The sequence below is a fragment of the Miscanthus floridulus genome, chromosome 9 (assembly GCF_019320115.1).
Source record: "Miscanthus floridulus cultivar M001 chromosome 9, ASM1932011v1, whole genome shotgun sequence".
In the NCBI taxonomy this organism is placed as follows: Eukaryota; Viridiplantae; Streptophyta; class Magnoliopsida; order Poales; family Poaceae; genus Miscanthus; species Miscanthus floridulus.
The window spans coordinates 138,214,865-138,359,043 of NC_089588.1; the positions used below are offsets into that span (position 1 = coordinate 138,214,865).

Genomic DNA, 144,179 nt, shown 5'->3' on the forward strand with positions numbered 1-144,179 from the left:
TATATATATATATATATATATATATAAATACACACACACACACACTAAGTTTGGTGCCATTTATAGTGTTTGCACAAGTATCAGATTGCCTATACTATGATTGGTGCCATTTGCATGAATTAGCAACAGCTTAGACTGCATATTCTTATTCTTTTTGCTGTCCAGACAATATTTTAAATCTAAACATTTTGGTTCTAAAGATAGGTTCTAGTGTACTATCTTGTTGAAGTTTTCTAAACTACAGTTAGATAGCAAGGAGCTTACTATTATGCATACAGGAAACAGTGCCAATTATCTTGAACCAATGGCTTTATTGGTTTTGTTTATCCATGATACACATGAACACTGGCTAGGGATACTAGCTGTATAATTAGTAAAGTTTCATGCTTGTTTCAGTTTTGTGGGGGTATTAACCCCTATACCCTTACGGCAAGATTTGGGTCCGACCCACTAGAAGACGACGCGCGGCACAGCCGATCTGCTCGGAGTCCCGCGCAAGGAATCAAGGCAAACTTGGAGATCAAGCAAGATCCTGGTCGGTTAGAATAGGAATCCTTATCCGGCCACCTATGGCAATTGTAACTGGTTGGGATTAGTTTCCATATCTGTAACCCTGCCCCCCAGACTATATAAGGCGGGCAGGGGACCCCTCTCAAGGGGGATCCATCATCTCATTTACATACAGCAATACAATCAGACGCAGGACGTAGGTATTACGCCTTTACGGCGGCCGAACCTGGATAAAACCTCGTGTCTGTCTTGCGTCACCATCTTGTTCGTAGCTTGCGCACCTGTCTGCCGATAATCTACTACCTTGGGCATACCCCTAGGTAGACTGCCGACCATATTTCGTCGACAGTGGCGCGCCAGGTAGGGGGTGTGCGTACTGCTCCCCAGATGAACAAGATGGTCATCATCCCTGGCTCCATGGCTACGCCGAACGGCCTCACGTTCACCATCGGCCGGATCACCTGGACCACTGGCTCCGACAACTTCATCGCCATGACCACGGAGGAGGCGCAGATCCAATCTGCGTCGACCACTGCTTCACCAGCATCAGCTACGGCTCTGACCACGTTGGATCTGGCTCCGGCCACACCAGTATCATCTTCAGCCACGCCGACAACCCGTCGTTCGCTTCCTCGCTACAAAGGGAGGCAGATCAACAACACCGACCTGCTCGACTCCATCGATCGGGTCGGCACCAAGCTTGCTGAAACCTTAGCTCTGGTAGATTCGATTCAAAATCAACCTACCGAGCAGGTAACCACTACCCACAACAGATCTACCCGACCAGCTCAGGCCAGTCGTCCTGCACGACTCGATATGGATCTCGTGGTCACGTCTACTCCTGAAGGGCGCTCCGTTCATCGCCGACCAGCCCCCGCAATAGGTCTTCGGCTCTCCGAGTGCGAAGCCTTGATGGAGAATTACTAGGCTCAGCCCTACGGCCTGCGAAACACTGCTTCCAACTACGCGTACAATATGCAACGCTGCTCGGATCTATGTTTTATACATCGACCTCGGCCAAAGCCATGCAACTTCATCAACATGGTTCGGATTGAGGAGTATCAAGAAGGATCGGTCCACATAGTTCAAGAGGGCGGCTCAAGCTCCCCGTCCAGCATCGCATCTAATGGCTCCGTCCACACTGAGCTTCAGCATCATGACAATGAAGAAGTTGAATATGATCTGGATATCCCAGACCCCTCCTCGGGGTTCCCACAATTCCCATCCTTCCCACCAAGGCGAGGAGACTTGATCAATGTCGTCAGTAATGACGAACCACTGGTAGTTGGCGAAATAGAACAAGAAAGGCTAGCACGCGAAGCACGCAATATTGATCGGTTTAATCGCAGACAAGCCGAAGCCGAGGCAGAAGAGGAGGCACAACGCATAAGGTTCCAGCCACACGATCTTAACAATGCCTTTGATAGGGTAGGGGAAAAGCAGGTCTTCAGGACTCCAAGCGCCAACGTAGCTGTTGCTATGGCGACAATGCAACGATTACCCAATACCCCGGAAATCCAGGCAATTCATGATGATGTACAAGCCTACCTGACGGCTGCTATAGCCCAGACCGCAGAGATTGCAAACCAAGCCCAGGCTCCATCCGTCTCAGTCGAATCAAGCCACAGTTGTCAGTACTCAAGTCGCCCACAGCCACCCAACCAACATGGCTCGCGCAACGATGACCCATCAGACAACCGTCAAGGTGGAAACGGTGGTCATGATGGTGGTCAGCACGACAACCGCCGTAACAACCGGGATGATAATCGACGAGACAACCGCGATAATTGCCGTGATGACCGCGGTCACGGGGTCGACCAGGGTGGCAATCGGGATCGTAGTGATGGCCATAACGATCTCCGCCATTCCCTCGGTGAACGCGATCTGCATGATCGCATTAACCAAAGAGCCAACGATCGTGCATCCCACGAAAGCTATCACCGTATGGAATATGATACAACCCACGGCCCTCTGGGTTTGAAGCAGTTTACTCCTCACCTTCGCCAAGTCGTGTGGCCAAAGAACTTCAAGCTCAAAAAACTCCAGAAGTACGACGGCAAGGAGAACCCCGAGTTATGGGTCATGCTCTATGAAACCATGTGCAGATCAGCCATGGCTGACGAGCACGTCATGTCTAATTACTTCCCAGTCATCGTCGGCCATGCAGGCCACCAATGGCTGGTCAGCTTGCTGGCAAACTACTTTGATTCTTGGCAAGAGCTCAAGCAAGCATTCATCGACAACTTCATTGCTACTTGCGAACAACCTGACAACAAATATGATCTGCAGCGGATTCGAGATCACAAAGATGAGCCACTACGTGAGTATGTCCGATGCTTCTCGGAGATGCGCATCAAGGTCCCATCAATCTTCGACAACGAGGCAATCGAAGCTTTCATCACTGGTCTCTGCTTCCATGATGCCCTAAGGGACAAGCTCCTCCGCAAAAGACCTAAATCGGTCACAGCGCTCCTAGCTCCTGCTAAAAAATATGTGGACGCCGATGATGCTAAAAAGATAATCATCGAAGAAGAAGCAAGGGTTCCACGCTCCGACCACCCCCCACACCGCGACGACTACCGCGGCAACTATGGTTGGAATGACAATTTTTTTCGCCTCAACCAGCGCAACGATTCTCCCGACCAGCGTAATCAGCGGTGTAATCGTCATGACGATTACAGGGGCAAGCGTGCTCGGGAAGATGACAGCAAAGTCAACATCATTAAAAAAGGTGGCGGACATCGCAACTATGAAGAAGACTACGCCAAGGCATTGAAAGGACCCTGCCAGCTCCATCCCAAGTCAAACCATACCATGGAGAATTGTCGTGTTCTCAAATCCATCTTCACGCACCAACAGGCTCTGGATAAATCCAACAAGCCTAACGACGTAGGGGAGCAGCGTAACAAGGACAACGATGATGAAGACGTAGATCCCCATCACAAGTACGTCAAGCCAACCGACCGCGTCCACACCATCATTGGGGGCAGAGTGTCCATCGAGACCAAATGAGAGCGCAAGCTGCTCGCCCGCGCTTGCTTGAACGTGGCCAATGCCGACAACCTCATCACCGGTCCGTGTCTCCCTCCTTGGTCTCACCGTGAGATCTCCTTCAGCAGAAAGGACCAATGGGCTGCAATACCTAAGCCAGGGCGTTTTCCTCTGGTTCTCGATCCTTGTGTCAACAAGGTTCAGTTCGATAGAGTGTTGATTGACGGCAGCAGTTCCATCGATATACTGTTCAAGAACAGTTTGCCAGCCCTGAAGATAACGTAGGCTGATCTCAAGCCATACGAGGCATAGTTTTGGGGTGTTCTCCCCGGGCAGAGCTCCACACCTCTTGGGCAGATCACGCTACCTGTGCAATTTGGTACCCCAGACCACTTCCGCACCGACTACGTCAACTTCGTGGTCGCCAACTTCGAAGGCACCTACCATGCTATCCTTGGCCGACCAGCGCTCACCAAGTTCATGGCCATACCTCACTATAGGTATTTGGTGCTCAAGATGCCTACTGAGAAGGGGGTTCTAACTCTTAGGGGCAGTGTATACGCAGCTTACACCTGCGAGGATGATAGCTTCAAAATAGCAGAGGCTCACGACCTCTCTATTCGCATAGCCAAGACCATGCTCGACGCTAAGCAGACCCCAGCCGACAACCTAGAGATTCCAGAGCTCGAGGCCCCATGCAAGAACATCAAGTCCAAAGAGCACAAAGAGATCCAGCTGGTCAACGGTGATCCCAGCAAAACGGCCCTTATCAGGGCCAACCTGGATCCTAAATAGGAAGACATGCTCGTCAGGTTCTTGAGGAGCAACGTGAGTGTGTTCACATGGAAACCCACTGACATGCCCGGTGTACCTTGGAACTTGATCGAGCACTCCTTAAATGTCGATGGCAAGGCCAAACCCACCAAGCAGAAGCTACGATGGTTGGCTCACGACAAAAAGGAGGCTATTAGGGGAGAAGTTACACGGCTTTTAGCAGCCAGATTTATCAAAGAATTGTGTCATCCGGAGTGGTCAGCCAACCCGGTTCTTGTATGCAAAAAAGAATAAGGAATGGAGAATGTGCGTTGATTACACTGATCTCAACAAACACTGCCCTAAAGACCCCTTCGGCTTACCTCGCATAGACAAGGTCGTAGATTCAACTGCCGGTTGCGAGCTGCTTTCCTTTCTCGATTGCTACTCTGGTTATCACCAGATCACTCTAAAAAAGGACGACTAGATCGAGACATCCTTCATCAAGCCCTTCGGCGCCTACTGCTACACGACCACATCGTTCGGGTAGGTCATCCACCGCTTCGGCATACCCAACAGCATCATCACTGATCTGGGTACTCAGTTCACCGAGAACGCTTTTTTGGGACTTCTGCGATGAAAGGAGCATAGTAGTAAAATACGTCTCGGTGGCACACCCTAGAGCTAATGGACGGTCGAGCGGGCAAATGGTATGATCTTGTACGCACTTAAGAAGAGGATGTATAGAGAGAATGACAAAGCTCCTGGAAGATGGCTCAAAGAGTTACCAGCCGTGGTCTGGGGTCTCAGAACCCAGCCCAGTCGCAATACCGGCATATCACCATACTTTATGGTTTATGGTGCTAAGGCAGTACTCCCAACAGATATAGTCTTCAGATCAGCACGGGTAGAGAACTTCAACGACGACAAGGCTAATGAAGTGAGGGAGCTAGAAGTGAATAGTGCAGAAGAGAAGCGGTTCGATTCTTGCGTACGTATAGCCAAATACCTTGCTATTTTGCGTAGGTACTACAACAAGAACGTCAAGGAGTGGTTCTTCGTGGTCGGGGACCTGGTCCTGAAGTGGAAGACGAATCAGGCTGGTGTCCGCAAACTCGCAACCCCATGCGAAGGACCCTTCATGATCAAGGAGGTCACACGCCCTACGTCTTATAGGTTAGCTCGCCTAGACAGCACAGACGTACCCAATTCCTGGAACATCGACAAGCTTAGGCGTTTCCATGCTTAGCTACTAAGATATGTACCCCTCTTGTACTTTTGATTTATTTCAATAAAGCTATTATGATTTCTCCGACCACTCTAATGTGTCACTTCGAAGTCTATTGTTATTCTAACTCTATCAGTTAAAACCGACCACCATTCCTTCTCGGGTTTTTAGAGCAGGCCCTGTCTCCGGTTCCTCCCAACGCGTGCATGGGATCCACTCTCTACACTACGGGTGATCGGTAGGTGCTCTCTGGTTTGACTTATGTGTTTCTACGTGTGCACAAGCTACGCACCTCACACTCCAAAAGCAAGTCAAACCAGGGTCGTACAAACCTTTCAGGATGACGTGTCGACTAAACCGGTATAACTAAACAGAACGCCAACACGTTCTAACTTAGTTACACCAACATGATATCTGAGCTTAAACACGTTTTCTACAAAACAAACAAGCTTATATTGATATACAGTTACGCTATTACAAGCTTGCCTGAAAAGGTCCAAGTTTACAATAACCCAACTACATCTTCTTCTACAGCTATAGCCTACACTATTGGCTGGTCGGGGCATGCGGCGCCTGCTGCTCGCTGGGCCTGACATTGTGCTCGGGTCTCGGGGACTCTGGCATTGATCGAGCTGAAGAAGATGGCCCCGCCGATGCCTGGCTGGTCGAGACCGCAGTCTTCACCGGTTGGCTTGCAGATGACAGCGCTCCCAGCTGACTTGCTGACGGCTTTCCTTGTACGGATGGTGTCGCCCTCCACACAGGTTAATATCGCCAATTATTTTCACCGACAAGTCCAGCTGGGTCATCCGTAGCTCCTTGGCCTTGTCTGGATCTACCTCCTTCGGGTATCTAGCCTCCAGGCGCTTGAGATCGATCAGGGGGTAGTGAGCACGTACCATGCTTAGCACATGTGCGCCTGCGTACTCTCTCACCTCCTTCACAAACTCCTGGAACCATCCCCATGCCCTTTGGCATCTCTCGATCAATCCCAGCTGCGGCGTCCTTGGCACATCTTCTGCTAATGCCGGATCGATGAGGTTAAGGACCGGCAAAATGCCCTTTGCCACCTCCTGGCACCGGCTTTTCCAGGTGTCACGGTCCTTGGTGATCTCTTGGCATTGCGCCTTCCAGCTGTCATGGTCTTTCATCTTGGCCTCCAGTGGCATATGGTTTTTTGCCACACTTTTTGTGCTTGGGGACTGTCCCGACCACCCTCGCGCTCGAGGACTGTCGCGACTATCCTTGTGCTCGGGGACTATCCTGACCACCTTCGTGCTTAGGGACTGTTCCGACCACTCTCGTGCTCGGGACTGTCTCGACCACCCTCGTGCTCGGGGACTGTCCCGGCTACCTTTGTCCTCGGGGACTGTACCGACTACGGTTATTCTCAAGGATTCGTTGTTTTCCCCATGCTGCGCTCGGGGACTGCCCCGACCACTTTTCGACCATTGTTCGGGGACCGCTCTCCTCGGCTACATGTGATTTGTACTCACATACAGTTGAAAGGCATTTATTCTTTCTCACTTAGACCTTGCTACAAGGCTGATACCTCGCCTTCCAGCAAGCTCGGGGACTACATCGGTACGATGCTCCTGCCGGTGCAGCTCGTATTGCTTGTACGACGATTGGATTCTCAACTTAACTGGGAATTCTTTTTAGACCCTAGCACCACGTGTCTACGTCACCTACTACCAGGCTCGGGGACTAAGTGGGCACACTTCACCTTACGGTGAATGTGCTTATTTTATCGACCCCTACGCTCTGACTGTTGGCTATAACTACTACTGTACAAGGGTCACTTACATTTCTTTTCAGAAATACAAGTGGACACACTTGATCAGGAAAGAAATCTTTTTCTTTTTTCTTTAGAGCACCATGTATTCTTTGGACAACTGGAATCTTCGGCTATAATCGTGGTCTACTGCTCTCTGTGCTGACTATAATACTGGCACATTTGCTTGGTCAATGTTTCAACCAGTTGGAGATGACATGAAGACAGACCGCATTAGCCGAAGAAGATCAAACAGCGTGTCACAACATAATACATGGTGCTCGGGGACTAGCTGTGGGGGTATTAACCCCTATACCCTTACGACTAGGTTTGGGTCCGACCCACTAGAAGACGATGCGCGGCACAACCGATCTGCTCGGAGTCCCGCGCAAGGAATCAAGGCAGACTTGGAGATCAAGCAAGATCCTGGTCGGTTAGAATAGGAATCCTTATCCGGTCACCTATGACAATTGTAACTGGTTGGGATTAGTTTCCAGATCTGTAACCCTGCCCCCCAGACTATATAAGGCGGGTAGGGGACCCCTCTCAAGGGGGATCCATCATCTCATTTATATACAGCAATACAATCAGATTCAGGACGTAGGTATTACGCCTTTACGGTGGCCGAACCTGGATAAAACCTCGTGTCTGTCTTGCGTCACCATCTCGTTCGTAGCTTGCGCACCTGTCTGCCGATAATATACTACCTTGGGCATACCCCTAGGTAGACTGCTGACCATATTTCATCGACAAGTTTTAACATAACTAATCATTCAAATACATGCTGATTGAATGCTTGGTTCCTTTCACCATATAGATATAAGAGAATCCTTTTCTTGCAGGTGAAAAGGATCAAACTGCTTCTGCAGGACAAGACACTTTTCAGCTAGTTTAGGTAAAAAATATCCATGCCTACTTTACCTTTCCTCACTTATTAGAAGCATGCATATGCCTACAGTTGATTATTTTCACATGTTCCAGGTTATCGACCATATATGGACTGTTTTAGTTCTTTACAGAAGCAAATTTTGCTACTTCTATAGAATGTAGGAAAGGGGAAGCATTATTGTCTTTACTTATATTAGCTTGAGCTCCAACTCTCAACCTCAGATTTGTACTGAATGCCATATAGAGCGACTTTGCTGCAAATTTGGATCTGAATTCCATATACAGTGACTTTGCTACCATCACCTATCTCTGTAGGTTCCCTTCTTCTTCCCTGCCTTTTAATATTGACCGAATGATTTCCATGTTTTATTTGGCTTCTTTGAAAATCATTTTTTGGATCTGAAGATAATTGTCACTTACGGCTGAAGAAGTGTAAGAATTTTTTTAGGAGTGTGATCAGATTGCCAAAACAATGAATTTGGAGATTATTGTAATGTTCATTTATTCTGTACAACATAAATGAACCCCAATATAGTATCAGGTTGCTTTGTTCTTTGACCGATGGTTTATTTGGTGAACTAAAGTAAATAATCAGATTTGCTTTAGTTACAATATTCCTGGTTTTATAGATATAGCGGGTTAGATCTTGCTTTCTCAGCTTTATTGTCATCCTGTGTGGCCATCCCTGCTTGTAGTGCTCTCTATGGTCACTTTTTTAATTCAGAGACGTTGGACAAGCAATCAACTATATTGTTTTACTGTATATTTAACAAGATTTCTCATGAATCGTTATATTTTTCTTGTTTTGGCTGTAGGATATGGAGATGAATGGATGTGTAGCAGCTACTGTGTATTGCTATCTAAGGGCTTGTAGGAAGTAATTACTAAACTTCTATCTATTTCCTATATGTTAGTTGCATGAACTATATCACAATAACTTGGGTCTGCCTTATTTTGCGAGGCCTTTAGAATGTAGCTTGAGATTTATTGACCATTGAACAATCTAATGTATGAACAACTTGGATGATGATTATATGTACGACACTTGAGTGTAACATTTGATGCTGGTTGGTGTGTGGTTAAAAGGATCGGCTTTGATTTCAATAGTTCAATGAGATTTTATATACATTAGAATGAAGTTTCCCTGACGGTCATGCACTGACAGAGGAAGACTGGACCTTTTTTGACAGTATGTAACTGAAAGGAAAAGTTTAAACCTTCCCTGACGGAACTGTAAGTGACAGGGAAACTTTGAACCTTCCCTGATGGCGTCGTACCGACAGAAAATATTTTCCCTGACAGAGAAGAAAAAACCGAAAGGGGAAATCTCTCCTGACGGTAACTGCCGTCAGGAAATGGTCCCTGGCGGTTTTCCGTCAGGGAAGGTAGACTTTTTCTGACAGTTCATTCCCGACGGCTAATCCCTGACGGTAACCGTCAGTAATAGGCTTCCCTGATGGTTTGGGCCACTTTCCGTGACGGTTCTGGCCGTCAGTAAAAAAAGTTGCCTGGGGTAGTGAGTGAGCTGAAAGATGGTGTATAAAGATTCTGCATTATTATTAGCATCTAATAACCTTGCTCTAAAGGGGAACAGACAGTTGTGGTCATGGCAGAGTCACAGCCACCGACGACCTTGGCTTGGCTCTTGAGTCTTGAGCCATCGACGTCCCTCAAGTCAGTTACTCCGATCTAGTATGTTGTTCGTTGTTGGCATCACACTGAACACGAAATCGATCGAGAGCGTTGCAGCCCACGATCCCAATCAAGAAGGAAATGATACCGGTGGAACTTTTTTATCTCTGGCCTCCTCGGGCACGCGCCTCAGGCCCTGCGTGAATCAAACTGGAGTTCTATATACACACATGGTAATGCAGGTGCAGATACTGGCTGGCGTAAAAACGATGATCTGCTCAAAGGCGGGTAGAACCTGGCGCACTTGGTACATGCATCTATGTGTGATGACTGATGAGCACCAGATAGACGGGTGCAAAAGCAAGAAGCTGGTGCTGAGGGGCCACGTACTCTGTACGTGTGAGCGAGACTTGCGAAAGTTTGCCGCCGTAGATGCCTGTGCTAGTGTGGACACGTAATTACAATAATTAAAGTGAACGAATATCCCTCCTTTGAGTGGAAGGCCAAACGGTATCCACTAATCTGCCGATAAGACCGATCACACCAATAATAGGATCGAGACATTGCTAATGTCTTTTTGCAAAAGTTTTATATTTTCCAGACATAGACGCTTATATATATTCACTATGAACACTTATTTTTTTTTTTGAGGTAATCGGGGGGCACCTTTTCATTGCATTGGAGCTGCAGAACCACTGCAGATCAATTACAAGAGTAGCACAATACAGAGGTGGTAGCCATTACATTCAGTCTAGGCTTACATTATGGAACAACTAAATTACACCAAAGCTCAACTACTGAGCGTTCTGCAACCGGGAACCGGTGCGACCACAGATGAGCTGCATCTCTGAAGTTTGTAGCAAGTCGGCTGGTAGATGGTGGCAGACTGTTGAAGACTACGTCATTGCGGTGTTTCCACAGCATCCATTTCTAGTTGTGGATTTGTATAGGTGGCTGCATCTAGAGTTACCTCTAGCTAAGTATCAATTTGTAGTAGCCGCCTCCGAAAATACGTGCTATATATGACCTATGAGGAACGTTTTTACGAACCAGATTTCGCAGATTCCTCACGAACACATAGATATGAGTTTTGGAGGAAAAATTGAGAAAACCTCGTTCCAGAGATGGATTTTTCAATTTGCGTTGGTTTTGATCTTTTGGGAATACCTTCAATTCACAACTTCCCTAGAAGCATCCCTGCAAAATTTGGGATCAATCAGAATTCGCTTGAATCGAATTTGCCGGTTGTAGAGGAAGTTTTGGGCTGTTGTGAACCGTAGAACCAGGCAGGCCGGTTTTGCTAGGCACCGTCGCGTTTTGGTGCCCCTTTGCTGCGTCTTTCGCTGTTTTTCTTCCACGTCTTTCCCGCGCTGTGTTCTCTAGTCAGTCTTGAGTACATCTGGTCACCAGTTGACCTGTGTCGACTCGTGTCATAAGATTTGAAGTTTGTGAGAGCTTCAGGGTTGTGTTGGGATAGAGACCAAGTTTCTCGCTAGAGCGGAGAAATTTCTAATTGGCTCCCATTCATTCTCCTCTGGTCACTCGCCTATTCGGTCCTTAAGAGAGTGACCTATAACAAACACAACAGTGCTATTGTTCAGGTATATATCTATACAATAGTATAATAAGCGTGCAATCCAAAAACTCCGTCTCCTCTCACAGAACACTGTTACCGGCACAGTCAACGCGCGATGGGTTTCCCTGATGAACAGTAACTGGTTTCGTAAACAGTAACCGGGTTTTGGAACAGTAACGGGTTGCTATGAACAGTCCTTACCCATTAAGGAACAGTGCCACCCTGTTTTTTTTCCTCTTTTTTTTTGGACGCAATACAAATCTTTTTTCCCTACTATTACCCGCGCAAAGCGCGGGGTTCCCTGCTAGTAAACATATATGGAGCAGCCAGGGCAAACAAGCTACCTACTAGCCCATCGGTTAAGCCATTCATTCTGATCAATGCATGCCATGGCCTGGGCTGCAAGCAGCGCGCAGCTTCTGTTCCTCTTCCTCCTCGTTTCCACTTGCTTTCTCCCAACCTTATCCCAGCAAACTAACAATAGCTCTGTAGCAGTACACTCGCCACTTCCGCAGTTCTCCTTCAGCTTCAACTTTACCAAGCCATCCAGTTACGACCAATCAACAGACATCCTGCTCGAGGGCGATGCGAAGGTGAATGGCAAACTAATCGACCTCACCTGCGACTCGTTCGAGCAGAGCAGCGATTATTGCACGGGGCGGATGTCGTACAGGCACCCGGTGCCGTTGTACGACGACACTACCCTGGCGAGCTTCAGCACAAGCTTCACCTTCCAGATCCTATTCAACAAAAGTTTGGCGAGCATGCCCCCCGGCGACGGCATAGCGTTCTTCCTCACCGGTTTCCCGTCAAGCATGCCGCCACGCTCAGAAGGGCAGAATCTCGGCCTCATGAGCAACGACACCGCGCCCTACGGTCCACAACAGTTCGTCGCCGTCGAGTTCGACACCTTCTACCAAAACTTCGACATCCCAGATCCTAGCTACTACCACATAGGCATCGACATCAACTCCGTCCGCTCAAAGAACACCACAATGTTGCCCTTTCCCCTGGAAGGCAACATGACGGCGACAGTCAAATTTGATAACATCACCCAGATACTAGTTGCCTCCCTTAAGGTTGGTTCCCATCCCGAACCAATTGTGGTCACTTCTCAGCTGCCAGATCTAAGGACGTTGCTTCCGCGGGAAGTGGCAGTGGGGTTTTCGGCGTCCACCGGCGTAGTCGCTGAGCTCCATCAGATATTGGCATGGTCCTTCAACTCCACTCTTGTTCCGACGATCCCACGTAAAGGTATGTGCAGTGCACTGCTTGTGTATCACAGATTTCGCATTATTCTCTTGTTCCGACGATCCCACGTAAAGGTATGTGCAGTGCACTGCTTGTGTATCACAGATTTCGCATTATTCTTTCTTCACTGGCGTTTTTTTTATTACAACCCATAACACTCCACACTCACACCACACACACATATGCGTGCACATCCGTACACACGTAAAGAAGAGATTGAAAGGCTCTCTAGCCTAAGCGCAATACCACCGAATACGCATGCGTGTGTATCCTAATTTTTCTGGAAAAAAATCTAGAAAAAGGTACGACACCAGAGTTTGAACCTTGGTGGGTAGCTTCCCACTTGACAACCCTATTAGCAGAGCACAGGCCCCTTCACTTCTTCACAGGCGTTCTTGACACAAGCAGAAAATACCGTGTTTTTTTGTCTTTTATTAGTCATACAATGTCCTTCACAGGTCACTCGCTATATCATGCTCCATCTACTACAAATGAAAGCGTAGTTTAGTTTTGTCTTAAATCAAACTACTTTAATTTTAAGCCAAATTATTCTAGATGTTGGTGAAATTGCTTATAAATAAATTTGATATTGCTTAAAAACATGTTCAATGAAATTAATTTGATATTCTAAATGTTGGTGAAATTGCTTATAAATAAAACTGCTTCAATTTGAATACTTAGAATAACAACCAAGTGAACTACAATTTGAACAGATTAAGATTTTTTTAGTGTTCTTTTCTTTTTTACAGAAAAAGTAGCTGGGGCTATTGGTTTTCTTCATACTTTTTTCTTGAGCGACAACGTATGTAATAGTGAATTTCAGATATTTCCTAATGCTAAAAGAAGGAAACTAATAACAAATAATCCCCAACCATATTTTCCAACAAAACACCAAAGAAAGCTTCGACCACTTACAAACTTGTTGACACTTTTAAAGGAACGCGTTCAATCATCAGTCTAGAATGATCTATACCAACTGTATACCAGAATTCAATATTACAAAGTACTCCTATGTCTTATAAAAAATCTATATGTTAAAGTACATTGTAGGTGACTTTTTATGTACGGAAAATATGTGCATCTTAGATGCAAACATGCAAACAATTTTAAAAAAACATAGTTTGGTTATACAATTTTTTTTGAATCTTGGTATATCCACACTGCCTCTCCAAGAGCTAGATAAATAATGCAAGAGCAACTCCAAAAACAAGATAAACAGAGTCTCTATTTAGATTTTTAGCAAAATAGTTTTCTCCAATATTTTGGTAAAACAACCCCATAATAAAACTATATAGAAAGTTACTGTCTTAAAACTACCCTCAACTCATAGCTTTCTGTATATATATTGTATGAAGCACATATATCTGCCCCGTCTCATCGATTTTTAGTTTCTCTAGCAGGTTTATACACTACGACAAATCCGGATTTGCCTTGAATGCCCAAAACCGCCAAGAAAAGAGCTTAAACCGCCAAGGAAATGGTTCTTGGCCACAAACCGTCAAGCAAATTCACTAGATAGAAGATAAGGGACATTAATTTCCTTGGCGGTTTTGGCACTCAAAGGATGATTTTCTTGGAGGCTGGCCACCAAGAAAATTAGGACCATACTTAATTCGCCAAAGGGCCAAGAAAATGTTACAGCCGCCAAGTAAATTAATTTCCTTGAAGGCCAACAACACCCCAAAAAAATTATCTAGACTGCCAAGTTAATAGTTGTTTTCTTGGCTGCCGTTAACCTCCAAGGAAATTGTGATTCCTTGGCTGCCATTGACTTCCAAGGTAATTGTGATTTCCTTGGAGGCTAGCCCTCAAGTAAATGCTTACTGCCAACAAAAAAAATTCTTGCCATAATATTTCAAGATTCTAATCACTAAAATCAGGCACACGATGACATGCATATAGATTATTTATTATGGATCCCAACCATGATATTGATTCAATGTGTCAATATGAATTTTACAAACTTACATTCAATTACATATAAATTATGCACCAAAATGAAAAACTGATCAAGCAATACAACTTTATCTGGGTCAAAATATCACTACTTTGGGATTTCAAATAGGCTCCTTAATGCTACTTTGTTCCTTCCTCATTCCCTTTGAGCTCCGCCGAAGGAGCTCATCCCTGACCTTCAAGCGCCGCTTGAGGGGCTTGCCCCTGACCCGCAAGCGCTGCCAGAAGGGCTCACCCTTGACCTACACGCGCCGCCGGAAGGGCTCGCCCCAGACCAGCACGCACCACTAGAGGGGCATGCCCCTGCAAACTCGCATTGTTTGGACAGGTGGTGGCATCGTCAGGACTTGGAAGATGAAGGATTTGGAACCGAGAGAGGAGTGGCCGGGGTAGGCGGCATCTGAGAGGTGGTTGAGGTAGTCAAGGGCTCACAACTAGGGTTTTGTAATTGCCTGGCATATCTCAGTCGTCCAAGGTTGATCCAATGGGACGAGCGAAACATGCTTTAAGATGGGCTGAGGTGGGCTGCATCCATGATACGGGCTTCATTTTTAGGTTGAATATTGTGAGATTGTTGTTTTGTCTAGTTTTAAAATAAGTAGGAAATCCTTCTAAAGTAACATGAAAAATGTAATATACTATATATAAAGTTATTGTGGAAGAGTTTTAAAACTTTTTGAATAGATTTTCTATTTTCTATAGTTTAAATGAATTTCGGTGTGTTTATTCAAAGTAACTCTAAATTGAATTGTCCGTACCTCTAAAAATATTCAAAAAATCACAAAAATATCTTTTGGCTCATAAATTTCACTTTAGCCCATATCTTGGAGTTAGACAAAAAAAGCACGTGTTGTTTGATATGACGTGTAGTTCAAGTTGATGTTACTTTCTAGAACCACGTAGAAAATCACTTAAACCTTAGAAAATAGCAAATCACTTTGAAAATTAATGAAAGTCCTAGATAACACGAATTAGGTGTCTAGTTCTTGTCAAAATTATGTTGGGACACATAGGAATCATGTAGACCACAATTATTATAATTTGTATTTTAGAAACATGTCAAGTACTTACAAGCATTTCATTGGGTGTCAATCTCCAAAAAAAATTTGATAACCCCAAGAAAATAATAATTTACTTGACGGTTTAGAATAGCACCCAAAGAAATAGGTATTCTCCTTGACGGTTAAGAATAACACTCAAGAAAAAAAGCAGTTTCCTTGACTATTTACAATTACACTCAAGGAAATGAGTAATTTCTTTGGAGGTGCTTAGAAACCGGAAACACCCATATTCCTTGGTGGTTTACTTCAACCCCCAAAGAATATATGATTCCTTGAAAGTTCAGTACACCGCCAAGAAAACTGCACTTTTCTTGGCGGTTTGATTTTGGCACTCAAGAAAATCCTTGGCCCTCAAGGTAATTCGAGATTCTGGTAGTGATACATTTTTGTGTGAGCAGTAAATTGGTTCCACTACCCAGTGACCGGTGTTGTCTTCTCCCATCCTATCTTCTACCTATAGATGATAAAAAAGGTGGCACGTACGACACTAGCACGTGGCACTATTAGTTTATTAGTCACAGTGTCTTATTCACGCCACGCCATGCCGACATCTTGATCTAGGCACGGCACTACGACATCTTATCTATGTCGTGCTGACACTATGGGCATGGTGGCACTATGTGCCCGTGCTGGCCCGAGGCTGCACCTCTTGCCAAGTCACCATTGCCGGTTGCCACGACGCCCATGCATTGGGCTGCATGGGCCGTGACACGCAGCCTCCGCTTGTGGAGCCGTGTCGTCGCCCGCTCATTGAATTGGAGCCGCGTAGACTCTGTCGCGCGTGCTCCACGGGGTCGCCCACATCGGTAGGGGCCACGACGACTCCACCTTGTGTGGGAAAAAGAGAAAGACCGAGAAGAGGAGAGAGAGAGACGAATTAGAGTTTTTGATGTTTATATATGGCACTTTATGTGAATCCAACAGCTCTCGGTTAATTGAGAACATCCAACAGCGGGGACATATCGCCATATCGGGCCAGCATAGTGCCGGCCCATTAACCCTCTCGGTGAACGTGGGATTCCTTTTAATTCTATTATATTAATATAATAGATAGATAATAGATATATGTACACACAATGACAGGTCGCGACAACAAGACAACTATATTGATTATTATTGGAGGACTGGTGTTATTGGTGGTCGTGGTGTGGCTTATCCTGTCTTGCTGGAAGTGGATAAACAGACACCGTGGCATTGAGAAGCAAGGGAAGCAGGGGCCTACTCGGTTCAAGTATCAGGATTTGGCAGCCGCGACAGACAATTTCTGCGAAGCACAACTGCAGACGTCCTCTTTGTCGAGTGCTGGGGGCACTCGGCAAAGCCAGGAAAGCACTCGGCAAAGGCTTTGCCGAGTGCCGCACTCGGCAAAGGCCTCTCGGCAAAGACTTTGTCGGCAAAAATTTCTTTGCCGAGTGCTAAAAATCGACACTCGGCAAAGTCTTTGCTGAGTGCCAAGCCCGCACTCGGCAAAAAAATAACTGCCGTCAACATTTAACGCCGGCTTTGCCGAGTGCCTAGGGACTGGCACTCGGCAAAATTTGAATGTTTGCCGAGAGCCAGGGCTGAGCACTCGGCAAAGAAACATTTTTTTTAAAAAAAATCTTTTTAAAAATAGTCTTTGCCGAGTGGTACCATCTGGCACTCGGCAAAATTGACCTCTTTGCCGAGTGCCAGGCTGTGGCACTCGGCAAAATGTACCTCTTTGCCGAGTGCCAGGCTGTGGCACTCGGCAAAATTGACCTCTTTGCCGAGTGCCAGGCTGTGGCACTCGGCAAAACTGGGGAAGTGGCTGTTTTTTGCGGCATTTTTTCCCAGCTTTGCCGAGTGCCACACCCCTGGCACTCGGCAAAGACTTCTTTGCCGAGTGTTGGCACTCGGCAAAGCTGGGAAATTTGCAATTTTTTTTGTTTGTTGCTTTCCTTCGAAAGCAAACACGCAAAACTCATATATAATACATGAGACAGCACACAGGCATTTAGCATCACACAAAACGCATACATAATCCATAATACATCACAAGCACATTCAACATCCATCACAAGCACATCCTCTTGCATAATCCATCACACGCACATCCAATGTGCAAATCCATGACAACATCTAAGAAGTCTTCATCCAACACAAGTCCTAAATCAAGAAAAATCAATGAAACATGAAGGGGCACCAGCTACTGCCACTGATCCCAATGGGAGCCTGAAGGGGCACCTCCATGCGGTGGTGGACCTGTCCAGCCGGGGTGTGTGTGCTGAGGCGAAGGAGTCGGGTTCGAACCCGACGACTGTTGCACAAAGGAGAATTGAATTCATTAGTATCTACACAAGCTAAAGGACTTGATCAACCATATATATATACTCACCGGAGTGCCTAGAGCCGGAGGAGTAGGAGGCACAACTGGAGCGAGCAGCGACTGGGGCACCACCACACCCGGGAGAGTGGTGCCGAGGCTCGACATGAATGAGAACATGTCCTGCATCCTCTGCGCCTCGGCCGCCCTCTGGGCCCTCAGGACCTCCCACTCGGCCCTCTCGGCCTCCCTCTGGGCCCTCTCCCTCTCCCTCTCGACCCTCTCGGCCTCCCTCTCGGCCTCCATCCTCTCCACAGTGGCCTGCAATACTCAATCACCAACGTTTAAACAATGCAAATGCAAGGTACATGTGTAAAAGTAATGAACGGCGAATGAAATAGAACTAACCTGGAGTGCCGCCATCTGCTGCAGTGTGCTCGCCTGCCGAGGTCGAATGGGGACGGAGGAGCTCGTGCTCTGTGCTCGGATCTGGGCGAGGTTGGGCACAGAGGTCGAGTCGACCATGTTGGAGGCCATCCAGTACCAGCCGTGCTGCTTCCCTCCTCCGAGCCTCATCACGAGGTCGGTATCAAGGGGCTGGGTGGCGGGGTCGAAGTCCTCCCCATACCGCTCGTGGGCCGCCGAGGCGTAGTCGGTGAGCTTGCTGTGGACGCTCGTGTTGTTGTACGCCTCGGGCCCGTCCTCCGGGTTGTAGACGGTGTCCGGGGCTATCGCCTTGCCCTTGTGTGCCATGGCGTACGCCATGAACTCGTTGCATTCCTGGCCATCATGCAACTGGGACTGCGAGGAAAACACAAAGACGATTAGAAGTAATGAGAATTGAGCGTTAGAACAAATAAATAAATAAGTGCGTAGCGTGTACCCAGGCCTGGGCGTACGAACTGAGGGGCCGGTTGCCTTGGTGGTGCGCCGGCCCACCCATCTACAGGCGGCACTCCCGACGGAGGGCGTGCCTCTCCCTCCACTCATCGGAGACCCACTTGTCCACGATGGCCGCCCAACAGTCTCTGTGCCTGGCGCACCAAGAAGGACACATCTGCATGCCATCAAGTATTGTATTAGAAATGTTAGAATATAAAATGAAGGCTACCTATTCTTCATGGAATGAGTCAGTAACAATGTTTTATAACTTACTGCGAGGTACTGCTCCCTGGTGAGTGTCATGGTCCTGGCCTCGCTCTTCCCCGGGTACCGACCAAGGACGTCGCACGAGTGGTTGATGTGGCACTGCAGCCTCGCCTCGTAGTACAGGTCCGTGACTCGGCCCCTGCATGCCCTGTCCTACACCTTCGTCACCCAGGCGGGGTCATGCCCCTCCTCCAACGTGAAGAAGTCCTGCATACAGACATCATGTGTCCTTTCATTATTTCAAGAACGTCTAATGATTCCATAGTATTGAGCAATGTAGTGTGATGTAGACTCACCCAGAACTCACGCCTGATCCGCTCCTATACGGTGCTGTACACGGCGTCCACGGCGGAGTTGAAGTGGTCCCACGTCCAGGGAGGCGACTCAACCTGGGCGTGGGTGACCAAACCAGGGTAGTGCAGGCAGATCAGGCCGCCGAGGATCCCATTGCACTGCCGATGATCGCCCCCGGACACAAGTTCCCAGTTCCTACAGGAGTCAGTAAGAAGAATTGTTAGTCCGCAGTTCGGTTTTCAGCATATGAACAAGAAGAGATGCAAAATGAATGGATACTTACTTGTCGCCCTTGGGACGAATCACCGGCCTCCTCTGAAACGGGATCGGCCGCGTCGGGAGCTGCGAGGACCCGCGCAAGTACGGTGCCGATGAGGTGCTCGAAGTGGAACCCCCCGCCACCCCCCCAGAGGAAGTGTCACCCCCTCCTGTCTGGGGGGCCAGCTGCTGGTCCTCGTCGTCAGTGGTCGTCGTCCGGTCCTCCTCGGGCGGGGGGACGACAGACGACTGCACCGCCCTCCTCGGACGGCCGCGGGGGCGGCGGGCCGGACGGCTCCTCGCCGACGCCTCCGCCTCCGCATCCTGAGTCGTCCTCGCGTAGAGCGAGTTGCAGGTCCAGGTCCGCCTTCCGCCCGACATTTTGTCGAGTGCCTGCAAATACAAAGAGTAAACCAGTTTTGACAATATAGACAAATATAGAGATGCAAAATGAACGAAACATAACTAGAAAATAATAATAATATAGTATTACATGAATTAGAAATAATCTTCAGGATTGGCAGTGGCCGGATCATAAGTGTCGTCATCACTAACAATATTGTCTAACATTTCCGCCTCATCTCCATCGTTGTCATCAATGGCAACGCCAAACCGTAATCGCTCAAGCAGTGCTAAGTCTTTGACATTTTGCACCTCTTCTCCATCGTCCTCATCTCCATCGTCCTCATCAATGTCATTGTCTACTTCCATGCCCATCAGCGAAAACATGTCTATGTGAAACATGCCATCTAGCCCCTCGGGTTGATAGAACTCTCCTGTATATGTGTTTGGGTCAAAGTTGTAATCCTCATCGTTTGGGACAGGCACTTTGCCATGCGGTGATACCAACTGCGCAAGGTACCAACCCTCAAGAGTGGGATCTTTTTGGCATGCCCATGGAAGATAATAAACTTGCGTGGCCTGTTGAGCCACAATATAGACATCGTCTCCTTGATAGATGGAATCTTGTCGAATTTCAACTTGTCCAATCTCAGGAGCTCTTCTCATGACATTGGGATCGAACCAATGGCATTTGAATACGACTGGCTTATGACCTCCGCGAAGCTCAAAGTTGAGCTCGTATATTTCTTCGACTATGCCGTAGTAGTCGCGGTCATCGGTGCCGGGCGTACGAACTCCAGTATTCATGGTTTTTCGATTGGGCCGACTGAGCTCGTGGCTTCTTGTGTGGAAGCGATAGCCATTCACATCATATACGGTGAATGACTTGACCCTATAGGGGAAGCCTTTGACAACCTATTTCAACTCTTCATCCATTTCCGCATCCGTGCGTGCCTATAAGGTGAGGGCGGATAGATCATTACTCGCTCGTAGGAGCAAAGTGGGATGTCACAGATGGAACGATGTGAATTGGATGGTACCTTCTTTTTGAACCATGAAATGAAATCGGGCACACCACCTTTGAGAAGACTATCTTGTTCTTGAGGGGAAGGATCCCTATTTCCTGTCCAGTATGTATTCAGAAATTCCCTGAAAAAGCAAGAGACAAGGGGGTTGGATAGATAGACGATAGTGACGGCGTATGTAACAAGCTCATTGAGAACTTACTGCACGTAAGGGTTCACTTCGTCAAGGTTCAACAACACATACAACATGATAGTGCGCCACTCATCATTCCGCAAGGTCTTGGTGCTCGAAGCGCTTGCCCTGCCAAGTTGACCTTTGAAAAGGCTGAGATTTGATGACCTCTCGTCGGTGTTGTAACAAGGGATTGGATTGTGCACGCTGGGAAGGCTATCCTTATAGTATGATGTTGTGAAGTTTGACACCTCCTCAAGAATGAATGCCTCTGCCATGGATGCCTCAATTCTGGCTTTATTTCTACACTTTTTCCGAAGAACCTTTAGACATCTCTCGATTGGATAGCACCAACGGGCTTGCACGGGCCCCCCCATTCGTGCCTCATGAGGTAGGTGCAAAATCAGATGCTGCATTGAGAGGAAGAAGCCGGGTGGGAAGATCTTCTCCATCTTACAGAGCAACATAGGTGCCACTTTCTCTAAGTCATCAATCACGGCCCGAGATAGCTCTTTGGTATAAAGCTGGCGAAAGAAATAGCTCAACTCTGCCAGGACGCGCCACACATGCTCGGGGACGAAACCTCTAGTCATCGCTGGAAGGAGCCGCTCAATCCATATGTGGAAGTCATGACTCTTCATCCCTAACACTCAGCAAGTGGACACGTTCACTCCCCTCCTCAGATTCGCTGCATACCCATCAGGGAACATTAACGACTGAACCCACTGACATACTTCCCTCCTTTGGTCCTTCTTCAAAACGAAATCGACCGAAGTCCTTTTCCATTTCTTGCCAGGCGCGGGAGTCTTCATCACTTGCTTTGGTCTATCGCACAGTGCTGCCAGGTCCACTCTTGCCTTAACATTGTCCTTAGACTTTTCTATGTCCATGAGTGTTCCCCAAAGCGCCTCGACGATATTCTTCTCTGTGTGCATTAAATCAATGTTGTGTGGAAGAAGAAGATCGTTGAAATAGGGAAGCCTAGTCAAGCCCAATTTATGAGTCCACATGTGGTACTGACCATATCCATCAAAACAACATTTCTCTTTATCAACTTTGAGAGCCTCTATCTCAGCGCGGATCTCGGCAGCGGTCATCATCTGAGGTGCAGGATCGGTGACTTCAACACCTTTCGTGAAGTTCTTGATGTCTCGTCTGAATGGATGGTCAAGGGGGAGGAACTGACGATGTTGGTCGAACGAAGAAAACTTGCCACCACTCTTCAGTCAAGTGAACCTCACACCTGCCTTGCATATTGGGCATGGGAACTTCCCGTGAACACACCACCCGCAGAATAGGCCATACGCCAGGAAGTCATGCAGGGAGTAGTCGTACCACACATGCATTGTGAAGTTTCTCTTTGTAGCTCGGTCGTATGTCAGTACCCCCTTTTCCCAAGCATCGATCAAATCATCGAACACAAGCTCCATGAACACACCCATATTGTTCCCCGGATGTCCAGGAATTATCAGCGACAAAAATACGTTCTTGGGTTGAAAGATGACACCGGGGGGGAGATTCAGGGGTATCACGAACACGGGCCAACAAGTGTATGGGGCCGCGGACAATCCATACAGGTTGAACCCATCTGTTGCCAACGCTACACGTACATTGCGAGCCTCCTCAGCTTTAACACGATGTATGCCATCGAAATGGGTCCAGGCGTCGCCATCCAATGGGTGTACCATCTTGTCCGGATTGTACCTTTTGCCATTTTTGTGCCATGTCATCTGTTTCGCGGACTCCTCTGTCATGTACAACCGTTGGATCCTCGGTATGAAAGGAAGGTACCGTAGGACCTTCGTAGGGATACTCAGCTGTTCCTTCTTGCCATCACTAGTGTCGACCTCCAGGTACCTAGAGGATTTGCACTTTGGACAGTGCGTTGCTCCCTCGTGATCTTTCCTAAAAAGGACGCATCCATTCGGACAAGCATGGATCTGCTCATACGGCATCTTAAGTGCACGAAGAAGTTTCTGTGACTCGTACAAGTTCTTCGGCAGGATGTGATCCTCCAGAAGTAGGGATCCAAAAACTGCCAACATACCATCGAAGTTGTCCCGACTCATGCTAAACTACGACTTCAACCCCATGATGCGTCCAATTGCATCCAGCTGCGATACCGTTGTCTTTTCGTGCAAGGGCTTCTGCGCTGAAGACAACATATCATAGAACGTCTTTGCGCTTTCCTCTGGCTTCTCCTCCAATCCTTCACCGAACCGTGCCTGCTGAATGTCATCCATCCAGTCTGCTACCCCGCCATCTCCATCATAATCCTCGAGACGCTGTCTCACCACCTCCTCTCTAATACGATCGGCTTCACCATGGTGGATCCAGCGGGTATAGTTTGTCGTGAATCCATACTTGATAAGATCTTCCCCCACGGGCCTCTTAATTTTTCTTTTCTTGTTCCCACATCTGCTGCATGGACACGGCATCCGGGCTGACCCTTTAGCAGCCTCACCAAATGCATGCTCCAGGAAAGCATTGGTCTTGGTCATCCATTCTGGGGTCATACTTGCGTGGCCCGTGTACATCCACTCACGGTTATCCATCCTCTGGCACATGCATATGTAAGCGAGTAATAAAAACTGCAGGTAAATCCACAAGGCGTTCCTACTATACATCTAATAGGTGAAGGATAGGTCCTAATCCCACCCGAGGATGCGTAGATGAGGTTGGCTTCCATGGTCCGCTCCTATCCAAGACAGAATTTCGGCAGCATCTCCCCGCTGTTCTCCCGATACACGTCCTGGCAGGGAGATTGTGTATCAGGAGAACAACGAGGAGGTGGTGTCGAAACTCTGTCTCGGACAGGAGCGGGCCACGGAAACCAACCCATCTACGCATCCGCGGGCTGTCCAAAAAACGTGGACAATCCGAAACAGGTACAGAATTTGGTATGCAAAGATCTGCATACCAACGACCGTATCTCTTTCGGATGGGAGACGCCTAACTAGGGTTACACGAGATGCAAGTATGCAAGATGGGTTATACCTAGGGTGTCGGTGAGGTCAGGCTAGTGGGGCGGTGGCGAGTCGCTGCAGTGGCGAGGCGATGTGGTGCAGGCAGAACCGCAATGCCAACGCAGACGATCGGGGTCACCGAGTGCCTCCCAACGGTCCTCGTCCTGCAAAGAAAAGGCAAATGGTTAGACTCCATTGAAAATTTCGGCAGCACCTCCCCTACACGGAGAGGTTCCCAAAACCTGCAGAAAACATTGGCACGAAGGCCAACAACCACATGTATACCAAACATAGGCACGAAGGCCATCAACCACATACATACAACAATAACTACTACTAACACTAAAACTATGAACAACTACAACTACTACTGTCACTACGACTTACTAACTAATACTAACACTACTAATTAACTACTACTACTAACACTACTACTTACTAACTAATACTAACATTAGGGCATACCTTGCCAGCGAGAATGCGAAGACCGAGGCCCGGCGATGACAACGGGGACGACCACTACGGCATGAGGGTCGACGAACCGAGGCGGCACCTTTCTTCTCCTCTTCTCCCCTTCTCCTTCTCTCCTCCCTTCTCTTTCTTCTTCTTCCTCCTCCCCTTCTTCTCCTTCCTGCTTTCCTTCCTCCTCTTCCTCCTACCTCCTCCTCCTTCCTACAGCGAGCGCGCGGGCGCACGGGCGCGGCGGGCGCGGGGCCGGAGGCGTGCGGGCGCGGCGGGCGCTAGGCCGAGGCGCGCGGGCGCGCGGGCCGGGGAGCCGGCGGGGTGGGCGCGCGGGGAGCCGGCGGCTGCGGCGCGGCGGCTCCGGCGGCGGCGGCGCAGCGGCTCCGGCGCGGCGGCGGGGCGGCTACGGCGCGCGTGTGTGTGCGTGTCTGGTGTGTGCGTGGTGTGTGTTGTGTCCGGTTTTTTTATATTTCAAACCTCTTTGCCGAGTGCCAGATCCGGGGCACTCGGCAAAGAAACTATTTTGCCGAGTGCCCCCGATCTGGCACTCGGCGAAATAAAAAATTAAAAAAAAATCCTGTCCTGGCTTTGCCGAGTGCCTAGAGCTGGCACTCGGCAAAATATTCACTTTGCCGAGTGCCAAACCTTGGCACTCGGCAAAATAAATTTTTTTTCGTTTTTTGCCACCAACTTTTTTTCTTAGATTTGTATTTGTACCATGAACAACATGTTCAAATTTGGCACAATTTCATTGCTGTTTGCTATATTTCTTCACTTTATTTCGTTTTCTTGCAATTTTCCGAAAAATGTAGGTTTGAACTGTAGGTGCATCGAATAATAGTTTTGATCCATTCCAAAAATGTTATTCTTGTTTGTTAGTGTCACTTTATGCTAAATCAAGGAACTGTCTCCAAATTTCGATCAACGTGCTCACGGGGCAACGTCGCGAACTTGCGTGCGAGTGGTTATTTAATTCTATAAAATTGAAACGAATCCCGAAAATCATGAAACTTGGCGAGATGTCGTGATATCACATGCATATGCGGTGGTAAAAATTTGAAAACGTTTGGAGGGCGTCATCACGTATGGTGTTCACAAACCAGGACATCATCACATGTGATATCACATGTGATGATGTCCTGGTTTGTGAACACCATACGTGATGACGCCCTCCAACATGTGATGATGTCCTGGTTTGTGAACACCATACGTGATGACGCCCTCCAAACGTTTTCAAATTTTTACCACCGCATATGCATGTGATATCACGACATCTCGCCAAGTTTCATGATTTTCGGGGTTCGTTTGAATTTTATAGAATTAAATAACCACTCGCACGTAAGTTCGCGACGTTGCCCCGTGAGCACGTTGATCGAAATTCGGAGACAGTTCCTTGATTTAGCATAAAGTGACACTAACAAACAAGAATAACATTTTTGGAATGGATCAAAACTATTATTCGATGCACCTACAGTTCAAACCTACATTTTCCGGATAATTGCAAGAAAACGAAATAAAGTGAAGAAATATAGCAAACAGCAATGAAATTGTGCCAAATTTGAACATGTTGTTCATGGTACAAATAAAAATCTAATAAAAAAAGTTGGTGGCAAAAAACAAAAAAAAAATATTTTGCCGAGTGCTAAGGTTTGGCACTCGGCAAAGTGAATATTTTGCCGAGTGCTAGCCCTAGGCACTCGGCAAAGCCAATATTTTGCCGAGTGCCAAACAGAAGGCACTCGGCAAAGAGGCCGGCGTTGGGCACCGTTATCCCGGGCGCCTCTTTGCCGAGTGCCCAACTTTGCCGAGTGCCCAGTGCCCAACTTTGCCGAGTGCCCAACTTTGCCGAGTGTCTGGCACTGGGCAAAGTTTGGCTTTGCCGAGTGCCGTATTTTGCCGAGTGCCAGACACTCGGCAAAGACCTATTTGCCGAGTGCCAAGTTTCGCCGAGTGCCCGATATTTGGCACTCGGCAAAGATTCCAGCACTGGGCAAAGTCCCGGTTTCCTGTAGTGAAGAGAGGAAACTCGGACAAGGTTTCTTTGGGGTAGTCTATAGAGGATACTTGAAGAAATTGGGATGTGATGTAGCGGTAAAGGAAATCCTGAATAAATCAAATGTTGTGCCAGGACCAAACAACGACAGCGATTTTTATGCCGAACTCAACGCTATCACTTCTGTAAAGCACAAGAATCTCGTCAAACTCGTTGGTTGGTGCAGGGGAAGCAGCTGCAACTTTGTTGAGTTCATGTGCTGGTGCTGGAAGAACAAAACCAATAATAGGCTCTTCCTTGTCTATGAATTGGTACCCAAGGGAAACCTTCACGACAACCTACACAAGGAGGAAACACTACCATGGGAAACAAGGTCAATAAGACGTACATTCCCTCGCATATATATGTACTTTACTTCAATTGAATCTCTCTTATTATTACAACTTTTAAGGTTTATTACATACCTCTGTGTTTCTATCTATAATCAGGTACAAGATAGTGAAGGATATCGCATATGCCCTTCTTTATCTCCACCATGAGTGTGATCCCTTCATCTTGCACAGAGATATCAAGCCAAGCAACATACTTCTTGATGACAACTTCAATGCTAAGCTTGCTGACTTCGGCCTATCGAGGATCGTTGATAATTCTGACAGTTCAAGGATCCTCACTATCCCTGTAGGAACCGAGGCTTACCTAGATCCACAGTGTAAGAAGCCCGTCGGGATGGTTGAGTTCAGCCGTAGCTCCGACGTCTACAGCTTTGGCATCCTCCTGCTCGAGATCGCCTGCGGCGAGCAAGCCGGTATGCTTATTAGGGAAAAAGTCTGGCAGCTGTACATCAACAGGTCTCTCCTGCGGGCCGCTGATGACAGGTTAAAGGGCGAGTTCAGTATAAGCGAAATGGAGACTGTGCTCATCCTAGGGCTCTGGTGCTCCTACCTTGATAATAACAAGCGGCCTAGCATGGAGCAAGTAATGGCCGTCCTGGAACATGGCAAGCAACTGCCAGATCTCAACTCATTTGACACTACTTCAGTTTCGGCACAAATGGAAACGTACATCGACCCGCAGGCACCTACCTCTGCTGCCAGCTCCTCCTACGAGCAAATGCATGAATGATGAACCTTTATATCTTTGGTCTTGGTGTTACTTGGTCGTGCTGTCGTGCATTGGCGTATGCGTGGTAAACTGGTAATAATGGCGACGACTGGCTTCAGCGTCTATATATGGCTCTGCTACTAATAGCGCATCTATGTATATTGCTTTTACCATATAGAAAACATGAATCAAGCATGCTGCCCTGCATACATCAAGTCTTGGTTACATGTGTATATGCTTTTGTTTGATGATGACTTTGTGTATTTACTTTTTAGTTTTTACAGAGACCGGAACTCTATTTACTAATAAAGATTGTGGATTTGTTAGTTTAAAAAAGTTATGTGTTAGATTTGAATGGATATCCAATTTGCTCAAAGACCAGTGTGAACGCGAAAGATATGTGTTAGATTTGAATGTCCAGCAGCATTCCTGATAGCAATATTTTGGGCTTTGAACAACTTGGACGCACCCGCCACACCCTGCTTGCCGTCGATTCTGATTTCAATTTGCTTGAGGCACATGAACTGGTCAATGCTGATAGAAAAGCCATGTGTTTCTTATAAAATCGAGAAGGCAAACTGCTCGTATCTCTAGGTATCGTTGAATTCTCCTGCACAAGGAGACCACCATATCCCCAGCTCTGTCAGTTCAGAAAGGTTGCCAAGTCCCTCCATGGCAACTGTTCTGCTCTGAAAAATGTCAAGCCGTGCCAAATGAGAAAGCTCCGCAACCTTCCCGATCCACTCCTGCAACCTCATCTTATCACAAAGCAGATGTTTCAGCCTCTGAAGAGTGAAGATACATGACGCTCGCAGGAAGCTCTTGTTCTGACGGGCCACGAAGATTTAGCGTTGCCAGGTGCTGTAGCTGGCAAATCTGGTGAAGGAGTTGGCGTATGGCCGTGTCCCTCGTGCTCAAGCACCTTAGATGAATGTCCCTCCGCAATCTCCATGACATGTCGGTTCTCCAAGTCGTCGCAGCCCTCCAAGTCCAGTATCCTCAGAAAGATGAAATCCCCGAAGGACAGTTTCGGCAGAGCACCGCCAAAGATAAACAGTGAGCGGGTATGAGATATGTCCATTGATTCCGGGACGCCAACATCTTTATTAGCATTTCTAACAGATAGCCGCCGAATCCGAGTTAACTCGCCGCCCGACTCGGACGCGTGCTTTCCATTGTCCAACAAGGTGGCAAAATTCTTCTCTCGAGTTAATATTGTTAGTGACTTTGGATCATCTAGCAGTGTATCCAGTGGGTGAGTTCTTTTCTAATTGAATCACATAGACCTAGAGTTTGCTTCGGGAGTAGGAGACAGAAAGAGAGAGGGAGATGTAGGAGCATCTGACAATCGGAGGAGCTCCTTGCCTTCGCTGGTTCGTCGGTGAAGATCTGCACACGGGCAGCGACGTTTGGTGTAGCTGTGGAGACCGGCGGTGGTGGAGGCAGTGGCGCTTCCCGCCGCTGGCAGTGCCACCCTCTGGATCTGATTAGGGTTAGGACAGTGGGGCTGTGGCGGCGGTGAACCTCGTACCCAGAGCCGTTTGCCCCCACCTCCTCTTTATAGGCACTGTGCGACGGGGCCCACTAGCCACTAGATGGCTGGACGTCCCCGATCAGGACGCGGTTAAGGGGTCCGTCTCGACCGTTGGGTCAAGACGGATGAGATCAATTCTAACATTCTCCCCCTTGATCTCAACTCATACTTTAACTTTGAACTTTGACTTTAATCCCTTTCACTTTTATTTGTTCCATCACGGATTAGTGCATAGAGCATGCTTCATCGTCACGGTCAATCGCCGATAGACTTAACAGCTACAATACACGTCTCTGTTCTGAAACAGATTCTTTAACTTTTGGACCCTTTATTGTCCGGAAATCATAGGCTATATCATAAACCCATGTCGACTGTGTGTTCTCCAAACACACTGGGTGGTAAGCCTTTTGTACGCGGATCCGCAAGCACTTGCTTGTTACTTTTATGTTCAATACTTTCAGTATGATTCCGGACTTTCTCCTTCACAACGTATAACTTTAACGTCAATGTGTTTGGCAGCACACTTAACCTGTTGTTATAGGAGCGAACTTCTTAAATGGTTATTGCTGTTGTATACCATTATCAATTCCGGGTGTAAGTTCTTTTAACCATTTCGCCTGTTCTTAAGCCTCATAACAAGCTATACCATGGGTATGCATCTTTGATGACACCATAACTGTTTCTTTGAAGCTTTTCCGCAATAAAACTCCAACTGCGAGTGTTAGCTACTATGTGGGTTTCACTAAACATCTCGCCAAAATTTAACTTTTGTACCCACAACTATTTGAGAGTACTTATTCTTTCTTACTCACCATGAGGCCTATAAATCTTTGCACAATTACAAAACATTCTCAACTCCATTCCAGTGATCTATATCTGGACTGGACTTCTGCCAAAAACATCCCGGATACATAAACTGTGTCAGGGTAAGTTCTTGCTTATAAGCATTCAGTAAGCTTCCAACAGCTGAAGCATATAGGATGTCCATTTGATCGATCTCACATTTATTCTTGAAACACTGAAAGTTCCAAAAACTATTACCCTTGACTATAGGAACAGGCGCAGGTTTATTCACATATATACTTTATTTCTTTAGAATCTTCTCTAAGTATACACCGGAGATAGTTCTAATACCCCTTTTCCTTTTATCTTGGTAAGTTCCAATTCCTGGAACGAATGATGCTTTACCAAGACCATTCTTATTGAAACTTGAGGACAAGAACTGCTTCTTCTTCAACAGTAGATTAACACCACTACTAGCGAGTAAGGTGCTACCCACATGCAGGATTAGGAAAATAAATTTCCCATGTTTAAACTTTGCATAAATACAATTGTCCTCTACATTCTCTTTAAAACCCAAACTTTCTTATTGTACTGTCAAACTTCAAGAACCACTGTCTTGAAGCTTGCTTTAATCCATAAATGGATTTCTTTAGGCAACATCCCTTTACGTTCTTTTTCTTCCACGACAAAACCTTTTGAGTTATGCCATGTAAACTTTTCCATACAAATCCCCGTTGAGGAATGTGTCTTTACATCCTTCTGATGTAACTGTAAATCGTAATGTGCCACTAATACCATTATGATTCTAAAAGAATCCTTGCATGCTCATTATAATCTATTCCTTCTCTTTATGTAAATCATTTCACCACAAGTGGCGCTTTATAGCTTTCCATATTCCCTTTGGATATCTTTCTATATTCCCTTTGGAGTCACCTTTGTCTTGTAGACCCATTATAGTCTACTGTTTTGGCTCCACTAGGAATTTCTTCTAAGTCCCAAACATCGTTGGTATTTATCGATTTCATTTCATGTTCATTTGCTTCTTGCCATTTAGACGAGTGAACGTCTCTCATGGCTTCTTCAAATGAGGTGGAATCACTCTCTATTTGAATTTCTTTCTTAACTTTTACTTCCTAGTCACCAGAAATATCTGATTTTCTTATTCTTTGAGACCTTCTAGGGCCTCATGGCACTTCTTTCATATGGGGCTATTGTTACTCTTCATTGCCAAAAGGCAATTGTTCTATAGCCTCCTGTATCACAAGATTCGTGTTTACTTATTCATCCTCTTTAAGAGCTAACATCTGGTGTTGTATTTGTCATACAACATCAGCATGTATAAAGTAATTTGTTGCTCTAAAAAACACTGTAGTGGATATGTAATCTCACTTATATTCAAGCCTTAGGTATCTACATACCATGCTCCCTCAGATTACTCCATCTTCTATAAAGATGGTGTATCTTCAAATTTCTTATTTTGGGTTTAATCTGCTAAAAAACTCATACGGCGCGTTTAGCACCGCCTTGATAACTCCGAACTCGTCCAGTATGCATACTAGCCGACTATGTTATCTTCCCATCGGAACTATAAAAAGTCTAGGAATTTAGCTATTTCTTTACTTTAGGGGTATCGTTATTATGACCGTCTTACTCCCTCAACGATCACATTCATCTTTTATAGATCACTTTTACCTTTAATGCATAGTATGCATTGCATTATCTGAAGTATGGGGAAGTATCTTTCTTAATTGTCTTTCTTAATTAATCTTACATTTCTCCCCCTCGAAATGTGGTATGAACTTTTCTACCACAATTTCGAAACATTTAGAACTCTTGTGAATGAGGAAACTTTGATTACTTACTTGATCCACATGATTACATCATGCAAACAAAATTCGTATGGGAGTACATTTTCCTCATTACACTTCAAAACTCAACATAGTCTATTATTATCAATACTTCTGCAAGTCACACTTGCATATCATTCTTATCTTTTGGTTCACATGCAACTTTCTTTTGTTCTTAAACTCAATGAGTACTTAATGACCATGACACAATCAGAGTGTACGGTCAATACTAGGATAGCATAAGAGTTATCCCAAACTTCTCTCCATGTGCGGGATATTTCTTTAGAGCACATGAGTCATCACATCCTCCTCCCGCCATGCGGGATAAGTACTATGCCAACTTTACCCCGTCATGTGGGTATTTTCTCAAACTTTTCCCGTCATGCAGGTACTATCACAAACTTTTACCGTCATGCGAGATAATTCCCTTAAACGGACATAAATGCCAGGATTGGCTCGTGTTTAAATTCAGAAATAAATCCGAATATTCTTTTAACACACATGTTTAATCCAATGTTGGTCAAATTAAACATGTATATGACTTTTACAACTCTCATAAGTGAAACTAAAAATAAATTCTTCTTCATAGAGAGTACATAAAAGACATTTCTCAATGAAGACTCTCATTGATCTATCTCTTTTCTTGGATCAATATCCTAGAATTCTTTTCTTTTGAAGCCATTCTTTAAAGAGAACACAGTCTCTTAAACAATGTCATTCTTTCATACATAACTTGCCCTTAGGCATTTCATAATCTGAGTGTACCCAGCTCATTTCTTTTACTGCCTTCAAGAATGAAAGCATGGAGGTCTTTTGTCTGAAAAAATATTCAACAATAATGCTCATTAAACTTTGAAATCTTTATGTTCTATTCTATATCACCGTTGGGCAGAAATAGAATAAAACATCATTCTTCTACATTAATTCCACATCACCGTTAGGCAGAAATGGAATTAACGTATAGAAATTCAATAATCTTGAAAACATAGAACTGCTTCTCAAAATTAAATTCTCCCGTTGGTTCGAATTTAATTAGAAGACAATCAACTTTATTGCAGCGGAAACATGAAAATACATTTCTCTAGTTTAAGAGCATTCCTTGATCTTTATCTATTCTCTGAAAATTGGTCATTTTGATGCAAAATTCATCAGAGATTTAAACTTTAATCATAAAACTCATAAAATTATAATATTGTTATCATCAACGTTAGTCAGAAAATAGCAATACCATAATTTAACTTTAACCTTAAAATCATAATAAACTTATAATATTGTTATCATCAACATTGGTCAGAAAATAACAATATTATAATTTATCTTAACTATCAACCGACTATTCCTCCAATTAAAAATTTTCCAGTTGGTTCCAATTTTAACTGGAGGATAAACTTTTCATCATTTACTGAATAACTATAACTGCTCTTCAAATTAGAAGACAATAAACCTTTAACTTTGCAGCGGAAACTTGACAAAATTTCTTTTTCTACTTTTCAGAAGCAAATTTCGATGATTTCATTCAATAATTCTCAATCACCACTGTGCATTCGGCCCAACCGGAGATATGGCCTGACTTACTTTTTTTGAATTTTACCCACAGGAAAAATTCTCTTTTCTATTTTCTTTTGAGCCAATACATATTTTTTTTATTTTCTGGAAAAAAAGAAAAAACAAAAAACCAGGCTCATTCTTTTCTTTTCTCGGCCCAAGACAGCAGAAGCTGGCTCGGCCCAACTCAACATTCAGCCCGGCCCCTCTCCCTCGCGCGCGCACTGCCTGCCCAGGCCACAACGTGGGCCTAGGCCGACAAAGTGCCACGGCCGCGCGCCCCGCCTGGGCCGCGATGCAGCCCGCTCAATCTCGTCCGTCCGCGCGCATCCGACGGCCGAGCGCGCGTCTAGGGCGAACAAAACGCCGGGACGGCCACGGGCGGAAAAAAACCCTAGCTTCATTTCCTCCGTTCCCCTTCTCTCTCGCACGCCTCACGCGACAGCCGTGGTTGCCGTCGGCGCCGGTCAGGGCGGCCGTCCTAGCCGGTGAGGAAGACACCGCCCGGAGTGGTCCCAGCGGCGGCTCCCCCCCCCCCTCTATTTTCTTCCCCTCCTCCTTTCTCTCTTGTGCCGCACTCAGAGGAGCAGCAGTGGCCCAATGGCCGATCGAAGGAGGAGTCGGTGGCGGCGTCGCCAGCAGTCCCCTCGCCGGTGCACGCGCCCACCGCGAGGTGGACACGACGTCATCGAGCGGTCTGGTGGTGGTGCCCTTTACCGCCGAGCCCGAGGCGTGGCCGCGCGGTGACGTGACCACGACGGTCGGCGGTGTTCCACTTCCCCGCGCGGCGTCCAGTGCGATGGCAGGCGGTGGTGACGGCGCAGGGGATCCCCAGGTAGGAGAAAACCCCTTCTAATCCATCCTTTCTTTCTTGATTCGAGATCACAGTTAGGGGTAGGGTTACGGTCTGTTCTTTCCCAATCCGATCCGGATCGGTCAATCTTTCTCTCTTTCTTTTCCTGTCCCCGATCTGGATCTACGAACTAGACTGGGGATTTTAGGGTTAGGGTTTGGTGAAATTTCAGGTCGATTTGAATCACCTTCTTCTCTCTTTTCTTTCTATTTCTTTCCCCGAGATCTGGTCGCGGGTTTAGGGTTCGGATCAAGCGGTCTTGAAGCCGAGCCCCTTCCGTCTTCACCCAGTTAGGGTTAGAGACTGTTCTTCTTCTTCGTAGGGTTAGGGTTCGGCTGACCCCTTCTCTGTCTAGATCCGAACGGATCTAGTCTATCTTTTCTTTTCTAATCGGTTTCTTGCCCCTGATAAGATCCACACACTAGATCGGCGGCTCTGATACCATTGTTAGTGACTTTGGATCATCTAGTAGTGTTTCCAGTGGGTGAGTTCTTTTCTAATTGAATCACATAGACCTAGAGTTTGCTTCGGGAGTAGGAGACAGAGAGAGAGAGGGAGATGTAGGAGCATCTGACCGTCGGAGGAGCTCCCTGCCTTCGCTGGTTTGTCGGTGAAGATCTGCACACGGGCAGCGATGTTTGGTGTAGCTGTGGAGACCGGCGGTGGTGGAGGCAGTGGCGCTTCCCGCCGCTGGCAGTGCCACCCTCTGGATCGGATTAGGGTTAGGACAGTGGGGCTGTGGCGGCGGTGAACCTCGTACCCAGAGCCGTTTGCCCCACCTCCTCTTTATAGGCACTGTGCGACGGGGGGCCACTCGCCACTAGATGGCTGGACATCCCCGATCAGGACGCGGTCAAGGGGTCCGTCTCGACCTTTGGGTCAAGACAGATGAGATCAATTCTAACAAATATGCGTCTGACGAGGCCATGGATCGTATAAACCTCTGGTTTACCTTCATAATACCCATGACCGCGACATGCCAGCTGGACCATGTTTCTGCTGACGAGATCATCAAAGTAGCTCTGCGCTGCTTCCTCCAGTGTCATCTCACCATGTTCTTCAGAGACAAACCTTTCAGCGATCCAGCTGCTCACCGTACGGTCACAGCTGATGGGGCGATCCGCCGGAAACACACTACTCAGGTACACCAAGCTGGTCTTCAGGTAGTGGGGAAGAGCATAGTAACCCAGGACACAGATCTCTTCCGTCCCGTTGCTGCTGCTGGTGCTTAGACCAACGCAGCTGCAGATGCCTTCCCATACAGGCCTCGTGCGCGGCTTGTTCGCCGGTAAGCCCGACATGACGGTGATGGCCAGCGGCGAGCCATGGCATTGCCTCAGGACTTGGTCGGCGACCTGTGCCAGTTCCGGAGGGCGAACCGAAGACTCTCCTGTGGAACAGCAGCCTCGCGTAGTCCCCTGTGAGGCTGGACATGCGGCCTCGTTCGCGTGCCCTTAAACCCGGCTTGATCCACTTATTTTTTTCATCCGGAACAGTGTTTTTCTCTTACAAATTCATCCAGTATTCCTCCAAACTATCCAGATTCCTCCAGAATTCGGGCCTGTTCACTTGTCTGAATTCTGGAGGAATCTGAATGATTTGGAGGAATACTGGATGAATTTGTGAGAGAAAAACAAAACGGGTGACCGAGTGTGACCAGTGCGATCGCACAATGCGGTCATGGCGTGTGGCCGTGATGAGGATCCTGCTGCCCAACCTGTTCCACGGAAACACAGAGATTCCAGCCGTCTACTAGACACATGTCGTCCAGCACAATTAGATACCTGTTGCAAATTTCAGTGTGGATGATGTGTCAGCAAACACCATTATTGTGCATTCTTTCATGACAAGGGAATAACAATTTGTAAAAGATAAAGCACGATACCCCCTCCATCAAAAAAGAAAAGTACACGATTCTTGTTTCTCGAGGAGTTAAACAATTTTTAAATTTCATAAAATCCATTTAAAAAACACTTCTCCTATATTTCAGGTGCCTGAATTTTAAGATAATTTCAAGCAACACTCTTGTGCTACCAATTAGTACATGTAAATTGTTACTTTTGTGATTTGTTATTTGTCTTTGTGCCATAACATATCAAATTTTTGTCTTTGTCTGGCTATAGAAATAATTGTAAATTGTTAAATTGTCTTTGTGCCAACACATATCAGATTTTGTCAGGTTTGTGCTTTGTCTAAATTTTTTTCCTCAGAACAAAAAATTACAGATTGTGCCTACAAAAATTACAATGAACTAAAACTAAAATTTTAGTATAACTATGCAATAACCGCCACACGAAAGAAACTAAAATTCAGACACCTGAAATTTAGCAAATCCCAAACCTATTTAGAGACATGAAATGCTATAATATAAATTTAGTTAAACTTAAGGAACTTTGACCTGTGAGTACGCACCTTTTATGTTCTAGGGACCTGTTGATGAGCTTCTCATCGTCCTTACAGAAGAAGGCGAAGCCGCCGCCGCCGCGCGGGTCCTTGACCTGGCCAAGTATGTCGGCCAGTACTGATTGCCAGCTGCAGTTCTCCGACGCCGACACCCAAGCCCGGCAGTCGAAGTGGCCACCGATGGCGCGGTACACCTTGTGAGCAAGCGTGGTCTTGCCCGTCCCGCGTCTCCAACAATGACCACCACCTGGCGCTCCGACGATGCCGCTTCCCCATCACCACCTTCGCCCATGAGCAACATCCTGGCCAGCTCGTCCCGCTTGCCGTCATGGACGGACCTACCGTTGTGCCCGGGTATTCCCGGGCATACCCTGCTTTTTTGGGAAAAATTTTAATAGGTATTTGAGGTATATACATGTATAAAATAATCAAGGTGTTAAAATTACGTTTCTTTGCCATTTTATGGCTGCAATTCGCGTCCAACTTGAAACCAGCCCACAGGCCATGCCAATCCGAACGGCCCATGGCCCATCTAGCCTTCCAACACACCTCCCTACTCCCCCAATCCATCAGACGGTCAGACCACCGCCAGCAGGCATCGCTTCGAGTCTTCGACCTAGGCTTCTTCCGATTTCGCCGCCGCTGCTCGCCACGCCAATGCGCTCGCCGCGTCGCCGCCAGGCGCCAGGCCGCCCGCCACCCCGCCCATGCCTCCCCTGTCGCCCGCGCGGACGCTCGCGTCGCCGGCGCGCCCCACGTGGCGTCGCGGCCAGGCCAAGCCGCGCCCCATTCCCCGCGCGGCCACGCCGCCCCAGTGCCCCACCCGATTGGCCGATTGGAGTTCTTTGCTTCAAGCCTTCAACTCAGAGCAGAGGTGATTAGAAATCAAATCCCTCCCTTTGTAATTTTGCAAGTCAAAGATCATGACATCATCGGTTGCTATCAAGCAATGAGGGATCGAAGAGTTAAAATTTAATTGTAATTTTCTTCCGATATTTTGTAATCTCAATTTGTTATGAAACAAATTTAGTTTGAACTATATGTATCTTTTATCTAAGCTCATCTGAATGTTTTGTATTGTTCATCCAAATATTTTTTTGCCATGGGCATACCCTGCTCTCAATTTCTGGGTCCGCCACTGCTTGCCGTCCACACCGACGAGCGCCGCCGCCGGCACCAGCACCACCACCGGGACAGGGAGGATCGTCCTCCACCACCGCGGGCACGATACTAGCCGCAGCGTTGGCATCTTGCGCCGTCCTGGTGCTGCTAGTATTCAGCTCAGCAAAGAGCCGCTTGGTGGCCTCCGTCGCGCGAAGCTCGACGTCGGAGAGCTTCCTGTGGACACGGCGGGCCTCCTTTGCCATGGCCCACCAGTTCCTGGCGCTCGGGAACAAGAACGGCCCCCGCCCGCGCGTCGTCAGCGCCGTCGGGCGCCTCCTCCTGTCCACGGGGAGCACGAGAGAGAAATCGTCGAGGAAGTCCTCCGTGTCGTAGCAGAGGGCAGAGCTCCCGGAGCGTCCTCGCGCTGTACCCTGGCCGTGCCGCCGACGGCGACGGCGACGCGTCGAGGGAGTCGTCCGCCGCCACGTCGTATCCGTAACCGTGGCACAGCTCCCGAAGCGTCCTGGACCTCGCGCGGTGATGCTCTGGCGGCGCCGCCGCCGTCATCTCCCGGACGGCGCGATCGACCTGCTGGCGTATTCCTCCGTGCGCCAGCTGCCAGCGCAGGTCGGCCCGGTCCTCGTCCGCCGAGACCTTGGACACGATGGACAGCGCCGCCAGGAGGTCGGTCCTGATGGAGGCGGCGCCTCGCCTGGCCCCTCGCGGCAGGCCGTTGCGGCGGTGCTGCTCCTCGGCCTCCTGCAGCAGGGCGTCCAGCTTCGACACGACGGCGGCCACCGCCGCCGTGGTGCCGGCCATGTTGTCGTGTGATGACCGTGCCCACCCACGTACGTATTGCGACGGTGTAACGGCGAGGTTGGTTGGATTGGATCGGATCGACGACGAGGATGGCGGAGCTGGCTGATCCGGGGTGGTGCTGCAAATGCTGGAACTATGTATGGTGGATTGCGTCGATTTGTGAGGAAAGAACGGGAGTGTTTCGCAATCAAATTTTGGCTGAACATCTCCTTCATTGTTTGGAACGCGAGATCCACCGACGCACGTATGCATTTTTGGAATTGGATTGGAATGCAGAGACGGGGAACGCCGTCCGTCCGGTTGCCAAGCGGATGGCGGCGATACTACGGTGCTCGCTTCTGCCTGCCTGCTCGTGCTCGGTGCCCTGAAAATTTCAATCAAAATGGGAAACTGAACTGATATTTGATGCTATTCCGTACAGCATAACCACAATTGTACAAATATTAATGTTGCAGTTGTCAATGTTATATGCAACACACAACAGGTTAACAGGCACCACTTCTTTTTACAACAGGATGCGCGCCTCGGATCAAGTGTTTTGTACACAAGGCAGGTGGGGGCAACACGGCAGTTGTCCCCCAAATCCACTTTGGTGAACGTTCACTACTTTCTTTTTCAAATGAGCGATCACTTTTTTCACTGCTCTTCACTCCCGTGTGCAGTCCGACCTGTGTCCTGTGTTTTCCACGCACACTGCACACCGGTTATGACGACAAGCAGGTACGTCCCCCTTTCTCTATTTATTTTTCATTTTATTTTTTTATCTCTACTTTTTTTTCTTTGCCTTTTAATTTTTGTTATACATTAACCTATCTATTTTATATGATCGTATATGATTCATATACTAGTTGTACACGTATAACATAAAGTTGTGCACCATGTTTTTCATATTTCAGTTGATATGTTATGATATTAATTTGCATATCTAAGTCCTAGAATATAACTTATACGTCCAACTTTACATCTAAGTCATTAATTAAGTTATATGTCTAAGTTATACAAAAAAGTTATTACAATATAAGTTATCAATGTTGACTTATACATATAAGTTTGTTTATCTAATTTATGAGTTATACAAATAAGTTATTATAATATAAGTTATCAATATTGAGTTGTACATACAAGTTTGTTCATCTAACTTTTAAGTTATACAAGTAAGTTATTATAATATAAGTTATCAATATTGACTTGTACATATAAGTTTGTTCATCTATATCTTATAAATCTAACTTTTTACATGTATACCATTTAATTTTGTCACGTAGTGAGTTATATTGTATAAGTTATGCGGATAACTTGTCGCGTAAACGTTATATGTACAAGTTGTGTGCATAACTTGTCACGTAACGTCAAAACAGAAACGTGTGTGCGTGAAGAGAGAAAGACAAGCACGTGTATAATTATTCGTCGAAGTTATGTTGTCTAATTTAGTTATCTAAGTTACGTGCGCATGGTTCTCAAAAATAAAAAAAAATAAAAAAATGCTGCAGCGCGTGCGATCCAGCCAGAGAAGTGAAAAGAGAATGGAATTCCTGCGCTGTCCAAAAAGGGAAAGAGAATGGAGTGCCTGCGCCGTCTGAAAAGAGAGAGAAGTGAAGTGAAATGGCATTAGACTATCTTAAAAAGGTGTCAGGTGTGGATGAATGCTTTCCTATTTAGGTAATAGTTGCTGTCTGAAAATTGTTCCCTGGCTTCATTTTCGATGAACGTTCACCAATTAGTCGTCTCGCAGTTGACCCAAGGAATGACAAAGCAGACCAGCATTGGAGACGAAGCACTGTACCCTGTGAGCAGCAGAGATAGACGGCCTCAGTCCTTGACATCCGCGACGCCTTCAGAAGCTATCTGAAACCTCACTTCAGCTTCAGCCAGGCAGGGAGAGCTTATATTACTTTACAGACTGAACTGCCAGCCAGGCAGGGAATTAGTAATAGTAAGATAACGATGTAAGGTATTACGTATATGCAAAGAACTATCTAAGTTGGACACCGATACCTCAGCAGCCCACGAAAAATATCATCAAACTACTTCTGATCGATCCACGCCCCACTCCTCCCGGCGTGCTATATGCATCGCCATCTCAACAGATCCTCTTGTAGTAGCCCTAAGCATGACAACTCACTTCTTCGACCACTGTTCTTGGCTGGAGAGTCTTAGCATCACTATCAATGTTGACAAAAAGGCAACAGGTAAACTCGAGACGACCCCAACGATCGTGCCTTATATTTGATGTCTTTCATGGCAGTGATCTAGTGGAGAAACATGTGTTCCGATAGCTAAAATTACAACAAAATCACAAAAAAATATATCGGCTTTGGACATGCAATTGGTCTATTGATTCCCCAATGCTCTCATCTGTGAGAGGCTAACAAGCAGCACAAATTATTTTTCTTTTTGGAAGAAGCTGACCACAAGCAGAAAATCACAGCACAACTGACATCAAGGTAGAGTGGCATGGGTAACATGCATGAGAGAAGCAACTTGCTGGCATCAATGGTAGTTCCATCCTTTTTTCTATAACGTTCCATCAAGTTAAACGTTCAGTCAATAGGTTTGCAACTTCGCCTTCTACAGTCTGTAAATTATCAATGCATTAGGTTCATAACGAAGTAAAAAATTGAAGTGACAAATCAAACATTTGTAGTTGATTACAACAAAACCTTAGCTATGTACCTACCAGTTTTCTGAGAGAACCACAAATATCAGAATGGCTCGCTTTGTTCACCAAATTTGTAGTAGTTATCTTCTGTAAAAAATAATTTAAAGTCAGCTAGACGCCCATATCAAATTCTCACAGGAAATCATTTTAGCCTACACACCAAAACATGCCTTAACATAAGAATAGTATATATGTATAGGAACTTCGACTGACAAACAGATTACAGGATATAATGTTAGGATCCTTGATCCTACCCCGGCTGCGTAGTGCATAGGGATGGAAGGCGGGAGGTCAGGGCTTGATCTCACGGCGAAAGCGGCGGCGGCGGCGGCTGCTTGCTGCTGTGCCCTAGGGGCTCACGTGAGGGAGGGGAAGGAGGCAGGAGAGGCACACATAGATGGCCCTCGAGGTCAGGCAAGATATTTGCCTTGCTTAATTCTCCAATAATTGTTTACAATATATATATATATATATATATATATATATATATATATATATATATATATATATATATATATATATATATATATATATATATATAGCTTCTCTATAAAATCCTATTTTAAGAAATAAGTATCCTATTGAGGGAAATAGCAAATAAAGATAACTGTGCCATTAGCCCATCTAATCCAGGCGCCTCATAGCCCCTGTGCACGGGCCTCCTAGCCACCTGTGCGCCGGCGCCTGACGTACTGGACGCCGGTCATAACATCTCTCCCGCCTCTTCAAACAGCTCGTCCTCGAGCTGAAAGTTGGGGTAGAGGTCTTAGAACTCCTGCAGCGGCTCCCATGTAGCATCATCAGCAGACAGGCCCTGCCACTTCACAAGGATGTGCCACACGCCCCGGCGAAGTTGGGCGCGTAGCACCAACTCGGGCGCAGGAATCAGACGCCCATCCTAGACTGGCAGAACCGGCGGTGGAGCTGTTGGAGGGTCGCCCTTGAACGGCTTGAGCAGCCCCACATGGAACACATCATGGAGTCTAGCGCCTTCTGGAAGCTGCAAGCGATACGCTACTTGCCCAATGTGTTCCACCACCTGAAACGGTCCAGCATAGTGTGGACTGAGCTTCCCCTTGGGCCAATGCTCTAAAGATTGGCTGGGGCGGTGAAGTAGACGGAGCCACACCCAGTCACCCACCGCAAACTCGAACTCGCGTACAGCTGCACCTGGTGGAGACGCTCGCGCACCTCTGCGAGAAAGGCGTCATGATTGCGCAGGAGTGCATCCGCTGCCTCCGTCTGAGCCATCCCGGCCGTGTGTGGCAGGAGCGGCGGTGGCGGCCTGCCATAGATCACCTGAAACAGAGTGGTGCGAAGCGCCGTATGGAACGAGGTGTTGTGGCAGTACTCCGCCCACGATAGCCAATCAACCCAATCACGCGGACAGTCCCCTGTGGCGCAACGAAGTTACATGGCGATGATCTTGTTGACAACCTCCGACTGGTCGTCCGTTTGGGGCTGGAACGCCGTGCTCAAATGGAGCTTGATGCCGGTGAGCTTGTAGAGGTCGCGCCATAAGTTGCTAGTGAACACCGGATCACGATCGCTGACGATGGAGTTGGGGAAGCCATGGAGACGCACGATGCCGTCGAAGAAAGTGTGGGCGACCAAAGCCACCGAGTACGGGTGGCTGAGGGCGATGAAGTGCGTGTACTTGGAGAACCTGTCGACGACGGTGAGGATGACGGACTTTCCATGGACCTTGGGAAGGCCCTCGATGAAGCCCATCGAGATATCCACCCACACTTGGGACAGAACGTCGAGAGGCTGAAGGAGGCCTGCTGGTTGGAGAGTCGGCGTCTTGTTGCGCAGGCACGTGATGCAGGCACGAACGAAGTCTTGGACAAGCTCACGGTCGCCTGGAATGTAGAAGTCCTCTCCCAGGCGCATGAGGGTCTTCTGGATACCCTCGTGGCCGGTGGCATGAGCCAGTGCCTGATGATGCAAGTCGTGCTGTGCTAGCACAAAAATGCGCTTACCGTGGGGGAGGAAGCCATCGTCGGTGGTCCAAGGTGCCCCAGGGAGGCGTCCAGTAGCTGTGCAAGAGGCGGCCAGCCTCTGGGTCAGCCGCGGTGGCATTGCAGATGTCGCTGAGGAGGCGGAAAGAGGGCCCAGACAAGGCGTGTAGCTCCCCGGGCGCGTCGACTGTATCAGCACCGCGGCGGGAGAGAGTGTCGGCAGCAGAGTTGAGCCGCCCTGGGTGGTTGAAAGGATCGAGATGGCGACTAGAGGGGGGGGGGTGATAGTCCTTATTAAAATTAATCGCGTCGGCTAACCGAAACAAGTGCGGAATTAAGAACTATCGGTCTAGCCAAGACTACACCCCTCTATCTATATTCTCTAGCACCTTCCAAAGATACTAATTAAGCAACAAAGGTGATGGGCTAGCTAGAGCTCACCTAACCAGTTCTAGAAGCAAGGTCACATAAACCTATGCCACTAGTACTTTAAGCAACAAGAGAGCTCCTACACATACTAGTAAGCAAAAGCACAAAGCCACCTAAGCTCACTAGCAATGCTCAATAACAAGGCAACCAATGCCAAATTAGAGAGCGCAAATACTTAGCTACACAAACTAAGCAATGTGACTAACAAGGTTACACAAACCAAATTAGCCACGCAAGGGAGCTACTTCTATGCTACACAAGCAAGAAGGTAACTAGCAAGCTACACAAGCTAACTAATTTACAAAAGCAACAACACAAGCTCAATGTATATGAAAGTAATCGCAAGCTTGTGTAACGGGGGTGCAAACCAACGGGAAGAACAAAGGTTGACACGATGATTTTTCTACCGAGGTTCATGTGTTTGCCAACACGCTAGTCCCCATTGTGTCGACCACTCACTTGATGGTTCGATGGCTAATTGGCATCACCCGCCAAGCCCGCACGTCGAGCGCCGTAAGAACCTACCCCGAAGGTGAGGGTAGCTCAATGACACGCTTTACTAAAGTTGCTCTTCGCAACTCCCGCGGGGTGAGCACAATGCCCCTCACAGGCTCTTCTCCGGAGCGCCGCACAAGCTTCTTGCGGGCTTCGACGGAGACCACCACCAAGCTGTCTAAGAGGTGGCAACCTCCAAGAGTAACAAGCACCACTGGCTTGCAACTCTATCACCTAGTGCCACTCGATGTAACCTCACGATGCAATCACACTAGAATCGCTCACTCACACAATCGGATGATCACTATCAAGTATGTGTGAGATGGAGGGCTCCTAAGCACTCTCAAGCATGGACACAAAGTCCCCCGAGGTCCTCAGCACGAGCCATGGCCGAGGGCCACTTCTATTTATAGCCCCAAGGGCTAAACTAGCCGTTACCCCTTCACTAGGCGTTTTTTCGGGCCGACCGGACGCAGCACCGGACGTTGCACCGGACGCACCGATCGCGAATGCCAGACGTGTTCGATAGCTATCTGACCGCCACGTGTCCTACCGTTGCCTCCAACAGCTCTCTGACAAGACGACCGGACGCTCAGCACGAAACGACCGGACCCCCGACCGCTGTGTCTGGTCGAGTCCAGTAAGCCTCCAGGGCCGACCGGACGTGACAGTTAGAAACTGACCGAACGCTGAGCCTCAGCGTCCGGTCGAGTACAGTAAGCACCCACCGACAACCGGACGCGTCCGGTCACACCAGATCAGATGCTGCCAGCGTCTGATCGACTACTCTGCCGAACACTGCCTTTTTTGATTCACACCGGACGCGTCCGGTGTGGCGACCGGACGTGTCCGATCGCTGAGTACGCCGCCAAATACCGGACATGTCCGGTCACCATACCGGACGCGTCAGGTCACTCTGTAACCAGCGCGACTCACTCGTTTTCATCACCAACTTCTTCTCCTTTGCAAATGTGCCAACACCACCAAGTGTACACCATCATGTGTATGTGTGTTAGCATTTTCACAATCATTTTTCAAAGGATTAGCCACTCAACTTGCCACGCCACTCGATCCTAGTGACGATGCAAAGTTAGATCACTCGAGTGGCACTAGATGACCGATATGCAAACAAGTTTGTCCCTCTTGATAGTACAGCCATCTATCCTAAACCCGGTCATAAACTTCTCTATACACCTATGACCGGTGAAATGAAATGCCCTAGGTTATACCTTTGCCTTGCGCATTCCATTCTATCTCCTCCAATGTTGATAAAACACATGCACCAACATGATCAACAATGATATGATCCACTTCATATCATCACGTGATCATATTGGTTCATCGATCTTGACTTCACTTGCTCTTCATCGTTGCCATCGTCCATCAGCGCCAAGTCTTGCTCAAGCTTCACCGCCACGCGGTCCATCACTCCAAAGCCTTCGACTTGCCCTTCACGCTTGCAACCGGTCCATCAAGCCAAGTCTTGTCTTGATCTTCTCCACCTTGATCACATGACTCAATGTCATGTCTCATGTGCATTTAAGCTCCTTCATCATCACATGTGTGAGCTTTGCAACATCTCCAAGCCATTTTCACCTTCATGGCATATGTTGCTCACACACATGTACCTGTGGACTAATCACCAGCGTTTCTCACATAAACACAATTAGTCCACCTAAGTTGTCACTCAATTACCAAAACCAAACAAGGACCTTTCAATCTCCCTCTTTTTGGTAATTGATGACAACTCTACAAAGATATGGAAATTAAGCTCTTTTGGATTCATGTTGCTTGCCCAAGCAATTTTACCATGTGAAAATGATTTTGGACAAGTACCACAAACCCGAGATAGTAGTATTAGCTCCCCCTACATATGTGCTATAGTATTTAATTTGAAGCTTGCACATATGCATAGATTGAAATTGTGGGAGAGTAATTACTACAAAATGATGCTAAGGTGTATAGAATAAACCTTTGAAGCGTGTACCAATCGGAGTTGCACCTTTTAAGTTCATCCTTAGCACCATGGTTAGCTAGATATCACTTGGCAATAAAAGCACTATATACCTTGTGAGATCAACATTAAAAGCAAGGTACTAGCATTACTTGAAAAACATACCAAGTGTCTAGCTATCATCCTATGCATGCTAGTTATCAAAACATCATTCAAGTTCTACAACTAGCATACACCACACAAGCATGCATATTGAATTTGAAGGTTTGTGCAATGCAAGCAAGCACATGAATATGCGCATATCAAATGCAATCAATCAAAGTTCATGAGCTTGCTCCCCCTACTTGTGTGCTTCTCTTGTCCAAGAATTTTGATCCATCTCTTTTCTTCAATGTTGCTCCCTCTTTGTCCAAATTCATGTCCAACCTCTTAAGCTTTCATATCTTATCTCTCCCCCTTATAAAAGCTTTCATATCTTTGTACAATCTCTCCCCCTTTGTCATCAATTTCCATAAAAGGTGTTTCTCATTGATGCAAAGGTATACGTTTGGGGTAGATGGTTGAGGCTTGAATCTTGCATTTTTTATGGACATCACTTGTTTGTTGGAATGACACCACTTGTAGATACCACTTGTAACTTGTACTACTTGTATCTTGTGTAGGGCTTCTTGAGATACCACACATAGGATCTTTGATCTTGATATCAATTTGTGGTACACCTCCCCCTATGTGATAGTATGGGTCATCCATTTGATACACTTGAGCTCTTGTACATGAGGGATGCATTCTTCATTTGATGATCACTTAAAGTTGAGGATCACTTATGGAACCATCGTCTTGCATGATTGATACCATGTGTAGATATGATATCACTTGAAAGAATCTTCTAGTATGGAACCACTTGTTGGATTTTTTCAATAAAAACCATTTCTTGAACATTTGCTATCTTTATGAGTACCACTTATAGAATATCACTTGTGAGTTGATTTAGACAACATTTGTAGATTCTTGATTAAATGCTTGAGTCTAGATATCACTTGAAACAAACAAACTAGATATCCATTTGTATTGTTGTCTTGTGCTTGTACTCTTATCACTATCATGAGCTTCTATGGTTGATTTGAACTAAATTAATTTGCCTAAGCTTTTAAGTCCGGTTTGAACCAATGACAAGCTTCTTCACACCTCTTGCAAGGGTTATCTTGCCAATGTTGTACTTGTCACTTGTTAGCAATCCAAATTAGATCAAGTACTTGGGATCACTAGCTCATGAACAAATTCATATACTAACCACTAGATCAAGAAATCATTCAAACAATAGTGGTAGGCTATGAATTTAAACATTTTATTTGTTATGCATGATCCTATGAAGCATGTACTATATGCACTAACCGCATACTAGTAGGGGATGAAATGATCATGCACATTACAATGATACCTTTGCTATATTGGAGTAGAGGATAGTCACATAGATTCCAATTCATTACTCCAATAGCAATGTGGAGTCCAATTATAAGCTTGGTGAAGACCAATAGATACCATGCTGAATTTCATTCTTCACCCATATAAAATAAATACCACTAATGATCAAGTGCACTTTCTTGTTGTGGTTGGCTTGCTTTATCTTTTGATCTTTGCTTGCATGAGAGCATTAACTTGAGAATACCACTTGAAATATCATGATTAGCTCTCTTTTGGGTGTTGCTTGCTTTTCTTGATCAACCCTTTTGATTGCTTCAACTAAGCATCTCAAATGTTCCTCGGATCACCACTTCCATGTTAGCCTTCCAAGTACCACACTTGGTTCACCTACACATAGGTGGCAAGCCCCTAACTAGGGAGAAGTGACCTCTCTCCAAGAATCATTCTTGATACTCACTTGAAATGACTTGATTGATTGATCCAAGTGATGGACTTAACTTGGTGAGTAACCATGATTCCTTCTTTAAGTCCTTTTCTTTCTTCTTGTTTAAGTTCTTTTCTTTCTACCAAATGATCTCCAATAATCACTAGAACTTAACCTTCAACTTCATCTTGAGTTTGATCTTGATCTTCCAATTTTAGTACCAAATGTATGCAAAGTACACTCCACAATCAAATAGCTTTGTACTCTTATCTTGTCATGCTTCTAGATCATCTCAAAACCAAAATTAGGTACCTCAAACACTTGTAAACATGTTTCCAACTTGAGGACCTTTCAATCAAAGTGACTCTAGATCAATCCAACATTTGTCACTTTTCTAACAGATTTTGTACCCTTCAAAGAAATAAGCATATCTCCCAAGGTATAAATCCAAATACCACTAAATTTGGTGGAGGTGTGCAATACTAAGTTATCTAGCAGCTGTAAAAATTTGAGCTTCATTTGACTTCTAGATTGCTGCCATATTTCAATTCTTCTACCACTGCTATATGCTGAAAACTGCTGCACTATAGCTGACAAGATCCACTCCAAAACTGAAGCATTTCTTATCCAATTCTTATGAAAATTTTACAGCATCTTATACCATAAGTCTAGAGCATGTACACCATTTTTTATGCCAATCCAATAAGTTTTGATCACTCAAACATGGCTAAGATCACAGCTAGCTCAGATTTTCAATATAGGACAGATTCAATCACTTGAGCTATACTTCATCAAGTATGAATCAAACTTGAAACCAACTTGTTTGAATACTTTCACAAGACATAAATCCATTCAATCAACTTATAGCAAGCAACATTACATATTTATCCAATTCAATCAACTCATATGCATCCAAATGAAATGATCAACAAGAGATATACCTTGGTTAGCTCATGATCATCCAATTAGCAAGCTTCAACTCAATTATTTGCAAATCATCAAATATATCCAATGAATCACCAACAACTTGAATTATAGCACTTGTATGTTGTAGCACTTGGACTTCATTCAATTTGTCATGGCATTGGGATAATGATGTGCACTAAGCTTCATAACTTGATTCAACATATGATGAACAATATGAGATCAATTGAATCAAGTCTCCAATGCTGATGGTACCTACAAACAATCATCCACCTTTTGATGGTACCCAAACAAGTTTGGATCCTCTCAAGTTAGGTGCAACATACTTAGGCATAGCCTTAGTATGAATAGCGGGATATTTTGCAATAGCAACCATAGAGGTATCATTACCATCCTTTCTAAGCACATTATTATCAACAATTGAAATAGGCTTAGAAATGTCACCTAGGGGACATGAATGTGCCATGTGTCCCCTTTCCCGGCATGAGTAGCACTCTCTCTTTGCTTGAACCTTCTCTTCTTTGTTCATGTGGTGCTTCTCATTGCCTTGCCTCTCATGGATTGCTTGAGCCTTCTTCTCAAGCTTGGTAGGACACTTAGAGACAAAGTGTCCCACACTTCCACACTTGAAGCACTTGATGTGAGCATGATCTTTCTTCTCATCTTCATTCTTGCTCATCATCTTGGCATCTTGAGTTTGCATTGGATGCCTTACCTTTCCACCCCTTCTTGTTTTCTTCTTCTTTATCATCAAATCACCACCATCTTCATGGTTGATCTTGATTTGAACTTAGGGTGTCTTCTCTTGCTCAACTTGTGGCTTTGGTTGAGGCTTCACTTGTTGCTTCACCAATTGCTTGGTTGGGCATATTGAGGTAAGATGACCCTAAGTGCGGCACTTGAAGCACTTCACATGCCTTAGCCTCTCTTCTTCTTTCTTCGACTTGAGCTTTTCTTCATTGGGGCAACCATTTGCAAGATGTCCCACTTCATGACACTTGAAGCACATGAAATGAGAGAGCTTCTCTTGTTCTTGCTTCTTCATCTCTCTTTCATATCTTCTCTTGCCCCATCTTTTGCCCTTGCTCTTGCTCTTGTTGAAGCCAATGCCACTTATGTCATTGCGGCTTTCTTGATGATTGACTTTGCTAGTCTTGAAGTCGACGCCACTCTTGTCACCAAAGTTTCTTTGAGTCTTCAACATATGCTCAAAGGTGACTTGAGAGTTGTAGCACCTCTCTAACTTGTTGCTCAATTTCTTCACTTGTTCATTAAGCTCATTGTTCTCCTTCAAAAGGTTAGTCTCACAAGACATAGAAGTAGAACAAGCATCTATATGTGAAGAGCATGTCATATCTAATAAATCATCACAAGAGGTGGATACATGCTTCTTGCCTACATCACAAGGGTTAGCAATAATATGTGATTGATCAATTGATCCATGTGATGAACTCTCATAATTTTTAAGTTTCTTGGTAAACATTTTAATGAGAAAAGCATGTTGTTCTAATAATTCATCATGAGATGCAAGTAGTGTCTCATGATTCAATTTAAGCTCATCATGTGAAGATTTATAAGCATCGAGTAAGTCTTTATGTTCTTCACAAAAGTTCTTTAGAAATGAGTTTTCATTTTCTAATTTCAATGTTTTAGCTTTCTCATTTTCTAAAGACATGGTCATGCTAGCAAGTCTACTAACAAGCTTATCATATGAATCAACATGATCAACCAGATTATCATTTGATACCTTGGTGTCACCTTGTGACATGAGACAATGTGGTGTAGTGGATGGGCTTGTAGTAGCATCATCATGGCTTGAGCATGAACCATCATCACCATCAAGTGTGCATGGGGTAGCATCATCACTTGCAACACTTGTGGCGCCATCATCAACCTTGTCAAGTGAACTTGTGGTAGATTGATCATCATCATCACTTGACCATGAGGTGGAGCAATCTTTCACAATCACCATATTGTGATCATGCTCGACACACTCATGCGCCTCCTTCTTAGGCTCATCCTTCTTCTTGAATTTGCCATCATCCCATGTGGAGGAATCACCGAAGGTTTCCTTGATGGACTCCCATATCTCACGAGCGGTCCCCTTGTAGTTTACTTGCTTCATCAAATCAAAATGTAAAACATCCAATAGAAAACAACAAGCATGTGCATCAAATTCATAGAGGACTCTTTGAGCTTTGGTTAGAGTTCTATGATCCAAGACATGGGTGAGACCACTAGTGACAACCCACCAAAATTTAGGTCCCTTTGCATGAAAATGATCAAGCATGTGATTTTTCCAAAGTGCAAAGTTTGTGCCATAAAAAATGTGTGCCTCACAAACATCTAGCCCATTAGACGCCATCTTCTCGGGTCGGTGAAGACCACAAATGAGAGACCTCGCTCTGATACCAATTGAAAGAGTCGAGATGGCGACTAGAGGGGGGTGAATGGTTCTTATTAAAATTAATCACGTCGGCTAACCAAAACAAGTGCGGAATTAAGAACTATCGGTCTAGCCAAGACTACACCCCTCTATCTATATTCTCTAGCACCTTCCAAAGATACTAATTAAGCAACAAAGGTGACGGGCTAGCTAGAGCTCACCTAACCAGTTCTAGAAGCAAGGTCACACAAACCTATGCCACTAGTACTTTAAGCAACAAGGGAGCTTCTACACATACTAGTAAGCAAAAGCACAAAGCCACCTAAGCTCACTAGCAATGCTCAATAACAAGGCAACCAATGCCAAATTAGAGAGCGCAAATACTTAGCTACACAAACTAAGCAATGTGACTAACAAGGTTACACAAACCAAATTAGCCACGCAAGGGAGCTACTTCTATGCTACACAAGCAAGAAGGTAACTAGCAAGCTACACAAGCTAACTAATTTACAAAAGCAACAACACAAGCTCAATGTATATGAAAGTAATCGCAAGCTTGTGTAATGGGGATGCAAACCAATCGGAAGAACAAAGGTTGACACAATGATTTTTCTCTCGAGGCTCACGTGTTTGCCAACACGCTACTCCCCGTTATGTCGACCGCTCACTTGGTGGTTCGGCGGCTAATTGGCATCACCCGCCAAGCCCGCACGTCGGGCATCGCAAGAACCTACCCCGAAGGTGAGGGTAGCTCAATGACAAGCTTTACTAAAGTTGCTCTTCACAACTCCCGCGGGGCGAGCACAATGCCCCTCACAAGCTCTTCTCCGGAGCGCCGCACAAGCTTCTTGCGGGCTTCAACGGAGACCACCACCAAGCCGTCTAAGAGGTGGCAACCTCCAAGAGTAACAAACACCACCGGCTTGCAACTCGATCACCTAGTGCCACTCGATGCAACCTCACGATGCAATCACACTAGAATCGCTCACTCACACAATCGGATGATCACTATCAAGTATGTGTGAGATGGAGGGCTCCTAAGCACTCTCAAGCATGGACACAAAGTCCCCCGAGGTGCTCAGCACCAGCCATGGCCGAGGGCCACTTCTATTTATAGCCCCAAGGGCTAAACTAGCCATTACCCCCTCACTGGGCGTTTTTTCGGGCCGACCGGACGCTGCACCGGACGCACCGATCACGAATGCCGGACGCGTCCGGTCGCTATACCAGACATGTCCGGTAGCTGTCTGACCGCCACATGTCCTACCGTTGCTTCCAATGGATCTCTGACAAGACGATCGGACGCTCAGCACGAAACGACCGGACGCCCGACCGCTGTGTCCGGTCGAGTCCAGTAAGCCTCCAGGGCCGACCGGACGCAACAGTTAGAAACTGACCGGACACTAAGTCTCAGCGTCCGGTTGAGTACAGTAAGCACCCACCGACAACCGGACACGTCCTATCATACCGGACCGGACGCTGCCAGCGTCCGATCAACTGCTCTGCCGAACACTGCCTTTTCTGATTCACACCGGACGCGTCCGATTGCTGAGTATGCTGCCAAATACCGGACGTGTCCAGTCACCATACCAGACGCGTCAGGTCACTCTGTAACCAGCGCGACTCACTCGTTTTCATCACCAACTTCTTCTCCTTTGCAAATGTGCCAACACCACCAAGTGTACACCATCATGTGTATGTGTTAGCATTTTCACAATCATTTTTCAAAGGATTAGCCACTCAACTTGCCACGCAACTCGATCCTAGCGATGATGCAAAGTTAGATCACTCGAGTGGCACTAGATGACCGATATGCAAACAAGTTTGCCCCTCTTGATAGTACGGCCATCTATCCTAAACCCGGTCATAAACTTCTCTACACACCTATGACCGATGAAATGAAATGCCCTAGGTTATACCTTTGCCTTGCGCATTCCATTCCATCTCCTCCAATGTTGATGCAACACATGCACCAACATGATCAACAATGATATGATCCACTTCATATCATCACGTGATCATATTGGTTCATTGATCTTGACTTCACTTGCTCTTCACCGTTGCCATCGTCCATCGGTGCCAAGTCTTGCTCAAGCTTCACCGCCACGCGGTCCATCACTCCAAAGCCTTCGACTTGCCCTTCACGCTTGCAACCGGTCCATCAAGCCAAGTCTTGTCTTGATCTTCTCCACCTTGATCACATGACTCAATGTCATGTCTCATGTGCATTTAAGCTCCTTCATCATCACATGTGTGAGCTTTGCAACATCTCCAAGCCATTTTCACCTTCATGGCATATGTTTCTCACACACATGTACCTGTGGACTAATCACCTATGTATCTCACATAAACATAATTAGTCCACCTATGTTGTCACTCAATTACCAAAACCAAACAAGGGCCTTTCAGCGGTACTCCACTACGAAGTCAAAGCCGAAGAGTTTGCTAATCCACTAGTGCTGAGGCACGGTGGGCAGCCGCTGGTCCAAGAGGAACTTCAGATTGTAGTGATTGGTGCGGATCAAGAAGCGGCGCCCCCAAAGATACGACCTCCAGTGCCATACAGCCTGCACCAGGCCGATCAACTCATGCTCGTATGCCTCTAGCTTGTGGTGGCAAGCAGTGAAGGGCCGACTAAAGAAGGCCAGGGGGCTGGCCCCCTAGTGAAGCACGGCGCCAAACCCGGTGCCCGAAGTGTCGCAGTCGACGACAAACTGTTGCTCAAAGTCCAGCATCTACCGCACTGGCCCTGAGGAGAGGGCATGTTTTACTGTCGCAAATGCCTCGGCGTCTCCGGTGTCCAGGCGAACGCCTCCTTGCGCTGGAGACGAGTCAGCGGCGTGGCATGGTGCCAAAATCCTGAACGAATTTCCGATAATAACCGGCCAACCCCAGGAAGCCGCGCACACCCCGAGGTGAGCGGGGCTCTGGCCAGGAGGCGACAGCGTCCACCTTGTCGCTGCCATCGTGACTCCATCGGTGGAGATGACGTGGCCAAGATAGGCGACCAAAGGTGCCCCGAAGGTGCACTTTGACCTCTTGAGGAAGAGGTCATGGGCAGGCAGGGCATCGAAAATGAGGCGGATGTGCTGCAAGTGCTCGGACCACGATGAGCTATAGATCAAAATGTCGTTGAAGAAGACGAGCACGAACCTGCGAAGGAAGGGCCAGAGGACGTCGTTCATGAGCGCTTGGAATGTGGCTGACGCGTTGGAGAGACCGAAGGGCATGACGAGGAACTCAGAGTGCCCATGGTGTGTACGAAAAGCCGTCTTCTTGATATCCTCTGAGTGCATCCGAACCTGGTGGTAGCCGGACCGTAAGTCCAACTTGGTGAAGAATCTGGCGCCGTGGACCTCATCCAAAAGCTCGTCAACCACCGGGATCGGGAACTTGTCCTTCGATGTTTTGTCGTTCAGCGCCCTGTAGTCAATGCAGAAACGCCAAGACCCACCGGCCTTCTTGACGAGCAACACTGGCAACCACCGAAAGTGTGCCTGGCAACAAGTGTATGCGGTGGTCATAGGGGCACGCTGGAGCGAGCCCGCGGGGCTCGTCGAAGATGGTCCCGTACTGGTAAAGGAGCCGATCCAGCAGTGGCTGCCGGTGAGCGCCTGTCACCGTACGGAGGGCTGGCTCTAGGATGTCATTGCGTGGACAACCGATGCCCTTCCATAGGACGCGCCGATCACCATGCCGGAAGGACATGCACAGATCCTCAAAATCCCATAGGATGGGTCCGAGGGTTCGGAGATAGTCGATGCCGAGGACGAGGTCGAAACCACCCAAGTCAATGCCGAAGCAGCTGATGGTAAAGTCCTCCTTGCCGATGCGCATTGCCACATTGTGAGCCACGCTGGTGCAGGCCACGCGGTCGCCATTGCCCACAGTGACCCGCATGTTGCTATCACCTGTACCAGTCTGATGCGGCGCATGACCCCGATGTTGATGAAGTTGTGGGTCGAGACGCTGTCGAGAAGGACGAGGAGCTTGTGACCATGGATGTAGGCGTGGAGGTGCATGGTCTCCTCAGTGCTGATGCCAGCGAGGGCATAGAGGGAGACAATCGGGTCGACGGGCGGTTTGTCCCCCAGAGCCGGCTCGGCAGCCGCATGAGACGCCCCTCATCCACAAGGTCATCCACCAGGAAGTCGACTGCCTCTAGATAGAACAGGCGCTGGCACTGATGGCCGCGCATGTGGGGCTCATCACAGTTGTAGCACAGCCCTTGACGGCGACGTTCCAGCATCTCAGCTAGCATCAGGCGGCGAAAGGGGCGCTACGGCGCAGGTAGCGCGGGGGTCGGCTGCTGCTGCTGTCCGGGCGCAGCTCCTCCAGGCACTCCAGGCGAAACACGCATGGGTGCAGCAGGCAGCGTCAACTGCTAGCACTAGGGGCGCGCTGGCTATAGCATTGGAGCCTGCTAGACGGCCATGGCACGACGCTCGTACGTCCGAGCCAAGTGCATCACCATCTGCAAGTCCTAGGGCTCCCGAAGTTCAACATCGACGCGGATGTGCTCCGGAAGGCCCCCCACGAACAAGTCCGCCTTCTGGCGCTCCTCCTGGTTGGCGTTGTGGCAGACTAGGTCATTGAAACGCTCCTGGTAGTCTTTATTGAGGAGATACTACAGCAGTACCATAATATATCTTCCCTAATATCTATATAAAAGGTGAGTCTCACATGAGTGTAAGAGAAAATATGACTGAAAAGTAGTAGTTGGGATGGTCCTCATGGTATTGGGGGAGTTGTATCTCCCCCTTCTTTAAGGGGAAATAAGGGAAATATTGGTAGCCATAAAACAAAAGAGAGGTATTGAGAAACTCTGGAGCAAGAAAAAAACATATATGCTCCCAATATGACAGTTTTACGGAACCAGCTCCTCTAACTTACAAAGAACTATGTTCTGGGACGTACTTGCACCGATGCCTTTCGTTTCTCATCGAGCGGTAGGACACAAACTGTTCTACAAGCATAGACGTTGGCCCATAAGCCTGCTGCGGCCCAGTCTAGCAGCACGAGCGACGAGGAAAAGGGCGCGAGCTGAGCAGAGCGATGAGGAAAAGGGCGCGAGCCGAGAAAAAAGCGCGGGCGGACTACGCAGATGGCCGCACGGCCGAGAAAAAAAGGAGCGCGATCTGCGAGAGGACTGCACACACGGAGGTGCCGGAGTGATCGCTAGATTATTGCATCGATAGAGAGGCCGATTCTCAAACGCTGGAGGGATGAGTTGCTCTGCTCTTGTATTCTGTTCCACGGAGATGGAGGAAGAGGCCACCAGAAAAGAAGCTAACCAAGTGAATCGTGATCCAAACAAGTGAGTAACACACCTCTCTGTATTCTATATTACTTGTTATTTGACATGAAATGGATTTTGTTATTTCAATCCCATGTACAGCTACTCTTTGCTTACTCTGTTTGGTATGATATCTGAAATTAGTAAAAGATTTTTCTCTGCAATTGCACAATTCCCCTACTCATGTTATGGTTTTTTGTGTTACAGACATGCCACCTGGCGTTGGCATGGAATTTGAAAGTTCGAACGAAGCTTGGGCATTTTGACTTAGCTATAGTGGACAGCAAGGCTTTGATGTCAGGAAAAGGTATACATACAAAAGACCATCCGATGGCAAGGTTACATCATGCAAATTTGTTTGTGTAAATGAGGGTCATCGATTGCCGGACAAAAGAGATCATCTAACAAAATGCCCTTGAGCTGAAACTAGGACCGATTGCCAAGTCCACATGAATTTGAAAATGGATCGAAAGAATAGAAATTTGAAAGTGTCTGAGCTTGTTTTGGAGCATAATTATGCACTATACCTGCCAGAAACCTTACACTTAATGGTGTCATAGAGAAAATTTTCAGATTTACAAGCTTTTGAAATTGAAACAGCGGATAATGCAGGAATTGGGTCAAAAGCTGCTCATGAGTTGGCTACTCGCCAAGTTGGTGGTCCACTTAATCTTAGCTTCACCCTTCGTGATCACAAGAATTATTTGCGGACCAAGCGCCAAAGAGAGATGGCATACGGACAAGCAGGTAGTATGCTGAAGTATTTTCGAGACAAAATTACCGAGAATCCATCGTTCTAGTATGCATTGCAAATGGATTATGAAGAACAAATAGCCAATATATTTTGCGCTGATGCTAAAATGATAATGGATTATGCACATTTTGGTGATGTTGTTAGTTTTGACACTACTTTGAGAACAACACAAGGAGAGTAGACCTTTTGGTGTATTTGTTGGATTCAATCACTTTAGAGAAACTGTAGTTTTTGGTGCTGCTCTCATGTATGATGAGACATTTGAATCCTTCAAGTGGCTTTTTGAGACCTTTCTAAAAGCTCATAATGGACAACAACCTAAAACTTTTTACACAGATCAGGATGCAGCAATGGGAAAGGCAGTTGTAGAAGTGTTCACGGAAGCATGGCATGGATTATGCACCTTCCACATCATGCAAAATGCTATCAAACATCTACACGAAGATAAGGATGAAGAGAAGGAAAAGGGGAAGAAAAAACAAAAGAAGAAAACAGAGAAGGAAATGGAGAAAAATGAAAGCTTAAGTATTCTATCAGATTTTAGTGCCTGCATGTTTGAGTACGAAGACATGACAGAATTCAAACAAAAATTTGACCTCATGAGGCAAAAGGCGAGCAAGCAAACTTGGTTGGACAGTATATACAAGTTGAAAGAAAAATTGGCTGAATGTTACATGAAGGATGTCTTCACATTAGGAATGAGAAGTACACAATTGAGTGAGAGTTTGAACAATGACTTGAAAATCCATTTCAAATCTGATTTTGATATCATCCGGTTCTTTAAGCAATTTGAAAAGGTGGTGCAAGGAAAAAGGAACAATGAACTAAATTCAGAATTTGATTCCACGAAAAAGTTACCTAAACTAGGTTTGAGGAGACCACCGTCTATATTGTTGCAAGCTAGCAAGTTGTATACACCTATTATATTTGAAGCTTTTCAAGGTGAATATTAAAGATCCTTGGTAGCTTGCACAAGGCATTGGATGAAAATAATGCCTATCTAGTAGGACATTGTATATATGAAAATAATGCCTATCTAGCGGCTTGCACCTGCGCCAGCACAGCTACGCCGAGGGAGACGGCGACCAGCAGCAATCGGCCGACGGCCATCTTGAAGCACGTCTCTTTTGCGGGGCCAAGGAATAGGAATGATGACGATGGAGCCAACGACGTCAGTAGAGGTCGCTGTCTTAGGGGCCTGCTCACCTAGCCGAAGGAGGTGGCGAGCGGAAACAATCGGCCGGCGGCGATCTTTTCTGAGCGCGTGGGTGGCGAGCCGGCGAGATCTGGAGTGCCTCCGTTTTTTTTTATCAAATAGGAGTGCTTCTCAATGCTACATGGGCCACATCGTTTACATGGGCCGATGCATCTGTGCCTTCCTGCTTGTTTCCTACCGCTGGATTGGCTGTTTGCTTCCTGCCGCTCGATCAGAAACCAAGGGCATTAGGCACAAGTACGTCCCAGGAGGCCAGGACGTATTGGTTCTGTTTTACGAGGATAGGGAGAGGCATTGGGAACTGCTCCAGACGCTCTCACCTCTGCTGCTCTGTCCGTTTGCTCTGAGGAGAATTTGGAGAGCGGCAATGCGCAGGCTGGGAGGGTTTATTGGACCTCACATGGGCCGCAGTCCAATGGGCCAACCAGTGGCCGTCGGCCCGCGTTTGATTGATCACAGTAAGATGACCCTGGGTCGCTGGACCGCGATCCAATCTCTGTTTCAGTTCTTTCCGAGCAAGAAACGAAGCCCAGCCCAGAGGCTGGGAGGCGTCCGGTCCTGCGCGGGCGGCCCATATACGTGGCGGACCGCGCCCTGCCTGCACCGCCGTCGCCTGTGTTCTTCGCTTCTACTTTCTCGTCAAGCAGAAGAGGAGAGAAAGAGAGAGAGAGAGAGAGAGAGAGAGAGAGAGAGAGAGAGAGGCGCCGAGGTCACCAGAGTCCAGCGTCCGCCGTCACCGGAGTCGCCAACAGGATGTTTCTCACGAGGTGACTGGCCGGTTTCAGATCCCTCTGTAGTCTGTCCTTTAAACCCTCTGGATTAAATCCGCCGCCGGCGGCGGCGCGTCGTGTGCTGACGCGGGGTGCATTTTCGGTTTGGGGTCTTTGCTTTGCAGGACGGAGTACGACCGCGGGGTGAACACCTTCTCGCCGGAGGGGCGGCTGTTCCAGGTCGAGTACGCCATCGAGGCCATCAAGGTGAGATCCCCTCTCTCTCTTTGCTGCCTCCCTTCGTAGCGGGAGGGCGACGTGCTGTATCCAATCGAATCTGAACTGTGGGAACGCCGAGATGTGGAGTGCCTGTGCGGGATGGTGGGGACTTTTGTGAGGACGAAGCTAGATTTGTGGGGTTGGCTGTTGTTGCGTGAGCTCAAATCTGAAAGGGGGGCAGTTGGGGGTTTTTAGGATTTTATTAACAGAATTGCTGGGATTTGTGAGTTGAGGGTGTTATAAATGATCTCAGGAGTATGGTTCACTCGATTTTACTAGTTGAGGTTTGGGATTGTGGAAGGTTTGTGGTTCTGTGTGTCTAGTCAGTTTATTACTGTGTCAATTTTGGCTTGGCATGTGATGGCATACTCTTTTTTCCTCAATAGCACCAGATTGACATTGCATTATTAAGGGGAAAGTAGGTCAAGGACTAGCACTTGCACATACCCATACTGAATTTTGTGCAGTTTGCGAGGCCTTTACTTGCGAGGTTTATGTGGGTTTTGTCACTGTGTGTGACAAAGTGATGCTTATGTTGCTGTTTCCTTTGCTCTTGCAGTTGGGATCCACTGCAATCGGGTTGAAGACAAAGGATGGCGTTGTTCTCGCCGTCGAGAAACGTGTGACCTCGCCACTGCTGGTACTTACTGAGTTAACTTTTCCTTCTTCTTAGCCAGTACTAGTGCTTGATTTTATGGTGGCAAACATTGGGATGTTAAATTGGGAACATTGCTTGCTCACTGAACTTACTTTTATATGAATATATATCCTCTTATTGGTCTGAATCGTGACTAGGGGCTCATGTTGGGTTTCAACTCTAGCCTACCCCAACTTGCTTGGGACTAAAAGGCTTTGTTGTTGTTGTTGGTCTATGATTGAATTCTCATGACTTCTTATACATGGTTTACTATCTTTAGGTAGCTTCTCTTTCACAAAGTTGTGCAGCACCTCATTCTACTGCATTTTGTTGTAATATTTTAACCTCCAGATGATGCAATCTTAGAGTTTTGAGCTCAACTTCATGCAATTTTGCACTATGATAACAGGAATGGTTTTCACGTTATAGGTTGTTTCATGTTTATAAATTCTTAATGAATTCAGTGTTCCTTTGCTCTTTTATGTCATAGGAACCTAGCAGTGTGGAGAAAATCATGGAAATTGATGAGCACATAGGCTGTGCCATGAGTGGACTTATTGCTGATGCTAGAACATTAGTTGAGCACGCTCGTGTTGAGACCCAGGTACATTCCAGTGTAATGTACATATTATTCACATGTTTGTGAGCTTTATCTGTTAAATCTGACTTGACTTGTTATAACAACCAGAATCATAGGTTCTCATATGGGGAGCCAATGACCGTAGAATCTTCTACACAAGCTATCTGTGACCTGGCTCTGCGCTTTGGCGAAGGTGATGAAGAGTCAATGGTTAGCCTCATTTATGTTACTATAACCTCCAGAACACAAGAAGCAAGATTAATTATCTGCAGATTACATTTCATTCCTTCAACTTCAAAATATAAGATGGATTTACACCAATATCTTTATTTTCAAATGTTCTGACTGGAGGCAATTGAATCCAGTACAACATTTAGGTGTTCTTATCACTGGTCAGCCCTATTACTCCCATAATGAATATGAAAAGAGAGAACAGACACTAATGACCTTTTACGAAACGATTTGTTATATACCTATCTTGCCTGCATTGGCTCTTTCATGTGTAAATATTATCTTATCAGGGCCTAATGGTGAAGATGGACCTATGAATTGTTTTTGTTAAAGTTCTACAAACCGAAAACTTTCCCCATTTGCCAACCATTTTGATAGGGCCAACCCACTACTAGTTTTCAGTTTTCACAGCATTTATACAGCCACAGTTTCCTGCAACACACATCTACTTTTATATTTCCATCGCAATAGCTCGTCGAGGGGTGAGCTAAGTTGTAATCACTTCATGTATTGTGTAGTGGGCGTTCTGATGTACTTATTTGTTTGTGCAGTCACGGCCATTTGGAGTCTCCCTCCTAATCGCTGGACATGATGAGAATGGACCTAGCTTGTAAGTGCTGATCCATTTAGCTCACTGAACTGGATTTTCTTTAATTGCAGTCTTCAGAATCCATGTTTTTCTTAAACTGGGGAGATTTACTTCTTTTTCTTATGCTAAATCATTGTGGTATAACGCATTGAAATTGCTTTTTTGTTGCCTTTTTTTTACACTTTAGGCTGTCATGGTAATGTTGGTTGCTTTACTTCTGTTTTCTTCTGTAAAATCATTTTACTATCATCATATCATGCATCACATTTGCTTTTTGTTGCATCTTTTTAGATCGTCATGGTAAACGCTTTTTTAGTGGATGTCTCTTTGCTGCAGAGTGCGGGCTTACCATTTGTTTGACTCACATGAACTATGGTTGTCTACTAGGTGGTTTTGTTCTAGGGTCATTATGTGTCCTTGACAGAAATTAAAGTAAAATTCCTGTAAAATAAGGAAAACCAGGAAGGCATGGAACTTGTGACCAAGATTGTTCCAATGGTTATCTACATCATGCATTGAACTAAGTTATTCGCTTTTATAGTTGAGCTACCTTTCCATTCTGTACATATGTGGAAAAGGTCTTTACTTATAACAAGCATAAGTGATATATAAAAAGGTCAACTTTGAGCCTAAGTAATAATTTTCGTTGGGGTTTTATGTGCTCGTGCTTTATGTTTCATGATTTTCGTTGGGGTTTTATGTGCTCATTATTTCCCTGCTTCCCAATAAGTCTAGGGGGGATTTTCTTCATTTACCACTGGAAGTTTAGCCAATTCCCAGACATAAGTTTATTCGGTATACATGTTGGCTGAGGCATATATTTTAGTTAGTGGAATATAGTGGAGACCAGGCACTTATAACAGGCCCCTCTGTATATGTTGCTCATTTTGCAATCATGGCATCCTTATCTCTTTATGTTGTGAGGCAAATCTTTTTGTCATAATCAATTTACACAAGGCCACTGGACTTAATTTCTCATGGTTCACCATATGTATGCTTCAGATACTACACGGACCCATCTGGAACCTTTTGGCAATGCAATGCAAAGGCAATTGGATCAGGTTCTGAAGGAGCTGATAGCTCCTTGCAGGAGCAGTACAACAAGGTATGGTTCATGATAAATGCTAAGCTTATCAACAAATCGTACAGTTCCAAAGAGAGGTGCCGCCTGTGAACCCTAGTTATAAGGAATTATCTACCAAAGCACATTGTCTTGTAAACTCAATACACAGGGAAAAATGTCCTAGAGCAGTAGATTAATTGCAATGCTGCTTAGAATCTTTGAATATGCTACTCACACATAATGTCATCACAAGAATTTGCTCCACAAGGATGTAAAAATGGGAGGATAATAGTCCTCCTTTATGGCTGTCAAAAAAATGTAGAACTGCATGCATACTGCAATGTGATAGAACAGATCCATAAAAAATAGTGTCGACTATTACTCATGTGGAAGAAAATCGAGAGTAATGCCTTGCTGATATTGCAGGAACTGACCCTCCAGGAGGCGGAGACCATAACCCTTTCTATCCTGAAGCAGGTTATGGAAGAGAAGGTATGGCATGTCAAACTATTCCATATTCCATCACTCAGCTCTGTTGAACCATTCATCTAAATGTGAACTTATCGTCTTCTAAACAGGTGACCCCAAACAATGTCGATATCGCCAAGGTTGCCCCCAAGTACTACCTCTACACCCCTGCCGAGGTCGAAGCTGTCATCGCGAGGCTGTAAAACACTTCTGAGTTCTTGATTTCCCGTCAACAATCACGGTCGTTGTATGAAGCATGGACATTTTGATGTGGGCCTAGCAGCATGCTAGTGTGTGTTGCCATGTTTGTCACCATGCTCTGTCAACTCCACAAGGGCAGTTCATGATAGACTAATTGGCAGCCCGGCCAGTTCAGTGATTTAAGTAGCATTGAGAACTTTGTACTGCCAGAAAGAATGTATATTTCTTTTTACGAATTTGACTTCAGTTTCTTCTTTTCCCAGCCAGTTCGTGACGTGTTGACAGGTTTTGCAACCTGCAATTTCCAGTGGTGAGTGAATTACTGGGGTCGTGATGGCCATATCCGGTGCCTTTCACGCGCAGGCTATTTTTGGTTTTCTGCCGGTGGCCAATACTGTTTTGTCGTTTTCTGCCGGGTGGCCAAGACAGTTTGGGGCGCGTTTAGTTCCCAAATTTTTCTTTGGGTTGGCTACTGTTTGGCTACTGTAGCACTTTCGTTTGTATTTGGTAATTAGTATCTAGTTCTGGACTAATTAGGTTTGAAAGTTTCGTCTCGCGATTTCTCACCTAATTGTGTAATTAGTTTTTTTATTTATATTTAGTACTCTATGCATGTGCTGCAAGATTTCGATGTGACACTTTCGTGTGAAAATTTTTGGGAACTAAACAGGCTCTTAGTCTGCCCAGAAAATTTTGCATCCATTTGGTTGAAGGCTAGAAATTGGCATGATTGAACGAATTTAGCATGTGACAAAGGGCATGTTATGGAATGTTCAATCTAAAACAAGTAAGAAGTTTATTACAAATATGATGGTTTACTACGCATAGATCATAACACTAGAACCAACGTAGCCTGTACTCACATATCATATAAAAACAGAAAGAATATCTTATCACATCTATATGAGCACCATTACACAAATTATATAGACTCGTGCAATTCATTCCTTCGTAAATAAAAAAAGGAATAGTAAAGGAACCCATGAAGAGTTTTTCCCTCGCACCGATTATGTGTTAACAGAGAAATTATTCTTTTTAAATATTTGTAGCCATATTGGATTTCCTTAGCCCAAAATAGGTGCCCGGTCCCAGCGTTAAGCTTATCAGCCCAATGTTCTCGATCTTCATTGGGACGAGATTCAATTCATGTGTAGGGAAAGCCAAAATCTCATCAAGTAGACTCAAAGGAATTAAATATGTGTACCCATGGCACATTGTTGTTGGAAAAAAGAACATGAAGGAGTGTGTTATCGTGGAACTTCAAGTTTGGATCTTGTAGTTTTGATAGAAAAATCAATGATGACCCCCCATCTTAGTCTCTTTTTTCCTTGAGTTTTTCTAGCATTGCTTAAGAAGGTTTACATAAATGATCATTTTGTCTTTCTTCTTGAATCGATCTATGCCTTTGAGCCCTAATTGATGTTTCAGACAGCCAGGAGGTTGGCCATGGCCCTCTTCATCTGTATATTGATGGGTAGACTCATATCGTAGCTTGTGGAAGCACAACAAAAGTTGCATAGAATTTGTCATTCTCCATTCTATATGGAAACAAGTTATCTTTGACGTTTGTAAAAGGTAGATGTACATCTATTTGAATCAAGAGCTAGAGTTCAACATATACTCCTATCGCGGAAGCAAATAGTTTCGAAACACACACGCACACTTAGTTTAGATACATTGCCAGATAATGATCAAGTCCCACAAAAGCAATAGATGAGATGTAAGGAATGACCACGCCCTTGGTCCTAGTTGTCGCCCATCCCTGGGTAAAGACAGTTGATGCAGTAACCATAGTACATCTAACCATCTGCAACAACAATGGGAACAAAGCCCTGAGTACGAGAATGTACTCAGCCAGACTTACCCGTCTTAAACGAAAATAAAGTGACACCAAGGAGTATGCAAAGCTTTCTTTTAAGGGGCTAGCTTGACTCATTTGCGAAAAGCATAAGTTATCATGAATAAACCATTTTAAGTACTTTTGCATATTCTTTGTTATAACCTGTTAATCTAGGTAAGCACCTATGCTAAAGCAATCACTTGATTAACCATTAACATCAAAGTTACCATCTCAGGTTTAGCATTTCCAGCATAATCCACCTAACCATCCATGTTCCATCATCATTACTACGATGCCGTAGCTCGAGTCAAGTGCTCACTATCCAGGAGCGATGGCGATTCGAATCGATTCCTAACCAGCTGGTGATTTATTCCTCACACAAACCACACTCACCGATCAAGTGAGCTACAGGTCACTAATGACACTATTTTGGTAAACGTCGCGGGACAATCTGGAGCCGTAATACCCAGGGACCACCCGACTACCAGGAATTAGGCCTCGCCTGCCCTTGGGCTCACTCTTCGCGCCCCTGTCATACCCCCATCAGCACCAATATGCGCACCCGTGTAGATCCCGGCCCAAATAGTGCCACTGGCTTCGCGATCGAAATGACTTATTCGACCAGCTAAATGTGAGGCATGCATTCAACATGACAAGAGGGATGAGCAACGATCGGTCCTTAACCGACACAGGCAGAAACTACAAGCACCCTAGAACCCTGTCTGGTTGCCCACTACTTATTCCGCCCGGTCTCCATTTATCCATCAACACTTGGTTATTTCATGATAGCATCCATGGCTAAGTATCCAAGTAACCACCTATAGTTGCCGGTGACAGGAACTCACCGACTGCTACCGGTCTAAGCAAGGCTAAGCATTTAACTCGGTCCTAGACCTAGCAGGGTAAGATATATATTAAGGTAGACAAGGATATATTATATGCATCAACGGTTTCACTCAACTCCTATAACTTAATGCAACGATATACATATAACTTATATAAAGTTAATTGCTTTATAAAGTAGGAGACTTAGAATGCTCCGGGGCTTGCCTCGCTCAAAGGAACTTGGATGGTGATCAACGCACTCAGGAAGCTCCTCGCCTTGCTCCTCGACCTCTGGCACCTCCTGTGCTGGAACCTCCTGCTGGTCGACCCCGGCCTGCTCCTCGGGCACTGCTACTGGAAGCCCCTCCTGCGATCCTATATGATGCATACGTATGTGTGACTATGAGAAATGTGCATGGGATGAAAATGATGTATGATGAACATGAATGCTTGCATGTAGATGTGCAATTTCATTTCTAATTTATCGAGTAGGTGCAAATCTCCTCTCTAGTTATTTAATTAATTTTCAAATTAAACAACACACATGCACTTACATAAAAGCAGGTATTTGTATACCATAGTATATATATCACAAGTGCCACTAAACATGCCAAGACATACCAACAGATTATTTAGTGCTTCGAAGATAAACCAAAGCAGCATATTCAACTAAACATGACTTAAGGAATTTAATTTAACTCCAATTTAAAGAAAGGCTATAACAGCAACATATATTTTCTGAACTCATAAAAATCTAAGAAAATTACAGTGGCTTACTCATGCTTATAGAAGACTACCATAAAATTTTCAAGTCAACTGGTTAAGTATTTTAGCCTATACTAAAAAGGCAAAAGCATAGTAATTAAGCACATGAAAATACTTTGTACTATGAATAGTATCAAACAACAGATTTCATATTTTTCCCATAATCTACATATCATAGGAACACTGCAGAAAAAGTTTCACATGCATGTATTATTCATATTTTTAGCCCTAGCAATTTTACAAGAAATCAACAATTAATACACATAAAATACTTAGACATTTTCTTCCACAGAACATGCTTGTCATATATTTTTCATAGAAAGTACATCACATAAGCAGATCAACAAAGGAATCACCTTTTTCTGATACATCTATGATTTATTATGCATTTTCCTAAGATAACAACATTTTCTAGAATTAAATAAAGCTCAATATAAAAGTATCTCAAAACTGACATGCAATATTTTTATACTGTAGATCTACTCACAAGAAACCTAACAAAATTTATCTCATCTATTTTGGAGCAATTTTCACCAAGATATGGATTTTCAAAGCATTTAAAAGATTTTTTGGAAATCATCTTCCTCATTTCTAAAAAACCAGCAGGCCCTATTTGCTAGATGCACCCGGATCTACACCCAAAACCGCTCCAGAGAGACAGACAGGCAGGACCCAGCGGGTCAACTAACCCCACCGGTCAGTTAAACCCGAGCAGGGCTCGCGGTTGACCGGTGAGATCTCGCCATCGGCGAGGTTGCCGGCGACGAGGTCACCACCAACGTGACCACCGTGCCAAGGCGGACTCGGCAGTGCCAGCAGCGGGGCCAGAAATCGAGCTTGCCGTCGCCCATGGTGGCTCGGCAGCGAGGCACGGCGGTGGGAACACCGACTCCGGCCACGGCGAGATGCGAGAAGGAGCGTAATAGCTACGCCAAGATGAGGCGGCGCTAGCGCGAGCGAAAGGAGGAGAAGAAGGGGGGGGGGGAGTAGAGCAAGTCGGCTGCGTGGGAGCGAGCTCCGGTGAGCTCGGCCATGGTAGGCGGTGGAAGAAGCGGTCGAATCGACCCTTACCCTCGACGGCAACGGGCGCATGTGGGTCGACAATGAAGAGGAAGGCAAGGCGGAGCGATGTGCGGAAAGAATCGAAGAATGGTGCGTGGATGGGGGAGCATGTCGCCAGCAAATGGCATGGCGGTGCTGCTGCTTACTGCGGCTCCACTGCGGGTGCGAGAGCGGGGCGAGGCATGGAGAAGAGAATGGAGAGCGAGGGGGAGGCGTGGCTCGGACATGCGTCTTGAAGGCGCTACGTCGGGCGCCACCTGCCCGCCGTTGCCGGCGTACGGTGGCCACGCGACGGCCGAGCCCTGACTGTGGTCGGGCGCGGCGCGGGCGCGCGCGGGAGCAAGAGTGGGGTGCGAAGGCAGGCCAGGCCAGCTTCGCTGATGGGACAAGAAAGGAGGCGCGCGGCCCATTTGAAAAATGAAATTGATTTTCTTTTTATTTTTCAAATAACAGCACACATAAATGTAATTTGGAGTATTTTAAAAGCATTTTCAGGATGTGACCCAAAAACAAAAGTTGCTCAAAATTTTATACTCTACAACTTTGCCAAAAGAATCAAAGCCAAATTCCAAATATATTTTGAATTATAGAATTAAAGTCAAATTAATCCAAAACCCTAATTTTGAGGAATAATTTTAAAAGCATAATTTGGCAAAACTATGAGTACAAACTTTGCTCCAAATTGCATCCTAAATATTTCTAAGTTGTTTTAGTGGCCAAACATCAAGCACTTGTGCTACTTTAAGCAAGGTACTAAGCAATAGAGCATTTTATTAACTAAAACAAGCACTCACATGAAATGATATGCGTAATGGTCTTATGTTCATGATTTGCAAATGCTTAATGCATGCTTAACACCAGGGTGCTACAACCCTTCCCCCTTATAAAAATCTCGTCCTGAGATTTTGAGTTACGAACCATTGATTATAAAAGTTTTGATAAGCCTTTAGTAAGTATTCTCCTATTTCCCAAGATGCATCACTGTCATCGTGATGACTCCACTGTATCTTGTACGTTCTCACTACTTTGTTTCGAGTCACTCTGTCCTTAATATCCAAAACTTGTACTGGTTGCTCACGATACTCCAAGTCTGCCCCAATTTTGAGGTCCTAGGGTTCTATCCTTTCCTCAGGAACACGCAAACACTTCTTCAATTGTGATACATGAAAGACTGGAAAGATCAAACTCATTGCTTCTGGCAACTGTAATTTGTAAGCCACTGGACCCTTCTTTTCTAATATTTTATATAGTCCCACAAACCTAGGAGCAAGCTTTCGCTTTACCCCAAACCGTTGTACCTTCTTCATTGGTGTCACCTTCAGATAGACGTAGTCACCTACTTCAAACTCAAGCGGTCTCCTTCTCTTATCCGCATAACCTTTCTGATGTGACTGTGCAGCTTTCATGTTTTGCTAGATAATACAGACCTTTTCCTCAGCCTCCTCAACAAAATCAATGCCATAATACCTTCTTTCCCTAGGCTCAACCCAATTCAATGGTGTTCTGCACTTTCTGCCATACAATGCTTCGAATGGAGCCATCTTGATACTCTCTTGATAGCTGTTATTATAAGTGAACTTGGCCAAAGGTAACCATAATTCCCATGAACTCTTTGAAGATAACACACAAGCTCTCAGCATATCTTCCAGAACTTGATTAACTCTCTCTGTCTATCCATCTGTCTGTGGGTGGTAAGCAGTACTATGAACCAAACTAGTACCCAAACCTTTGTGCAAATGCTCCCAAAAGTGAGCGGTGAACTGTGATCCCCTGTCAGACACTATAGTTTTCGGTATACCATGAAGTCGAGCAATTTCTGCAATATACCGTTCAGCATATAGAGGCAGTCGAAATGCTGTTTTGACTGGTAGAAAGTGAGCTGACTTTGTAAGACGATCAACAATTACCCAAATTGAATCATTTCCTTTCTGAGTGGTGGGAAGTCCGGTGATAAAATCCATACTTATATCTTCCCATTTCTAATCTAGAACAGACAACGGTTGTAGCAAACCTATGGGTTTCATATGAATGGCCTTAACTCTGCAACACGTATCACATCTAGCAACATGTCACATAACCGACCAATTTATAAGAGCACAAGTACAAAAACAATCACCGAAACGATCAAATTCTCGCACTTGAGCCCATATAAACCCGGTAGTCAACTGAAACCACGAAGGATTTCAAACCAACTTGCATACAACCAAGATCACAATAATTCAACATAACATATCGTACGTTACAACATTTCACAGACAGTTTGCAAATAGGTTACAACACCTCAGAGTCATCGTTATTACAAAATAGGTCTTGTAAAGTATGCGGAAGCAAATAGTTTAACTTACACACCCGAGTTCAAATACAAATACTGGTTTGCTGATCACAACCCGCAAAAGCATTCGAATAAGGGAAATAGAGATCATGCCCATGATCTAGTCTTCGTCACCCGTCGGGTGGAGACAATACTTACAGAAGCCCTGATATAGAAGGTCATCTGCAACAAGAGGGAATAAACCCTGAGTACAAGAATGTACTCAGCTAGACTTACCCATCATAAACCAAAACAAATGACACCAAGGAACATGCATAGCTTAACTTAGTGGATCTGGCTGACACTTTCTTTTTGCGGAAAAGCATAAGTAATAATGATCAACTCTTAACCTGAACTAGCAGTGACTTTTAGCCATTAACCTGTCATCTATATTAGCACCTGTACTAAGCAATCATTTGATTAAGATGCAAACATTAATAACCATAGTAGGTATAAATTGTGGCAACATTATCATCATCATCATCCATTTAACCATATCATTAAATTAATTGAATCTACGTTGCTGCTGCTCAGTCAAGTTCTCACTATCTGGGAGAGATGGCGATTCGAATCGATTCCTATCCAGCTGGAGGGGTATTCCTAACACAAACCTTGCTTCCCCCGTTAGGGTCGCAAACAAGTCGCCTTTGGTACAATTCAGGAGTCGCGAGTCTAATCAGTGCCGCAAAATCAGAGAACCACTCTGCCATGAGTGCTCGGTGACTTAACCCGCCCTTGGGCTTACGCCAATGGCTCTCCGCACATCCTTACTTCCATCCAGATTGTGGACCCCTGCTCGTGTCCCCGACCTGAATCGAGCTACTAGGCTTCGCAGTCGGAACGACTTATCCAGCCAGCTAAGTGTTATTCTACGTTCAACATGACATAAGGACGTACAGCGTATCGGTCCTTAAACGACACAGACGGAGTCACTATGTCCAAACCTACACAAGACTCCACCCGGTCTTAATTCATTATTAACATGGTTCTTTTCCACGATAGCAAATATAGCCAACCGCGATCGACCTCATCCTAAAGCTCGTAGGTGACAGGAAATCACCTGACTTCTACCGCACTAAGCATGGATAAGCATTTAACCCATTCCTGAACTTAAATAGGATTCAAGTACGATATCTGGACAAGGATGAATATATAATGCAACAATTGGTTCCAACCAATTCCTATACTTAATGCATCATCAACAATAAGAGATACTTAAGGTATTTGTAAAAATATGGGAGACTTAGAATACTCCGGGGCTTGCCTTTCAGGAAAGAGGAAGGACGGTGGTCAGGGCACTCGGGCAACTCCTCCTCGGCGGCTGCTTCGTCGATTTCCTGCACCTCGGGCTCCTCCTCCTGGCTCGCTCCCTCAAACTCCAGCAGTGTCACTCCCTCCGGCACACCCATTGCATGAATGCACAAGATAAATATCATGGATGCACATGAACGAAGTTAGGGATGCTCGGGGAATGCACATGCTTACTGCAGTCCGCATTTTCTGACTTAGGCTCTATTCAAATCACTTTACTTACCAAGTTTATACAATCTAATGTACAATTGCTCATCTTTAGTTAAGGACCTAGCACCTGCACCTAAGCATGTTCTCAAGTTAGGCTAGCACCTAAACAATCAACAAGAACATTGCAACAAAGCATGCACACAAACATTCATATTTCAGCAAAATAGAGACTATACAGCGGTACGGTAAACTGACCATAACTGAAGATCTACAATTCCAAATGACATGCAACAAGACAATTTGGAAAGCTTATGAAATCACCTACAATTCATTTTTAGACCTCAAGGCATGATTACCAGGTCGAATTTACAGAATTACATGATCAGGTCCAAACAAGACAGAGAACAAGCAACTCTATGATCCAACTTTGAACGACTGTAACTCCTAAACTACTAGGCCAAATGCTACCAAATTTCAATAGGAGCTAGATACGTAAGTTATCTACAACTTTTGTATTCACAACATTCCCAGCAAACCAAAAAATCATGGGGAACTTTGTAAAGTCCCGAGAACTGTCCAGAGAGACATAATGCCAGGAAATATTTATTAACTTACGTTGCAAACAAATAAATGGACAAAACCAACTCTACTCACTTATCACACATGTCACAAGAACACCAGAAAATAAAGTGCTCACCACCCATTCATTTCTTTTAATGCCTTTCTTAATTTATTTAATTAATTAAGAGAAATGATAAACCTATTTGAGAACTACACCATTTAACCTACAAAAATTACAGTAGGTACTACATGCTCCAAGTAGACTACTATAACAATTTCACATCATTTGAGCAAGTATAACATCCTACACAAAAATGACAAGATATAAAGGCTTAAAATGACATAATTAGGAAACCATAGTGAAAAGTGTCAAGCAATATATTTTATATTTTTCCTAGCATCCTTAAGGTACTAGGACACTCGCCACAAAATTTCATGGTCATTGGATTCCTAGATAAAATACAAAAATTCACACAAGGATCATTTAATGATAAAAGGAAAATCTATAACTCCAAAACCATACATGCATTGATTCTCAAATTTTTACCAGAGCTTCTACTTTGCAAGAATAGCTCACAATAAAAATTTCATAATTTTTGGAGCACAGGAACTCTAGATATAATTTAAACAAGTTTGCATGCATTTAAAAACACATTTCAAGTTTCTATTTAATTCATCCAAACATTCCACTACAAGTGTTCTTGTTATATTTTTACTAAATACTACACTTCACTATGATCCTAACAAAATTGGAACCACCTAATTTGTATCTACAAAACTAGAGATACAAATTTTACAAAATAGCATTCAAAACTGGAAATATTTGAACTAGCTTCTAATACCCAGTCACTGACAAGCGGGGCATTCAAAATATTTGAACTAGCTTCTAAAACTGGAAATTTCTACAACTTTGCTTTAGGTTGCTCAGACATGCAAACACTCTAAGCTATACTTTTTAAACAGTCAAACCCAGGAGCCCTAGGGGTCTAAAGTAGTCAAACCATGACTTGGAAACCTAATTAGGCAAAATGATCAACATGAACATTGTTCCTAATGACATTCTAAGTATAACTAAGTTGCTTAAGAGGATAATTAGCCACACCACACAATGGTCACACCAAAATCAAGCATCACATGCATTGAAGCAAGGAAAAACAAGTGAAATGTTACCTTTGTTCCAAAGTCATGTTTCACATGTTTCATGATTTTGTTGCATAGTACTAACTAACCATGTTTCACTAAAGTGAGTTGCACATGTTGCACTTGAGTGTTGCACACTTTCATTTCATAAAACAAACACACATGAAAAATAACAATATGTTGCAATGTTTCAAAAACATGTTTCATGCAGTATAAGCTCATGAATGAATGAATGATGCTCATGTTCATGAAATGCAAGTGCAAATGTGGAAGCCAAACACCTGGGGTGTTACAACCCTCCCCCCTTATAAAAATCTCATCCTGAGATTTGACAAGCGTACCATTGTTGATAGAATTCCTTATAACCATCCCTCAAATAATCTTCTCTTTCCCACGTTGCATCGCGTTCACTACCCTGATTACTCCACATGACTTTGTAAAACCTGACCACCCAACTCCGAGTCACTCGCTCATGAGTGTCAATTACTCGGACTGGCTTTTCTTCAAAGGTCAAATCAGATTTTAACTCGATATCCCCTAGTGGAACTCTCTCTTTAGGGACGCGAAGACATTTCTTCAATTGGGATACGTGAAAGACATTGAAGATGGCACTCATCTCCGGAGGTAATTGGATCTTGTATGCTACCTTACCACTTTGTCCAATGATTTCAAATGGACCGACATATCTCAGCGTAAGCTTTTGCTTCACACCAAAGCGTTAGACACTCTTCATGGGTGAGACTTTCAGATAAACGAAGTCTCCAACTTCGAACTTAATAGGTTTTCTACGACGATCAGCATAACTTTTCTGCCTAGCTTGAGCTGCGGCCATATGAGTTTGGATAGTATGAACTTGTTGTTCAGCTTCTTGAACAAAATCAATTCCATAATATCTCCTTTCACCGGCTTCAACCCAATTCAACGGGGTTCTACACTTTCGGCCGTACAAAGCTTCAAACGGTGCCATCTTGATACTCTCTTGATAACTATTATTGTAAGAGAATTCAGCTAGGGGCAACCACTTTTCCCATGAACCCTTAGCCGAGATGACACAGGCTCTCAACATATCTTCTAAGATTTGATTCACTCGCTCAGTTTGCCCATTGGTTTGGGGATGATAGGCATAACTTCTTACTAACTTAGTTCCTAATAATCCATGTAAGTGCTCCCAAAAGCGAGCAGTGAACTGTGGTCCTCTATCAGAGACAATAGTATGGGGTATCCCATGAAGTCGGACTATCTGATTAAAGTTCAACTCCGCATAGTCAGTTGGATAAAAGTCTATGCGGACAGGAATGAAGTGTGCAGACTTGGTCAGACGGTCTACAATCACCCAAATGGAGTTAAAATTCCTCTGAGTAGTAGGAAGTCCAACAATAAAATCCATACTTATCTCCTCCCATTTCCAACCTAGAATAGAGAGTGGCTGAAGCAATCCAACTTTCATGTGCACAGCTTTGACTCGACAACAAGTGTCACACCTAGCCACATAAGCGGCTATCTCCTTCTTCATCTTGGTCCACCAAAAGCGAGGCTTCAAGTCATGATACATTTTGTTACTACTAGGATGAATAGATAATTTAAAAGAATGGGCTTCGGATATGATTTGATTTCTAAGCTCTCTATCCTTCGGAACCACCAACCTATCCTTGAACCATAACACGTCATTCTCATCTACCCAAAAATGTTTGGTTTCTTGCTCTTTCATCTTACGCTTGATGTGGAACACACCTGAATCTATCTTCTGTAGCTCGATAATTCGACTCTGTAGAGTACAACTGATAGTGATGTTGTGAAGGACTGCAGGATGTAGGAGTTTTGACAAATGGAAGTTACTTTCAATCAAAGAGTGGTAATGAGATTTCCTACTTAAGGCATCTGCAACGACGTTTGCCTTGCCAGGATGATAGTGCACTTGGAGGTTATAATCCTTGATCAACTCGAGCCATCTTCTCTGATGCATATTCAACTCCGGTTGAGTGAAGATGTACTTAAGGCTTTTATGATCAGTATAGATATTGCACACATTGCCGAGCAAATAATGTCTCTAGGCCTTCAAAGCATGAACAACTGCAGCGAGTTCTAAGTCATGCGTCGGATAGTTCATCTCATGCTTCCGAAGTTGGCGAGAGGTATAAGCAATGACTCTACCCTCTTGCATAAGAACACCTCCTAAACCTATGCCTGATGCATCATAGAACACATCAAAAGGTTTCTCGATATCTAGTTGTGCCAAAACCAGAGCCGAAGTTAGAAAAGTTCGCAGGGTGTGGAAAGCCGCATCACACTCGGAAGTCTAGACAAACTTCCTATCTTTTTGCAGCAACCGAGTCATAGGCTTGGCTATTTTAGAGAAATCTGGGATGAAGCGACGATAATAGCCAGCCAATCCTAGAAAACTCCGAACCTCGTGCACCGAGATTGGAGCCTTCCAGTCCAACACTTCTTGCACCTTGGTGGGATCCACCATAATTCCACCATCGGACGACACGTGTCCAAGAAAAGGTACCTCACGAAGCCAGAATTCACACTTGCTGAACTTCACATAAAGCTTGTGTTCCCACAATCTAGTGAGAACCACTCGCAAATGTTCAATATGATCTTCTTCATTCTCAGAATAAACCAGGATATCATCTATAAATACCACCACAAATTTGTCCAACTCAGGCATAAACATCGAATTCATCAAATACATGAAGTGTGTGGGGGCATTGGTCAATCCAAAAGACATAACAAGGTACTCATACAGACTATATCTTGTAGAGAATGCAGTTTTTGGAACATCCTCAGGCCGAATTTTTATTTGATGATAACCAGATCTCAAATCAACCTTGGAAAAGACTTTTGCTTTAGACAACTGATCAAATAAGATATCTATGCGTGGCAGAGGGTACTTATTCTTGATTTTGACTGCATTCAAAGGCCTATAATCTACACACATGCGTAGGGATTGATCCTTCTTCTTCACAAAGATAGCTGGGCACCCCCATGGAGACGAACTAGGATGGATAAGGCCTTTCTTTAGAAGTTCATTCAACCAGGTCTTAAGTTTGGCTAGTTCATTGGGAGGCATCCTATAAGGCCTTCTAGAGATGGGCGATGTACTGGGTAGCAACTCTATCTTGAACTCCACGTTTCGATCCGGGGGCAATCCAGGCAAATCATCGGGAAAAACATTCAGAAAATCACACACGACAGGGATATCTGCCATAGCCTTTACTTGCACTGCATTAGCCGTACAAGAAAGATTGATGTCCTAGGGTAGCTGTACTAGAAAACCCTCCTGATTACCAGGATCTCTGAGCATGACTACTCTAGTTGATGTATCAATAAGCACTCCATGACTGCTCATCCAGTTCATTCCCAATATCACGTCGATACCCAGCCCCAGTAAAACTACCAGATCAACCTGATAACTTCGCCCCTCTATCTCAAATTGTACGTCCCCAACTACAAGCTTGGTTGGGATAGTACCACTGGCAGCCCTAATACAATAACCCTCACCCTCAATAGTGTATGTTTTCTGCATAAACTTGGATGCAAATGCGGGACTTATAAAAGAATGCGAAGCACCCGAATCAAATAGTACAACTGCAGGGTGTTGATCCACCAGAAACTTACCAGCCGTTACTACCTCTCCTGATGGAATATCAGCAATATTAGTGTGGTTCACTTGCCCCTGACGACCACCTTGGTAGTTATTCTTCTTGGGGTAAGGACACTTCCTCGACCAGTGGCCTGGCTTGTTGCAGTTCCAGCATGACATGTTGCTTGGTGGAACATTGGAACTGCCTTGACTGGTTGTGCCCTTGGGAAGAGCAACTGTAAACGCCTTGCAAACCCTAGTCTTGCCTGGATTCTTCTTCAGCGGTGGGCAGAACTTAGCAGCTAATGTTAGGGAATGGAATGGAGCCCTTTGTGTGACTGGAGCCTTGGATTGGGAGGCACCCGCCTCATAGGTCCTCTTACGATTCTTCAAAGCAGCATATACAACATTGTTGTTCTCTTGCGATAAAGCATCACTCACAAACTCATTAAAATGAGCACACTTGCAATTTCCTATGGTCTTCATCAATTTAGGGCTAAGTCCCCACTTGAAACTAGCGATCTTCTTGGCATTAGTGTCAACAAACTCAGTAGCATACCTTGCAAGGTTATTGAAAGCCTACAGGTATTCATTCAAGCTCTTGTTCCCCTAGGTCAGCTTCATGAACTCCATATGCTTGATTGCCATGAGAACAGGAGGAATATAATTTCCCCTGAAAGCAGACTTGAACTGATCCCAAGTGATTTGGGCATTAGCGGGCATAGTGGACCGATGATGACTCCACCAAATACCAGCTGGCCCATGCAGTTGGTGAGATGCATACTCAGTCTTCAGCACCTCAGTCAAGCGAAGTAGACGGAACTTCTGCTCGAGAGTGTTCAACCACTCATCAGCTTGGAGGGGCTCTTTAGCCTCCTTGAAGATCGGTGGTTTAGTGTTAAGAAAATCTTTGAAGTCGCTATACTAATTTGGTTTTGGTCCTTGGCGTGCACCACGACCATCACGATTTGCAATCGTGCGGAGAGCCTCAGCCATAGTGCGCTGTCCTTCTGCAAGAATGACCATCAATTCCGTTGGTGTGGGTGGTGGTGGCGATGGAAGATCATCATCATCACCAGCCGCACCAGTGGAACGAGTGCGAGGCATTTGCAACAATGCGCAACCAGCAATTATTGGTGATGTCAGCACATTGAAGAGGAACAATGTAATTACACCAAACTGGATTTACTGGAGAGAATGAAAAATTCATACAATAAACAGAGGCAATAATTCATTCTCTAATCACCACATCATTAATTAGATTACTAGCGCCATACGCAGTGCATTCCAACATGACAAGTTTTAAACTTAACCAATAAGATACGCATCTCAAAGGGAGCGGATTAAAGTACATTACATGCCAAGTTCGAATTATAAGATACTGTCGATGTTTGACCACCGATAGCCTGCCACGGGGGTTCCCAGGGCAGTATGCTCGGGCTTCAGCGTATGCGGAACTCGACGGTTAACGTAAGAGACAGTCGATTTATCCTAGTTCGGACCCTCGATCTTCGATCGAGTAATAGCCCTACGTCCAGTCGGCGTTAGCCTTTGCGTTGGATTGATTGTAAAGTGTTGTGTTGTGTTGTGTACCAAGTCTTCTTCCTTAGGAACCCTGCCCTCCTTTATATAGTCAGGAGGTCAGAATCCTAGTCGGTTTACAATGAGAGTTCCTAGTAGGATTACAGAATAATACTACTACTAAGATTACAGGGGAAGAATCCTAATTAGACTAGATCTTCTCCCTTCCTTGTGGGGTATCCCATGGGTCCCGCACCGACAAGCCCCCGAGCACTTCATGGTTGAGTTTTGGAAGCCTCGTCTTGTTCCTTCAAGTCTTGTCGAGTAGGAACAAGCGTCATCCGAGTGTTTTCTTGAGTGAAACCATGCAGCGCTTCTTTGGATCTTCGAGTGGTGTGTGCTTTTTGAAAAAAAGTTCATCCATCTGGGTGTAGCCCTCGAGCCTTTTGCTATTTGGAACAAGGAGCTGGAGGATCTTGTCTTGAAACTGCTCTGTTTCTTCGTTGAAGGTCAAAAAGAACTCGGATATGGCTCATTCTGGGTTCTTTTTGTCTGAAGGTCTTGAAGTGGTCTGCCTTGAAGAAGTCTTCTCTGTGATGTGCGCTTTTTCTGAAGAAAAAGTGCACTCACTGAGTGTAGCCCCCGAGCCTCTTGCTATTTGGAACAAAAAGTTGGAGGGTCCTGAATCTTTATGTTGTTTAAAAATTCCTATTCTGAAGAAGTCTTCTGAGTGATGTGCGCTTTTTTGAAGAAAAAGTGCACTCACTGAGTGTAGCCCCCGAGCCTCTTGCTATTTGGAACAAAAAGTTGGAGGGTCTTTAATCTTATGTCGTTTAAAAGAACTAAAAACCTCTCCTGCTGCAGCCGCCGAGCATATATCTAGGTTCTTTTGTTTAGAAAGAACTCGAAAGCAGGGTATTGGCATGTTCTCTGGTAGTCTACTGTTTGTCAGGTGTAGTTGCATGGTGGTAGTTGTGTATAAATGTTGTTTGTTCACGAGCTGCACAGTGTTGGTATATTCTTCCAAATATGCTCGTTTTCGAGTACTGTTCCTTCACTTCTGAGTCCTCCATTATTGAGTTCTGTCTTTTCACTGTGTCCTTTGTTAGGCTTGTTTCTTTGGTGCTCCTGGTCTATGTGCACTGCTCCTTCGGTCTATAAATACCCTCTTGGAGTGCTATTTTGATTCATTGAGTATTTTGTTGCTTGTTCTGAAGTCTCTGTAGTCATGAATATGGTAGTTTGTGAAGTAGAGCAGCCCCGGGCGTATTTTGTAGTTCTTGTATATCTTGTCATAGCTAGAGGAAGTCTTGTGATAGGGGTTAGAGATAGACTAATCCTACAGCAGCAATGTACCAAGATGTATGTGGCAGTAGTTGGAGGAAGTCTTGTGATGTGGGCTTCGTTTCTTCATCTAGCAGTTCTGGGTTGATCCTCGTCACCTGCCCTGAGACTGTCCGGTGTAGATCAACACCATATCTAGCATCACATTGAACTTGGGTAGACAGATGCCTGCTGGCCTTCTCTGCTCCATGTTGTCCCACCGTGCTGTTGATTTCTGCCTTGGATGTACTGCGTCCGTCCTTTGAAGAAAATAGTGTAGCCGAGTGCAGTTTGTTCTACCGAGTAGCAATTTGGAACACGTAGTCATTCCAGAGCCTAGCTGTGTCCGGGTTCCTCTTTGCTACCTTGCTTGTCATAGTACCGAGTTCGTTGGGTCTTGTAAGATGTGTAATCTTCTATTTTTTGAAACCATTTATAATGGAAAGAATCTTGTCTTCTGAGTTGTCATTCTTTATTCTCCTGTTGTCCCAGTTGTTGATGAGATTTCCGAGTTCTTTCTGTAAGGACCGGGTTGTTATGTTCCTTGTGAGGTAACCTTCCGTTGCTTCATGGCTAATGAGTTCTTTTTGTAGCAATATGTAACTCTGCCATTTTGCTGGATGGATAAGTCCAAAATCTGCCCGTTGAACTATACCGTTGTGTGGATTTGTGACTTCCGTCATTTTAGCTATGTCAGTAAATGGACCATTGCGTTCTCACACCGTGTTTTAATGGGCCTGGTGGGCCTCGTTTTTACTGGTGTAAAATCTATTTAAGGGCCTTTCTCCTCCTTTTCTTTGGTACCCTGCCTTTGCCTTGAAACCCTAGCCTTCGAAATTTCGCCGTCACCATTGCCGCCGTCATCTGAGCGTAGTCATCTGAGCCTCATCTTTCCCTAGTGCCTTTTTGCTTCCACTAGTACATGGGTAGGAAGAAAGCCATGAGCAAGTCCCAGGCAGCCTTTGTGGACGAGGAGTCATCACTTTCCATGATCGAGAACTAAGAGTTCATGGCCATGAGGGCTGCCCAGAAGGTTTGGCCGGCTCTAACAATGACTGAAGACCAGCTTCGTGAGCTTGTTGGCGATGGTCTGATCTAGAGCAAGGACATTGCTGAATGGAGGGCTCCAGGTGAGCATCGGGTCCCTGCTCTAGGTCCTGGTGAGATTATTCTTTTTGTCTCCTTTATCCATGCTGGACTTTGCCTCCCAGCTTCTGCTTTTCTTCATCGGTTTCTTAGCTATTTTGGGATTAGCCTGAATCATCTTGCTCCCAATGCTATCCTTCATCTTTCTGTCTTTGTTCATCTCTGTGAAACTTTCCTTGGAATTCCTCCTTCTCTTTCCCTCTTTCGTTACTTCGTTCGTCTGAAGCCCCAACCTCACCGCGATGACACCCGCGTTCTTGGTGGCTGTGGGATTCAGTTTTGCTAGGGTTTTAGAAGCAAATTCTTTGACTATGACCTAGTTGATTCTGTGAGGGATTGGCGTGCTGACTGGTTTTATGCTGCCAACTTGATTCCCCCTCTTTCTGTTCACTCCAGATCTGGTCCCTTGGTTAATGACCGCTGGGAAAGGAACCCTATGACGACTGCTGAGCTCCAGACGATCAAGCCTTTTCTCGAGAGGATTTGCACTCTGAAACAGCAAGGCTTGACCGGCTTCAGGATTATTTCAAGTTTTCTTCGCCGCCGAGTTCAACCTTTGAAGGAGCGCGAACATTACGATTTCGAGTACTCTGGGGCGGAGGACCCTTCTTGTATGGTTCCTGCCCTTGAGTTGACCGACAAGGAGGTGCTCGAGCGTCTCCAGAAGATGCTGAAAGGAGTAAGCGTCGTTCCGCTTGCTGTCCTTGAGTACAGCACTAAGAACCCGCCCCCTGCTGTGAGTTGTTCTTTTCTTTATGCGGGTACTTTTGATTCTCTTTCATTGTATCCACTTTTGCTTAATCTTCCTTGTCTTGTTATTTTACTCTTTTATAGGAATTGGGGCGTAATTTTGCTGATCCAATTCCCCTTGATGATCTCCATGCAAATGTGGAGGCTGGGGGTAGTCTTGCTGGGGCGTCCTTGACCAGTAAGTTTCAAACTACCATGATGCTTTCGGGTGTTTCTTCCGTATTTTTTGACGTATATGAAGAGTATGTTCCTCGTCCAGTTCCTCGAGCTCATCGTACTTTCGGAAAGAGGGGGCGAGTGGATAGTTCTTCTTCTGCTCCATCTACTGCCAAGAAGTCTCGCCAGTCGAGTACTCGTCCAGGTACTCTAGTTGTAGCTAGCATGCTCTTAGGTGAGCATATTAATACGCTCTGTTCTTTTGCTATTTGTTTTTATCTTTGACCGAGCACTTTTGTCCTTTTTTCAGCTGGAGCTATGGTGGCCTTGGTCGAGAGTGAGGAAGACGAGGCTGATGATGCGCCTCTTGTCGCGCGTCGGTGAGTTCTTTTCTTGTTTTCCTGTTGTTGAACCCCTCCTTTGTTCTGACTTTGGTCTTGATTTCTTTGTAGTAAGCAGTCGTCGGGTACCAGTTCTTCTGGGGCTCTGACACCGAGTTCTTCTGTAGCTCTGGTACTGAGTTCTTCTGGGGCTTCGGTATCGGCTACGCTGCTCCTGTCGCTGAGTGGCGGTGATGTTTTTGCCGTTGTGGTTCCCCCTGCGAGGTCTTCTGTTGGTCTTCTGAAGAAGAAGATAGCTGAGTAAGTGATCCCTTGTTATGCTTCTTTGCTTCTCTTCTCGTTTTTCCCTGACTCATATTCTTATCGTCGATTTTTCTTATCATCTTGCAGACCCTCACTTTCCCTTAACCCTTCGCTGACTTCTTCTCAGTCCTCTAACCTGCCTCTGCGCGCTGAGTCTCAGGACTTGGAATGCTCGGTCGGCGAGGTGGCTGTGAGGGAAGCTGGTTCCCCTACTGCCGCTGATCCTATTGCTCCAGAGGTGACCGTGGCCACGGCAGTGGGTACTTCTGAGGAGGTAGCCGAGGCTTCCTAGGATACGGCCCTGGTTTTGCCCTCTTTGCCTGCATCGGCTTCTCCCTCTGCTCTCCTTGGAACCAACAGTCAGTGCTTGGACGATGATGTGTTGCATCAATTTGATGCTACTCATCGGTTGTCAGAGCTGACCGGTGCCTGGGGAAACTTGGCGACATTTGCGACTTCTTTTGGGGAAAAGCTCTAGGTAAGTTTTTCTGAAGTTCTTTCTTTGGATGTTCGTCTTTGTTTTGTTCTTTATGCCTTTTCTCTCTCTCTCTCTTTGTTCAGTCTTTTTCTCAGGATCATACTGGCTTCTTTTTCTCATTCGAAAACGAGAAAAAGTTGTCTTCTGAGGTAAGCGCCCTGAAGGCAGAGCTTGATCTCTGCCGAGCCGAGATGGAGACTAAGCGCCAAACACACCAAAAGGAGGAGAAGGCTCTTCGTGCCCAGGTGGTAGAGGTAGAGAAGCAAAAGGATGCTACAGTGGAGTCCATGAAGAACGAGTGCAAAGGTATTGTGGGTTCTGTTTGTTTCCTTTTGTATTCTGACTTCCCTTTCTGCTGACTTGTTTTTCTTTTGTACTCTAATTTCCTTTCTGCTGACTTGTTTTTCTTTTGTACTCTGATTTTCCTTTCTGCTGACTTGTTTTTGTTGCTTGGCCTAGCTCTTCGAGTTGAAAAGCAGAAGCTCTCAGAGGGTATCGAGGAGATGAAGACACTCGTCTGCACTAACCACAACAAGGCTGAGGAGGTAATTACTTGAGCTGAAGAAGAACTCATGCTTGCTAAGTTGATTAGGCATGGAGCTGATAGGGATCTTGTGCATGCCCAAAAAATTGTTCAAGACTTGACTGGTAAGTTGGCAACGGCTACTGATAACTGGAATGCTTTGTGGAAGTCTTTTCGGTCAGTAGCTGACCTTCTCCGGACTCCAGCAGATGATGGTCAATCTTGGGCTCAATTTATTCCCCAAGTGCCGACTCGTTTCCAGTTGTTCGTGAAGAGGTGCACCCATCTATGTACCAGGAATGTTCTTTCCTAGGTCCGGGTTCTTTCTTCGGAGTTTCCTTTGTCCAAGGTTGCTGATGAAGCCGAGAGCCAAGAGTACCTGGATGCTGTTGAGAGGTTGGAGCCTGAGGTCGATGACTTAGCCAGGAAGATTGTAGATAATCTTAACATTGATGTTTCTTCTCCTGATGACAATGCCTAATGTAATCGACCTTTGTATTCCAGCTTCTATAACAAAACACTATACTTGAAAACTGAATGGAGATTCTTTATTTTTTTGTTGATGTCTTCTTTGTCTGTATTTCTTTGTCTCGTAAACAACTCGGCTTAGGTAAATCACTGCCTTAACAAACTTTCTTGATCTGTCGAGTGCTTTTCTGGCTTTCGTTTGTGCCTTGTAAACAACTCGGTATATGTAGATTGATATCTTGATAGGTTTCCTTGATTTGTTGAGTGCTTGTCTGGTTTTCGTCTGTGACTTGTAAACAACTCGGTATAGATCGTTGTCTCAACAAACTTTGTGTTCTCGTTAGTACTGAAAAGACTTAGGACATCTCCAGCTTCTTCTTTTCGGCTTAACTCGGAGTGTGGTCAGCATCTGGTCCTATCTTTGGTTGCAAAAACATCCTATGATCGACAAGCCCCCGAGCACTTCATGGTTGAATTCTGGAAGCCTCGTCTTGTTCCTTCAAGTCTTGTTGAGTAGGAACAATCGTCGTCCGAGTGCTTTCTTGAGCGAAACCATGTAGTGCTTCTTGGGATCCACTGAGTGTAGGCCCCGAGCCTCTTGCTATTTGGAACAAGGAGCTGGAGGGTCTTGTCTTGAAATTGCTCTGATTTATGCTCAGGCTTAGTTTCAGTCATTTTGCTTTTTTGGTTCATGTTTTAGCTTATTAGCTACCCTCATCGACGGGCTCAAGCATGTTTTCAGCTCTTTTGCTCTCGGCCGGTATGCTCAGGCGTCTTTTCAGCCATTTTGCTTTTTGGTTCGGGTGTTAGCTTATTAGCTACCCTCATCGGCGGGCTCAAGCATGTTTTCAGCTCTTTTGCTCTCGGCCGGTATGCTCAGGCGTCTTTTTAGCCATTTTGCTTTTTTGTTCGGGTGTTAGCTTATTAGCTACCCTCATCGGCGGGCTCAAGCATGTTTTTAGCTCTTTTGCTCTTCGACCGGTATGCTCAGGTGTCTTTTTAGCCATTTTGCTTTTTGGTTCGGGTGTTAGCTTATTAGCTACCCTCATCGGCGGGCTCAAGCATGTTTTTAGCTCTTTTGCTCTCGGCCGGTATGCTCAGGCGTCTTTTCAGCCATTTTGCTTTTTGGTTCGGGTGTTAGCTTATTAGCTACCCTCATCGGTGGGCTCAAGCATGTTTTCAGCTCTTTTGCTCTCGGCCGGTATGCTCTGGCGTCTTTTCAGCCATTTTGCTTTTTGGTTCGGGTGTTTAGCTTATTAGCTACCCTCATCGGCGGGCTCAAGCATGTTTTCAGCTCTTTTGCTCTTGGCCGGTATGCTCAGGCGTCTTTTCAGCCATTTTGCTTTTTGGTTCGGGTGTTTAGCTTATTAGCTACCCTCATCGGCGGGCTCAAGCATGTTTTCAGCTCTTTTGCTCTCGGCCAGTATGCTCAGGCGTCTTTTCAGCCATTTTGCTTTTTTGTTGCTCATTGGAAACAACTCGGGGAAAGCCATAATAAGACATATGTTTGTCGAGAAAGAACCATCTTTATTGATCATGAATATTGATAGGTCATAATAGTACATATGTTGTTGATGAGCTCTATCTTTGTTGATCATAAACATTGATCTCTTGTGGCTTGTATATATATTTTCCCTTGAGTTGTTTTCATGAGTAGAATCTTCGTAGCTGGCTGATGTGCCATGTATTGTTGACTTCTTTTCCGTCTTTAGTTATCAACTTGTATGTGCCCGGTCCGGTGACTTTTGTGACGATAAAAGGTCCTTCCCATGGACTGAGTAGTTTATGGCATCTGTCGGTTTTTTGTATTCTTCTTAGTACTAGGTCTCCGACTTGTAATGATCGAGACTGGGTATTCTTGTTGTAGTGATGCCTTAATCCTTGGAGGTATCTTGCTGATTGAAGGGTAGCGTTTACTCTGACTTCTTCTGTACAGTCGAGCTCTAATCTTCGGGTTTGTTCTGCTTCTCCTTCGTCATATTGTTCTATCCTTGGTGACGTCCAGATCAAGTCGGCGGGTAGTACGGCTTCTGATCCATAAACCTGGAAGAAAGGTGAGTATCCGGTGGCTCTGCTTATTTGAGTTCGTAGCCCCCATACGACCTTGGGTAATTCTTTTTCCGCTGGCAACTTATTCTCTTTGATGTAATCAATAAAAACCTGGGTCCATGAAGTGGTGATTACCAAAATCTGGGTGCCTTTAGCTGAGATTTCAAGGGTTATCTCACTGGGTTGTTTGATAGAGGGAGCTGATAGCTCCTCTATGAATACACCGGGTGGGACCTTCGCCCTGTCTAATCCAAGTTTGGCGAGGACGTCTGCCGCAATATTAGAATCGCGCAGGACATTTAGAATTTCTAATCCTTGAAAATGTTTTTCGAGCTTTCGTATTTCAGCACAGTAAGCGCCCATGTTTTCTTTGGTGCAATCCTAATCTTTGTTGACTTGATTGATGACTACTGCTGAATCGCCGTATATGAGTAAATGCTTGATTCCGAGGGTAATTACCACTCGTAGCCCGTGGATGAGGGCTTCATATTCTGCTTCATTGTTTGTAGCTTGCCATAGTATCTGAAGGACATACTTGAGTTGTTTTCCACCTGGAGAAATGAGGAGAACGCCTGCACCGGCTCCGCCTAGCTTGAGTGATCCATCAAAGTACATCTTCCAATGATCGAGGATGGTATTTGACATAGGTTGTTGAATTTCTGTCCACTCGGCAACAAAATCGGCCAGGGCTTGAGATTTAATTGCCTTCTGTGGGGTGAAATCGATATTAAGAGCACCAAGTTCAACCACCCACTTAGATATGTGCCCTGTTGCGTCTCTGTTGTGTAGGATGTCTCCGAGTGGGAAATCTGTTACCACGGTAATCTTGTGGCTTTCAAAATAGTGGCGAAGCTTGCGTGAAGTGATCAGTAGGGCGTAGAGTAGTTTTTGTACATGCGGGTACCGGTTTTTTGATTCTAACAGTACTTCGCTGATATAGTATACGGGGCGTTGTACTTTATATGTATGCTCTTCTTCTTCTCTTTCTACGACAATCGCAGTGCTGATCACAGTAGAAGTTGCCGCAATGTACAGCATCATGTCTTCGTATTTCTTTGGAGGTGTGAGAATGGGTGAGGAGGTGAGGTATGCCTTAAGCTTCTTGAAAGCTTTGTTGACTTCTTTCCACTCGAACTTGTCTATCTTCTTTAGCAATTTAAAGAAAGGTAACCTTTTTTTACCCAGTCTTGATATGAAACGATTGAGGGCCGCCATGCAGCCTATTAGTTTCTGCACATCTTTGACACTTCGAGGAGGCCCCATCTCTGTTATGGCTCGAATCTGCTTGGCACTTGCTTCGATTCCGCGATGACTGACCAAGAATCCGAGTAGTTGTCCTGAAGGAACTCCGAATACACACTTGTTTGGGTTCAATTTCCACCTCTATCTTTTCAGGGTTTCAAAGGTTTGCTTTAAATCTTCAATTAGTGTATCCAGGTTCTTTGTCTTTACTACTACATCATCCACATATGCCTCTATGTTTTCACCGATCTGATCACCAAGGCATGTTTGGATAGCTCTTTGGTAAGTGGCACCAGCATTCTTGAGTCCAAATGACATTGTTTTGTAGCAGTAGGCACCGAATGGAGTGAGGAAAGATGTCTTGCTCTGGTCTTGTTCCTTTAATGCGATCTGGTGATATCCTGAATAGCAATCAAGGAAGGATAATAGGGCAAATCCTGCTATTGAATCAACTATCTGATCAATGCGTGGTAGCCCAAACGGATCTTTCGGGCAGTGTTTGTTGAGATCTATGTAGTTGACACACATGCGCCACTCGTCCGTATTCTTTTTCTGTACTAGAACTAGGTTTGCTAGCCAATCTGGATGGATGATTTCTCTGATGAATCCGGCTGCCATTAGTTTTGTAATTTCTTTTTTAATTACTGCCTTCTTGTCTGGTGAGAATCGTCGTAGTCGTTGCTTCATAGGCTTGGAGCCTTCATTGATATCAATTATGTGCTCAGCCAACTCTCTTGGGACCCCTAGCATGTCGGCCGTCTTCCAAGCGAAGATATCTTTGTTGTCCTAAAGAAAATTGGTGAGCGCGAGTTCCTATTTTGCCGAGAGGTGGGCACTGATGGTTGCCATTTTAGAGGGATCACCGGTGCCTAGGTCGATTTGCTTGACGTCTGCTTCTTCTGGTGGTGCTAGAATGCTGGGTTTTTTAGCCGGTATCACTAGCTCTTCTGGGCTCATTTCTGCTGCAACAGTGGCTATTTCTTTTCTTCCATCGGCAGCCTGTGCTTTTGTTGCAATTTGGATTGCCTGAACATCACAATCAAAAGCACGCTTCAAATCACTCCGAAGAGAAAGGACACCATTAGGCCCTGGCATTTTAAGTAACAGGTACGGATAATGTGGTATCACCATGAACTTTGCTAGTGCTGGGCACCCGAGGATTGCGTGATATGATGAATCGAAGTCCACAACTTCGAACTTGATGAACTCTGTACGGTAGTTCGAGGGAGTCCCAAAAGTAACTGGTAGAGTGATTTGTCCAAGTGGCATTACTGCCTTGCCGGGTACTATGCCATAAAAGGCGTGCTTGTTGGTGTAATCATCCCGGTGAGTTGTAGTCCCATCTTCCTTAGAGTTTCTAAGAAAATAATGTTGAGTCCGGCTCCCCCGTCGATTAGTACCTTTGTGACAGTCATACCGGCAATAGTTGGATCTAGAACCAGTGGGTAATAGCCTGTGTTTCCTATGCTAGTCCATTGGTCTTCTCTTGAGAATTGGATTGGGTACTGTGACCAGTTGAGATATCTTGGGGTAGCCAGTTCTGCTGCCATGATGGTTCACAGCGCTAGCTTTTCTTGATGTTTGCTTCTAGAATCTAGGACCCCGACAAAGATTACTGCTACTGTCCCCCTAGATTTTTGGAATCCCTTGTCTTCGTGGTTATCTTCTTCTTTTTTCTGATTGCCTTCTTTGGTATTTTCCTTACTATCCTTTCTTGTGTATCGATCTTTGAAGGTGTAGCAATCTCCGATGGTGTGATTTCCTTTGGGGTGCAAGACGCAACGCATGTTTTCAATGTCGTCATACCTCCTGGGCTTGGAAAACTTCCTTGATTTGTCAGTGACTGCTATGGTGTTGTCTGGTCCATGTTTTCTTTCCTGATGTCTATTATTTCAAAGATTTTGCTTGTCCGGGTTATCACGGTTGTTTCTGTCTGGGAATCTTTCTCGTGCCTTTTCCTCTACGTAATAATCTTTTCCACTATTTGTCTGAATTCTTCATTGTTTCTTGGGTTTTCTTTGCAGAAGTCTTGAAATTGCCACCTAGCCATGATTCCGTGAGAGAAAGCTTCGATTACTTCTTGTTGGGTGATGTCATGTACTTGAGCTCGTAGTTCGCCAAATCATCGATAGTAATTTCTGAGACTTTCACCTCCTTTCTGCTTGAGTCCTTTTAGCTCTGCGTGGGTGATTGTGTGTGTAATGATACCCACGAAATTTTCACAGAAAGCTCTTTGCAAGTCCTCCCAATTTCTGATTGATCCTGGATTCAATTTGTCAAACCATTGAAGTGGCATGGTTTCTAGGGCCATGGGAAAGAACAAGGTCTTGATGTCATCGTCTCCTCCGGCTAATTCAATCGATTGCGAGTAAATCCTGAGCCATTGCTTTGGTTCTGTCTTGCCATCATACTTGGAATGGTTGGACGGCTTGAACTTGTGAGGCAATCATGTTGAAGCAAGTCTGTTTGCAAAACAGGGGAATCTATCGTGTGTTCTGGCTTCTGTGTATTCTGATTCAGCGCCCCCTTCTTGCCAACTGTTGTCTTGGTGAGAGTAGTTTTGCGTAGCTGTCCATGTAGTTGCTTTGGTTCTGGCCTTTCTTGGTTGTCCAACTCGATTGTTTTGACTATGGTTTCTTTTGCTTTCTCTATTGTGACTTCCACTTGGTCCAAGTCTCTCGAAGGCGGACTTCCTTTGATTTTGATCTTCCTACTCATGAGATATCGCCCTTCCATCGTGTGTCCTTAGGACTATTGATCGGAGGAAGTCCCGGAGCTGTTCTTGTTTTTCATTGGGATGTGAAGTCGCCCTGAGTTCTTCTAGTGCTTCTCAGATCTTATCGTAGGGTGTATTCGCTGCTCGTCCTTCTTCAACCTCTTGCTCTGATTTTCTTCTATTGTACCCGGCTAGATCTGACTCATATTTGATCCAAGCTTCCTTGCGCTGCTTAGCACGGCATTGACGTCCTTGTTTCAATTTGTTCTTTCTTTCTCTGGCTTGTCTCTGACTCTCGGTCTCACCATCGTGCCCCTAGGTAAATGGTGATATGTTGGACTTAGATTCATCTGAAGACCTGACGTCGGGCGCTTCTGGGGGGACCAATGGTGATCGAGGATGGCGAATCATGAATACTTCTCGAGCATGAGTTGTTCTATCATCGGTGTTGGTTTCCGTATTGTTAGAGTTATTGATAACTTCAGTAGAGGCTTCGAGGTCGCAGATCGAGTCTCCTTCTTGGTAGGGTAGAGTTGTTGTTGTCGCATTGTCGACTAGTTGGGTGCCGCTATCCTCAAGAACGGAACCTGGCCAGTGGACGATGCAGTCTTGAGTCATTATAGTTAAGACGAGACCTTCTTGAGCTCCCGTCAGTGGTATTCCAAGCACTGGATTCAGAGATCTTTCGAGCTGTGCCCGATAAGACGTTGCCATGTTGTGGAGTCCGAACGGAAGAGGATCCGGCTTCTTTAGAGTACTCTAAGTGTACTCCGAGTTGTTTTCTTGATAGGTTGATGTCGTGTTCTAGAACCTTGTCGGAAAAGAACTTAGTTTTTTGAAAGAACTCAGATAAGACTCCGTCTCGGAAGCAGAACCTGAGTTTGAATTGGATGCGTGAAGCCACGAAATCTGAGTCGGATCGAACATCGCGAGGTGCGCAAACCTTCCAGCAAGTTGATCTGTCGTTGTCGCCAAAATGGAAAGGTCTTGATAATGATCCGAATCTTCGAGGAGACGTCCTTGGAGCTTGCCATTGTCACCTGCCTCACAGATCCATGAACTGAAGATGAAGGTTGATCCTGTCGAGAGGATCATGTTGTCGAGGTCCATCGAGCTCTCGGATGCAAAGTCACCGAAAGCCCCTACCTGGCGCGCTAGCTGTCGATGTTTGACCACCGATAGCCTGCCACGGGGGTTCCCGAGGTAGTATGTTCGGGCTTCAGTGTATGCGGAACTCGACGGTAAACGCAAGAGATAGTCGATTTATCCTGGTTTGGACCCTCGATCTTCGATCGAGTAATAGCCCTACGTCCAGTCGGCGTTAGCCTTTGCATTGGATTGATTGTAAAGTGTTGTGTTGTGCTGTGTACCAAGTCTTCTTCCTTAGGAACCCTTCCCTCCTTTATATAGTCATTAGGTCAGAATCCTAATCGGTTTACAATGAGAGTTCCTAGTAGGATTACAGAATAAAACTACGACTAAGATTACAGGGGAAGAATCCTAATTAGACTAGATCTTCTCCCTTCCTTGCAGGGTATCCCGTGGGTCCTGCACCGATAGGTACATCCCACATCAGTCATAGTACTAAGTCCATTACACCAATGACTGCAAAAGCTTAAACTAGTGAGACTTGCTAACTAACTACTCATCGAAGTGATCGCTATCCACATCGGAGATGCCTTGGACTTCTTCTGGATCTTCCTCTTCTTCTTCATTTGCAGGTTCAGCTGCATTGTCATCCATCTGCACGTCCTCTTCTTCTTCATTGGCCTCAATCACTTGAGGTCCACCCACATTAGGATACCTTGGTATGGGGTGAGGAATAGGAAACAGACGGTTGTTCAGCTGATGGTGCTCAACCTGAAGCTCTTCAAGCTGCTCTTGGAGTTCTTGCTCCCTTTGGGAAGCATTGTGGTTAGCCATGATCCAGCCCTGACGTCTTTCTTCTGCTAACTCTAAGGCTGCATCTCTATGACGGGTCACACTATCCAACTCCTATACTGCCTCATCTCTCTCTATGGTGAGGTTCATCATCTGGTTATGAAGCTCGTCTCTCTCTCATGCTATTTGACCCCACTGCTGCAGGCGATAATTTGCAATACCTCGAATCTCATCTACTTCTTGCTGAGCTCGCCCACATGCATCCATCCTACGGCGATACTTGTGGGCACACAACCTGAACTTGTGCTGGGCTACAAGGGATGTGATCACCAGTACACCATAAATTTTTTGAATTTTGAACACTTATATATAACTATAAGTTGGAAAACCATTTTCATAACAAAAGCTTTTGTTTTAAATACCCGTATGACATGTTTAGTGTTGAATCTAGCTCTGATACCAGCTGTCATAGAACCGACCAATTTATAAGAGCACAAGTACAAAAACAATCGCCAAAACGATCAAATTCTCGCACTTGAGCCCATATAAACCCGGTAGTCAACTGAAACCACGAAGGATTTCAAACCAACTTGCATACAACCAAGATCACAGTAATTCAACATAATATATCATACGTTACAACATTTCACAGACAGTTTGCAAATAGGTTACAACACCTCAGAGTCATCGTTATTACAAAACAGGTCTTGTAAAGTATGCAGAAGTAAATAGTTTAACTTACACACACGAGTTCAAATACAAATACTGGTTTGCTGATCACAACCCGCAAAAGCATTCGGATAAGGGAAACAGAGATCATGCCCATGATCTAGTCTTCGTCACCCACCGGGTGGAGACAATACTTACAGAAGCCCTGATATAGAAGGTCATCTGCAACAAGAGGGAATAAACCCTGAGTACGAGAATGTACTCAGCTAGACTTACCCGTCGTAAACCAAAACAAATGACACCAAGGAACATGCATAGCTTAACTTAGTGGATCTGGCTGACACTTTCTTTTTGCAGAAAAGCATAAGTAATAATGATCAACTCTTAACCTGAACTAGCAGTGACTTTTAGCCATTAACATGTCATCTATATTAGCACCTGTACTAAGCAATCATTTGATTAAGATGCAAACATTAATAACCATAGTAGGTATAAATCATGGCAACATTATCATCATCATCCATTTAACCATATCGCTAAATTAATTGAATCTACGTTGCCGCTGCTCAGTTAAGTTCTCACTATCCGGGAGAGACGACGATTTGAATCGATTCCTATCTAGTTGGAGGGGTATTCCTAACACAAACCTTGCTTCCCCCGTCAGGGTCGCAAACAAGTCACATTTGGTACAATTTAGGAGTCGCGAGTCCGATCAGTGCCGCAAAATCAGAGAACCACTCTGCCATGAGTGCTCGGTGACTTAACCCGCCCTTGGGCTTACGCTAATGGCTCTCCGCACATCCTTACTTCTATCCAGATTGCGGATCCCTGCTCACGTCCCCGACCTAAATTGAGCTACTAGGCTTCATGGTCGGAATGACTTATCCGGCCAGCTAAGTGTTAGGCTGCGTTAAACATGACATAAGGACGTACAACGTATCGGTCCTTAAACGACACAGACGGAGTCACTATGTCCAAACCTACACAAGACTCCGCCCGGTCTTAATTCATTATTAACATGGTTCTTTTCCATGATAGCAAATAAAGCCAACCGTGATCCACCTCATCCTAAAGCTCACAGGTGACAGGAAATCACCTGACTTCTACCGCACTAAGCATGGCTAAGCATTTAACCTATTCCTGAACTTAAATAGGATTCAAGTACGATATCTGGACAAGGATGAATATATAATGCAACAATTGGTTCCAACCAATTCCTATACTTAATGCATCATCAACAATAAGAGATACTCAAGGTATTTGTAAAAACATGGGAGGCTTAGAATCCTCCGGGGCTTGCCTTTCAGGAAAGAGGAAGGACGGTGGTCAGGGCACTCGGGCAACTTCTCCTCGACGGCTGCTTCGTCGATTTCCTGCACCTCGGGCTCCTCGTCCTGCTCGCTCCCTCGAACTCTAGCAGTGTCACTCCCTCCGACACACCTATTACATGAATGCACAAGATAAATATCATGGATGCACATGAACGAAGTTAGGGATGCTCGGGGAATGCACATGCTTACTGCAGTCCGCATTTTCCGACTTAGGCTCTATTCAAATCACTTTACTTACCAAGTTTATACAATCTAATATACAATTGCTCATCTTCAGTTAAGGACCTAGCACCTGCACCTAAGCATGTTCTCAAGTTAGGCTAGCACCTAAACAATCAACAAGAACATTGCAACAAAGCATGTACACAAACATTCATATTTCAGCGAAATAGAGACTATATAGCGGTACGGTAAACTGACCATAACTGAAGATCTACAATTCCAAATGACATGCAACAAGACAATTTGGAAAGCTTATGAAATCACCTACAATTCATTTTTAGACCTCAAGGCATGATTGCCAGGTCGAATTTACAGAATTACATGATCAGGTCCAAACAAGACAGAGAACAAACAACTCTGTGATCCAACTTTGAATGACTGTAACTCCTAAACTATTAGGCCAAATGCTACCAAATTTCTGTAACATCCCTGATGTTATAAAGTACTTAAAAGGTGATCATGTCATCATTATGCATAATCATCATGTATCAACTCATGAATGCATTTCATGTTTAATTTATAGCATGTAAATGTTGTTATGAAGTGTGTTATATGTTACATGAAATAATAGTGATTAAGAAACTTTGTGAATTTTAATGTGGGAATCTATTAAACAATTCAAATTCTTCCTTAATAAAAGTTTAATAATTTTTGTTGCAATGCTTGGTGTGAATATTGTTTTATGATATGTGTTGACTTGTATGGATGAATCAATTTCAAAACATTTGTGTTTAATTAGATTTCCGAAAACCCGAATTTCCAGCATTTAAAGTTTACCCTGGAAAACCTAATTCAAAATCTAAGCACATTTTGGGGTTGAGCCTAAAAGCAAAAGTGTAGAGCTTGTCGAGTTGTACAAAGTTGGTTTTTGGAGTTTTCAAAGTTGTTTTATGAAATTTGAAGTAATTTGAAAATGCGTGATTCTTTAAATGTCCCATTTTTAAATTCAAATTTGCATTTCAAAATGTAGACCGAATTAGGGGTTGGTTATAAAAGCAAAGTTGTAGAACTTTTGATTTTGAACAATTTTTATTTTTGGAGATTTTTGAGTTGTTATACAAATTTGGGAGTAATTTAGGATTTTTAAGCGAGTGGCAGTTCTGTAATATCGGTGAACAGTACCCGCGGCAGCCAACTCTCCGACGGCGAGCTTCGATCGTCTTCCAGGCGCGTTCGTGTCCAGTTTCGGTGTCGTGCTGGCGTGGACAAGGCCGCAGCATGGCTTCCTCTTGCTTCTTGGCCGTCCTTTGTAGCTTGGCTGTCGCCGTTCGTTTCTTTTTCTCCTCCTCTCTGTTTTCCCGACGCCGCCGCCATGGCCGAGCCTCCTTCGCCGCTGTCGTTCTTCCACCTCCGAGCCTTCTCCAATCCTACCGAGTGCACCACCACCTTCGCCGTCATTTGCCGCCCCTCCCGCGCCCATTTTCCAGTCACCACGGCCGTCGTATCACCGCCGCCGCCGGAGCAGCCACCGTCGTCCCGCCTGCTCGCACGGCCAGTAGGCCACAGGCCACCTCTGCCCATGCTGCGGTCATCCTCTAGCTCGCCTCGCCACCCCGTCGCTCGACCACCCCTTCAATTGCCGCCTACGAGCATCAGCCAGCCGGAAATCGCGTCTCTCCGGCGTCCTCTGTTCTGAAAATCGCGACCAGGGACTTCGTCTTCAAATTCGAGATTTGTGAGGGGCTTTTCTGTGAACCGTAGACTCATGTGAATAGTGCCGTTTGGACCTGTTTGCTTTGAAATCGGCTAGAACTTTGAAAATTCATAGTAATTCATAGGAAATTCGTATAATAGCAAATGAGGACTTTTTGGAATCCTTGTAAAATTGTCTATGCAGTAGATCTATAATATGGCATGTTTTAGTTTAAAGTTTTAGCTGCAAAAATAGATTTGTGCAGTAAGGTTGTAATGCTAGTTGAATTTGTTATTTTCCATAACTGCAAATCTAGGGCTCCAAATGAAGTGAAAATTTTGTGGCATGCTACTCATGTGATAGTTGATGTGTGGTAAAAATTTCATGAATATTGGATGAAGTATGAGTGAGTTTTTGGTTTATCTTGCTCTCACATGATTTCTTGCAATAGCAAATTGTCTTTTTCATAGAGGCAGCTATACTTATGCAAATGGTATAAAATTTGTACAGTAGACTATTGAGAGGATATGTGAGCTACTGTAATTTTTGTAGAAGTTATTGTGCATTTTTGGTATATGTTCATAAATACACCTTAATGTCTAAATAAATTAAGAAATGCTTTAAGAAAATTTATTTAGAGGTGAGCACCATGCTTTCTGGTGTTCTTTAGTCATGTGTGAAATGTTGGTAAAGTTGGTTTTGCCCAATTATGTGTTTGCAACATAAGTTAATAATTATTTTCTTGCAATTGTCGTTTCGGAACAGTTTTTGGGACTGTTTGGATTACCTCATGATAATGATGTTTTTCGAGAAACTTGTTAATAACAAAGTTGTAGATAATTCATGTATCTAGCTGCTGTTAAAATTTGGTGGTATTTGGCCTTGTGGTTTGTGAGTTATGCCTGTTTAAAGTTGGGTTTCAGAAATGGCTGCTCTCTGTCATTTAGGGACCAGTTTCTGTAAATGGGTATATTTGACTTAGTTAACTTGAGAATCATGCTAAGATGATTAAAGATGAGTTGTAGAAAATTTCATAAGCTTTCCAGAATGTCTTGTTGCATGGCTATTGGATTTGTATAACTCTAGTTATGATCCAAACATGAAGCTGTTGTTTCCAGTCCTGAAATAGACATATGTTAGTTAAATAGCAAACCTTAATGACTTAGGTTTTGATTGAATTTTTGATTGAGTGATGTCCTTGGATCATTAGTTGGTAATGATCTTTGGCAATTGATGTTAGTATTCTGGAAAGGTTTAGTTAGTTTTGACTTGTAACTGTACCGTGAAGGAAAGTTGTATTCAAGTTAGTTAATCTTTTATGCTTTCACCAATGCACCTCCATGCATCATGTCATACAATCCATCATGCTAAAGCATGCATTATTTATTTACGTGTAGTGCATACGTGAGTGAGAAGGTTCGCGTTGACTAATCTTCGGATGAGTGTCATCATTCAATGGTGCTCGCGTTGATCAAGTGTTGGAGAAGGTTCATCCATCAATGGTGATGCTGTCAAGTCTAACTCCGTAATCTCTCTGTGGAACTAACCTTTTCTGCCGACCAAGGCAAGCCCCGGATGCATTTAAACCCTACCTTGTGTTTTACAAATTGATTTCGCTTTTGCTTTCATATACTGCATTAAGTGATTAGGAGTTAAGTGAAAACCTAATTGATGCATGACCAACCTTGTTTTCCTTATCTACCTTGTTAACCGTTTTAATTCGTATATGGCTAGTTATGCTTAGTCATGCTTAGATAAATAAAGGTCGGGTGATTACCTGTCACCTGCGAGTTTTTAATGGAACTTTGGTTACTTATGTTATCATGTGATATGGGAATGTGGAGTAATAAATCTAGACCGGGCGGACTCGGTGTGTGTGAGCCACAAGACCTGGTAATGTCTTGTGAGCGGGTTCTTTCCGCCTGTGTCGATTAAGGCCCGTACCGTTGTTGAATTGCATGAGGTGAGAATTTGTAGTACTAACCACATACTCCGGTAAGCCTGAACTTGGCGATTCTATTACGAGAATGGCTACTCGCGCACTGGGAGTGGAGAGATGGCGGGAATAGCGTGTACCCATGTGGCAATGGGCTGGATTGGTGGAGTACTGTATTCTCGGGTGGCGCGGACCCGTTCTTGTTTTAGAGGATCCGAGGGTAGGTTGATATATGTGAGTCGGGGACCTGCATATGTCGTGTGGTCTGGAATCCCCAGCTGGGTTTAATCGGTTTGAATCGTCGTTGCTCCTCGGTTATGGAGACTCAACTCACTGTTCATCATCGTAGTAATAAATAACTGGAACTTGAGGATGGTCTGTGAAGGTGTTGGTTATGAAGTTTCATGATCTCATTACGGATCGTGTCAGCTTTGTATATGATCTTATGAAGTTTTATGATCTCATTACGGATCGTGTCAGCTTTGTATATGATCTTATGAAGTTTTAAATGTTGACATAAAGAATTTCGTTAAAGAGCTTTTACGCAAAAGAACTTTGATTATTGCTAAAGCCATACCTTGAATCCCTGAGCCTGCATTCCTGAGTTCTATCAATTTTTATTTCGGTTAAGTCTTGTTGAGTACTTTTGTACTCAGGGTTCGTTGACCCTTGTTGCAGGTGAGCCTCATGAGCAGGTCTATTTTGGACCGTGCTGCATGACTGTTGTTCCATGCGATGATGATAAGTAAATGCGTGGCCCTTGGGCAGGGCGTTTTATTTGTGTGTTTGTATTATGTTATAATGCCACTCCACTGCTACCGTTTGTATTATTAATCGAACTTAGTTTATAAGGTTTGAAACTACTGTTTTGTAAATTAAGTTATTGTAAGACTTCCGCTATATTACTCTGATGTATCTATTTGAATAAACTGTTGTAATACTGCAATGACTCTGTAATGGGATCCTGCTCGGAAATCGTGGATGATTCGGGGTTCCATGGGGACACCCGACAGTCTTCTTAAGTTACTAGGAACATATGCATAGTCGTCAGAGGTCATTGGACAGTGACAGGTGCATGTGGGTCCTATAATTTAGGAGGTTCTGCCACAATTTCGATAGGAGCTAGATACATAAGTTATCTACAATTTTTGTATTCACCACATTCCCAGCAAACCAAAATATCATGGGGAACTTTGTAAAGTCCCGAGAACTGTCCAGAGAGACATAATGCTAGGAAATATTTATTAACTTACGTTGCAAACAAATAAATGGACAAAACCAACTCTACTCACTTATCACACATGTCACAAGAACACCATAAAGTAAAGTGCTCACCACCAATTCATTTCTTTTAATGCCTTTCTTAATTTATTTAATTAATTAAGAGAAATGATAAACCTATATGAGAACTACACCATTTAATCTACAAAAATTACAGTAGGTACTACATGCTCCAATTAGACTACTATAACAATTTTACATCATTTGAGCAAGTATAACATCCTACAGAAAAATGACAAGACATAAAGGCTTAAAATGACATAATTAGGAAACCCTAGTGAAAAGTGTCAAGCAACAGATTTTATATTTTTCCTAGCATCCTTAAGGTACTAGGACACTCCCCACAAAATTTCATGGACATTGAATTCCTAGATAAAATACAAAAATTCACACAAGGATCATTTAATGATAAAAGGAAAATCTATAACTCAAAAACCATACATGCAATGGTTCTCAAATTTTTACTAGAGCTTTTACTAAGAAAGAATAGCTCACCAATAAAATTTCATACTTTTTGGAGTAGATGAACTCCAGATATAATTTAAATAAGTTTGCATGCATTTAAAAACACATCTTAAGTTCCTATTTAATTCATCCAAAAATTCCACAAGTGTTCATGTTATATTTTTCCTAAATACTACACTTCACTATGATTCTAACAAAATTGGAACCACCCAATTTGGATCTACAAAACTGGAGATACAAATTTTACAAAATAGCATTCAAAACTGGAAATATTTGAACTAGCTTCTAATACTCAGTCACTGACAAGCGGGGCCCTCGGGTCAGATGACCCCACAAGTCAGCAAGAGGAAATAGGGGAGGCAGTTGCGACGGCGTGGCAGCGGCGAAGCTTGCCGACGGCGGCTTCACTGGCAACGAGGAGGGTACCTCCGTGCTCGCCATGATCTCCCGCATCGATTGACCTACTAACCCTAAGCTCTAGCGGACTCTAGGTAGGGCGGCCATGGCGCATGGCAGCTCGGCGGAGCTCTGGTGGCCGTGCTAGCGACGACGAGCCCCCATTGCCTCTTTCGAGCTCAGTACGAGCTTCATGAGGTCACCACGGAGCTAGCTAGGTAGGAAAAGGAGGATGAGAGGGACCCTAGCTATCCCGACCACGGTGGCGGCGGAAGTGACAAATGTGCCCTCACCTCGACTCGATAGGCTCAGCTAAGAGGTGGAGGAGGTAGAGGAGGACGTGGTGGCGCTTTGGGCTAGCTGGAGGGAGGCAAGATGCGACAGCGAGCGCGCGCGAGCTCGGCGGAGCAATGGCGACAGCGGTGGCTTTGTTTTTCTACGTGGTTCGGACGCGTGCGAGAGGGAGGAAGCGACTGAGAGCGAGCGGAAGGGCAGACGGACGTAGACTCCTTGCAGTCGCCCATGGCCAATGATGCCAGGACAATCATGGTGCATGGTGGCCACACGGCAGCAATGGCCTACGGCCGGTCGGCCACTGTGCCGGTCTGAAAATCCTGATTCAGTGTTCCTCGGTGCCGACTGACAGAGCAAGTTTATCGCTAATATTTCCCAAACTGTGATGATCTAGCTCATGGCGTAGTTGACAAAGTTGGAGATCTAAGTGAGGGCTACAACTTTGCCAATTGGAGCTTGAGCTGATTCGGCTTGGTTAGGGAGCTACAAGGCTATTAGAATTTTTTCTGAGTTTCTAAATAGACCTCAAAACTGACTTGTCGGCTATTTTTGAACATGTTCTGCTCATTTTCATGACTTGGCTTCTAAACAAAGTTTGTTCCTCATAAAATTTTATACAACTTTGCTTTAGGTTGCTCAGACATGCAAATACTCTAAGCTATACTTTTTAAACAGTCAAACCCAAGAGCCCTAGGGGTCTAAAGTAGTCAAACCATGACTTGGAAACCTAATTAGGCAAAATGATCAACATGAACATTGTTCCTAATGACATTCTAAGTATAACTAAGTTTATTAAGAGGATAATTAGCCACACCACACAATGGTCACACCAAAATCAAGCATCACATGCATTGAAACAAGGAAAAACAAGTGAAATGTTACCTTTGTTTCAAAGTCATGTTTCACATGTTTCATGATTTATTTGCATAGTACTAACTAACCATGTTTCACTAAAGTGAGTTGCACATGTTGCACACTTTCATTTCATAAAACAAACACACATGAAAAATAACAATATGTTGCAATGTTTCGAAAACATGTTTCATGCAATATAAGCTCATGAATGAATGAATGATGCTCATATTCATGAAATGCAAGTGCAAATGTGGAAGCCAAACACTTGGGGTGTTACACAACATAAGTTGCAATCTCTTTCTTCATCTTCATCCACCAATAATGAGGTCTCAGTTCTTGATACATTTTGCTACTTCCAGGATGGATGGATAGCTTAGAAAGATGAGCTTCCTCCATGAGTTGATTTTTGAGTTCCTTGTCCTTGGGTACAACAAGACGGTTATCGAAGCATAGCACACCCTGTTCATCCACTCTAAAATGTTTAGTTGGCTCCTTTTGCATTTTCTCTTTGATATGGAATATTCCCTTATCCGTTTTCTAGCCTTCTATAATCTTACTTTCTAAAGTGCAACTGATCTAAATATTATGTAGCACAGCAGGATTCATCAGGTTGAACCCATCTTCGAATAATGGTTGTAAGGCATTGAAATGTGACTTTCGACTCAAGGCATCTGCCACTACATTTGCCTTTCCTGGATGATAGTGCACATTCAGGTTATAGTCCTTGATTAGCTCTAACCATCTTCTTTGTCTCATGTTTAGCTCAGGTTGGGTGAAAATGTACCTAAGACTCTTGTGATCCGTAAAGATATTGCACACATTTCCAAGCAAGTAGTGCCTCCAAATCTTCAAAGCATGCACAACTGCAGCAAGTTCTAAATCGTGTGTTGGGTAATTAACTTCATGCTTCCTTAACTAGCGTGAGGCATAAGCAATCACCCATCCTTCTTGCATAAGAACACAACCTAAACCTATTTTTGATGCATCGCAAAACACATCAAAAGGTTTCTCTATGTCTGGTTGCGCTAGAACAGGAGCAGTGGTTAGCAAATTCCACAAAGCACGGAAAGCTGCTTTGCACTCCTCGGTCCAAGCAAACTTCTTATCCTTCTGTAGCAAACTTGTCATGGGCTTAGCAATTTTAGAGAAATCTGGTATGAAACAACGATAGTCGACGCCTTCCAATCCATAACCTCTTGCAGTTTGCTGGGATATACCAAAATTCCATCTTCTGACAGAATATGACCAAGAAAAGGAACCTTCTTTAACCAAAACTCACACTTGCTAAATTTGGCATATAACTTATGGTCTCTGAGCCTGTTCAAAACAATTCTCAAATGCTCGGCATGATCCTCCTCATTCTCAGAATATACCAGAATGTCATCAATGAACACGATCACGAACTTATCCAATTCTGGCATAAAGACCAAATTCATAAGATACATAAAGTATGTAGGAGCATTCGTCAAGCCAAAAGACATGACAAGATACTCATACAACCCATATCTAGTAGAAAAAGCGGTCTTAGGTATATCTTGCGGCCTGATCTTGATCTGGTGGTATCCTGATCTCAAATCTATCTTAGAAAACACCTTGGCCCTTGACAATTGGTCAAACAAGATATCAATACGAGGCAGATGATACTTGTTTTTAATTGTCACAGCATTAAGTGGCCTGTAGTCCACACACATCCGTAAAGAGTTATCTTTTTTCTTCTTCACGAACAGTGCGGGACAACCCCACTCAGACTTACTTGGTCGGATGAGACCCTTGTCCATCAGTCCCTTCAATTGGACTTTTAACTCAGCTAACTCATTGGGCGACATTCGATAAGGCTTTCTTGAGATCGGTGGTGTACCAGGAATTAATTCAATAGCAAACTCAATATTCCTATCCGGTGGAAGACCGGGTAACTCCTCCGGGAACACATCTAGAAACTCACATACTACAGGAATCTCAGTTAAAAGAGCGGTTTGGACTGCAAAGGTCATACTTGCAAGATCTATTCTCCGAGGCAACATGACTTGAAAAGTACCTTCTCCAACAAGTTCCTTAAGGGTAAGGGTTCTACTCCCAGTATCAATCACTACCCCCATCTTATTCATCCAATTCATCCCTATGATTACATCCAATACTAAACTAGGCATGACTATCAGGTTTATGTTATATTACTTATCCGCTATCCCGGGGGTTGCCCCTTGAACTATCTGATTAGTCAACAGATCAGCCCCAGCTAAACTTATCCGATAAGCACATTCCAATTCAACTATCTTTTGCTCATGCTTTCTTGCAAATGCTTGACTTATAAATGAATGCGATGATCCAGAATCAAACAAAACAACAGCAGGATGTTGGTTGATAGAAAACATACCAGCTATCATGGGCTCTCCTTCAAGAATGTCATCCATGGTAGTATAGTGCACACGAGCTGGATATTGGTTTAATGACTTCTTGGGATACGGGAAAAACTTCGCAAAGTGCCCAGACTGATTGTAGTTGTAGCACGGTCCCCTTACTGGAGTACCAGCTCCAAATGAACTACCTTGTCCTGCCCTTGCCTGCGATACTACCATCTTGAAAGGTTTCTGGTTCCTCTGCTGTGACTGGGTATTCTGGTTCCTCTTCTGAGGCAGTTTGAACCTTGCACCAGGTGCTGGTGAACGGTACAGAGGATGACTTGCCATAGGAGCTCTTGCTTGTGAAGAACCTGACTCAAAAGCTCTCTTGCGGTTCTTGGAGGCGGAGTAGGCATTGTTGTTGTTTTTTGGGTCAGACAATCACTGATGAAATCATTGAACACCGTCCGGCTAGACGTACCCATTGTTTTTAGCATCTTGGGACTCAAACCTCTTTTGAAACTTGTGATCTTTTTCGCATCTGTGTTCACAAACTCCGATGCATAATGGGAAAGATTGTTGAAGGCATGTAGATATTCTTTCATAGTTTTGGTGCCTTGGGTGAGTCTTATAAACTCTGTGATCTTCATAGCTATCATACCACGTGGAATGTAATTTCCACAAAAAGCAGTAGTGAACTGTGTCTAGGAGAAGGAGCATTAACTGGAAAAGTGGTCCGATGATGCAACCACCATATCCCGGCTGGTCCTTGCAACTGATGGGCTACATATTCTGTCTTTAGCTCTTCCATTAGCCTCAGCAAATGGAACTTCTGCTTCATCGTATTTATCCATTCATCAGCTTCCAATGGCTCTGCAGCCTCCTTGAATATTGGTGGCTTGGTGTCCATGAAGTCCTTCAAGGTACTATATTGGTTCATTTCATGGCCACCTGGATTATGGCCACGCCGGGTGTTGTCAATAATGTGGCGCAAAGCCTCCTCCATGTTCCTTTGCATACCTTCCATGTTGCGCTGGCTTCCCAGAAATTGCGCGAAGAACTATTCTGCATGTACGGGGGAGGAGGTGGTGGTGGCGGGTTGCGGTTCTCATTTCCTGCACCAATACCGCTTGCCCCGGTGGCACCAGCAACAGTACAACGTGTATCCACCATCTGCATATTTCAGCAACAAGTACATATTAGGCAATGTTGCAATATTTGGAGGTAAATATATAATTATGCCATACTGAATTTACTAGAGAGAATAAATTCATATAATAAAACAGAGACACAATAATTCAATCCACAACACAACATCTCTAACATTACTTAATGGCATCGCATAGCGTACATATACAACCAAAATTGCCAGCATACAAACACTAGACTTTTGGCGTTCGGATATCGCCACACAAATATCCAAGGTTCCACATTCCATCAAGGTCTCAACAACATCTTAGTTTTACATGCCCTACATAATAGATCACAAAAGAATAACTAGCGACTAGAGAAACATCAACTAGTCTACATGTCGTGGTCGCTGTCCATCTCCGACATGTTGCCATCCTCATCCTCACTCTCGTCTTCCTCTATCATAGGATCTTCCGCAGCCTCCATGTCATCATCAGCCACTATGACACCAGGCTCCATCTCAGCTATGCCAGGAGGAACAAAAGGGTGCAGCTGATTATGCATATGGTGCACCTCCTCATACAAGTTGTCATTGTACTCCTCTACAGCCAATAACTGCTGCTCCAGCTCGACCCGTCGAGCTCTCAGAATGTCTACATCATGCCAGGCTTCATTCCTCTAGTTGAGCACATGGATCAGCATGCGCTCACTGTTCCTGTTGGCGGTAGTCAGCCTCTGAATCTCCTACCTAGCCACCTCATCCCTGTGGATGGCCTAATCTCTCTCTAGAGCCATCTGAGCTAGCTCTGCCTGTACGTAGCCTCTCCGTCTCACTATCATGGTCATGCTATAGCTGGCGGCGGTCATCACGAGCCTGGCTAAGTGCACCAGACACGCATCTAAGGCTACGCTCCAATCCATCATAGGTCTTCATCACTGCAAACATGACACTCATCGCCATGTTGTCACTGCTCTGGCTCTCACCTGAACCTCTCTCTAGAGCTCTTCTCTCGGCTTGATCCCACACAGCAGTAGCGGGATCACCCCTCGGAAAGACTCCACCGACTACGGTGGCTAACTCCTGTGGAAACCTATTCATGATGTCCCTCAGTATAGCAAAAGCAGCTCTACTAGCAGCTGCCTCAGGAGTCCTGCCCCGAGACTCATAGCACCAACCTCCCCAGTTGGGGTCATCTCCTCTGGCGAGAACAACTGCCTCCACTGAGATCAATGTCTCATCACCCAATTGCTCATGGTTCCAATAGTAGTGGGGTTCCTTTCCTTCAGGGTACCCCACAGAATTTAGCACCCTCCACAACAGCGTAGGCATGCCAAACTCTCTCAAAAACTTGCTCTTGCGGCGGGGCTCCCTAGGGGTTAACTGGTGGCGAGGAGTTCTACCTCCATTGGACTTGCGAGCAGTGAGCTTCGTATGGGCCATCTGTAGCAAGGTTACCATTTAGATTAAGCTGCAAATTTTATAAAAAAAGATAATCAATTTATAAGGGGAGGAACAATGCAATGAAATGAGATGAACATATAACATGATGCATGCACATTCCGTACGTTCTCAAAATCCTAGAAACAATAAATAAATTCTAGCGATATAGATGGTGGCATACACACGTTCTCTCATATATACGGAACTAAGTCGTACTACACGATTGCGCTGTTAATGTACCTATAGAAAATTCATTTCAGCCCCAAACCCACAATATGTATATCATGCATTGCGGGATTTAAAATCTACGTACTCCCACATATGCATATTCCCAACATACATACATGTAGCACTTACTACCCAAACTATCATCCTATTGACGGCATCGTCTTACGGACAGAATCTCCCACACATGCGGTACTGTCATATAAACATGCGTGTAACATGTAAATAATCAAGCACCATATAAGCACTTCCCTAGACCGACTGTGTGTCCGATCATACTCTCACAACTCACACTTACCGAGGCGTAGAGGTAATTGATCCATACATTACCATTCAAGCGAATGGCACCCATACAATAGCACGTTGTATGAGCAACGAAATAGAAATATGGTGTAAGATCCCCTAAGTTAGTACTTAAATAAGCCACCTAGAGTCCTTAAATGGGCATAAAGGATATGACCACTGGCACACTCTTAAGTTTTAAATCAGAGATTTAAACACCTATATAACTATAAGTTGGCAATTAGTTTTGTAACACAAAGGCCTTTTATTTTAAATACACACATGAATAGTAACATGCTAAACCTTGCTCCGATGCCAGCTGTCGCAGAACCGACCAATTTATATGGGCCTAAGTAAGAAAATCACCTGCCGCCGCAGATAAATTAACGTACTTGAGTCCATACAAACCCAGTAGTCCATGAAATCACGAAGGATTTCAAACCAACCAACATACAAGCCAAGATCGTACAAGTTTAACAACCACCATTCATATGTTACATAAAGTTCGCAACATCACTTCGAATATATCAGAGTTTAGAACATAAAGTTATTACAACCCAAGTTCATAATAAGTAGCGGAAGCAAATAGTTTCGAAACACACATGCACACTTAGTTTAGATACAGTGCTAGATAATGATCAAGTCCCACAAAAGCAGTAGATGAGACGTAAGGAATGACCACGCCCTTGGTCCTAGTTGTTGCCCATCGCTAGGTAAAGACAGTTGATGCAGTAACCATAGTACATCTGACCTAGCAGTGTGGAGAAAATCATGGAAATTGATGAGCACATAGGCTGTGCCATGAGTGGACTTATTGCTGATGCTAGAACATTAGTTGAGCACGCTCGTGTTGAGACCCAGGTACATTCCAGTGTAATGTACATATTATTCACATGTTTGCGAGCTTTATCTGTTAAATCTGACTTGACTTGTTATAACAACCAGAATCATAGGTTCTCATATGGGGAGCCAATGACCGTAGAATCTTCTACACAAGCTATCTGTGACCTGGCTCTGCGCTTTGGCGAAGGTGATGAAGAGTCAATGGTTAGCCTCATTTATGTTACTATAACCTCCAGAACACAAGAAGCAAGATTAATTATCTGCAGATTACATTTCATTCCTTCAACTTCAAAATATAAGATGGATTTACACCAATATCTTTATTTTCAAATGTTCTGACTGGAGGCAATTGAATCCAGTACAACATTTAGGTGTTCTTATCACTGGTCAGCCCTATTACTCCCATAATGAATATGAAAAGAGATAACAGACACTAATGACCTTCTACGAAACGATTTGTTATATACCTATCTTGACTGCATTGGCTCTTTCATGTGTAAATATTATCTTATCAGGGCCTAATGGTGAAGATGGACCTATGAATTATTTTTGTTAAGGTTCTAAAAACCGAAAACTTTCCCCATTTGCCAACCATTTTGATAGGGCCAACCCACTACTAGTTTTCAGTTTTCACATCATTTATACAGCCACAGTTTCCTGCAACACACATCTATTTTTATATTTCCATCGCAATAGCTCGTCGAGGGGTGTGCTAAGTTGTAATCACTTCATGTATCGTGTAGTGGGCGTTCTGATGTACTTATTTGTTTGTGCAGTCACGGCCATTTGGAGTCTCCCTCCTAATCGCTGGACATGATGAGAATGGACCTAGCTTGTAAGTGCTGATCCATTTAGCTCACTGAACTGGATTTTCTTTAATTGCAGTCTTCAGAATCCATGTTTTTCTTAAACTGGGGAGATTTACTTCTTTTTCTTATGCTAAATCATTGTGGTATAACGCATTGAAATTGCTTTTTTGTTGCCTTTTTTTTACACTTTAGGCTGTCATGGTAATGTTGGTTGCTTTACTTCTGTTTTCTTCTGTAAAATCATTTTACTATCATCATATCATGCATCACATTTGCTTTTTGTTGCATCTTTTTAGATCGTCATGGTAAACGCTTTTTTAGTGGATGTCTCTTTGTTGCAGAGTGCGGGCTTACCATTTGTTTGACTCACATGAACTATGGTTGTCTACTAGGTGGTTTTGTTCTAGGGTCATTATGTGTCCTTGACAGAAATTAAAGTAAAATTCCTGTAAAATAAGGAAAACCAGGAAGGCATGGAACTTGTGACCAAGATTGTTCCAATGGTTATCTACATCATGCATTGAACTAAGTTATTCGCTTTTATAGTTGAGCTACCTTTCCATTCTGTACATATGTGGAAAAGGTCTTTACTTATAACAAGCATAAGTGATATATAAAAAGGTCAACTTTGAGCCTAAGTAATAATTTTCGTTGGGGTTTTATGTGCTCGTGCTTTATGTTTCATGATTTTCGTTGGGGTTTTATGTGCTCATTATTTCCCTGCTTCCAATAAGTCTAGGGGGGATTTTCTTCATTTACCACTGGAAGTTTAGCCAATTCCCAGACATAAGTTTATTCGGTATACATGTTGGCTGAGGCATATATTTTAGTTAGTGGAATATAGTGGAGACCAGGCACTTATAACAGGCCCCTCTGTATATGTTGCTCATTTTACAATCATGGCATCCTTATCTCTTTATGTTGTGAGGCAAATCTTTTTGTCATAATCAATTTACACAAGGCCACTGGACTTAATTTCTCATGGTTCACCATATGTGTGCTTCAGATACTACACGGACCCATCTGGAACCTTTTGGCAATGCAATGCAAAGGCAATTGGATCAGGTTCTGAAGGAGCTGATAGCTCCTTGCAGGAGCAGTACAACAAGGTATGGTTCATGATAAATGCTAAGCTTATCAACAAATCGTACAGTTCCAAAGAGAGGTGCCGCCTGTGAACCCTAGTTATAAGGAATTATCTACCAAAGCACATTGTCTTGTAAACTCAATACACAGGGAAAAAATGTCCTAGAGCAGTAGATTAATTGCAATGCTGCTTAGAATCTTTGAATATGCTACTCACACATAATGACATCACAAGAATTTGCTCCACAAGGATGTAAAAATGGGAGGATAATAGTCCTCCTTTATGGCTGTCAAAAAAATGTAGAACTGCATGCATACTGCAATGTGATAGAACAGATCCATAAAAAATAGTGTCGACTATTACTCATGTGGAAGAAAATCGAGAGTAATGCCTTGCTGATATTGCAGGAACTGACCCTCCAGGAGGCGGAGACCATAACCCTTTCTATCCTGAAGCAGGTTATGGAAGAGAAGGTATGGCATGTCAAACTATTCCATATTCCATCGCTCAGCTCTGTTGAACCATTCATCTAAATGTGAACTTATCGTCTTCTTCTAAACAGGTGACCCCAAACAATGTCGATATCGCCAAGGTTGCCCCCAAGTACTACCTCTACACCCCTGCCGAGGTCGAAGCTGTCATCGCGAGGCTGTAAAACACTTCTGAGTTCTTGATTTCCCGTCAACAATCACGGTTGTTGTATGAAGCATGGACATTTTGATGTGGGCCTATCAGCATGCTAGTGTGTGTTGCCATGTTTGTCACCATGCTCTGTCAACTCCACAAGGGCAGTTCATGATAGACTAATTGGCAGCCCGGCCAGTTCAGTGATTTAAGTAGCATTGAGAACTTTGTACTGCCAGAAAGAATGTATACTTCTTTTTACTAATTTGACTTCAGTTTCTTCCAGCCAGTTCGTGACGCGTTGACTGGTTTTGCAACCTGCAATTTCCAGTGGTGTGTGAATTACTGCGGTGGTGGTGGCCATATCTGGTGCCTTTCACACGCAGGCTATTTTTGGTTTTCTGCTGGTGACCAAGACAGTTTGGTCTGCCCAGAAAATTTTTATGCATTTGGTTGAAGGCTAGAAATTGGCATGACCAAACAAATTTAGCATGTGACAAAGGGCATAGCTCATGACGGTTTACTAAAACAATAATTAATAAGTTTAATACGAACATGACGGTTTACTAGGCATAGCTCAACACTAGAACCAATGTAGTCTGCACTCATATGTCATAAAAACAGATGAAATATCTTATCACGTCTATATGAGCACCAAGACACAAATTATATGGACTCATGCAATTAATATCTTTGTAGATAAAAAAAAGGAATAGTAAAAAGAAGCCATGAATTTCCCCTCGCTTCGATTATGTGTCAATAGAGAAGTTATTCTTTTTAAATATGTTTAGCCATATTGGATTTCCTTAGCCCAAAATAGGTGCCCGGTCCTAGCGTTAAGCCTATGAGCCCAATGTTCTCGATCTTCTTTTGGGACGAGATTCAATTCGTGTGTAGGGAACGCCAAAATCTCATCAAGTAGACTCAAAGGAATTAAATATGTGTACCCATGGCACATTGTTGTTGGAAAAAAGAATATGAAGGAGTGTGTTGTCGTGGAACTTCATGGTTGGATCTTGTAGTTTTTGATAGAAAAATCAGTGATGACCCTCCATCTTAGTCTCTTTTTTCCTTGAGTTTTTTCAGCATTGCTTAAGAAGGTTTACATTAATGATCATGTTGTCTTTCTTCTTGAATGGATCTATGCCTTTGAGCCCTAACTAATGTTTCAGACAGCCAGGAGGTTGGCCATGGGCATGGGCCATGGCCCTCTTCATCTATATATTGAAGGGTAGATTCATCTTGTAGCTTGTGGAAGCAACAAAAATTGCTTAAAATTTGCCATTCTCCATTCTATATGGATACAAGTTAACTTTGACGTTTGTAAAAGCTAGATTTATATCTATTTGAATCAGGAGCTACAGTTCAACATATTCTCCCTCCACTATGGTTTATTACATGCTCTAGCTTTTCTCTAAGTTAATTTTCCCTAACTTTGACATACTTCCTAGAAAATATGTCCAAAATTTTGAACATCAAGTTGTTTCGTTTAATTATTTATGACATGTATTGGTAGTGCTTTTTTGTCGTCAAAGTTTATTTAAAACTTTGTCAAAGTTATACAAGATTGGTTTTAGACTATACTAAAGTAAATTGTAATCAAGAACGCAAGGAGTGTGTGGCAATTGCCATGTTTAGCTATAAGCATTCTAATTTTGTAAATCATTTGTGTGTGCTTGCATCTGTACATACTGGGATTTCATTTAATCTCGATATTGCAGCATTTTTCATTCATTGCTAAATAACTTCTCACCTAACTACCGTGCATGCTTTAACCATGACTACAATACTACAACAAAATCCGTTGATAAAGGCTTTGATACACACGAACAAGTCATAACTTTACATACTCATCATGTTTATAAAGTGGAACATTTATGATGTGGCTAAGGCTATAACATGTATAAAGGTGAAGTGATCATGCATGTCATTCCTCGTGTATCAAAAGAATTCCAACATAAATAAGCACCTTTTTCTTGTACGTAGTGGAAACAGTCTTTCCTACACAGACCATATAATCCAATCAAATTTAGAACTAAATGACAAAATTGACTAGGTGCCATGTCATCTATAGCTTATCTGTTTTTGGCAAAAGCCAAAATCTAAATAGATATACATGAGCTCTCACTGGTATAAATAGGCTCCAAATCAGTAGTTAATACATCGCCCATAGCATTGAGAGCAATCAGAAACATACCAAGTGAAACACACTAGCAACGTCCTCGCAACAATGGCTACCAAGATATGTGCCCTCCTTGCGCTCCTTGCTCTTCCAGTGAGCACTACAACTGCGATCATTATTCCACAGTGCTCACTTGCTCAAAATGCTATTATTCCACAATTCCTCCCACCAATTACTGCTATGGGGTTTGAAAACTCAGCTGTGCAGGCCTATAGGCTACAACAGGCGCTTGCCGCGAGCATCTTACAACAACCAATTGCCCAATTACAACAACAATCCTCAGCCCATCTAACCATACAGACCATCGCAGCGCAACAACAGCAACAGGTCCTGCCAGCACTCAGTCAACTAGCTGTGGCGAACCCTGCCGCCTACTTGCAACAGCAGCTGCTTGCATCGAACCCACTAGTTGTGGCGAACGCTACTGCATACCAACAACAACAACAACAACAACAACAACAACAACAACAACAACAACAGTTGCAACAGTTCCTGCCAGCACTCAGTCAACTAGCTGTGGTGAACCCCGCCTCCTACCCGCAACAATAACAACTGCTTCCATCCAACCCACTAGCTGCGGCCAATGCCGCTGCATACCTGCAACAACAGCTACTACAACAGATCCTACCAGCGCTCAATCAACTAGTCGTGGTGAACCCTACCGCCTACTTGCAATAGCAACAACTGCTTCCATTCAACCAACTGCCTATGGCAAACACCGCCGCATACCTGCAACAACAACAGCTGCTGTTAGTTAACCCACTCGCAGTTGCAAACCCATTGGCTGCCGCCTTCCTACAGCAACAACAATTGTTGCCATTCAACTAGATATCTTTGATGAACCCTGCCTTGTCATGGCAACAACCCATCGCTGGAGGTGCCATCTTCTAGATTACATATGAGATGTACTTGATAACAAAGCTCTCATACCGTCATGTGCAACTTACCGAGATTAATCAATATAGTTATTGAGATTTATCTGAGTCCAATTTCTTAACTGTGTTCTTTGTATATACAATTAAAAACATCAAACCATAATTAAAGACACATGCTTGGTTAATACATAGACAATACCATATTACTTCATCAATCCAAAGATGTGCCAGCCCGGCCTCATGAATGTTCTCATTTGGGTGTGCGTGTGTGTTTATAAGATAGATGCGACAGTACGCGCTTGCAGTTGAGTACTTGGAATTTTTTATTTTTAACACATTTTTTAAACTAATTTTAAAACTAACACTATTTTTTTCTTCAAATCTAACACTTTTGACCACGCCTATTCGCACGGCGCGGCGATTTAACGTTGTCGCGCCATGCATGGGGGCGCGGCGAGGTTGCCCACGTGGCAGCGACCAGGGCCCCTGACCGGTGATGTGGCCGGCTCTGCCGCGCCACCGATCAGGGCGCGGCGGTGACGCACCATGCATCATGGCGCGGCAGTGGCGCGCCACCATCCAGGACGCGGCAGAGCCTAATATAGGCCCGTGGCCTAGTCCCGCCCCTCTCTATTTCAGTTGCCAGGGAACAGCAGCCGCCTCCGTGCTGCCCTGCCCCCGCCGACATGCCTTCCAGCCCGTACCGCCGTGCCATTGCCTCTCGGCTCCCCCATAGCCGGCCGTCGAATTTCCCTCCCTTGGCGTTCCCCTCCATACCTTCCCCGAAGCTCCTCCTCGGCCTTGTCAAGGTAATGAAGCTCCTCCTTGGCCTCCACGGTGGATCGAATGATTTGAATGAGTAGGTAGGGTATGGAGGAAAATATGAGTTCGTTAGAACATTGGATTGAAGGATTAGGATTAGGATTGCCAATGTTAAGGTTAATTGGTTAGTTAGAATTATAATTACCATGTATTTTGCTTGTTTGAGTTTGCATCTCTACTTTTATATGTGAATAAATATATGGACACACTGTTAATGTACTAAATTTTATTTTTTACTGACCAAAGTATAGTTTTATATAGTTTTCATGTTTGCGTCTAAGATAGAGTTTGCAACAAAGTGTAGGTTATATTTTATTTGTTGTAATGCAAATGGTTCTCATTGACATTAATTTGTGATGTTTTGATTTTTGTTTGTTAAATTACAACCGTTTTGTTAGATGCAAGAAATGTATCGGGAGGAGTTTTGGCAAAAACGGGGTCATCCTCGAGAATTATACCCGACACGTCTAGCAAAGATGCTCCCGTCCCTCCTGACCTCCCTGTCCCTAACTATGACTATGGTTTCTTGGCCGATGTGTTTCAATCGAGACATCCAGACACAGTGGCGCGTTGCTTCTACACATGCAGTCGTTTTAATGTAAGTAATTGTTTCCACTATCTTTTTTTCTTCATTTGTGTAAGTAGGCTACTAATATTTTGTTAGAATCTTATTGTGTAGGACCATGAGAGGTGCTTTTTCTTTCATAGGATCAACGGTGCAGAGAAGTTTGACCCTAGGTACCTCCTTTTCGACGATTGGTGTAGAGGGAGACATCCACGTGGGCACTTCCAGCGTTGGGTTCCACCCCCCCTAACCCCCCACCAATGACAGCTAAGGAGAAGCACTTAGCCGCAGTTAGACGACTTGAGGAACCTCCTCTGTGCGAATGCGGAGATCGAGCTGTAATAAACCCTAAGAATACGTTGGGGTTTGTGAGTCCGAAACAAACACGAAGTAAGTGGAAAGTGTATCTGTTTAAATATTTATCTCTATAGGTGTGCATGTACTAATGTATTCTCTTGTAGCGTTATGGATTTGTGAAGTGTCGTTTCAATAAGTGGCTCTACGGTCCTAAGAATCAATGGCCGGAGCCACCAAAGGCAAAGGAAAAGAAGATAGAAAGGTTAATTTACAAAGCACCTCCAGTCAAGTGCGAATGTGGTGTTAAATCCAACTACGGTCTAGTCCCTTCGGAGCTTGGAATAGGCCATTATTGCGGCCATATGGTTGACTATGATGAGGTTGATTATTTTTGTGGTAAACATGAAATCGTATTTTGTTTTTTTTTTTGCTAAGACATATATGATATAATTTTTCGTTTGAACAGAGCACTAGGAAATGCAGGTGGGAATGTTATGATGGTCAAGCTAAGTTCTTGGATGAACTGAAGGGGAGGCAAGTAATTACACGGAAGAGGGGATGTGGACCTGACTACGTCAACCTATTCGTTAAACATCACAAAAACAAGATGCGTGAGTTTACTAGACAGCGTGGTATTCGTAACCCGATCGATATTGGGCTTGACAAATGGGGATTGGAGAGATGAAGGACGTTAGAGGAGGAGAGGGCAAGAAAGGAGGCAAGAGAGGAGACAAGAGTACAAATGCAGGTCTTGAATGAGCATGTTGTTGCATTATGTGCCAGTGAGTGCTTGAAAGCCTTTTTTCGTTGCCTGATTTTAAATGTAATATAATTGCGTTGCTAACTGATTGCATTTTATACATGAAGGGATTGGATGCAGCGAGGACCATGCCGCAGAGGTGGCTCGTGCAAGGTATGAGGAAAAGAAGTTAGATGAGCATAGAACGTGAGCTGGTCGTACCGTTCAATCACTGATTGTGTTGTCTGATGAGGGGGACGAGGATAAGGATGACACTGCCAGGTTGAGCGATCTGATCGCTCTTGCTGAGGTGGGCTTGTAGGCGGAGGAGACAGAGGATGACACTAGCAGACTGAGTGAGCTCATCGCTCTAGCAGAGGCAGGCTTGCAGGCGGAGGAGGCTGAGGATGACACTAGCAGACTGAGCGAGCTCATCGCTCTAGCAGAGGCAAGCTTGTAGGTGGAGGAGGCTGAGGATGACACTGGTAGACTGAGCGAGCTCATCGCTATAGCAGAGGTGGGCTTGCAGGCGGAGGAGGATGACGACGTGTTCTTCACTCAGGCCGCAGAGGACGCAGATGAAGCGGAGGCTGCTTACTATAGGCGACACGTAGGTCAGAGCAATGCAGGTGAGCCTAGACACAGCAACAAGGTTGTAGTAGAGGACTGGTACTCAGAATTTGTAGAATATGTAGATCAACAATAAACTTAGACCATAACATATATTTGTGATATAAGAGACCAACCAAAGACTTGCATGTGCTGGTGTTAAATTGGTAAATGTTTGGAACGTAGAAATTCTTACTTTGCTCTCTTAGCATCCTCGTCCTCGGGTGGTCTTCTGCCACAGAACTGCTCTACCAAGTCCATCCAGTGATCGTTATCAAGGATCCTAGTCACAAGAAGACCCCCCAACCGTAGACATAGAATCATCTTCACATCCTACATCGTGATAGTCATCTCACCGCAAGGAAGGTGGAAGGTGTGGGTCTCTGGCCTCCACCTGTGGGTTTTTAATTCAATACAAGAAGTTTTTTAATTTAAACAATGACACAAATCAATGCTTTATACTGTCGCAAACGTGTATCAAATCATACCTATCGACAGCAGTAGTGAGAAGTGCAAGGTCGAGGATCGGTAGCCTAGTGTTGAAGACGCGAACGATCTCAAGAAAGCCGGCACGCTGTATGTACGGCCGGTATTGCTCATCCCAGCGGTGCGGCTAGTGCATGCGTAGTCTAAGAGGTACCAAGTCCTCCTGAAGCCCTGACAGGCACTGGGCTCGGTGGTCCTTATCGTAGTGCACCTCAAGAATGGGGTACTGCGGATGATGATCCCCCATCCTGGTTCAAATTTCAAATGTATATGTTGGAACAAACATTAAGAGTACTATAATTTTATGGAACATTGGTGCATAAAAACAAAGTAAATATAAAAGGAATAAACTATTATGCAAAATTACAGAATAAACATAGCTCCAAAGTTCCAATGTACTAACATAGTAGTTTTAAATAGCATAGCAAACAATTAACATTAATATAATAAAATATATGCTATATGCACCTACTGCCCTTGCCTTCTATGCCTGCTAGCCTTGTGACCAGGTTCTTTGTAAATGGAGCAAAGATTCCTACCACGGGTCTCGTTGAAGTCTCCCCCTCCATACATGTCTTCGCCGTACCCTCTCATAGCGTCCATGTCCCCCTTGAGTCGCTTCTTCTTCCTCCTACCCTTGCCTACCTTCATTAGATCTGGATGCGACACGTAGTCATAACCATAATAAGGTGGCCATTGTGTCGGGTCAAGGTATGGCTCAAAGCTCCTCTCCCAAATCACTAGTGGAGAAACGGGCTGTACTCCCGGTTCTCAACTGCCTTCAGTCCCGGTTTTGGAACCGAGAGTACCAAATTGGGACTAAAGGTCCCCTCCTTTAGTCCCGGTTTTGCGCCCGGGACTAAAGGTGTAGCTTTAGTCCCGATTGGTAATACCAACCGGGACTAAAGGGCCTCCCGGCCTGGCCACGTGGGGTGGCCCTTTAGTCCCGATTGGTATTACCAATCGGGACTAAATGTTTCCTTTTTTTTGTTTTTATTTTCAATTGATGATTCGTTTTTGTTTTCGAATAGTTTTTGAATACGCATTCTACGCTGCTAATAATATATGTATTCTACACGTTTATAATGTTCGAACATTTTGTACAAACTAAAGTATGAAACTAACGTATATATTACATGCATATACATATATTGTACGTTATTTTATGTACATATAATATGTATGTATGTGTGTGTGTATATATATATATATTACAAATAAAGGTTGCATTGTATATTCTATCATATCCTTGGGATAACAAAATCACTCCATCTAGTTTGGCTTCCATGTTTCGTTGACGTCATTGTAGAACTCGCCGGCGGGGTTGAGGACCTGGTCATTAAGAAATCCTGCTATGGTCTCTTGAATTGCTTTCAGTTGGTCACGTCATATGACTTTTTCCTTCAACCATAGAGTCTTCAATAAAAGTTAAAGGAAAAGTATTAATATATATATATATATGTGTGTGTGTGTGTGTGTGTTGGTCACTTGATTACTTATATATATGAGCAACAAAAGAAATTGTGAATATATGAATATATTTATATAACATACTTTGAGGATCTCTTCATGAGTTCTTTTTGTGTATGCCCCAATAAACTCGTAAACATAGTATACGCAGTAGTTGTTCCCCTGTTCTTGCCTCAGAACCCACTTTTACGAGAAAAAAGATCCGGTGAATTGAAAGCATGCATGGTGTTAATTGAATTATATATATATATATATATATATATATATATATATATATATATATATATATATATATATATATAGTACTTACTTTGTGTGCGATTACATCCAGTGGCGCTTTGCAATGTTACATGTGGTGATTCTCAATGAAACTTTTCCAAACACTGCGTCCAATAAAATAAAACATTAATTTGGTCTTTAATAATTGTTGCAGTTAAGAGATCGGGGTATATATAGTTGCTAGAGAGACCATATTACCCTTGGATAATATATATCATGTCTTGGTACTCTGTTTGCTCTTTTCTTAACGAGTCTAAGATTCTCAACCGACTATTGGCCATATCGATGACCATCAATATCCAGTGATTGATGCATATGTTTTTATACACAAATATGATCGACATTAACTAGAGTCAACATATATGTATATATATGGGAGATAGCTTAGCTAGTAAGCAAATAATTGAACAAATGTCCATATGATCGTCATTAATTATTTAACACTCACTTGAAGTTGTAGGGGAAGAGTATGTCATTGTTTTGTTGGTTCACTAAGAACCTCATGAGATTTTTCTCGAGTTCAGCTTTCCATTGAGGCGGGGGATTAGGGTGTTTGAATACGACATTTGGATCAACGAAACCAACATCATTATCCTTTCTCTTTCTGAGCTCTGTCATCTCATATCTGCATATATAAAAATATAGTGTGAGGATATATAATGTATATATATATACATGTAGCTTTATATATACACACTTTAATAGTAGAAAATAATCACACTTACAAACAATAGCAGCTAATGAGACTTTTGTCGAGAGAGTCCAGGTGGCATAGTTGGTGTAATTCTTCAAACTCGACATATATAACGTCATCACCACGGAAGTAATGTTGGTTTCTAACTCTGACAGTAACAAAGGCCTCTCCCCGTTCACACGCCGCCATGTACCACTTGTTTAGCAGGTACATTTGCGTACCCAGTTCACCTAAGGCCTCAGGGTTGTATAGACTTTTTCCACGTTCAAATTTCTTCCAAGGATCCACTTTCGGAGCAGATGGTCCTTCAGCGAGCACTTGGGCAAGGTCCAAACCAGTTTCCTCGTAAAACCGAGCCAACTCCTCAAAATCGATGTCTAAGTCTAAGTTTGAACCATATTGATTACGAACGACATGAGGGGGGACTGATTGTTGCGATTGTTGTCTGAGTTGTGCAACACCTTTCCCCGGTCTAGTCTTTTTCTATGCCGCATCAAATGACTTGGTGAGAGAGCGGTCGTAGTCTGATTTTAGCCGGGTCTTTTGAGATTCCTGCTTTTTCTGGTCCACCTTCTTTCTTAGAAGATCTAGAGGTAGGTAGAAGTATGATTTCTCCGGGGTCTCCCTCTCTTCTCGTTGCTTTTTTACTTTTTCGAAGAAACTGTCCACATCTTTTTTTACTGCAGCTTTTAATTCCTTTTCACTTTTCACGAAAGATAGTTTTTAGGGAATAACTGGATTAGATGAGGCTTTCTTCTTTGCCGGCTGGTGGGACAACGACTTTGTTTGTGGGGTGGACCTCTTAGGAGCTGGCTTCCTCTTAGTCATCAAGGGAGGCGGGGCAGCCGTTGGAGGCGTTGGAGACCTCCTTGGAGGCGTTGGAGACCTCCTTGGAGGTGGCGGCGGTGACGGCGTTGGCACCTGATTGCCCGGAGCACTATGATGATCTGGAGATTGAATAATTGGACTTAGGTTAGCGGAGGCCCTGCTGTGTGATTACAAAAAAGAATAATTAGGTATAAGAAATTGTTATTATTAATAATGCATGTCAATAGAAAGTTTGTGAAAAAATTGTTTTATTCACTTTTGTCCGCACCTATTGTTTGGCAGTTGAGGAAGCGACGGTGGACTAGAGACCCCGAGAATAATGATGTAGCGCTTGCGCCATAGTATGAATGTTTTCTCTGCTTCTCCTAGAGTCTTCTCCCCATCACCTCCTGGAATGTCAAGAGGCAGGTCACTAAAACCTTTGTTAACTCTATCAACTGAGACGCTAACATATCTAGGTGGTATTATTGCCCCATGGATTCTTGGTGTCTTGGTAGGATCTGGAGGAGAAAAAACATCGAGAGCCACCATGATTGTGGCATTCTCTTTTGGAATATGTAGCACACATGATGTAAACGGTGTAGTGATGTCATCCACGGGGAAACGTAGCATTGCGTCATCTTGATTTGGCAACTCCGTGGAAGTGCAGCTGCTTTTCAACTGATCAGGGGGGCTAATATTAATGTTCATTCCTGGATCTGATGCCTGCCTCTGGGCACTCATTGCTATTTGCACTTGCTTTATGATTTCGTCCTGCATTCTAGCTTGCATGTCTTTTTTGCGCTCCTGTGCTTGAAGCAACGCCTCCCATGACTCATGAACCAATTCCTCCAACCTGCTGATCCGCGCTGCATCCTCATCCTTCCTTCTCTACCGGCTTCTGTAGGTATCTCTGTCGTTAGGGAAACCATGATCCCAAGAAATATTCCATCCTAAACCTCTCATTCGGCCACTGTGTTCAGCGGTCTCGAGGGCATACGTCAGTTCATCCTTCTCTCTATTGGGCCTGAATGCACCAATAGTTTTAGCTTGTAGAGCATAAGATAATCTTTGTGTTGCTCTTTCGAGTTTTGAGCCATGAACCAGCTTCCCAGTCTCTAGGTCCAGTCTTCCCCCATGAGCGAAAAACCAATTCTTCACGAGTTTGGGCCAATTGAGTGATTCTGGTGTGATACCCTTGGCAAGAATGTCCACTTCTATTTTTTCTCACTTGGGAATGGCAGTCGCGCAGCCACCAGATCCCATGCCATGGCGGTATACCTTCTATCGAGCATTCTCTTGGTTCCTTCTCACCCATTCCTCACCCTCTTCCAATATCTTGTACTGTACAAAATCATTCCAGTAGGGCCTCAACTTCGTGAGCGGGCCACTAGTATTGAAATTGGGCGTTACGTTCTTCTTGACGTATTTCGTGTATAGGGATTTCTTCCAAGTCTGAAATTGTGTGGCCATCTTCTTCATAGCCCAATTTTGAACTAGTTCCTTCAATTCATCATCGTTGATAGCATCATAATCATCCGCTTGCAACATGAAATGTTGAAGAATATCATCCCAAATTAAATTCTTATCAAGATCAGAGACAAAACTAACATGAGGCTCGTTGATCTTTTGCTTCCATTCATGGGCACTGATTGGAAGTCTGTCCCTTACAAGGCACCCACAGTGTTGCACGAATTTCCTTGCGTGTGGACCAAGTGGTTCGCCTGTCTCGATATTGAATTCCGATATTATGTAGCGCCCCTCCAATGGCTTTTTTGGGTCTCGAATTTTTTTGCTTTTCGCCGTTGTTGTCGTCGATCCAGAGGGCTACATATAATAGATGATCGATATTCAGATATATATATATACATATATATAATATTCAAATATATATATAAATATATATACCTCGCCTGTATTTTCTTGCACGATATTTTTTTGGTTATCTTCAAGAGCCAGGTATTGACTCCCATCATCTACATCCTGCTGGACACCATCGGCAAATTGAGTGCCGGTGTTGATAATATTCATCATTTCTTCATCCATGTTGTCTCTCGGGGCAGCCATCTAGCTTTTACACCACCAGATATATCTATAAAAATAAAAACTATATCTATAAAATGAAGTCCTGCAAGACGTGCCACCTCAAGGATAGTAACATTTGTAAAAATCATTTCTGTATCTGTACTAGTGATAGAATCTAGCATAAGCCTTATTTAAGTGCCTAGCTTGTTTGAAGGGGAAATCTTAACTGACAAAGTTTAAAGGTTTCCAGAGCATTTAACACTACTCTGCTTGCCGAGAAAGTTGCTAGTGTTGTGTCGTTGGCATTTTTCATGGCCGTGGCCATGATAATTGTGTTCTCGTCTTTTACTGCGGCAGGTAAGTAATTCACATGATATTTCTGCAAATTAACAGAAGAATAGGAGTGTACACACATAACAATCGATTATCGTTTATATTTATATATATACTACGTTTGGGTACGGTGATTGACAGAGTACTGCGACGATATCAGGACGTGTGAATAAATAACCATCCGTACTAGTTGACCTTGCTTACGTGATCAACTTGGCGAGCATTTCTCCACTAGACGGCATCGTACTTGGCCACGGAAGAGCTCCGATTCTACGAGGAAGGGAACACGGTCTTCCACGACCGTTGTCGCTCTCCCTCATAGAATCAAAGCTCCTCCTTGACGTCCGTTACCGCTCGGCAGAGAACATGCTCGCCGAGCTGAACACGGTCCGCAAGTTCAACTAGTACGGATTTTCTACAATTTTCTAACTAGTTGCATTACAAGATTGCCAGCACGAGGGCTCGGCACACGCATCCATCCGATTACAAAAGGTTGGAGCAATTAATCCATAATAAACGGATTATATATGGTGGCGGCGGTGGCTCACATCCAAGGTGTCAAACGCGAGGTCCAGCTCCTGCAGCCAAAAAGCATGTTAGAGACTTAGACTTTACTAAAAAAATATGTTACAGAAGTACCCAACATAAACAAGTATGACACACTGTGAGAAATAGATAAGCATGAAGCCACTTGTATCATTAATCAAATAGCCCTAGCAAACTGACAATAAAAAAGGTGTCTAATTGTCTCCTCTTTGTGACATAAACAACATGTTTTGCTACCTTGCAAGTTTCTCTTAGCTGAATTATCTTTTGTAAGAATGGCACCTCAGCGTAGGTATATAAGAATGACTCCTGTGATCTTGAGTGGCCCACATGTTACAAAATTATCAAAGGAACATGTGAGGGTATCAATCACCTTCACACTACATACGAGAAACCTATTTTGCATCTGGACATAAAGCCTGCTAATATTTTGCTGGACAACAATAAGAACGCCAAAATTTCAGATCTTGGCCTGTCCAGACTTGCAACACGAACTAATTTGGTAACAGAAAATTCCAAAGGAACACAGTAAGCTGCTGCCTCATGTTTCTTTGTAGTGCCTAACAACATAGTTTTATGACAGCTATCTCGTAGTAGCTCCATAGCACATGGTTCCATTATACTGCAGTAACCCTATTGATGCCGATCCATCCATATGATGCAGAGGCTACATGCCACCAGAATTTCGAAATAGTGGCTGCATAACAGATAAAAATGACGTGTTCGGTCTTGGAGTTCTAATTATACAACTAATGGATGGAAAAAATGGTCTGACACACTCTACTGAAATGAGCAGTGAACGGTTTATTGAGCATGTATGTAACAAAAATTACAAGGAAGTACATATAGAAAAACTTATAACTAAGTCATTAATGGAAACAATGATTCAAATGTGATGGAAACAATGAAACAAAGAAAATTTTTTTGATTTGCTGACCTGTCTAGCCAGGGAATGCTAGCTGAGGAAGAAGAAAACGATGCTGGCGGCGCTGCCGAGGTTCAGGGTCCAGCAGCAGCCGGCGAAGACTACTTGGGGGCGAGGTGGGCCGGGGACAAGGACGACGCTGCTGGATCTTGGAGAAAACCTAGAGAAAACTACTTGGGGCCGGGGCCGGTGACAGCGTACGCGCGTGAGGTGAGGCTAGGGTGGCCTGAGGGCGGCAGCGCTGCTGGATCGATCTGATGGAGAAGATGAGGCTTGGCGGAGACAGAGAGGTTTTATAAAGGGAGACCTTTAGTACCGGTTGCCGCTACGAACCGGGACTAAAGACCCTTTAGTCCCGGGTGATGATTAGAACTAGGACTAAAGGTCTGATCTTTAGTCCCGGGTGTAGCCACGACCCGGGAGTAAAGATCATTTGGGCGGGCTACGAAAACACAACCCACCTTTAGTCCCGGGTGATGATTAGAACCGGGACTAAAGGTCTGATCTTTAGTCTCGGGTGTCTCCACGGCCCGGGAGTAAAGGTCATTTTGGCGGGCTGCGAAAACGCAGCCCACCTTTAGTCTCGGGTGTAGCCACGGCCCGGGAGTAAAGGGCATTTTAGGCCCGGGAGTAAAGGTGGTCTGCAGTTGGCTTTCTCCAGTTTCCATAAGTTTTTTTCCTTTTTTATATATTTCTTTTATATAAAAATGCATAGAGTTATTAATTGCCTAATAAATAAAATATTACCAAAAAATTATAAAAAAAATCCTGGACTTGGTTTTGCATTATTATACACAACAAAAAATTGTAACCTAAACTCTTTTGTTTTACTGTATGAATATTTGACATAGTGTAAATAATAATTACAATTTGCACCATGCAAAAATATACTACTTAATTAAAATCATTAAAACTATTGCTTTTCGATAGGAAATTAGTTTTCACGTCTTATTAACGTTGATCATTTGGTTTTTCATCACACATTCTCCACGGGAAATCCACCATCTAGCAGAAAATTCATTTAAACCGTAGAAAATATGAAAACATGACAAAAAAATCTGAAGTCACAATTATTACATAATAGGTCTAATACATCACTAAATATATCAAGCGGGCACAGTAGTGAACTTCTTATTAACGTATATCCCTTGGCTATGATCGCGTCGTAACCATGGAGTGTCCTCATCATTTAGCTGGATGCTTGGGTCTTTGTTCACTGTGAAGGGTGGAATTCGTTCATCCTTTTCATAATCTTCTGATATGTCTGACTTGTCTTCAATTCCGACAATGTTTCTTTTCCCTGAAAGAACTATGTGGCGATTTGGCTCATAGATTGAGTCGTTGTTGTTTTTCCCTCTCTTCGGTTTTGTAGACATGTCCTTGACATAAAACACCTGATTCACATCCTTGGCAAGGACGAATGGTTCGTCTTTGTACCCAATATTGTTGAGGTCCACGGTTGTCATTCCATACTGGTTGTCGACTGCTACCCCGCCTCCAGTCACCTTTACCCATTGGCACTTGAACAAAGGTACCTTAAAAGTAGGTGCATAGTTTAGTTCCCATATCTCTTCTATGTGGCCATAATATGTTTGCTTATTTCCATTAGGGTCGGTGGCATCTATGCGGACACTACTGTTTTAGTTGGTGCTCCTTTTATCTTGGGCTACTGTGTAAAATATATTCCCATTTATCTCGTACCCTTTTTATGTGAGGATATGCCACGATGGCTGTCTAGCCAACAAATACAGTTGCTCATCAATACTCTCATCACCCTGACATTCTTTTCGCAACCAGTCGCTGAAAGTTTCCATGTGCTGACGCATAATCCAAGCTTTAGACTTCCCTGGAAACTCGGATCGGAGCAACTCTTTATGTGTCTCGATATACGGATCCACCAAGGAGGAGTTTTGCAAAACTATGTAGTGTGCTTTATTAAAATAATTGTCCTGTGTACCAATATATGTTTTCTTCCCTAGTGTCCCCTTTCCACTTAGTCTCCCCTCGTGTCACGATTCAGGAACACCAACCGGGTCAAGGTCGGGAATAAAGTCAACACAAAACTCAATAACCTCCTATGTTCCATAGCCCTTAGCGATGCTTCCTTCTGGCCGAGCACGATTGTGAACATATTTCTTTAGGACTCCCATGAACCTCTCAAAGGGGAACATGTTGTGTAGGAACACAGGACCGAGAATGCTAATCTCCTTGACCAGGTGAACTAGGAGGTGTGTCACGATATTAAAGAAGGAAGGAGGGAACACCAACTCAAAGCTGATAAGACATTGAACCACATCATTCTGTAGTTTAACTAGATCCATTGGATCAATTGCCTTCTGAGAAATTGCATTGAGGAATGCACATAGCTTCACGGTGGCTAGACGTACATTTGGAGGTAGAATTCCTCTTAATGCAACTGGAAGCAATTGCGCCATGAGCATGTGGCAGTCATGGGGCTTTAAGTTTAGGAATTTCTTCTCTAGCATATTTATTATATCCTTTATATTCGAGGAGAATACAGATGGTACCTTGATGCTTGCTAGGCATTCAAACATGCTTTCCTTCTCTTCTTTGCTAAGAGTGTAGCTGGCAGGACTTAAGTAATGGCGTCCATCATCTGTCTTCTCTGGATGTAGGTTGTCTCGTTCTTTCAAACATCATAGGTCCTGTCATGCTTCAAGTGTGTCCTTAGACTTCCCATACACACCCATGAAGCCTAGCAGGTTCACACAAAGATTCTTCGTCAGGTGCATCACATCGATCGCGCTATGGACCTCTAGGACTTGCCAATAGGGTAGCTCCCAAAATATGGACTTCTTCTTCCATATGGGTGCGTGACCATCGGCGTCGTTTGGAATAGGTTCGCTGCCATGTGCCTTTCCAAATACTACTTTCACATCCTTGACCATATTGAGTACATCCTCACCAGTTCGGTTGCCCGGCTTGGACTGGTGGTCTGCCTTACCTTTAAAATGCTTGCCTTTCTTTCTTAGGGGGTGATTCGCAGGAAGAAATCGACGATGGCCAAGGTACACGACCTTTCGACATTTTTTCAAGAATATACCTTTAATGTCATCAAAACAGTGCGTGCATGCATTATATCCCTTGTTTGATTGTCCTGAAAGATTACTTAGAGCAGGCCAATCATTGATTGTTATGAACAACAATGCTCGCAGGTCAAAGTGCTCCTGTTTGTGCTCATCCCACACACGTACACCTGGTCTATTCCACAAAAGTAGAAGTTCTTCAACTAGTGGCCTCAGGTACACATCGATGTCGTTGCCAGGTTGCCTTGGACCTTGGATGAGCACTGGCATCATAATAAACTTACGCTTCATGCATAACTAGGGAGGTAGGTTGTAGATACATAGAGTAATAGGCCAAGTGCTATGACTACTGCTCTGCTCCCCGAAAGGATTCATACCATCCGTACTTAAAGCAAACCTTAAGTTTCTTGCGTCATTTGTAAACTCCGGGAATTCTCTATCGATTGCTCTCCACTGGGACCCATTAGTAGGGTGTCTCAACATATTGTCTACCTTACGGTCTTCTTTGTGCCATCGCAATAACTTTGCATGGTCTTTGTTTCTGAACAGACATTTCAAGCGTGGTATTATAGGAGCATACCACATAATCTTGGCAGGGATTTTCTTCGTGGGACGTTCACCCTCAATATCACCAGGGTCATCTCACCTGATCTTATACCGCGATGCATGACATACCGGGCATGCATCTAACTTCTCATACTCCTCGCCATGGTAGAGGATGCAGTCATTAGGACATGCATGTATCTTCTGGATTTCTAATCCCAAAGGGCAGACTACCTGTTTTGCTTCATACGTAGTGACGGGCAATTCATTATCCTTTGGAAGCATCTTCTTTTGGATTTTCAGTAACTCCCCAAATCCCTTGTCAGATACACCATTCTTTGCCTTCCATTGCAGCAATTCCAGTGTGGTACCCAATTTTTTCTGTCCCGCATCACAAGTTGGGTATAGCAATTTCTTGTGATCCTCTAGCATGCGCTCGAACTTGATCTTCTCCTTTTTCACTTTCGCATTCTCTTTGTGCGTCACGAATGGCCTGACCAAGATCATCAGCGGGCTCATCTTCTGCCACTACCTCTTCTTCAGCTTCCCCCATTGCAGTATCATTAAAGGCACCATATTCAGCAATAATGTCATCATCGTCCCATTGTTCTTCTTCACCTTCTTCCATTACAACCCCGGTTTCTCCGTGCTTCGTCCAACAAATATAGTTTGGCATGAAACCCGACTTCAACAAGTGTGAATGAAGACTCCTTGAGCTAGCATATTCCTTCAAATTCTTACATATGACACATGGGCAGCACATGAAACCATCGCGTTTGTTTGCCTCGGCCACACGTAAGAAAGAATGCACGCCCTCAATGAACTCTTGGGAGCGGCGATCAGCATTGTACATCCAATGCCGGCTCATCTGCATTACATGACATACATACCATATTAAAACCTAAAACATAATCAGTTAATTATACGACATGCATGCCACCACACAAGGTATTAATTTATGAAAGTCTCGCTACAATATAGACAATCCCAACTACCACTAAAAAACTAAAGCTAAAATGCACTTCAGCAGCATAAGGATTTCGCGACCAATCCCAACTAAAATAGACAGATCATGCATTTGTTCAACATCTATGGGCTTCTTCCATAGGATCACTGCCTCATCAGCCACCATAGCCGCCTGTGCAAGAGAGTTTTGCACGTGTTCAACATACTCTTCCTCCCAGTACTAGCCTGAACATCCAGTGCCATCCCACTGAAATTAAAATAAAAAATTAGAACTTTAATCACAATCATCATGAAAATTAGTATAAATTAACCATAATCATCAAATGCGACAAAATAACTCACATTGCGATCCGGACACTTGTAGAAGATACGGCCCTTGTTGGGACACTCCTTCCTCACCCGATACTCCATCACAATCTTCTCCTCACACTTGCCACATGCAATGAGAGGAAGGTCCGGCCTCAGTCGCTTTGGAACCCGATGAGAGGCCGAGGACCCGGAAGCAGTTGCCATCTACTCTCTATACTCATTTTTAATATAATATAAATTTCTCATTTTATAAACAAATAAAATTAAAAAAACTCTAAAATTCTCTATATCTCTAAACCATGAAGTGTGCTATGCATGCTAGAATTGAAAAGTCAATACTAGTTTTGAATAACTACTTTAACCTTCCTTCATCCAAATACGCAAACTTTAAAGTGATTTTGAGCTTAATTGGCTTACAAATAAAAAAACTAACATAAAAAAACCACATATATATCTAGTCCACAAAATGAAATAAGCTACTGATGAAACATAAGAGTATAAAGTTGGTAACCTTCGGATCCAAAGAATCGATGGAGGAATGGAAGAAATCTTGTGATACACCGGTGATGAGGAAGAAGAGAGGCCGGCGATGAAGCAAGAACACTGAGCTCGAAGTGGCTCAGGCTCGGGGAGGAACAAGGGCTATATAGGAGGGGACCTTTAGTCCTGGTTGGAGACAGAAACTGGGACTAAAGGTCCCTTCCTAGTCCCGGACAGAGCCTCCAGCCGGGAGTAGACTTTTACTCCCGGTTGGAGGGATCAACCGGGAGTAAAAGTTAACCTTTAGTCCCGGTTGGTAGCTCCAACCGGGACTAAAGGTCCCCTGCAGCAAAAGCCTGCCGCAGTAGCCATTGGGCAGGGTCCTTTAGTCCCGGTTGGAGCTACAAACCGGGACTAAAGGTATCTCTAGTTCCAGGCGCGAAAAATACCGGGACTAAAGCCAAATTTCGAGGTGGGATCAAAGGTCGTTTCTCTACTAGTGAATACTAACGGTGTTCGAACGGAGATACAGGGGTGACATATATGGCAGATCCTCATAGTTATACCGCGAACCCTGCAGGCCGTGATCATATGAGAGCAAGAGGCATGCATAATCTGAAGGATGTTGCAACTGCACTCTACTTTTTCAAGATCAACTCGGTAGTTTTGTGGGCGCGGCGGGCACGACAGGCAGCAGGCGCGGGCGGGCGCGTGTGTGGGCGCGACGGGCTGGGCGGTGGTGTGGCGTGGCGAGACTAGGCCGCGGGCCTATATTAGGCTCTGCCGTGCCCTGGACGGTGGCGCGCCACTGCCGCGCCATGATGCGTGGCGCGTCACCGCCGCGCCCTGATCGGTGGTGCGGCAGAGCCGGCCACGTCACCGGTCAGGGCCCTAGTTACTGCCACGTGGGCAGCCTCATCGCGTCCCCATGCATGGCGCGACAGCGTTAAATCGCCGCACCGTGCGAATAGGCGCGGCCAAAAGTGTTAGATTTGAAAAAAAAAATAAACAGTGTTAGTTTTAAAATTAGTTTAAAAATGTGTTAAAAGTAAAAAAATCAGTACTTGCATATGTGGTATGTTCTTTTGAGAAAGTGATGGGCACATATGCTTTGACCATGGCAATTCAATTCAGGTGCACATATACCACACGAAACTTAATATGAGTTCATCAGTAAACCTACATGGGCGTCCAAAGTTGTTCACCAAGAGTCTTACCTCTTAATTATTGCTTTTAGTAAATACTCGGTGCGTATGTTTTCAACTAGAACCCAAATTGTGTAGGCCACCATAGTGTTGTAGACATATAGGGAAATCTTTGGAGCCCATGAACTTAACAACGCAAAGGTCATTAAATCAATTGGACCCTATCAGTAACAATTACCATGTTGGTAACAATAAAGTATGAAACTTCTTTCCCGATAAAATTTATGATGAATATGGAGTTTAAATTATTATCCCATGAATAAATTAAAGAAAATTTTGTTGAGGAACACCAAACTTGCGTGGAATTGACTGCTCAACACGCTAGCTCACTTTTCTGCTAGGTGGCATTACCCAAGATGGGATCATTAGTAGAGAACAGACTTTTGGTTTTTAGTGTTAGTCCCGGCTAGGATTGGGCCCGGGACTAATAAAAGAATTAGTGTCGGTTGGAGCCACCAACCGGGACTAGAATCCCCTACCCAACGGCTAGTGCAGCAGGCTTTTTCAAGAGAGACATTTAGTCCCGGTCTATGGATCAAACCGGAACTAAAGGTCGCCTTTTAATCCTGGTTGGAAACTGTCCTTCCTACACATACCATATAATCCAATGAAATTAATAACTAAATGACAAAATTGACTAGGGTCCATGTCATCTATAGCTTATCTGTTTTTTGGCAAAAGCCAAAACTTGAATAGATATACATGAGCTCTCACTTGTATAAATAGGCCCCAAATCGGTAGTTAATCCATTGCCCATAGCATTGAGAGCAATCATAAACATACCAAGTGAAACGTACTAGCAACGTCCTCGCAATAATGGCTAACTGATAAGTCGCAAAAAAAAAGACAATGGCTAACTGATGTTTCACGCACAGGCTATTTTTGGTTTGCTGCCGGTGCCCAAGACAGTTTGGTCTGCCCAGAAAATTTTGCATCCATTTGGTTGAAGGCTAGAAATTGCCATGACCAAACAAATTTTGGCATGCCAACTACAGTAAACAGCGAAGCTGTGGCAGATCTATTTGTCATGGCCGAATGCAGTGATATGGATGATGTGGTAGGACTGTAGGAGGGCATTGGTTGCACGCAACTCAACGTTTCTTGATTCACCAACTCTAAACTAAAATATCACTTTTATCCGATATCCAAATAATTTGTGCCATAATATCATGTTTTTTTCAACAAAACAAAGATCCATATTATTGGATATATTTTGATACGAAAAATTTGTGACATTTGTGCCCCACATGCCACACTAACAATATTCATGAGATTTCATATGGCAGCAGTCCAAATGTATTTTTGCTCTCTAGATTTTAGCGTTGCTCCTAATCTTGCCCTTTATTGGGCCTTACCAAGATTTGGCATTGCCAAATTTTGATTTGGCTCATGTATGTCATGAACCAAATAGACTCAGGAACAAAAATTTGTATCAAGTACCGATGCTCGTTCCTCAACCAAACACCGGTAAGAATAGAACCGCTCCATCCATTCGTTCCTCAACCAAACATCCATCCCTCCAACTGAACCAAGTTTTGAACCATTGGATGGCAAAAGCATTAGCCGGCAAGTTAGTGGGAGCAGATAAATGCACCTGGTCATGATCACCGGATTTCCATTGAAGTTACCGTGAGTCCGCGACTTGGTTCAAGTTACTTTGTCACGGTTCAAATTACTCAGGGTGAAACCAAGGGTTTTCAGTTTTGGTATTAGAGCTTTTTGGGACACCTCTGAAATTATCGAAATTCAAACTCAAAATTTCATCAAAATTTTTTAGAGACTTAAAAATGAAGTATAAATTTCTAAAATTTTAGATATACAAAAATATTACCATGATTTATGACTAACGTCTATTGAGTAGAAGAATATGCAATATAAACAATAGAAAATATATGAGCCTAGACGTATATATTTACAATAAAACACATGTATTAGTGTAAAATTTTGGAATTTTCTTTAGGCCACCCTCGAAATTATCGAAATTTCGCAGAAATTTTTAACCCTGGGTGCCATCTAACATTTAATGTAGTTTTTCTAGTGCTACGTTGTAGATTTAACATTCAATGTAGTTTGTTCTACTTTCCTTAATTTAAATTCAGGCTCCTTGGATAGATTTGAAAATAAATAAAATATGTAAAAAAAAATGGATCCTGACTGTTGAGCCTGGTATGGGCTGTATTCTTCTAGGCCTTCGGATTTGGACTAGTCAGGTCCATCATTTTCTTTCCTCAAAAAAAGACCCGTCATTTGCATGACCAGACCTCCCCCCCCCCCCCCCCCCTCTTCCGCCGCCGCCTCTAGAACGCTATGCGATTGCGGTCTCCGTTCTCGCATGCCTCTCACCTCATCTCCCTCCACCGCCTCCTCACCTCTTACGCCACCACCGCGTCCTCTTGTAGCTCCTTCTTCGTCTACCACCGGACCTAGGCTCGGCCTTCTCAATATGGGTCTCCAGAAGGTTGCCAGGCCTAACGACGCCCCAACCTGCCCTTACTAGTTACTCTGGCGATGCAATGTGAACATCTCTAAGATTTTTGGCACACATATTTTGTACTCCAATCGTATGTTCATCTAGAAGACGGACCTTCTCCAGGACGCGGTCAAGCGAGTGCAGGAGTTGGGCATGTTACACTGCGTGCTTGCTTTGGTTGCTATATATAGCCTAAAATATCACTCCCCTAATCGGGTGCACCAACAAAGTTATGCGTCGAATACTTATGGTACATGTGGAACTTGTTATTTGCACAAAAATCATTCATAGTTAGCTCATGTCCTTCCATATGTGACACTTTTGTGACATTTTTTACTATCCAAAATGTTGACGAAATCATCGTCAACGATCCTACACCACAAGCTGCCGGAGGACAAGGTTCAAGCAGAACAAGTCACTAGGAGGAGCAAGAACTATGTCTTAGTCGCCCATAAGTTATACTGACAAGGTGCATCGTTTGGAGTACTCATGAAGTGCATTACACCCACAGACGGCAAGCAAATCCTTGAGGAGATCCATTCAGGATGCTGCAGCAATCACACCGCCTCCGGAACCTTAGTCGGAAAGGCTTTCAGGCAAATGCAGAGAACCTAGTGCGCCATTGTCAGGGCTACCAATTCTTCGCAAGACAAGCCCATGTTCCTACGCACAACCTCATATGCATCCCTCCATCATGGCCCTTCTCTTGCTTGTGGCTAGGTATGGTGGGACCACTTACCAAGGCACCAGGAGGCTTCGAGTACATTTTTGTCGCCATCGACAAGTTCACGAAGTGAATCGAGTACAAGCCACTAGTCAACAATTCAGTTCAGCAAAGGCGATTGAGTTTCTACAAGACATCATGCAACGGTTTGGCATGCCCAATCAGATCATTACCAACTTGGGCTCATCCCTCACCAGCACAGAGTTCAAATCATGGAGACAAGATTGCGGGATCGGCATAGACTATGCATCAGCAACCCACTTACGGGCCAACGGTTTGTTACTATAAGGACTCAAGCCTAGGCTTTATGAGCCTATTAAGAAGTATGGCGGAAAGTGGATGCAAGAGTTACCCAAAGTAGTCTGGGGGTTACTAACTCAGTAGAGCAGAGCAACCGGCCAGTCTTCTTTCTTCTTTGTGTACAGTCCAGAAGCAATCTTACCCACCGATCTAATCTGGAACTCTCCAAGGATTGAACAGTGCAATGAAGGCGAAGATGATTCTACACGGCAGCTGGAGATTGATACTCTAGAAATAAAGAGGCCTGACTTCTTGTGATCCCTTTGTTTTTATCACTATCACGCTGAATTCTTCAAGTATGGACACGGTCACACAGGGCATTGTGTTTTAGAAGATGTAAAACATTATATGATAGTTCTAAAAAGATACAAAATTTAGTCACCGCAGATATTCAATCAAATATCTTTTACATGACTATGAAATATCTCATCTTCATGTGCAATTTCACGGCATCAAAGTGCCTTGGTGTTGATGACATTCCCATTTTCCCCAATTTCCATTAGCACAATACCTTCTCTGATGTGTGTTAAATTATGCTATCAAGAATTGGGCAGAGGAAAGGGAGGGCGATGTGAGGCACCTTATGGATTGCCTAGGTGGTGATTACAGTGGTCGGGGTCATTGTTGGTGCGTGCCTGTGGCTTCATGGGCACTGGCTGCAGCTAGCATCTCCCTTCGAAGGGAAACAAAAGAGAAACAGAGGAGGACACCTTCAAATCGTGATATGCGTGACCGGCCCAGGGCCTTTTCTAGAAGGATGTACCTATAACACACAGCCGCACACCTTATAAACAAAAAAAAAAAGAAATGATTTGTTTTCTTCCTATGCGATAGCCACGGAGGTGTGCAGGCGTGACAACTATCACATACATATTCGGTAAGTAGAGTTAACAAAAATATCACAATATAAACGCATATAGTTTAACATTTAATTTGGCAATCAAGTTCATATAATTAAATAACATACTATAATTCACATGTATATAATATATAGGTTCACGATAATATTGTACCAAACTCCAGTTTGCTTCTTACAATACAACCATCAGCATGACCAAGTAGATGCTATATATCCAGGTATGCAATGATATCATGCATATACTAGTACATGCATACACACATAGCTTACAAACTAGTTATTACGGAAATATACAAACCATGCAAATGCAATGCAGATATAGATATACATGCATATTTATGTGAATTCATGTCTTTGCCTCCACCATCCAAGTTCACCTCTTCAGTGCTTGTACTTCCATATGCTGTCCATCTCTATGGTGGTGGTCGCAGACCCTGGGCCGGTCACGCACATCATTGACGAGATCTCAGCGGCATTAGCATGCTCGTTCTTCTGTGACACCATCGAGGATGGCCTACTCTCTGGCGCAGCAACATCGAAGCCGCCAGCGCCAGCTGCTCCCATGTCCATTTGGGCAACTGCTACTCCCATGCCCATCTGGTCAGCTGCTACCCCCATGTCCATCTGGTCAGCTACTGCCCCCATGCCCACCTGGCCAGCTGCAGCCCCAATGCCCATCTGGTGGTAGAAGTTCATCTGCGGTGGCGCGACTATTGGATTGTCGAATAGCGCATCGTTGATCTGGAGCCTGCCAGCGCCACCGATACCTACCATAGGCGGCATCCCCGCACCAGCATTGGGGTAGTATGGGGGCACCGGGTCCATGGCGAAGTCTGGCAGGATGGGAAATTGCATGGGCATGGGCACGGGCAGCGGTAGCTGCAGTGGCATAGGGATGGGGATGGTCGAGATGTTGTTCTGATTCTGATCAATCTCAGCACCATCCATGGCCACCTGGTATGCCGGTGCAATCATCTTCTTGATCCCAGTGGTCTTTTCAAACACACGACAGACCACCCACTCATCCTGTGCGAATTTCATTTGTAAACCAAGAGCAAAATCAGATGAGGGTAAGCAAATAAAGCAAGTAGCATATTTATGCATGCATCATGCTAGTGTTGTTACCACTACCACACACCTTGAAAGCAGCAGCTGAAGTTTTCATGGCCGTCGCGACATTGGTGGCTGAGTTGGATGCGGATGTGGGGCCAGGGAGCCTGCCACTACCTTCAAGCCTATACTCATGCATCACCCAGTTGGTTTTATCGCCCCTAGGAGCCTTGCCCTTGTAGAAGACAAGAGTCTTCTTCATGCCAACCAGCAGCACCACCCCTTCTATGGTGTTGTAGACCTCCTTGTCTTTGCCTGTTGCTTTCCAATAACCGGCCTTTGTGGCTCGGTTCGCCCTCAACCCCGTCGAGTACTTGTGGTCCTTTTGGTAGAAGAAGTACCACTCTTTCTCACCCCATTTTGCTTTAACTGCAGCACGTGAATCAAGCGTCGTATATATATTACTCGATCACCAGCAGAGCAACATCAACATCCACTACGCAGATCAAACAAGAACAAGGCGTATATGTATGTAAAGATCGAGGATGCTTGTTACGTACTCGGGAGGTTCCATGGCTCAGTCTTTTTTAGGTCGACCTCTTCAAAGGCTGTGTAGGTGAAGTCCATGCATGTTGCGCACCTTGTTCGTCAGGTAGTGGCTAACAATCTCATAGTCACTCGGGTGGAAGCGGAACCCTGGAGGCAGGTCGAGGCCACCGGCACGGACCGCGTTCATCTCCTCCTGCTGGGGCTGTTGCTGGTCCGCCATGGTTCTCTTGCTCCTCAACTGCGATCAGATCTAGGAAGCACCAACAACCATATCAAGCAATAAGGAACAATCTCCAGATAGTAATAAAAATGAAGCATACGTACATGCACAAACTCTTCTTGACCTACTGGTCAGTCTAGGTCTCTCGCTCGCTCGCCAAGACAGATGCAGGATGAGTTGTTGTGGTGCACTGAGCCGGGCATTGCAGCGCGGCTTAAATAGGCAGGAGGCGTGATCGTGCGAGCCACTTTCCGCTAAAGCTTCCTGTCTCTTCCCGTCTCCCGTCTTTTCCGGTGGTGGCTGTTTCTACTGGGCATTGGACTGTTGTTCTTTCCAACTATGTAGTGCTTGTCCTCGTGCACCCAACCTTGCTTTCGCGCGGGGGCCTCAGCCGCTGCTGGACACAGGTGCCCAGGTTCTGGAATGTCTCTGTCTACATGCGGCGTGCAGCCTGCTGTGACCTCCCACCGTTTTGCCTACCCTAGGATGCAATTCCTGTGGACGTATGCATCCGCATGCCGTTCATGCATGCAGGCCTACACCGGCCGACGATGCCTCATCTGCATGAAGAACAGGGCTGTCGTGGCTGGCGGCCACCCGCATCGAGATGCACGCGCGTCAGTGGCCGAGGGCTACTACAAGGCCTTCATGATAGAAAGTTTGGACAGGCTGACCGGCACGGGGTCCACATTGCCTCGCATGGAGTGCAAGGGCTGCTGTAGCCGTAGGCATCCATCTAGGATAGGCAGACAAGTGACGGGTCGTCGTGATCTAGTGCCGATCATTGTGGCGCTGGAGCGTCATGTTGTTCACTGCTCGATCAGTTTTAGGTGCATGGAGAAAAGCGAGCGCGGAGGACAAGATGTCGAGCTGTTTGTTGGGGTGGGGGGGGGGGGGGGGGGGGGGGGGGGGGAGCAGTGCTCCATATATTAGTAAAAACTTGTGTTGGGTACTTGGTAATTTTTGTTGAACACTTGTAGCTATGGTATATCTATGTTTATATTTGATATAAACCATCCAATCAGTGGTGTGTAGCTAAGTCTCCAGCCATAGCTAGCCTGTTAACCGTAATACGAGGCGCTGGAGGCATGTGCGTGTGGGAAGAATAGGGTGTCACTAAGGAACTGCTACCGATCACCCATGACGCAGAGGGCGGATGCTCATGCACGTGCAGGGAGAAGTCAGAGACAAGGTCGTTTCTAGAGGTGTCCGAGCGTTAATGTGTTTGATTGGATATTTGCATTAGGCGTAGTTGGCGTGTCATCTTTAAGATGTTGTACGCAGAATCAGAATCACTTAGCATAAAAGTGTGGAGAAAATAATATGAAGAAACATCGGTGTAAAAAACTTTATTGAATACTTAAATATGAAAGGTACTGTCGACGAAATATGGTCGGCAGTCTACCTAGGGGTATACCCAAGGTAGTAGATTATCGGCAGACAGATGCGCAAGCTACAAACAAGATGCTGACGCGAGACAGACACAAGGTTTTATCCAGGTTCGGCCGCCGTGAAGGCGTAATACCTACGTCATGCGTCTGATTGTATTGCTGTATGTCAATGAGAGATGATTTTTAGAGGGGTCCCCTGCCCGCCTTATATAGTCCGGGGGGCAGGGTTACAGATCTGAAAGCTAATCCTAACCAGTTACAATTGCCATAGGTGGTCGGATAAGGATTCCTATTCTAACCGACCAGGATCTTGATTGATCTCCAAATCTGTCTTGATTCCTTGCGTGGGACTCCGAACAGATTGGTCGGGCCGCGCGTCGTCTTCTAGTGGGCCAGACCCCCCGGTCCGGGCCGGCCCAAGCCTAGCCGTAAGGGTATAGGGGTTAATGCCCCCACAGCTAGTCCCCGAACACCATGTATTATGCTGCGACATGCCGTTCGATCTCCTTCGGCTAATGCGATCCGTCTTCATGTCATCTCCAACTGGTTGAAACATTGACCAATCGAATGTGCCAGTATTCTGGTCAGAACAGAGAGCAGTAGACCACGATTATAGCCGAAGATTCCGGTTGTCCGAAGAATGCATGGTGCTCTAAAGAAAAAATAAAAAAAAAGATTTCTTTCCTTATCAAGTGTGCCCACTTGTATTTCTGAAAAGAAATGTAAGTGACCCTTGGACAATAGTAGTTCTGGCCAACAGTCAGAGCGTAGGGGTCGATAAAATAAACACATTCACCGCAAGGTGAAGTATGCCCACTTAGTCTCCGAGCCTGGTAGTAGGTGACGTAGGCACGTGGTGCTAGGGTCTAAAAAGAATTCCCACTGAAGTTGAGAATCCAATCGTCGTACAAGCAATACGAGATGCACCGGCAGGTGCATCGTACCGATGTAGTCCCCGAGCTTGCTGGAAGGCGAGGTATTAGCCTTGTAGCAAGGTCTAAACAAATGCCTCTCAATTGTATGTGAGTACAAATCACATGTAGCCGAGGAGAGCGGTCTCCGAGCAATGTTCGGAGAGTGGTCGGAACAGTCCCCGAGCACGATAGTGGTCTGGACAGTCCCCGTGCACGATGGTGGTCTGGACAGTCCCCGAGCACGACGGTGGTCTGGACAGTCCCCGAGCACAATGGTGGTCTGGACAGTCCCCGGGCACAATGGTGGTCTGGACAGTCCCCAAGCACGAGAAGTGCGGCAAAAAACCATATCCACTTGTACTATTATTTTTTGTATTTATTCGTTTACTTGCTCTGTCAAGTCCAATCTGACACATCTGGTCAAAAAAGTAGACGGGTATAGCACGTCATACTGCCTTCTTGTCTTTTCAAGCAAACAGTTGTGTGGCACCTGTAAGTAGGTGCGTCAGCGTGGGCCCTCTCACACTAGCAACGAAGAAGCGCATACACTGGCAACGAAGAGGCGCATATATTGGCATAGATCTCGAGGCTATAAAAACAACCGTTTGCGGCGCGTGCGCACGTCTCCCAAGAATCTCGGGCAGACGAAACGGCATAACTCTTGGGTTAAATACAGTATAGGATAGGTAAGTTACTTTTTACTAAACCACATTGCCATTCACAGCCGCAGCCATCTTCTTCCTCTCGCCAACCCTAATACCTCCGAAATCACCAATCAATCCTCCGCCAGTTCCTCGTTCATCAGCAAGGCCAGATTCATGGCGAAAAGTGACGCGTAGAAGAAAGCAGGAGTCATGGCGAAGGAGTGGTGGAAATCGAGAAGCAACGAGCAGACCATTGAAGACCTCGTCACCATGGGGGTACTCCACAACAAGGAGCTCGCAGGATGGCGTGCGCCGGAGGGCGAGGGGTACCCCAATCCACAACCAGGTGAAATCGTGGTGTTCGAAGACTTCTTTAAGCGGGGATTTGGGGTTCTGGTACATCCTTTTCTTCAGGGGCTCTGTCTTTACTACGAGATTGGGATTTGCAATCTGCATCCCAACTCGATCCTCCTTGTCGCCACTTTCATACATCTTTGCGAAGCATATGGCGGCTTCCAGCCCCATTTCGATTTTTTTTGCCATCTTTTCTGTCTGCGGAAGAAAGGGAGCGACGGTTCGAAGATAGCCGGGGGTGTGTACCTCAACCTCCGTGACAGCATGAAAGCCCAGTACCTGCACTGCCCATGGAACACGTCGCTTGATGACTGGTACAAGAAATGGTTCTACATCCACGAAGAGCCGAAGACAATCACGCTGTGTGATGTGGGGTACATTCCGGAGAAGAGGACAAGCTGGTCAGAGAAGCCCGAGCACCTGGAATAGATTCCAAAAATATTTGGGATGATCCCATGGAAAAAACTAGACGGTCCGAGCGTGGTCGGGAGCTTCATCAGCCGACGGATCTAGCCCTGCCAGAGGAGGGTACATCCTGGCTACGAGTATCAAGGTAGCGCAGACCCGACAAGGACGAGGCAGGTGGCGCTTGACAAAAACGAAGTCAGAGCCAGAATTGGAGAGCTATTTAACTTAGCTGATCCAAATTATGTCAGATTGAGCGACATCGAGCACGCTTTCAAGCTCACCCGACCTCCCCCAAAGGTGACTCATCTTGCCTTGTACCCGTAGTCTTATATTGTGGTAGGATAAGGAGAAACTTACTGTGTTCACTCCCATTTGTTTCCTAGATTAATGGTCGGGATAGAACAGTAGTGTTTGTGTCACCACCCCCTGGAGTAGATTGGCTGCAAGGAGCTGACCCCACCACCTAGACCAGCGTCGGGATCGAGGACGTCGACTGGGCGGTGCTCGAAGCTAGAGAGGAGGTAGCGGCCAAAGCTGCTGGTAAGCGGCCGACGGCCAGCAAACGTCGTCAGGCGATTTTTACTTTATCGGACGATGATGCAGAGGAGGGAGAGGATGCAGACATCTTTCGACTCGTCCCTCGAAAGAGGAGGAGGCAACTGGACTCGATGGAGCAAGGTGGCTCCTCCATGCCGGTGGGACCTACATCGCCGACCACTGCAGCGTGAAGGACAAGCAGCAGAGGGGTCAAGCACCAAGGCCCAGCGACAGTGCTGGATGTAGAGGGAGACCAGGGGTCACCCGCACAGCTCGTAGAGCAAGCACGGCCGAAGAGACGCGCCTTCGCCACATCATTCCACGCTTCCAACATGTAAGTATTTGTAACCTTGATGTAAGCTAGCAATTTGCATTGAATATGATTGCCTTCTGAACTTATCTCGGATGTACTAGTTCGGCGTCAACAGAAAGTCCGAATCAGCTAGCCGGGAGTAGCGTGGCTCCGCCAGTAAGTTCAGAGCAGACTGCCCAGCAGCCGGCCATCGAAACCCATAGCAGAAGATCCATCGGGGCCTTAGCAAACAAACAGTCAGACAACAGTCCCTGAGCAGGTGGTCGAGGGACCAGCCGATCTTGGCACGACTGCTCCAAGCGCTGAACCTACTGAGGGCAACACCTCAGCATTGAGGGTGATAGAGCAGACCGAGGAGCAGCGGCCGGAGGTGAGAGCATAGCCCACGTTTATCGATGCTACAGCTTGTGGGAAGTCTTTGGCGATCACGGATGCTACCAACGCCGGGCCAGCGCCAGGACCCGGAGAAGAGCCCGAAGAGGACGAGGTGGAGGAGGTCCTGGGCCATTCGCAAGACAAGCGACAACATGTGTATGTGTCACGTTGGCGGAACGACCAATGGGTTGTCCATGAGGAAATCCCGAAGGTCGAAGAAACCAAAAAAGTTGAACGGGCGGCGAAACGGCTTGTGACGGAGGTGTAGGTAGGCTTTGCTTCACCACCTGATCTTGCTGTCTAGTCAAGCTATCTTATTTAGCTATCTGCACACAGGACTTAATGAAGACCGCAAGGTACCGCAAGAAATGCTTCGACCAGATCGAGGGGATCACTGCAAGCAACAAGGAGCTAACAGCAGAGGTGGAACGCTTGCGCCACCGACTTGAAGCCGCCAACCATGAAAAGACGGTGCAAGAGTCCTAGAACCAGAACCTGGTCGTCCAACTCAGTAATAAAGAGTGGGAAAGAACAAGTAAGTAGCCATTTTATCATACCGACTACTGACAAGTGCGGTTCCGTTGTTGGTAGTAACAGCTGTAGTGCAGGCTTAGAAGCCGAAGTGGTCCGTCTCTGAGAGGAGAACAGTCGTGCGGTCGTGGAGTGTGATCGCCTGAAAGAGGACAACAGAAAACTGGCGCAAGACCAGTCGCAACTCCGGGACCACACGACCAAGATGACGGAGGATCTGAAAAGTAAGTTTTCCAAACCCCTTTGCTCATTTTTGTTGCCTACCGTAGTTTGGCGTAATGTAGCGTCTTAACATCATGTATGGTTTGCAATTTTAAAAATCAATGCGAAGAAGCATCTGGAGGCCGTGATAAAAGATCGTGACGGCTGGAAGGCGCAGTGCCAAGAGATCACCAAGGATCGTGACACCTAGAAAAACCGGTGCCAGGAGGTGGTAACGGGCATTTTGCCGGTCCTTAACCTCATCGATTCGGCGCTAACAGAGGACGTGCCAAGGACACCGCAGCTGGGATTGATTGAGAGATGCCGAAAGGCATGGGGATGGTTCCAGGAGTTCGTGAAGGAGGCGGGTGAGTACATAGGCGCACATGTGCTAAGCATGGTACATGCTCACTACCCCTTGATCGATCTCAAGCGCCTGGAGGCTGGATACCTGAAGGAGGTAGATCCAGACATGGCTGAGGAGCTATGGATGACCCAGCTGGACTTGTCAGCGAAAATAATTGGCGACATTAACCTGTGTGGAGGCGCGACACCACCTGTACAGGTAACGCCATCAACAAGTCAGCTGGAAGCGCTGTCATTTTTAAGCCAACCGGCAAAGCCTGCGGTCTCGACCAGCCAGGCATCGGTGGGGCCATCTTCTTCAGCTCGATCAATGCCAGAGTCCCCGAGACCCTTGCACGATGTCAGGTCCAGTGAGCAGCAGGTGCCGCATGCCCCGACCAGCCAATAGTATAGGCTATAGCTGTGGAAGAAGATGTAGTTGTGTTATTGTAAACTTGGACCTTTTCAGGCAAGCTTGTAATAACGTAACTGTATATCAGCATAAGCTTGTTTGTTTTGTAGAAAACGTATTTAAGCTTGTATATCGAGTTGGTGTAACTAAGTGAGAACATGTTAGCGTTCTGTTTAGTTGTACCAGTTTAATCGACACGTCATCCTAAAAGGTTTGTATGGCCCTGGTTTCTATTGTGGTCGGAGTGTGAGGTGCGTAGCTTGTGCACACGTAGACACACACAAGTCAAACCAGAGGGGACCCACCGATCACCCGTAGCGTAGAGAACGGATCCCATGCACGCGTTGGGAGGAACCGGAGACAGGGCCTGCTCCGAAAACCCGAGAAGGCATGGTGGTCGGTTTTAACTGGTTGAGTTAGAATAACAATAGACCTCAAAGTGACACATTAGAGTGGTCGGAGAAATTATAATAGCTTTATTGAATTAAATCAAAAGTACATATCTTAGTAGTTAAGCATAGAAACGCCTAAGCTTGTCGATGTGCCATGAATTGGGTATGTCTGTACCGTCCCGGTGAGCTAACCTATAAGACGTTGGTCATGTAACCTCCTTGATCATGAAGGGCCCCTCCCATGGGGTTGCGAGTTTGTGGACGCCAGCCTGATTCGTCTTCCACTTTAGGACCAGGTCCCCAACCACAAAGAACCCCTCCTTGATGTTCTTGTTGTAGTACCTGCGCAAAACAGCAAGGTATTTGGTTGTACGTACACAAGAATCGAGCCGCTTCTCTTCTGCACTATTCACTTCTAGCTCCCGTACTTCATTGGCCTTGTCTTCGTTGAAGTTCTCTACCTGTGCTGATCTGAAGGCTATATCTGCTGGGAGCACTGCCTCAGCACCATAAACCAAAAAGTATGGTGATACGCTGGTATTGCGACTGGGCTGGGTTCTGAGACCCCAGACCATGGCTGGTAACTCTTTGAGCCATCTTCCGGGAGCTTTGTCATTTTCCTTGTACATCCTCTTCTTAAGTGCGTCCAAGATCATACCATTTGCCCACTCAACCTGTCCATTAGCTCTAGGGTGCGCCACCGAGACGTATTTTACTACTATGCTCCTTTCATCGCAGAAGTCCCAAAAAGCGTTCCTGGTGAACTGAGTACCCAGATCAGTGATGATGCTGTTGGGTATGCTGAAGCGGTGGATGACCTGGTCGATGAACGTGACAGCCTTTTCTGAAGATGCCTGGACCAGAGGCATGTACTCTATCCACTTGGAAAATTTGTCGATCAGCACAAAGACGCATGTAAATTTCCCAGGGGCCGGTTTGAAAGGCCTGATCATATCCAGTCCCTAGCATGTGAAGGGCCAAGAGGCTGGTATTGTCTGAATCTCATATGCTGGTACGTGGATTCTCTTGGCGAAGAACTGACAACCTTCACGATGGCGGACTAGCTTCTCTGCATCGGCTACGGCTGACGGCCAATAGAACCCTGCTCGAAAAGCCTTGCCAACCAGCGTTCTCGAGGCCACGTGGTTGCCATAGGAGCCAGAGTGGATTTGGTCCAGGAGATGTTCACCATCCTCCTAGGTTATACACTTCATCAAGATTTCCTCCTTCGTGTTCTTGTGCCACAATTTGCAATCGACGAGCAGATACTGCTTACTGCGACGCATCAGGCGTTCGTTTTCTATTCGATCGGTGTAACCGCTACCATCTGTCAGGTACTTGATGAAAGGTACTCTCTAGTCAGGCTCCTTAGTGGTCGGAGGTGGTTCGGTGGTGTTTAACGCCAGAACCGTAGCCACCAATAGCTGATCTGGAGGCTTGTCGACC

At 44.9% G+C, this 144,179-nt stretch overlaps 6 protein-coding genes and 3 pseudogenes across 6 annotated transcripts; 6 read left to right on the top strand and 3 right to left on the bottom strand.

Moving 5' to 3' along the window:
* Window positions 1–11,741: 11,741 nt before the first annotated feature.
* On the top strand, window positions 11,742–12,655 carry LOC136481071 (agglutinin-2-like). The gene is made up of 2 exons (XM_066478449.1): window positions 11,742–12,431; window positions 12,505–12,655. Exons 1-2 carry the CDS (start codon window positions 11,742–11,744, stop codon window positions 12,535–12,537), a joined length of 723 nt encoding a protein of 240 aa, XP_066334546.1. The 3' UTR covers window positions 12,538–12,655.
* Window positions 12,656–17,787: 5,132 nt separating this feature from the next.
* Window positions 17,788–19,195, bottom strand: LOC136481072 (uncharacterized). The gene is made up of 4 exons (XM_066478450.1): window positions 19,060–19,195; window positions 18,313–18,961; window positions 17,977–18,225; window positions 17,788–17,898 (listed from the first exon to the last, which is right to left on the bottom strand). The coding sequence occupies exons 2-4, from the start codon at window positions 18,892–18,894 to the stop codon at window positions 17,788–17,790; spliced, it is 942 nt and encodes a 313-aa protein (XP_066334547.1). The 5' UTR covers window positions 18,895–18,961; window positions 19,060–19,195.
* Window positions 19,196–22,985: 3,790 nt separating this feature from the next.
* LOC136483069 (uncharacterized) lies at window positions 22,986–23,832 on the bottom strand (annotated as a pseudogene).
* Window positions 23,833–26,644: 2,812 nt separating this feature from the next.
* On the top strand, window positions 26,645–27,951 carry LOC136483070 (L-type lectin-domain containing receptor kinase S.7-like). Its single transcript, XM_066480182.1, has 2 exons — window positions 26,645–26,938; window positions 27,054–27,951. Exons 1-2 carry the CDS (start codon window positions 26,820–26,822, stop codon window positions 27,685–27,687), a joined length of 753 nt encoding a protein of 250 aa, XP_066336279.1. The 5' UTR covers window positions 26,645–26,819; the 3' UTR covers window positions 27,688–27,951.
* A 28,312-nt stretch (window positions 27,952–56,263) lies between these two features.
* Window positions 56,264–58,211, top strand: LOC136481073 (protein FAR1-RELATED SEQUENCE 5-like). The gene is made up of 4 exons (XM_066478452.1): window positions 56,264–56,371; window positions 56,712–56,811; window positions 57,078–57,251; window positions 57,595–58,211. The coding sequence occupies exons 1-4, from the start codon at window positions 56,264–56,266 to the stop codon at window positions 58,209–58,211; spliced, it is 999 nt and encodes a 332-aa protein (XP_066334549.1).
* An 886-nt stretch (window positions 58,212–59,097) lies between these two features.
* Window positions 59,098–63,464, top strand: LOC136483071 (proteasome subunit alpha type-5-like). Its single transcript, XM_066480183.1, has 9 exons — window positions 59,098–59,241; window positions 59,370–59,451; window positions 60,023–60,103; window positions 60,591–60,704; window positions 60,789–60,890; window positions 61,463–61,521; window positions 62,503–62,605; window positions 62,990–63,055; window positions 63,142–63,464. The coding sequence occupies exons 1-9, from the start codon at window positions 59,228–59,230 to the stop codon at window positions 63,232–63,234; spliced, it is 714 nt and encodes a 237-aa protein (XP_066336280.1). The 5' UTR covers window positions 59,098–59,227; the 3' UTR covers window positions 63,235–63,464.
* A 43,469-nt stretch (window positions 63,465–106,933) lies between these two features.
* Window positions 106,934–109,798, top strand: LOC136483072 (proteasome subunit alpha type-5-like). Its single transcript, XM_066480184.1, has 6 exons — window positions 106,934–107,038; window positions 107,123–107,224; window positions 107,797–107,855; window positions 108,836–108,938; window positions 109,324–109,389; window positions 109,479–109,798. Exons 1-6 carry the CDS (start codon window positions 106,949–106,951, stop codon window positions 109,569–109,571), a joined length of 513 nt encoding a protein of 170 aa, XP_066336281.1. The 5' UTR covers window positions 106,934–106,948; the 3' UTR covers window positions 109,572–109,798.
* A 1,972-nt stretch (window positions 109,799–111,770) lies between these two features.
* Window positions 111,771–112,613, top strand: LOC136483073 (22 kDa alpha-zein 8-like; annotated as a pseudogene).
* Window positions 112,614–134,478: 21,865 nt separating this feature from the next.
* Window positions 134,479–135,916, bottom strand: LOC136483074 (NAC domain-containing protein 20-like; annotated as a pseudogene).
* Between the last annotated feature and the right edge of the window lie 8,263 nt (window positions 135,917–144,179).

Bases quoted from the DNA above. Each gene is read 5' to 3' on its own strand.
- LOC136483070 (XM_066480182.1), top strand. From the start codon at position 26,820: ATGTGCTGGTGCTGGAAGAACAAAACCAATAATAGGCTCTTCCTTGTC. The intron at 26,939-27,053 runs GTCAATAAGACG...ATCTATAATCAG, and splicing joins ACACTACCATGGGAAACAAG to GTACAAGATAGTGAAGGATA.
- LOC136483071 (XM_066480183.1), top strand. The intron at 60,104-60,590 runs GTACTTACTGAG...TTTATGTCATAG, and splicing joins GTGTGACCTCGCCACTGCTG to GAACCTAGCAGTGTGGAGAA. The intron at 60,705-60,788 runs GTACATTCCAGT...TATAACAACCAG, and splicing joins ACGCTCGTGTTGAGACCCAG to AATCATAGGTTCTCATATGG.
- LOC136481072 (XM_066478450.1), bottom strand. From the start codon at position 18,894: ATGAGTGGAGGGAGAGGCACGCCCTCCGTCGGGAGTGCCGCCTGTAGA. The intron at 18,226-18,312 runs GTTAGTTCTATT...TGAGTATTGCAG, and splicing joins AGCAGATGGCGGCACTCCAG to GCCACTGTGGAGAGGATGGA. The intron at 17,899-17,976 runs GTGAGTATATAT...TTTGTGCAACAG, and splicing joins CTCCGGCTCTAGGCACTCCG to TCGTCGGGTTCGAACCCGAC.
- LOC136483072 (XM_066480184.1), top strand. From the start codon at position 106,949: ATGGAAATTGATGAGCACATAGGCTGTGCCATGAGTGGACTTATTGCT. The intron at 107,039-107,122 runs GTACATTCCAGT...TATAACAACCAG, and splicing joins ACGCTCGTGTTGAGACCCAG to AATCATAGGTTCTCATATGG. The intron at 109,390-109,478 runs GTATGGCATGTC...TCTTCTAAACAG, and splicing joins AGCAGGTTATGGAAGAGAAG to GTGACCCCAAACAATGTCGA.
- LOC136481071 (XM_066478449.1), top strand. From the start codon at position 11,742: ATGGCCTGGGCTGCAAGCAGCGCGCAGCTTCTGTTCCTCTTCCTCCTC. The intron at 12,432-12,504 runs GTTGGTTCCCAT...TTCCGCGGGAAG, and splicing joins TACTAGTTGCCTCCCTTAAG to TGGCAGTGGGGTTTTCGGCG.
- LOC136481073 (XM_066478452.1), top strand. From the start codon at position 56,264: ATGAGGAAAAGGGCGCGAGCCGAGAAAAAAGCGCGGGCGGACTACGCA. The intron at 56,372-56,711 runs GTGCCGGAGTGA...TTTGTGTTACAG, and splicing joins AGAGGACTGCACACACGGAG to ACATGCCACCTGGCGTTGGC. The intron at 57,252-57,594 runs GTAGTATGCTGA...CTTTTTACACAG, and splicing joins GATGGCATACGGACAAGCAG to ATCAGGATGCAGCAATGGGA.